This window comes from Lytechinus pictus, chromosome 4 (genome assembly GCF_037042905.1).
Source record: "Lytechinus pictus isolate F3 Inbred chromosome 4, Lp3.0, whole genome shotgun sequence".
NCBI classification, from domain to species: Eukaryota; Metazoa; Echinodermata; class Echinoidea; order Temnopleuroida; family Toxopneustidae; genus Lytechinus; species Lytechinus pictus.
This window is the reverse complement of record NC_087248.1, coordinates 24110755-24248719: the sequence shown is the minus strand read 5'-3', so window position 1 is coordinate 24248719 and position 137965 is coordinate 24110755. Positions and strand designations below refer to the sequence as shown.

General features: G+C 37.0%; 5 protein-coding genes across 6 annotated transcripts; 2 read left to right on the top strand and 3 right to left on the bottom strand.

Annotated features, from left to right (window-relative positions):
- Window positions 1-2427: 2427 nt before the first annotated feature.
- On the top strand, window positions 2428-20681 carry LOC129258789 (peroxiredoxin-4-like). Its single transcript, XM_054897025.2, has 6 exons — window positions 2428-2648; window positions 8205-8322; window positions 10534-10650; window positions 12237-12359; window positions 14910-15075; window positions 19518-20681. The coding sequence occupies exons 1-6, from the start codon at window positions 2504-2506 to the stop codon at window positions 19578-19580; spliced, it is 732 nt and encodes a 243-aa protein (XP_054753000.1). The 5' UTR covers window positions 2428-2503; the 3' UTR covers window positions 19581-20681.
- Window positions 20682-23536: 2855 nt separating this feature from the next.
- Window positions 23537-39943, bottom strand: LOC129258786 (CAAX prenyl protease 1 homolog). Its single transcript, XM_064098683.1, has 7 exons — window positions 39830-39943; window positions 37089-37241; window positions 36415-36556; window positions 35346-35458; window positions 33440-33664; window positions 28396-28539; window positions 23537-27730 (listed from the first exon to the last, which is right to left on the bottom strand). The coding sequence occupies exons 1-7, from the start codon at window positions 39923-39925 to the stop codon at window positions 27512-27514; spliced, it is 1092 nt and encodes a 363-aa protein (XP_063954753.1). The 5' UTR covers window positions 39926-39943; the 3' UTR covers window positions 23537-27511.
- Window positions 39944-49939: 9996 nt separating this feature from the next.
- On the bottom strand, window positions 49940-54555 carry LOC135153988 (CAAX prenyl protease 1 homolog). Its single transcript, XM_064098998.1, has 3 exons — window positions 54386-54555; window positions 52002-52148; window positions 49940-50457 (listed from the first exon to the last, which is right to left on the bottom strand). The coding sequence occupies exons 1-3, from the start codon at window positions 54497-54499 to the stop codon at window positions 50353-50355; spliced, it is 366 nt and encodes a 121-aa protein (XP_063955068.1). The 5' UTR covers window positions 54500-54555; the 3' UTR covers window positions 49940-50352.
- Window positions 54556-60317: 5762 nt separating this feature from the next.
- On the bottom strand, window positions 60318-79259 carry LOC129258787 (major facilitator superfamily domain-containing protein 9-like). 2 transcript variants are annotated; one of them, XR_010293420.1, is made up of 7 exons: window positions 79119-79259; window positions 72321-72408; window positions 71212-71255; window positions 69201-69330; window positions 68464-68673; window positions 64897-66625; window positions 60318-60862 (listed from the first exon to the last, which is right to left on the bottom strand). XR_010293420.1 is itself a non-coding variant. In XM_054897023.2 (6 exons), the coding sequence occupies exons 1-6, from the start codon at window positions 79206-79208 to the stop codon at window positions 65922-65924; spliced, it is 1266 nt and encodes a 421-aa protein (XP_054752998.2). In that variant the 5' UTR covers window positions 79209-79259; the 3' UTR covers window positions 64490-65921. The 2 variants fall into 2 exon arrangements, 1 of the variants encoding a protein (XP_054752998.2); XM_054897023.2 differs by lacking the exon at window positions 60318-60862 and having other exon boundaries at window positions 64490-66625.
- Window positions 79260-91570: 12311 nt separating this feature from the next.
- LOC129259295 (trafficking protein particle complex subunit 10-like) lies at window positions 91571-132024 on the top strand. The gene is made up of 20 exons (XM_064098681.1): window positions 91571-91650; window positions 93413-93548; window positions 94266-94465; window positions 95619-95820; window positions 97714-97825; window positions 98993-99240; window positions 102207-102353; window positions 104274-104462; window positions 105742-105833; window positions 107300-107440; window positions 107839-107957; window positions 110898-111257; window positions 113494-113672; window positions 114892-115030; window positions 116969-117237; window positions 121111-121208; window positions 123062-123185; window positions 124628-124816; window positions 129614-129989; window positions 130187-132024. Exons 2-20 carry the CDS (start codon window positions 93435-93437, stop codon window positions 130360-130362), a joined length of 3474 nt encoding a protein of 1157 aa, XP_063954751.1. The 5' UTR covers window positions 91571-91650; window positions 93413-93434; the 3' UTR covers window positions 130363-132024.
- Window positions 132025-137965: the final 5941 nt, after the last annotated feature.

The window sequence follows — 137965 nt, the reverse complement described above, 5'->3', positions numbered from 1 at the left end:
TCTCTCTCCCTTTTCCGCGTTTTTTCCCTTATATTTTTCAAAAAAAAATCAACTTGTCCTTCGCATTCACATCATATTTGTTTGGTTTTAAAATTTTTTGTTATGGTTATAAAAGTTTTAAGTCAATTCGCACGATAATTAATTGTTTAAAGGGGTGCTCCGGGCTCAAAACATTTATATCTAAATAAATAGAGCAAAATTCACAAAGCTAAATGCTGAAAATTTCATCAAAATCGGATAAGAAAATACAAAGTTGGTGCATTTTAAAGTTTAGCATTATTTTGTGAAAATACATGTGTGAATAATTTGTCTCTTTTATAATGAAATGATTTGCAGCAATGAATACCTAATGCACTAAATCAGTTGTCAATCCATTTTTTCAGTTCTTGATAGAAGAAAGTTGAATAACCTAATTTTATATAATAAAATACAAAAGAACAAGTGGGGATATGACATCAAGAAGCTGCCCATTGAATATTCATGAATGAAGACGTGCCTAGAACTGTTTCGTCGGAATAATGCAAATCTTTAAAATGCCATAACAGATGAGTGTTTTGTTTGTCTGATTTTTCTTCATCAGTCTGTTCAAATCATATTATTCTCAGCTCGGAGCATCCTTTCAATCAAGTATTTTAATTAATCATCATCATGAATATAGAAATTGCTCGGAACAATTTTCAAGTCTAAATATCCCCAATTTCCTTCCTTCCCTCCTTCCTATTCCTCCCTTCCTTTTTCTTTCTTTCTTTCTTTTTTTCCTTTCTCAGTCTTTCTTTTACTGACTTAATTCATACGTGACGTGCGCCCCCCCCCCCCCTGCAATACCTGAATATACATTTGGGCCATGTTATGCTCTGATTGCATGCTGGGGGTTATTTTTTTTTTATTATACAGCCCATGAAGCATGGGCAAACTTAACTTGAGGTCTCCCAATCTGAATTTGTTTCCATGATCCAGGAGGGGTGGGCGGAAGGTGTGCGCTCCTGGAAAATGGTACCCCCCCAAAAATGAATTAAAAATGATATTAGTAATAACAATACTTTATTTGGGAAGTGATGGTCCCTTATACGAGTCACAACTGATCCCTGAGGAGCCACAAGTGGCCCCTCCTATGAAATTGAAGACTTTTTTTTTGCTTGTCAATTTTTTTAAGGTGCAAAATGTTATTTCATATGCGGTTGAAGACCTTTTTATTTTGCTTGTAAATTTTTTAAGGTGCGAAATGTTCTTTCTTATGTGGTTGAAGACCTTTTTTTTTTTGCTTCTCAAATTTTTTTGCGGACGAATTTGCCCCCCTTTGGAAAATCCTAGGTACGCCACTGCTTGTCAAATTTTCTTAGGGAAAACGTACCCCGCCCCTTTTTTAAAATCCTGGTCCGCCCCTGTGTGCTTGTTCTTTTTTTCTGGAGACCGGCTACCATTATTTCATGTGTGTGATGTTTTTATATTATTAGAATTATTATCATTATAGTTTGCCTTTGCTTTGAAATTTGAGAGACGAAAGGGGGAAAAAGAAGAGAGCTAGTTGGATATGCGCTGGGAGGCATACTAGTACTTGATTTAGGGCCTACATATGCATGGGTGCCAATTTTTATTTCTCAGTTTTGCTATATGTTTTGTCAATATTTCGCAGTACAGATCTTGCATATTTCGTCACTTTTTGGCCCCCATTGGCCGCTCCTTATTATATTCCGGGTAAAAAAACAAGAAAAAACACCACTGGACCCATAGGGGCGGATATGGATTTTCCAGGGGGGGGGGGCACATTTTCCAGAGGAAAAATTCGTCCAAAAAGAAATAAAATAGGTTTTCATTTTCAACCAAAAATGAAGTACGTACATTTCGTCCATAAAAAGCATCGACAAGCAAAAAATAAAAATAAAATAGAATAAATAAAAAAGGTCCTCACTTTCAAAGGGGGAGGGGCACGTAGTGTTTTGACGGCATTTTTACATTAAAAATTGTAAATGTGCCTCTCATAACGGGGGAGGGGCACGAGTCAACTGTGCCCCCCCCCCGATCCGCCAGTGATCTGGACCCCTCCCATCGAGCAGAGCGAGCTGCAGCGCAGCAGCATGATGACACGTGGATTCATGGTCGGTTTTCACGAGAAAACGAGCGTAAAATCTAGCCTTAGCGGAATGCTATGCTTGAAACTGCGATCATTTAAATATGGAGCGCCAAACTGTATTTCTGAAAATTTGAAGTAGAATCTGAATTTAGAAAAATTATACACACATATTTAAATCTTTATCTCTTCTTGATAAATTAAGTTTTTGTCAGCATAAATATGTGAGACAATATTCAACAATCTGTTACAATCACAGACTATTTCTAGCTTGTTTACTGGGCTAAATTGGCTTGCCATATTGCGATATCCTAATTGGGCGTGCGAGCCACTGAAGTGGTGCGAGCTGGAGCGAGCGCTAGTACTGTGCAGGTACTAGGTTGTTGGTGAAATTATCCTGCGATCGCTCTGCCTTTGCTGGACAAACTATACAAAATGATTAGAATTTTAAGTTTAGTCGTTGCAATTTCTGCTATGGTAGCAGCTGAAGAAGCTTGCCACAGTTTTGCAGGAGGCCATGTTTATCCTGGCGAGACCCCTCGCTCTTCGGCTCATGCAGTACATTGGAGTAAAGTTCAGAGTAAGTTTTCTTTTCCAGCTGTCGACGAAGAGCTCGCGCAAGCTTTCCAATGTTGTTATTATCGGCCCGGGAGCTCCCCGCCGAATTAAGGGGCCGGAGCTTCTAGCTGAGGGTCAAGAATCGTGATGCCTGAGCTGTGCTGTGCCCCGCAGGCAACCATCGCATCGAACGAAGTTGTACAATATGGAACGAAAGTTTCCAGTTGGATCTACATCTTTTATTTTAGACAAGGTCACATTTCTTGGGTATACAAAAAGGGTGGCATATTTATACTAGCATGACTAGACTAGGCCTATAAGTATAGCAATAATTAGACAGCTGGCAGCCGTCTGTTTCAAGGAGTTTTTAAACATTTTTTTGTTTTTTAAATTTCTCCTCATACATAGCCTGGAGGCGTCTGGGGAGTGAAGTCTTTCACTCCCCAGACGCCTCCAGGCTACTCATACACAGACGGCTCGCTATCGTGCAGCCACCATTAGGGGACTTACAATGCAAAATCCCCCCGTCGGGGCTCTTCAATTTTCGTCTTTAATGAATCAAACTTTTGAAAATTAACGCAACTGAAATGCAAATTAATATTCCCTCTTGGCATTAATTGCCAAAAAACGGGGAAAATCAAGTTAAAAGGAACAAAAACAGTGACTTACCTCGGCTGTCGCGCAACTTCACTTCCCTGTTTTATCCAAACTTAATACACATAAACATATGGCCATTGAGTCCCCTGTACAGATCGCGCTAGAAGTAGAACTTCGGTCTCTGTAATCTGTATTTGGTGAGTGAAGCCAACGGAGTTCAGCTGAACAACCAACATAACTGAGACCGAAGCTTTTGGTCTAAGCAATAATTAGCATATGAACATTTTTCCACACGGTGCCGGTGGTACTGAGCTGAGCTGCGGTACTTAGCCTTGCCCTTGACCACTCAATTCAATGAACAGGTTATGATATACTGATATAACTTATGACTTGAGGACTCCATGACCATGATGATATTTTTTAATATTTTGACATAGGGCCTATAGATATACTTCTTCATCATGGAGCCTTGAACCGCCTCCCATAAGCGAGACCTCCACACCCGGATGGATTTCCCTAGGAAATCCATATTTACAGCACTCATTCAAAGAACAAGGTTATGATATAACCTTGTTCTCAGTTACATCTCCATGTGTTGCAAAATAAGGGTAGCAATGTTTGGCTTATTTTCTCTTTTTCTTTGGGACAAATGCTTGATTTTTTTACACTGTCTGTTTCCATTACAGCTATTTATCATATAGCCTAACTTGGCTCTTAAAGTTGAATTAAGAAGGGGGTGAGTTTCCATAAATATGGGTTCCACACACAATATATAATATTTATCAGTTGTTCAAACAGATAGCATGTCACAAAAATCCTCTGCCTTCTCGATATTTTGCTTTGAAAGTCTATGAAATTAGCCACCTGTCAGAGCCTGAGAGAAGAGTGTACAGAAAAATCACTCTGAGCGTGACGTCACTGGGGGGAATTTAGTATAAGAGGTGTCTGGATGTAATACAGAAATGCTATGCAGAGAGAAAGATGATTTTACAATTTTTTTTCAAAGCAACTCAAATCAAACAAATAGGAATCATATGTACAAATCTTTACTTTCCCTGTATAAAAAACAGTATGAATAACTATCATGAACTCTTAAATCATGATGTAAGATTGCAAACAGTGAGTTATTGAATGATATTTTCACTATTTCTCATTTATTTTATCACGATGTTCCATCAAGTGAGTAGCTGGAGAGTAATTCCGGCGGCTAGCTCAGCTCTGCGCTCGCTGCACGCCTATACAATACACACAACACCCAGGCATTGAGTGTACTGTAATGGTCTGGTACCGGTATGTCGACCCGCAGTTCATGACCATGCAGCGATCCCCTGGCATCTTTTTCTTCTTTCCTTGTGTCTTTGACTCCATTTTTATATCCTCTGGATCATTTCCACTCATACCTCATTCCACAGAACAATCTTGAATCAAACGTACTATTCTTCTCGGCCTTCCGAGTTGTTTTCTATATTTAATTACGCGAGAGGTCATTGTCACATATACAAACGGAATTAGCAAGTGAGTTGAAGACAGCAAGAAAGGTATGCGGTACGGTAGCTCGACAGCTAGCTGAGCCGGAGCGGGCGGCTGGTCGGCACAAAGCAATTCCGCAACCAACTGTCTTTTTTGCAAGAGTCGCGTCACACGCGGATAAATATGTCATAATAACATGTCTGCTACGTTATCGACTGGTGAGAAGATCTCGATCAAATTTCATATTATTCGCCTTGAAATTATTCCTTTAGGGTGTATGGTATCATTCTGAGGGAATTTACATATTTGGAATAATAGTACGGCCATAAATATACTTTTAATCATTTCCTCTTTGCAAGTTCTCCGGCTCGCAGATACAACTTCAACTGCAGTCTATTCCATTATGACTTGTTTCGCCACGGACAGTCCCGAACGAAAACAAGGCATTAAAATTGTCTAAAATCGCTACAAAGAAGAACAGTTTTAACAATGTAGGGATATATTATTGACTATATGTCTTTGAATAATTATTACTTCCTTTCAGTATCGTTCACATAAAATCAATAGCGATAAAATGAAGTTTTGACACAAAAGTAAATATGAAGGCGTACGTGCATAGTACACAAAACGGCACTGCCTTGTTTACTACATCGGGACCGAATACCCCCCGTGACGTCACAGTCAAAGAACACCCGTCTCGGTAGGCATTGCAGGAGCGAACTCAGGGAAAATGGGTAGGGATAAATCGTTCAAATTCACTATTTTGAAAAAAGAAAATGGGGGGTCGAATCACCTCTTAGTGTTTGGGGGTGGTAAGGTTGCTATTAATGTAAATATCTCAATATTTGGAATCGTCTTCTTAATTCAACTTTAAGTAAATTCGATTCTTTAAATTATTTTTTCTTTATTAAAAATAGAGATTGAAAAATGAAAATTTTCTTACCATATTACTTTCCACCAAAAGAGGGCGTACACAAAAATATGCCCAAAATTTAAGTTTTTGAGCGCTCTGGTGAATACAAAAATTATTCCCTGATTACTAATGAAAAATAAATTGCAACTGTATGGAAATTTTGGTCACAAAAGAGACATTTTAATGATTTTATAAAGTGTGTGCTGTGTACATCATTGGCATACCATAGTCATACCTGTAGATTCGCCACAGGCAGGATGGTTGCAGGGTTTTATAACATCAGTTTATAATTGTGAATTTTATTGATATTTGAACCTTCAAACGCCTAATCATGCGTATGAAGGGATAAAAATTATTTCACTATGCTGTCTATGAATGGCAAAAATGAGAGGTTTCTTACCAGACCGATCTTGTGTAGATCCGTTTGTCAACAAAGCAAATACAATAGGTCTGACCCTTGAACCGCTTCGTTATGAATAGACAGGAATAACCGTCGTTTCTGGGGATTTATTCAACAATTTCTGACATTTTACTATAATCCCCATTCACCGACGGTAGTGTGTTAGTGCGAGCCTGCATGTGTAATCTGGTCGGCAATTCGGAGGACGGGTTTTGTCCAGATTTTAATTTCATTTTGATTCTAAATGACATTATATTATCTTGAACACGAAGGCCCACTATTTTCGTTAGACTATAATCTTTCTTTTGAAACTATGTAAGTTCTATAAAATATTGAAAATATACGTTACCGATGAGTTATTCCCCGGGTTATTCCTTATTTTTTAAATTTTCTTCCGGAGAGGAAAAAATGGCAGCCGTCAACGAGTTGTGCTTTTATCAAGGCTTTCCGATTAAATTTTCGATATCCTGGCTAATCAATGCAAGCGACAAGTTCCGAACGCACGCACATCTACAAGCGCAAAGCAGCGGCACAAATCGCGATATATAGCGACTGGTAAATACGTCTGTAAGGATGATGACGTCATCAAAGATGGCAACTTACGTTGACCAACGAAAGGATCGAAGATGACGATGTTTCGATCATCATTTGAAAGGAATTAGCGGTATCTGCGGTCTAGGGTACGATATTTCTGAATTTTAAACATTTTTTGGTTAATATGGATGTGATTTCTTTTTCATAATGTGACATTTTATGTACAAAAAAACGATCGGAAAATCGGTTTTCCGCCGAATGTTAGATCTAACGTTACTGCTAATACGTTGTCTGTACGTACGGGCCTCCAAGCTCTTCAGACTATGTATTGGTGAGTGAGCCAACGCAGTTCAGCGGAACAACCAAAATACAGAGACTGAAGCTTTTGGTCTACTGCCAGGCCTGTCGTGCGTATGCTGCTTGCTCCGGTCCCAATTGATTCGCCGGATACAAAATTCTAATCGGAAAGCCTTGATAAAAGCCCACCTCATTGAACGTAGAGGGCAGCAACACACGGCTGCCATTTTTCATCTACCGTACGTACCGTACTAGTGCGCTCACTGCGCTGAGCTTTGTGAATGTGTATGGTACATTACGTGCACGTTATAACCCACGCACGAAGGGAAGACAGCGGACGTATGGCCGAGCTAGTTACTGTACACAAGATCACGGGAGCGATTTTTTTTCCCGATCGCTCTCTCTTTTGGGTTTGCAAGTGCGATTTCAAAGCTTACGAGAGCGAAATCGCTCAGCGCTCCCGTGTATTTTTTTCGCTGCCGTAGCTATATAGCAACTTCCCAGAGAGAACTTTGCATCCTTCAAGGCAGCTATTTAAGACCATCTTCTCGGGTACTGTTCATCTTCATGAGTCCTCTCTCTCACCTGATGCGCTATACCAAAACTGTCCTGCATTGTACAGATCCAGATCCATAAAGAATAAGTGGATTAGTAGTCACTGCATTGGCACAGCAAAGCACAAATAGCAATTTATCCAAGCTAGGAAGACAATGCACAGTACAAGATAGACCTGGAAACTTGACTGCAGACACAACTGTATTTTTCCAGTAGATGCGGTATAAAGGTATAAAGACTGGGCCTAGCGCCTAGAAAGAGAGTTAACACGGCATATATTATCTATGAGTAACATAGGGCAAGGGTCTCCGCCGTGGTCGAGCCCCCTGGGTAAATCTGCGAGCAGTCATAAATTCCATTAATTTCAATTTTCTTATGGTTTGTGGTAACTGATTTTTTTTTTTTACTTACAATTTACATGTAGATCTATCACTTGAAAATTTTGTGCAATTTATTTATATCACATGACATTATTAGTTGCATGTGACATCATAGAATCAACATTTAGAACTTCCCTGTTGTAGTCTTTGATACAGTTTTGCAAAATCTTCTCCAATAGGTTCCTTTTGTTTTTATGCTCATAATAACCAACTTTCTGTCAGGAACTACTTCCCCTTTAAGAAGTTTGGCATTGCGTACCATAAATGTGCAGAAAAAATTATGGATTATTTTTGTTTTCTTGTTAGGTATAGTCTGAAGGAATATGAGAAGCATATTTTTGATTGATTTTGAACTTGAAGATATTTATTTGAATTATTCATTTATCATCTGTAATTGCAATCTACCCTTCACATTGTTCTTTTGTTCTGCAGTATCTAAACCGGCTCCAGTCTTTGAAGGAACGGCAGTGGTTGATGGAGAATTCAAAGCCATGAAACTCTCAGACTTTGTTGGAAAATACCTTGTTCTGGTCTTTTACCCACTTGACTTGTAAGTCTTGATTTGACAATTTGTAAATTCATTGATGAATATGGCATAACTTGTTGTACATGTACCTGTAAGTACCATTAATCAACCATACTCAACAATTTTTAGACCACAATTTTGTGTTGCTGCAAACTCGCAATCATTGGCGGCAATCAGGGGCCTATGATGAAATTAAAGACCAGGTTGGATATAGCCTAATTGGTGAAATTCAACAGAAATTTAGCTTATTACAGATAAACATTTATTTTTAGTATATGTTCATCGATTGTGGTTTATTTTCAGTGGTAGTGAGCCCTATGATTTAAGTTCAGGAATTAAATAGTGTCAAAACAGGGTTTGTCTCATAGAGATTTTGACCTCAAGGTCAAAGAGAGAGATCAAGACAGGGGAAGAGACAGAAATAATAGGTCCGTCAGGTAACAGTGATGGAGGGTTACACTTCGTATTTCCGAAGGTTCGTGATTCCGAAGGTTCTTAATTCCGAAGGTTCGTAATTCCGAACCACGTAAATTGCCTATACCTCGATGTTCGTTAATCCGAAAACGAAAAAGGGTTCGTTAATCCGAACATTTGTGGCGTTATTCCGACGGTTCGTTATTCCGAAGGTTCGATAATCCGAAAACAAAATAAGATTCGTTGTTCCGAAGGTTTGTTGATCCGAAAAAGAAATAAGGTTCGTTGTTCCGAAGGTGCTTTAATCCGAAAACAAAATAAGGTTCGATGTTCCGAACGTTTGTAATTTCGTAACGAACCTTATTTTGTTTTCGGATTAACAAATCTCCGGAATTACGAACCATAATTCGATTTCGGACTAACGAACCTTCAGAATTACGAACCTTATTTCGTTTTCGTATTAACGATCCTTCGGAATTACGAACCTTCGGAAATACGAACCTTCGGAATAACCGAACCTTCGGAATTACGAAGCGTCGGAATTACGAATGTATGCGGTGATGGAGTATGATCTCCTGTTCCCTGGTTGCCAAATGATGTATATGTATTGGGTAAACTGCTTTTAAAGGGGAATCCAACCCAAATAAAATTTGTTTTTATAAGGAAAAGAAAAATCAGACAAGTTGATAGGTGAAAGTTTGAACAATATTGGACAAACAACAAGAAAGTTATGAATTTTTAAAAGTTGTAAATATCGGTAATCACTATACCCATGGAGACTTCAAATTGGCCGCATATGGGATGTCATAGTGGTGTAAGGCAAGGACTACTCTTCCATGTACTCCAATACATATTATGGATAAAATGTCATTGTTCCCAAAAGTTTTATTTCAAATTATATTTTTCTTTCATGAGGACATAAAACAATATACTACCTGGGTTATATTTAGATTACTGCCCCAGGGGAATGGGTACTTAGGAGAAAACCACAAATCCCTGATAATAAAGTACATGGCCTATGGGAAAGTTGTCCTTGCCCCTTGTCATCATTTACTTACCCAGTTGCCAATTTGAAATCTACATAGTATTAGTGATCTCAATTTCAAAGCAGCTATAACTTTCTTATAGCTTGTCCGATTTCTTTCAAACTTTCACCATTCTGTTTAATCTATTTTTCTCCTTCCCAACACAACATTTTATGGCCAAGGCTGGATTCCCCTTTAAGGATTGCATTTGTATGACATCTGGGGAGTGTTTCACAAAGATTTAAATATGACGTAGGGGGTGTTGCAAGAAAATTGCAAATATTCTGTTGCAATTTTACAACTGATAGATCAACTTTGGCTCAGATTACACTTCTTGTTTCAAGGAGCAGCTTAGCAATCAATCACTAATTTGCAATTAACTGCAAGACATATGATTGATTTAGGGACCAAAAATAGACTTGCAATTGATCACAAGTTTCTTGCAACTCCCCATTAGAGTCGCACTTAAATGCCTAGCTGCGTGGGTTATAAAAGACATCACTGCATTGGTCAGATCATGGCAAGTGGATGCCCATTACTGTGTATTGATCAATAAGATTGCACGTTGCATATCGTGCACGCGTCGGCATTTAAGTGCGACTTAAGTCATACTTAAATCTTTGTGAAACACCCCCCGGATCTATGTCGCTTTATTGAAATTTGATTTTGTATATTTTATGAACGTGTTCATAGTGCAGAATTAATAATGAATAAATAAATGCATGTATTTAAGAAATAAATAAATGAGTACAAAGTATGTAAATGGCTTTTGTTGCTCTGTTTACCTTCCTTGCAGTACTTTTGTTTGCCCAACCGAAATCATCGCCTTCAGTGACAGAGTTGAGGAATTCAGAGCAATCAACACTGAAGTGGTTGCTATCTCGGTCGATTCTCAGTTCACCCATCTTGCATGGTGAGTCTCCCTTCCATTGCTCAGAATAGCGTTTATATTCACTCACTACCAGGTCCCTCAGATAGGAACTAAAAAAAAAAGGGGAAGTTCACCCTAACAAAAAGTTTATTGTAAAAATAGCAGATTTTTTTTAAAATTTGCCGAAGGTTTGAGAAAAATCCATCAAAGAATAAACAAGTTATTAGAATTTCAATTATTTGATTTGGACGTCATAAAGCATCCCTACATATCATAGATTTAAAAAAATCAGTGAAATGTCATTTTCTTACAAAATTGATTTTTTTTTACTGTACCGTCAGTATATCAATAGACAAATCATTTCACACCCATTCTTAAAAGAAAACAAGAATAATTTGTCACAAACCATTACATAGCATATGGGGCAGAGCTCTGCTCATTTATGACGTCACAGATGCAAAACTTAAAATTTGAATAACGTAATCTTTAATGGATTTTCTTCAACCCTTCAATATGTTTTACTATTTTCTGCTATTTTTACAACAAACTTTTCTTCAGGGTGAACTTCCCCTTTAAGTCTTTGGTCCTCTGGTTACTGGCTAAAAGCTTTCATGCTTTCTAATCAATCGCTTTAAAAAATCACCACCATGTACCACCTCATCAATATATCATTTGGTCTACAAGCAGTTGGTCTACCTAGTAAAATAATACATTGGCTTAACCCATTTGGTCTAAACTACACTTTAAAAAATTCATGTTGCGCTGAATTCTGAAGAAGTTCTCCTAATTTTGCTGAACATATACAATTTTATTCATTAAAAAATGATAAAATTGAAGCCTGTGAGTTGAAGTAAGAATTCTTTTACGAAGAAAAAAAAATTAGGAAAATAAACCAAGTGGTGATTTACTGCTCAGCGTTCAGCCCCCACTTCTCAAATTGACATCAATTATTATTATGAACTCTCCTACATTGTTTGAAAGAAATAGCACACTTTGATTTAAAACTTGTTGATTTGCAGCCCTACTTTTCCCATTTCTCATTTTATTATACAAAATCTTGAATGTTTGAATAATGATAGTAACAAACATTTATGTCTCATCACTATTTTGCAAACTATTGGGTACCCTATTATTATTACCAGGACTTGCGCTCGAGCTGTCCAGTGTGGGTAAATTTCTTGCTGAAGGAAAACATGCCATGGCTGGGATTCGAACCCACGACCCTCTGATTGAAAGAGTCAGAACCACTAGACCACGATGCCTGCATGCTAGACTACAACACAAGGAATTCGATCTTGAAAGCTATTTGTTTTTCGTGTATTTGGGATGGATCCTGGATTTAACAGAAGGGGGGGGTGCAAACTTTCCTGAAAAGCAAAAATAAAGGCCCGTTTGTGATATTCATCTATCAAGAAAATTCTTGATTACATTCTGCCAAGTGTTCCTTATATATAGGAATATTCCTATATGGGGGATAGCATTATTAACCCATAAGTTCCTATATTATGTAATAAAGAGGAATATTAAGAATGTTCTTATTTCTGGAAATTCTTGGTAACTATTCCTATTTCTTAGCTGTCAGGGTTGGCAGATATGAGATTTTGATGATCTTGGTGATTTGTTTGCAGGATAAACACACCGAGAACGCAAGGGGGCCTGGGACCCATCAAGCTACCGATCCTGTCAGACCTTACCCATCAGATTTCTAAAGATTATGGAGTTCTTCTGGAGGATTTGGGACATACGCTGAGGTGAGATTGTGATTTGGGGAGTGGAGGATACATTTAAGGCATATGTTAAAGTTGAATTAAGAAGGGGGTGAGTTTCCATAAATATAGGTTCTACATACAATATATAGTATATATAAGTTGTTCAAACACATAGCATGTCACAATAATCCTCTGCCTTCTCGATATTTTGCTTTGAAAGTCTATGAAATTAGCCACCTGTCAGAGCCCGAGAGACGAGTGTACAGAAAAGTCACTCGGAGTGTGACGTCACCGGGGGGAATTTAGTATAAGAGGTGCCTGAATGTCATACAGAAATGCTATGCAGAGAGAGAAAGATATTTTACAATTTTTTCTCAAATCAAACAAATAGGACTGATATGTACAAATCTTTACTTTCCCTGTGTAAAAAACAGTATGAATAACCACCATGAACTCTTCAATCATGATGTAAGATAGCAAACAGTGAGTTATTGAATGATATTTTCACTATTTCTCATTTATTTTATCACGATGTTCAATCAAGTGAGTAGCTGGAAAGTAATTCCGGCGGCTAGCTCAGCGCGCGCTGAACGCATAATACTAGTACACACAACACCCAGGCATTGAGTGTACTGTTATGGTCTGGTATGTCGACTTAGTTCATGGCCGTGCAGCGATCCCCTGGCGTTTTTTCTTCTTTTCTTTTGTCTTTGACTCCACTTTTATATCCTCTGGATCATTTCCACTCATAGCTCATTCCACAGAACAATCTTGAACCAAACGTATAGTATTCTTTCTCGGCCTTCTGAGTTGTTTTATATATTTAATTACGCTAGGGGTCACCGTCACACATACAAACGCAATTCGGAAGTGAGTTGAAGACAGAAAGATATATAGTAATTAGTATACATCTCTATGGTTGAAGACAACAAGAACGGTACGGTAGCTCGACAGCTAGCTGCGCCGGAGCGGGCGGCCGGTCGGCACAAAGCAATTCCGCAACCAACTGTGTTTTTTTGCAAGAGCCGCGTCACACGCGGATAAATATGTCATAATAACACGTCTGCTACGTTATCGACTGGTGAGAAGATCTCGATCAAATTTCATATTATTCACCTTGAAATTATTCCTTTAGGGTCTATGGTATCATTCTGAGGGAGTTCACATATTTGGAATAATAGTACGGCCACAAATAATTTAATCATTTCCTCTTTGCAAGTTCTATGGCTCGCAGATACAACTTCAACTGCAGTTATTCCATATGAAGGAGTACGTGCATAGTACACAAAACCGGGACCGAATACCCCCCGGTGACGTCACACTCAAAGAACACCCGTCTCGGTGGGCATTGCAGGAGCGAACTCAGGGAAAATGGGTAGGGATAAATCGTTCAAATTCACTATTTTGAAAAAAGAAAATGGGGGGTCGAATCACCTATTAGTGTTTGGGGGGTTGTAAGGTTGCTATTAATGTAAATATCTCAATATTTGGAATCGTCTTCTTAATTCAACTTTAAAATTTCAAAGCTCCCATTTAAAAAGAGTATGATTTTTAGAGTTCCTTTTAACTCTTCTGCAACAACCAGGCCATAAAAATTGGTGATACGACATTTGCTCTTGTGACATTCGCTCATCCATTTTTTGCTCCGGTCTTAATATCTGAGAGTGCATAGTGTCAGAGTTAAGATTGTAAAAGAGATTTTAGTACAGAATGATGTAAAGGTAATGATTAGGATTGATTTTAATAGTTTTGGAGGTTAGATTTTATCCTGGGCTTAATGTGCAGATGTTCTATTGGAGCAATTGTGGCTGGAACAAATGTCATTGAACCTAAAAGATTAATTACCCTTACATGCGTTTGGGTATGAGCATGGTTTTCAAAGTTTCAGTCTATCTTTAAACCCAAGTCCAGAATATGGACCACTATAGCAGAGGCCTGGGAATGATTTTCTTTTGCTGGAGGTGCTGAAGTAAATTCGACAAGCAAAAAAATAAGGGTTTTCATCACTACAAAATGAAGGTTTTGGTCCCAAGAAATTTGACAAGCAAAGAAAAAAAACCAGAAAAAACATGAGGGTTTCACTACAAAATGAAAGTAGTTTTGGTCCCAAAAATTTTGACAAGCACAAAAAAAAGCATTTCAACACAAAATGGTAATTTTCCATACATTTCTCCAACTTGACACACCTGGGGAGCATTTCATGAAGGGACTTTGTCCCACAAGTTCTGTTTTATCCGACAATTACCATAGTAACAGTACCTCTCAGCCAATCAGAATCAAGGAAAGATGTCAGATCTGACAAGTTGTCGGACAAAAATGTTGATGAAACGCTCCCCAGGGGGGCCTTTCATGAAAGGACTTGTCGGACATTTTATCCGACGAGTCCCATTTTATCCGACAGTTACTATAGTAACAGTGCCTCTCAGCCAATCAGAATCAATGTAAGATGTCAGGTCTGACAACTTGTCAGACAAAAATGTTGATGAAACGCTCCCCAGAATTCTAGGGGTGCTGCCTATGGTAAACAAACAACCCCGCTTCCCAGGGCCATGCAATATGGTAATTGGAATTTTTTCTTCCATTTTTTCTCAGAGGCTTGTTTATCATCGATGATAAAGGTGTACTGCGTCAAATCACCATGAATGATCTCCCCGTTGGTCGATCAGTAGATGAAACGCTGCGATTGGTTCAAGCATTCCAGTATACAGATAAACACGGCGAGGTGTGCCCAGCTGGGTGGAAGCCAGGCAGCGATACGGTAGGTTCTTCTTCCTCACCATTTTCCTTCCTCTTTTTACCTTTTTTTATACGCCCGCCCTAGACAGGATGTATTTTGGTATCACGCTCGGTGTCCGTCCGTCTGTTCATTAACTTTTCCTTGTAAAAACGATAGAGCCTATTGATTTTGAGTTCAAAAGGTCAAGGTGGTCACAATGACGCGTTTTCTTCTTACCCTTCTGAAGTCCTTGTAATCGTGATAACTTTAGTTTAACTTAACCTAGGCTCATATAATTTGGTGTGTATAATACTAGCATGGATCAGAGGTATTCTATTGGTTTTGAGGTCAAAAGGTCAAAGGTCAAGTTGTCACCTACTTTTCTTTATTGACCAATAACTCCTTTTACGCTTTACAGGCGGACGTATTATGTGCTCGCCCCAGCGACACTCTTGTTTTCATCATCTTCTCCTTTCCTTGCCTGCCATTCCCCGTTCTCCCTTTCCTTCCTCCTCTCCTTTTCTCATCTTTTTTTTTTAGTCTCCATTTCTCCCATCTTTTTTCTTCTCCTATCTACTGTTCTCATTTTCCCTTGTTTTCTATCTCCAATTTCCCATCTTTTTCCTCCTCTTGTCTCCCTAATGTCCCATCCTCTACCTATCTCATTTTTGTCTCGCCTGCATAGCAGAGCGTGACTATAGGAGCCGCTTTTCCGGTGGCGGCGGCGAAATGACATCATAACTTAGAAAGTATATGGACCTAGTTCATGAAACTTGGACATAAGGGTAATCATTATCAAGTATTACTGAAAATCCTGCCTGGGTTTCAGGCCACATGACCAAAATCAAAGGTCATTTAGTATCAATGAACTTGGACCATGTTGGGGGAATCAATATCAAAATCTTGACCTAAGGTTAAGTTTCTGAAATGTCATCATAACTCAGAAAGTCTATGGATCTAGTTCATGAAACTTACACATAAGGGTAATGAAGTATTAGTGAACATCTTGCCGGAGTTTCAGGTCACATGACCAAGGTCAAAGGTCATGTGAACTTTGGGCATGTAAGTGGTATTTGTTGAGTTACCATCGTAACTTTGAAAGTTTATGAATCTAGTTCATAAAACATCAAGTATCACTGAACATCCTGTGTGAGTTTTAGGTCACATGACCAAGGTCAAAGGTCATTTAGGGTTAGTGGACTTTGGTCATGTTGGGGTATTTGTTGAATTGGCATCATAACTTAGAAAGTTTATGGATCATGTTCATGAAACATAGACATAAGGGTAATCAAGTATAAATGATTGTTTTGCACATATCTAATAGATCACATGATCATGGTCAAAGGTCATTTTGGGTCAATGGACATGGTATTTTATTATCATATGAATGTTTTTTTTGTGAATATTCAAAGTCAGCACTGCTGCTACATGTATATCGAATCGTGTAATGCAGGAGAGACTGCCAGAGGTGTTCCACTTGATTTATCTCTTTCCTCCTCTTCTCTCCCTAATGCCCCATCCTTTGTTATTCCTTCTCCTCTTTCTCTTTCCTTATTCTCATCTTTCTTTCCCTCTTCTCCTCTCCCATCATTCTGTCTACTCCTTCCTCCCCCTTCTCATGGTGGAAGCGTCATGGTGTAGCGGATCTGACTCTCGCCTTGTAACCAGGGTTGATTTTCAATTGGTCCATTACCAACTCGTCTTCTATCATTTGGTCTACCGTCAGTTCCTCCGGTATCCACATGATTTAATTGCTGTTTCGTCTACTCATCATTTGCCTCCGACGAAGATTCTGCTAGGATCGAAAGCTTAGGCCCCTTTTTGACTTTCTAATTTACTCATCATTTCGTCTAATAAACAGTTGGTCCAATAGCCATTTAGTTCATATACCGTTTGGTCTAATTGGACTAAGTGTTTAATGGGCGATATGAATGAAAATAAAATGGATATTAGACCAACTGGTTACGAGACGAAATAATGGTCATAGACGAACTGGTAATTAGATGAAGTGATGATTGGACCCAAATGGTTATTAGACAAAATGTTAATGGACGTAATGGCATTAGACTTATTGAAAGTAGACCATGTGATTAGTTGACGGGTTGGCAATAGACGAATTGGCAATTTACCGTAATCAGAGGGTCGTGTGTTCGAATCCCACCATGGCCTAGCGTCCTTTTGCAAGGCATCAATCCACACTTTGCCACTCGCCACCCAGGTGTTAAATGGGTACCTCATAGGATGTGAAATCCTATGTCGTATGCCTAGCAATTGAGTCTTGGAGCTCTTGTTGGAATGCTCCCCAGGGAGCGGAGAAAGTGCATACATTGTATGCGGGCATAATGATAATAAATCTGAAATTAACAAGCTTAGGGAAGTTGTTCCAATGTATTAACCCTGAATCTCCCGGGGTATTTTGATTCTTGTCATTCCCGGGGGGGGGGGGGGGGGGGCCATTATGGCCCCCCTCCCCTTAAGATCTCATCCGCGGATTGCGCGATCACAACGAAAATTTGCATGATGGTAGAGAATGACGTAATCTACGCAGTTGCTTTGGTAAATTTCACTGAATTCATATATTTTTATTTTATATGAATTAGTTATGCTAATTTATTCATGAAATCATACTTTTTGCTCTGATTCACTAAAGCTCCTAGAATGGTATTTTTTGGTGAAAATATTCTTTATAGCATTCCTAACAATTGTGAATGAAAAAAATTCTGATACCAAGACCGATTTCTTATGTATTTTATTGTTTTTTTTATTTCTTATGTATTTCTCTGTTTTTTGTCTCGCATGCATAGCAGAGCGAGACTATAGGCGCCGCTTTTCCGACGGCGGCGGCGTCAACATCAAATCTTAACCCAAGGTTAAGTTTTTGAAATTACATCATAACTTAGAAAGTATATGGACCTAGTTCATGAAACTTGGACATAAAGTTAATCAAGTATTACTGAACATCCTGCCTGAGTTTCAGGTCACATGACCAAGGTCAAAGATCATTTAGGGTCAATGAACTTAGATCATGTTGGGAAAATTATTTTCAAAATCTATGAAATGACATCATAACTTAGAAAGTATATGGACCTAGTTCATGAAACTTGTGCATAAGGTTAATCAAGTATTAGTGAGCATCCTACTCGAGTTTCAGGTCACGTGACCAAGGTCAAAGGTCATTTAGGGTCAATGAACTTTGGCCGTGTTGGGGGTATTTGTTAAATTACCATCCTAACTCTGAAAGTTTATGGATCTAGTTCATAAAACTTGGACATAAGAGTAATCAAGTATTTACTGAACATCCTGTACGAGTTTCATGTCACATGACCATGGTCAAAGGTCATTAAAGGTCAATGAACTTTGGCCGTGTTGGGGGTATTTGTTGAATTACCATCCTAACTCTGAAAGTTTATGGATCTAGTTCATAAAACTTGGGATATAAGAGTAATCAAGCATCACTGATCATCCCCTGTGAGTTTCAGGTCACAAAACCAAGTCAAAGGTCAGTTAAGGTCAATAAACTTAGGCCATGTTGGGGTAATTGTTGAAGTGCCATCATAACTTTGAAAGTTTATGGATAGAGTGAATGAAATGTGGACATGGGTGTAGTTGACAGTCTTAAGTCTCCGTTCAAATGTCATTTATGGTCAATGAACGTGGTATTATGTCATTATATGAATGATGTTTTTGTGAATGATTATTTTATAGTAGTTTTCAAAGTTAGCACTGCTGCTATATTAAATTGCGTAATGCAGGCGAGACTGCCAGAGGCGTTCCACTTGTTTACTTTTTGTTTATTTATTGTTTTTTCGATGGAAATAGTTCCAGACTTAATTCTGGTCATAAACAAGGCAAAATTAATTAAGTTTAATCAGTAAAAGTAGAAATAATGATACATTTATGAATTTTGGCTAAATACACAATTTTCATTGGATTTGTACATGAAATCACGTTTATGAGCAATTTTGGGCACTTACATAATGTTGCGTAATGTCGTAACCGCGTACCCGGGCGTCACAAATTTGGTCTCAAAATTTGCGCGAGACTTGAAAGTAAAAAGTCAGTGAGCGGCGAGGTCCAAAAATTTTGTGCAGCAGATATATCGCGAAAATTGTCGAGGGGGGCCATTATGGCCCCCCCCCTGGGAGAATTGGGGTTAAGCGCTATATAAAAGCGAATTACTATTTTCTTTCCCCTTCTCCCATCTTCTAATTATCTTCTCATCCTTTGTTTTTTCTTCTCCTTTTATCATTTTCACCTTCCTCTTCACCTCCTTCTTCATCAAAACACCTCTGTAAATTTGGTCATTACTGCTCTAAATATTTATCAAATTTCATGTTTCTGGTATCTTGTACGAAGAAGGGTCATCCTTTTATGTGTGTTCTCTAAATCTAAGGTTTTTCAAAAACAAACAATATTTTGCTAATTATAAGCCAACCAATTCATACATGGCTTTTGAATATATTTTTTAATGTTATCTCTTTCAGATTATTCCCAACCCAGCTGATAAACTGAAATACTTTGCCAAGCAACCAAATGGAGGTTCATAGTCCTTTATCTCGTCGTCTTGTCAACAATCCAACAAATTTTCTCAGATTTCCTTTGTATGATGGTGGGCCCCAAGTCTGCGCACCTAGCAATTTGAGTTAAGATTTAACATGAATTTCTTCTAATTACACAAAAAATTTTAGTTAATAATGTTCCTTATATTATTAAGAGTAAGTGTACCAAATTTCTCATTAAAAAATGAAAGAAAATATAGGATTTTCTTGAAAAAACCTCGGGCAGTCATTTTCAGATTAAAAAAAAAAGGTACCCCATGTCTGCGCACTCATTCACTTTGCACACGATTCGGGGATGTTGATGAGAAAGGCTGCATTTTGAGGCCGTCACATGAAATGCCCTAAATTCATTATTTTTCCACCATTTTGAGTCGGATTTTTTAATGAATACCTGTCTAAAAATTGCATGTGTAAAGTTTGTGCTCGTTGCGTATCTTCTTTTACTAGAATCACGCAGATACGCGTGTGCGCAGACAAGGGGGACTGCGCAGACTTGGGGGAATTTGCCGTACAATCTCTTCACAAAAATTGGATTCTTCAGTAGTAAATAGGATTTCGAAGTGTCTCCCCTAATTACCCATTGTTTTCTTTATGAAGAAATTGAATTGGTAGGGAAAGTGCATTGACTGATTTGACATCCTGCAGAAATCTCTGCAAATGGTCTCTAGGGGCGGGGGGAAGGGTGCAAGGAAATATTTGCGATCAATTACCAAATATCTGTTGCATCTTTACAATTGATTGATCAATTTAGCTGCAGAAAATCCTTATCGGAAGAAAATATCTCCTTTTTACCCTTTTTTTTGCTCCCTCCCCATCGCTTCAAAACTATATATCATGGCTGACTTAAAGGTATTTTTTTTAATTGAACAGTTTAATAAGCCATTGTCATTATAAACATCATTAATTAGCATATTGAGACTAAATAGGGGATTGGGGGCAGAGTTCCTCTACAATTCCCATTTTTAAATTTGCGAGGAAATCATCTGATTATCCTTAATGATGGGGTATGTATGATAAGTAGCGATAATTAGCCCAATGTGTTTTGGTGAAGAATAGTTTGTTGAAAAATACAGTACAAAGATGATCACCAATAAAAAAAAAATTATTCATTATTATTTTTTTTTAATTTATTAATTTATCTATTTATTCATTTTATTTATTTATTTAATTTTTTTTTTTTTTTGGGGGGGGGGATTGGGGAACTCTTACTCTCTAGCCCTACATCCCGTCACTATAATCACAATCGAATGCAGGAAGTGCTAAGTTGTTTGCCCATTTATAAGTGATTGGGTTTGTCAGAGATGTTATTCTGTCTAACTTTTTTCCCCTTTCTTTTCTTTTGGTGACTGTTTCAGAAAGGTTTACTTCGAACTCATTTTTGCTAATTATCGGTGTTGGCGCACAGAAACGTTGTTGGCCTAACAGTAAGCCCAGTCACATCTTTCGGTTTGTGAAGTCAAAACATTTATTTCAATGTGTACATGTAAGTAATGCATTGTTGTAACATTAGGCATCACTGCCACATTACCGGTTGTAACAGGGCCTCTGTTAGCGCATTGTTAGCACTAACAACGTTGCTGTGCGGTCAGTACATAATACATCTTGTGTAATGTTGAACCTTATGTTGTGTATAAATTAGTTTAATCACTTCTACCTCTTTGGAAGATTTAGCTAGGATATAGAATTCATCATAATTCCCAACAAGTTTTTTTTTCTCTCGTAGATTTGATATTACATTTGCGATTCTTGCATTTGAGGAGTTAATAATACCTCAGTCACATTTCCCCTACGGGGGCTGTACGGCAAGTCGAAAACGGCCGTTTTAACATTTTTTTGCACCAGCTACATATAGGTGGTTTGAATTAAAATGAATAAAACAGACGTTTTCGACTCGTTTAGGGGAAATGTGACTGTAGCATTACTTATTATATGACACCTATATAGATCCTTGTGATTTGATTGGTTGTTTGATATCGTTCATTCAGCCCATTTTGCAATGACGTCATCAACCGTGCAATTTTGGATCCATACGATTTTGTCCATTGCACTCGCGCACCAAGACTGCAGCTCATGCATCAGCAGTGCGCATGTTGTAATGACGTAACAATCAACAGACCGAACTCGCACTGCATGAGCATGTTTTGCATCGAAATTCATGAATATCATATGAAAAAAAAGAAATAATTTTTTAGGTGTCATATAAACCAAATAATGAATGTTTTTTTCATTCGTGCAATGGACAGAATACTTCATTCAGTGAAAGATGAAATGATCCATTGCACTAAAAAACATTCATTATTTGTATATTGTACTTTTGAGAAACATTTTTGCAGAATGCGATGGACTAACTTATTTGTGATATGTAGTGTTTACTTCTTTGTTTAGCTGTTTGCTTACCTTTTTCAGAAAAGTGAGATTAGACCACGTTTGATGAGATCGAAGGTGCAGCGTTTCACCGAGGATGTACATGCCCAGAGTAGCGAGTCTACATTATTTATGCTAAGCCCGCCGCACACCACTTGATCCGACTAAGAGTTAACCAATTGAATACTGAATTTTGTCATTTCCATAGACTTTGTACAGAGAGTGTCCGGTTCCAGTCGACAACAGGTTAAGTCCTCATCAGCTTCAAGATGCAGGCAACGATGACATCATTACAATTTGGGATTAAATTTGCTATTATTCCTACAGGGATAATTTTGATTTGAGTATTTATACCTCTGTTCAGAACTTTGATCCCTAAGATTAATGTTCATATCAAATGCAATTTACTATATCTTTGACAATCAGATTGTGCACCGTATCATGTAGTGTGCGGCGGGCCTAAGTTTTTTCTAAAATTCACGTACATGTACTTTATAGATTGAAAGTCTGCATGTTCATGTATTTCCTATTCTCCACCATCTTCAAGCAATTCTAAATTGCTTTTGAATTTTTCTGTCAGAATTTGTCATTTTTGCAGCATTTTCTCTGAATTCTTGAGAATAAAATGAAATAAAATTTTCTTACTTCATCTTGACGTGTGCTCTGTAGTCGATATTTATTCTGTTTATAGAGTACCGAAGCGATGACGTCAGTTGCCATGGTGTCATGGCGGCCTGGTTCTGAACAAATGAACCCGCCGAATGAAAGCGTGTTTCTCATAGGAGAAAATGGCTGCTATCGGAATTTGATCGCTTGCAACCTATTCTACAGATGATCGTCAGCTGCGACTCTGTTTAGAACCAGCCTGCCATGATACCATGGCAACTGACGTCACACTTTGCTACTCTATTGAAGGGCAAGTCCACCCCAGCAAAAGTTAATTAGAATACAGACTTGAAATATGGTAACTACCATGGAAACTTTGATAGTGATTGGCCAGTGAGCCTGTTATAATGAAAAATTTATCATAGTTGTAACTCTTTATGAAACAGACCACAGGGCCAGATTTCAATTCAAAGTATTAATGGAGTAAGTATTTTACTTAGCATTTGCTAAACAAAATACATATACTTGTATTCAAATATAATATACTTAATCAAGCAAAATTAAAAAAGAAATACTAGTAACCATGGTGAGGTGTCTGTGCTCAGACTAGCTTAGACCAGGTGTGGGGCTGACTCAGATTCAAGCAAAATACATGTACTTAGCCAAAAAGGACGATTGAATACGTAAGATGGATAAGTATTTTTACTTGAGCAGAATACTGAGTAAAAAACTTAAAATCCTGGCTTAAAGTGCTGGCCCAGGAGGCCGTTTCATAAAGCTGTTCGTAAGTTAAGAGCAAATTTAAGAACCATAGGTGATCCTTTCTTGTGGTAAATGTTCACCATTGTATGTTCATTGGTGATTGTTTAGCACGTAAGAAAGGTTCACCAGTCGTTCTTAACTTACCAACAGCTTTATGAAACACTGACTCTTTCATTTCACCCATTAACATTCAAAACACATGAATACCATACTTCATAAATAAATACTACAGGAATGATTTTATTACTAAAACAAAGCCAGAAAACAAAGAATTGACACAATACATGTTCCTTCACAAAATCTCTTAGATGTTCAAATACTTGGCTCATAGCAATAAATTTTGGCTTGTGTTTCATACACGAGTTGAGACTGCTGCTTTGAAAATGTGTAAAAAAGAATTATTACACAAGGAATAATGAAGAAAAAAAAAACTTTGAAATCCAGTGTACAGCACTCAAAACGAGTAAAATCAAACTGTATAAACCATACACTTTGTATCCATATATTTTCACAATTTTCTTCAAGACAGAATTGCATTTACATTCACTTTGTACAGAAATATCAGAAAGTAAAATCTGCATTTGATATTAAAGTCACATAATTCGCAAAAAAAAAACCAAGGCAAAATATTCAAAGTATACAGTATTTCAGGAGCACAACTAACATGGAAAAGGTTTGGTGTAATCCTTAAGCACTTAAAGGATGTCCATATAACTTCCCTTAACATTTCCTGCCTCTCAAGCAGCTTCATAGCAACAAGAAGAATATATGAATTTCAGAAATCAATTTAAGAAATAATCTTGTTTTATTTGCATTGGCGATTCAAAGATTTAATGGCCCATATACTGAAATCTGGGGTAATTCAAACCCTGGTCTAAAGGTGTGGCTTAACTATGGATAGCTAACGTAATTGTGACACAAGTCTCTAACAGTTTAGGTTCAGTTTACCCCACCTCATTTCTCACTTGAACAATTCACAATTGTCTTAGAATGACATTAAACATAGTGTTATTTGCCAGGGTCCATTTCATTAAGGGTTGACATTATAGCAACTTTCATTGGAAGAGTCGAAGAAGAAGCAGATTTTCCAATGTTTTCCAGGAAGTTCATATTTCAGCAAGAGTTTCCATCCTGTATCAACTCTTTATGAAATGGGGTCCAGAAAAGCATGAGGATAGAGGCCAGTACATTTTCCTACAATGGACAAAAATGCAATTTTGACCTTTTTGGCTTCGCTGAATCCACGAAGTGGCACAACGTCCAACATCATGTGAAAAGTCGATTTTGAGTTTCTTTCAGTTTTAGTATTCTCTAGCTATGGTTCATCTTTTCATCGAAATTTAGAGCCCAAATTCTCTCTAATTAATGAGTTAATTATAGTGACAAAGCGACACAAGCCTTCAAATCCTTTTTTAAAAAAAATCCACGAAGTGGCACACAGGTGCGCGCCGTTTCTACGCACAAAACAACACCTGTGTTTGAATCACTGCTATGTCAAGATTTGCTGTTCATTCAATAAATTTTTAACATGGAATGCAACTATTCTTCTTCACCATGGAAACCTTCAGAAGTAGCCCCCGAAAGGTAGAAATGGAGCCCCCGAAATTTCACAAAAAATTGAAAATGGAGCCCCCGAAAAAAAACAATTAATTTTTTCCCTGCGTCACATAGACTTGAACAAGGTCTAGCAGCTTTCCATTGCTATCAACAGCAATTAGCACAAATTGTCGCTGATTACACGAAGTGGCACAACGTCCCAAAATCACGTGAAAAGTCAATTTTTAGTTTCTTTCAGTTTTAGTATTATCTAGTCATGGTCAATTCTCTCTAATTAATGAGATAATTAAAGTGAAAAAGCGACACAAGCCTTAAAATCCTTTGTAAAAAAAATCCATGAAGTGGCACACAGGTGCGCGCCGTTTCTACGCACAAAATGACACTTGTGTTTGAATCACTGCTATGTCAAGATTTGATGTTCATTCGATACGTTTTTAACATGGAATGCAGGAGTAGATACCTGGCTCTTGGTTTGTGCATTTCTTCATTCTGTTAAACTCCACAATCACATAGCAATGGGCAGTTTGAAAATGTAAAAATCTTCAATCACGTTTATCTCGAAAAGTGATTTCGCGCATCAACGGTTGCATGTGCCACTTCGTGGATTCGGCGACAAATTCTGGCAAAGAGTTGGACCATGGCCTACGTTAAAGTGGACTTCAGAAAACAACCATCAAACCAAGCGTTGACACTCTTACATTGGCAGAGTTGCCAACTATTACTAAATATCTGTAGTTTTCACTGATTTCAGACCCGATTTGAGCGTGAATGGACAAGTATTATGCACTATGCAATGGTATTACACACATGGTACATCGCACAGTGGCACACTCTTGCAATACATGCAGGTGGCAAGTCAGATGATGATGATCCACAGCATTTATATTGCACCATGCTTCTGTTAAAAACATTCATAGGTGAAGGCTCGTCTAATTTAGCTTATGACTACACATCTGCTGAAATTAGACCCCTGTTACACCGGATTTCCCAAGTAGTCTTGGGGCGCCCCGAGACCAGTCTCGGTTTACATGCACAAACCTACCCGAGACCCCTTCTGAGCAAACCTATCTCGGACCACCTCGCGATGTGCTCAGAGACTGGCCTTTGGGTGCCCCGACACTGCTTTGGATTTGGTGTATATAACACAAACCTGCCCGAGACAGGTTTGCTTGATGCGCTACACGTGGAACGATTATCCAAACGCAGCGCGCACTTGGCGCCCTGCCAAACCTATCTCGGACACGTACAGCTTTGGTAAGTCGGTGTAAACACACAGAAAGCTGTCTCGGGGCGCCCCGAGACTCGTTACGATTCCGGTGTAATAGGGGGTCAAAAATTTAGGTCAACTTTTTGGAAACCAGTCTACGCCCGGGCACCCCGAGACTGATCTCGGGTAGGAAATCCGGTGTAACAGGACCTTAGTGAGTTTTGAGGGCTGACTTGAAGAGATCAATGCAGTCAATATCACAAAGCAAAGGAGGGAATTCCAAAGACGTGGAGCAATAGATGAACAGGCAATGATGAAAAGATGAAAAGTAATGTGCATTACTAACATGTGCATAACCCAAAGTTCTTATATGAAGAAAGGGGCACCCTTAACCATATCTAAATTAATCTGTTCATTGACATAATCGATGCTTTTAAACAACAGTCAAACCTGCCTATTAAGGCCACCGAGGTGAAGCAGAGAAAATGGGCACTGGAGACAGATGACCTTAATAGACGGGTTCTGCAACACATTCCTTTCAACAAGGAGTCAACTTTGGTGGCCACTAAAGACAGGTTTTTACTGTAGACAGGTGACTTCTAGGACAGAGTGGACTGAATTTACAAATATGCTCCACACTGCTTACTCCAGGAAATTTATAATACCAAGTAAAATATTACTGCATGTCATTTTATCTCTGAATTTTCAATGTTTAGTTGCTGGATTACTGACTTGCACTTCCAACAGTTTGCAGCGCTTCATTTAAACATCGGTTAGAAAACAAGGACCCCTTTCATAAAACTTGTTATAATAATAAATTTGCAATAACAGCTGCTGAAATCATTCCATTTGATTGGCTGATGGTGAACTTGTTTTTAGAAATTGTGCATTTGTTATTATAACAAGTCTTGCTGAAATTTGGTTGTATTTATTCGGTCTCATAACATTAAACAGGGAACATTTGAGGCGTCTCAACTAACAAAGAAAGAAACAAAGAAGGGTAACCAGTTGTGCGTAAGGTTGTGCATAACTTGTGACAAACATAGAATAAGGCCAGACCACATCAGACCTACTCAGGGAATGCTTTCTCTGTAGAAAGGAGGTTATAGACCGATGCTGTGGCTTTCCTGACCTAACCAGTCTTGCCAAGGGCACCTAGTCTCTGTAGAAAGGAGGGTATGAGCAGATGCTGTGGCTTTCTTGGCATAATCAGTCTTGCCGAGGGCACCTAATCTCTGTAGAAAGGAGGGTATGAGTGGATGCTGTGGCTTTCCTAACCTAACCAGTCTTGTCAATAGCACCTAATCTCTGTAGAAAGGAGGTATGAGCGGATGCTGTGGCTTTCTTGGCCTAATCAGTCTTGCCGAGGGCACCTAATCTCTGTAGAAAGGGGGGTATGAGCGGATACTTTGGCTTTCTTAACCTAATCAGTCTTGCCAAGGGCACCTAATCTTTCAAGGAGAGGCGGGTGTGAGTAGTGTACGGCTGAGAAGAGCCAGTCGGCAACGGGAAATCCAAGATTGTCTTTATGGAGCTTGATGAGAGCCATGCGTAGGAAGGAAGCCTTGTGGAGGGACTTGGCAAAGGCATCGGCCTGGAACTCAAAACGCCTCGTCAACACCGTCATGCAGAAGGATAGAACCTGTAGGAAAAGCAGATTTTAAAATTATTATTATTATTTATTCAGTCATAAAAACATACAAAGTGTACAATGCTAATACAAAATACTATTTGAACAATTGAATATAAAAACAAGTAAAATGACAGAAAATAAAAACAGAGTAAAAGTTCTGGCAAACAAAATTATGCCATTGACACTTAACTTGATTTATAATTAGATTTTTGTTGACCTCATTAAGATTTTCTTTTGTTTTACCAGTTGATTTCATTATGCATTCTTCCTGTCTATCTATGCAATATTTGATTTAATGCCATTTATAATTTCACTTTCGCTCAGAACCCCTGTATGTAATTAGATCCATCATAATGAAAATCTTTGTGTAATTTAATCTATTATGTATTGAATGCATTTTTTTGGGTTAAATTTATCTAATTTTTGTATAATATCTTTGTATGTTCTTATATTTTGTAAACATGTATATTTCAGCCACTTGCTGCCAACCATGTAATGCCAATAAACCATTACTATTCTGTTCTATTCTATAACACACTAAAAATCTCTGGAAAAAAAAACCCTGAGATTTTCTTTTATGCAACAGGCCCCAGATATCCATTTAAAAAAAACTAATTTATCATCATTTTGAAGAGAAACATCACATGACAAGCCATCCCTGACATATCACTTACCTCATTATACGGTGAGAAGACAAACTGAAATATAATGAGAAGGCCGATGAGGGTAGGATAGGAGTCGTAGAAGCCAAAGGCATTGAAGAACTCTGTCCTCTCAATTAGAAGGGCAAACAGGAATAGACACAAGAATACATTCACCTGAAAAGAATGTGAATAGACACAAGAATACTTTCACCTAATAAGAATGTGAAAAGACACAATAATATATTCAACTGAAAAGAATGTGAATAAATACAAGAATATATTCCCCTAAAAAGAATGTGAATAGATACAATAATATATTCAACTACAAAGAATGTGAATAGACACAAGAATATATTTATCTGAATGGAATGTGAACATGCACAAGAATATATTCACATGAATAGGATGTGAATAGACACAAGAATATATTCATCTGAATAGACTGTGAATAGATACAATAATATATTCAACAAAAAAGAATGTGAATAGACACAAGAATATATCCACCTATAGAGAATGTGAATAGACACAATAATATATTCACATAAAAAGAATGTGAATAGACACAAGAATATATTCACCTATAGAGAATGTGAATAGACAATAATATATTCACCTAAAAAGAATGTGAATAGACACAAGAATATATTCATCTGAATAGAATGTGAATAGATACAATAATATATTCAACGAAAAAGAATGTGAATAGACACAAGAATATATTCACATAAAAAGAATGTGAATAGACACAAGAATATATTCACCTATAGAGATGTGAATAGACACAATAATATATTCACCTAAAAAGAATGTGAATAGACACAAGAATATATTCATCTGAATAGAATGTGAATAGACACAATAATATATTCATCTCAATAGAATGTGAATAGACACAAGAATATATTCACATAAAAAGAATGTGAATAGACACAAGAATATATTCACCTATAGAGATGTAAATAAACACAAGAATACTTACACCTAAAAAGAATGAGAATAGACTCAAGAATACTTTCACCTAAAAAGAATGTGAATAGACACAATACAGGGACTCGATTTTAAGGCGCGCGAGAGCGATCGCGCGCTACATGCGCGCCTTAATCCATTTTAGGTAGCGCGATAAATAGCGCGCCTTGCGATCGCTGAGCTGCGCGGAAATGCTTAAAGTCGCCCTCGAAATCACCAAAAATCATGCTTTCGGGGGGCGACATAAAATCTTAATGTCGCCCCCGAAATTATTGCCGAGTGATAACAATTCAATGGCCCACTAGCGCCATATGCTCGAGCTCTGCTTACCATTTAAAAATCATCCAAAATCATGAATAAGCCTTGAAAATAGCAAGCGCAGTTTCAAATTCCGAAGTTGCGTCTTTTTTCTGTACCATGTATTTCCATATACATGGTACCAGATATGGAAAAAAATCAATGCAACGGTCGGGGAAACGGTTGCATGTATAGGAGTCCATTATGACTACCACCATGTGCAATTTCGAATGCACATGTTTCACCTACAGATATCATAATTCTGTGATAAAATAATTCGAATTACACAGGAAATAAATCCCAGAGTCTAGTAACCTAGCATTGGTGAGTTGTCATTCGGCTTTGCTTTTCAAAACGGCCTATCAACATCCAAAATAAGTTACCTTATATATTAATTATAACTAAAAAATCATTTGTTTTCTTTTTCCAGGGGATGAGGTAAATATCAGAAAATAAATCATCAAACAAAGCTCCATCTCTTTTACAACAGTCAAACCGCAGGTCCCTATGCTAATGAGCAAAAAGGCCAGATTCATCCAAATCATCTCGTGGCTGAATCCTCCTCCTTGCAAAATCTCGTGATTCGTGAGATTTTCTTTCTCTAAGAATTTACCTGTTTTAACCTCAAGTTAAATGAAATATTATTGCACCATCAGATAGAGTAAAAGTTAATCTTTCATATTGGTCATTTATTTTGTATACAATATTTTGTTAAATAAGTAAATTGCTGGCCTGAAAATGTGCCTCAAAACTGAATTTTCTTCCTCTGTTTTCTTTTGCAAATTGTGCAAAACTTTTTATTTTGAGCCTCAATGATATTTATATCAACATAAAGCTGAACTTCTATACTTTCTCACAATGCCACTCTTGATATGCAGCACCTTTTAATCGGGTCAAGATCACACTTTTCCCACCAAGGTACAAGACGAGATTTCTGAAATTTTGTACTTGCATGAAATCCAGAGTTCTGATTGGCTGGATAAGATTCACAGAACAACAGGCGCGGGGTATTTGAGGAGATTACCACATGGAAAGTGTGACCTTCCCACGAACCCAGGCACTGGAACCGTTGGAATTTGCCAGTGTGCGGTCTCTTTGACCAATCAGAGTGCAGTATTCTTGTTTTCAAGCTGCTTTATGTACTTGGCAAATGAAAAGTGTGATCTTGACCCGATTAAACCAATTCTTATTTTGAAACCTATATCATTTCAAAGCATACATATTCAGCTTTATCATGATATAAAAATCATTTGGGCTCAAACAAAAATAAAGTGTCAAAATAGCAGCTTTTGTCAGGTGAAAATATTTATTTTGTAGCATATTTTAGATCAAAATTTTAACCTATATTACAAAATCTTTGAATAAATCCAAACACATGACCTGAAAGAATGATTCTTCTTCTTTACAATGGTACCAAATTCATGAAATTCGATGCACAATTAGAGCAGCAATGACCGAATGAAAAGAGGTGTTTTGGTCCGCATCAAGCTCATTAAATATGCAAAACATCTCAAGTCATGAATATCACTTGGATGAAAGAAGCCACTTTCTTGGGACCTGCAGTCTGACTGACAAGGCCGGCGGCAGGCTCACGCACGAACGCATTGGCGCATGTATTAGCTAGCCAGTCGGAGCTCTGGGGTACAATTCGCTGTGAAGGCCTCAATGATTGTGATTTTCTGTTTCAAACAGAGTTTACATTTCAGGTATATTATTCAAAACTGCCAATTAAGTCTGATGATTTCTTCATTGTCATATTTAAGTTCTTAATGAATACATTCTCACCAAATTTAGACTCCCCCATAGAGAAATGCAATTTTCATGGAGATCTGCGTTTTCAAAGAACTTCAGGAAAAGTTAGGGTATGTGGGCCTTTATTACATGTACATTGCCGAGTACAGGGTATTGTACTGGAATAGACGGAGTAGAAATTAGATATTGAATTCATTTATATCCAAATCCAACTCACAGTCACACACACACGCACAGTGCCACACACCCACATCCAAGATTCTAAGCATGAAAAAATAACTTAACAAATCATACAATATTAAAAACAAAGTAATAATTCATTAGTAAGTGAACAGGTATTCCTCAAAATACAAAAAAGTAGCATCTAAAAATGGAAAATTTAGCCCCCGAAATTTGACCAAAAAAATAAAAAGGAGCCCCCGAAAAAAAAAAAAAAAATTGTCAGTGACTTAACTTTTAGCCAAAGTCAAAACCTCACTCAAACAGCTTTTATAAGACACAATCTAATTACAATACATTGTAAAACAATTATAAATATTGCATATTCGATTGTTTCCTTCCTGTGGTTGTTGATTGTAACTTAGTACATATATTTCCTCCATCTGTTTTGTTAATTGGACAAAAAGCTCCCCTTGTATGTTGAAGGAGAGCTTTTTGCAGTGCTCCTCTACCGCTCTCCTTAAAAGTTCTAGGAGAGCTTTTTATTGCTCCCCTCATAATTATAAAACTGAGTCCCTGACAATAATATATTAAACTAAAAAGAATGTAAATTGAGAGCGGTGTTGGCTCAGTCGGTAACGCGTCTGCCCGTCGAACCAAAGATCGTGGGTTCGAGTCCACCCAGGGCGGATGACTGAAGCCAGTGCGTTGTGTGTAAACGTCTCTCCCATGTTTCATAGATGAAGGCTATGTTACAATGGAAAACACTCTGTCCCTCGGATAGGACGTTAAATGGAGGCCCCGTGTAGAGGAGAGTCACCACCTTTGCACGTTAAGAACCCACTGCACTATTCGTATTAGAGTAGGGGAAAACCCCGGTGTAGTGGTCCACCTGCATTCCCCCCAATCAGGAGGAGAGACCTGCGGGTCATAGTGATTCAGTTCGCTTTTCGCCTCCCAGGCACAGGACTGACGCCAAACAAATAATAATAGACACAAGAATATATTCAACTAAAAAGTATGTGAATAGACACAAGAATATATTCATCTGAATAGAATGTGAATAGACACATAAATACTTTCACCTAAAAAGAATGTGAATAGAAACAATAATACATGTATATTCAACTACAAGGAATGTGAATAGACACAATAATATATTCACCTATATTCATATGAATAGAATGTGGTCTTGGATAACCAGTTGTGCTTTTTAATCCTATGAATAGTTGTTTGGAAACCACTTCATATAATCATAGCTTGTATATTTTGTTTTGTCTACTTTATTTACCAAATCACCTATCTTTGTTTAGATAACACTGATATTAAGTCATCACATTGCCACATTCCTTTTTTTTTGGGGGGGGGGGGTGGGGGAGGATAAGTGGGTAGGTTTTTTTTAATTATTATTATGGTTGTTATTTTTTGTGTAACTAAATTGTGTTTATGTGATTTGCAATCACCTATTAATCATTTGTAAATTTTGTGATTTATTTCAATTTGTATAATAAAAACAGAATTATAAAAAAAAAGAAAAAAAAAGAAGAATATATTTATCTGAATAGAATGTGAATACACACAATAACATATTCATCTGAATGGAATGTGAACATGCACAAGAATATATTCACATGAATAGAATGTAAATAGACACAAGACATATTACAATGAGGAATAAAAAATAAAAAAAGTTTGACACCACTGGATCCCTCATTTGCACACCAATCAGGCTGTGAAAACAAGACCTTGCTCATATTACATATGATTTGCTTTCAACGATTTTATGGCTATTTCACATTCCATTTGTATTTACCCTCAGCTGCACCTCAGGCAAAATGATCTAACTCGGCCAATATGTCATATCTCTATCAAAACCAGCATAAATTATCAGAATTACCTGGCTTATAATAAGGTTCTTGAGATTATGTCCCAGCTTCCAATGCCCGAGCTCGTGAGCTAAAACAGCAAGGACTTCTTCAGTGTTACATCCAGTCTTCTTCTTCTTCTCCTCCTCCTCTCCCTCCTCTGTCTTCTTCTCTCCTCCTTGAGGTTTATTCTCCTCTTCTATCTTCTCGTCTCCCTCTCCATCTGCTTTCGTCGTCTCAGTTTCATCCGACTTTTTCTGTTAAATCAGAGACAAGAGAAAAATGGGAATGAATGGTGATTGTAATTGGATTACAATTTCTAGTAGAAGTTTCAAGCACTGTTGAAGCCAAGGCCCAAACCCTCAACGCCAATGCCATGGCCAATGCCAAGGCCAATACCAAGGCCAAAGCCAGGCCAATGCTTAAATGCCCAAGACGCAACACATTGTCAGCTACTTAATACCTAATTACATTGCTATAACAAGGGCAGATCCAGGTTTAAACAATGTGAGGGGGGTGGTAGGGCTGGAAAATATTTTTCGTCCAAATTTTCTCTTTACATCTGCTAAAAGCTGATATTTTGTTGGATTTTAAGGTTATTCTAAATAAAAGACTGAATCTTAGCACTGTTCTTACAAATATTACAAAGGCATCTAATAATGGGAGCACAAAGCGCAAGCTTTTTTTTTTATACTTCATAAATTTAGACCTGAAATTGAACATTCTGAGCAGTTTTTTTCAATCCTGAACAAGATGCACACCTAAGTTTAAAATAATTGCAAGCGCGAGCTGAATTGTTCATATACTGACAAGAAAAGGGACTGTTACAGACTGTTTTCCATTACTCACCAATCAAATAATGCGAGAGCAAAGCGCAAGCTGAAAATATATTGATATCACACCTGAAAGTTGGACATTTAAAGCACTTTGTTATTATGTACAGGAAAGGTATCTAATTACACAATATATGCGTGAGTGAAGCGCGAGCTGAACTTCTTAATATACTGACCTGAAAAGATACCTATTAAGGACTGTTTGCAGCAACACATGAAGAGGATACATATCTCACTGATCAAACAATGCGAGCGCAAAGCATGAGCCGAAAGTTTTAGATTCAAACCTTAAATTGAAAAGGAACATTTTGAGCGTTAATAGACACTTTAAAAATAATTATGCAGATACTTTTGTCAGTAAATAAACCCCTTTTTTTTGGGGGGGGGGACATGGCCTTTTGTGTCGCAAACCTTCAAAATTTTAGGAGAGACTTGTCCCCATGTCCCCCCCATTCTGACATCTATGCATGTCATACAGGGCAAAAATTATAAAAAGCTGCGAGTGAGCGAACTGAGAGAGCAAAAACTTTAACCTTTCTAATACAAAATCTAAGTTTATGATAGATTAAAAAAAACTCTGAGTGAGCGAACTGAGAGAGCAAAAATTTAGACCTTTGTAATACAAAATTCCTAACTTAATGATAGATTTAGATATATCAAAAATACATATGTTAGCTTTATCATCATAGGTTCTTCGAAGGGACTAGATCTATAATGAGAGCGGAAAGCGCACGTTTGAATTTTCATATACCGACCTGAAAATGGGACATTTCAAGGACTCTTGTTGATTTTTATGGGTTTTTTCCCCTCTTATGCACTCTTAATTTTCAAATTTCATTTCTGTTGTATCCTTTCCACTTCTTTTCATCTTTTCATCTTTCATCTTCATCTAATTGCTGTCGTAGGAAGTACAACTTTGTTCATTGTAATTACACACGTTTTTTCAAATATCTCATTGACACAAATCAAATATTTTGTTACATACTCAGTTGATTGTATTTTGATGTTAATTTGTTTATAAAAAAAGTTGCAAAAATCAATACATGAATGACATTTTTTTTTTCGTTTTCTGTAACGTGAAAAACTGGGGACTCCATTGTCTTACCTCATCAGTGTTGACAGGTGTGTAGTCTTCCAGGAGGGTATCAAAGAGAACTATTCTTTTGTTTTTGAAGAATCCATAAAAGTAGGCATTACTGTGAGATGACCGTTTGGAGCCTGCAGGGGAAAAGATACATTGTCAATATCTCTCTAATTTCCCCTGTAATTTCAGCAGCGCTAAATACATGTATAAGGAACTGTACAAGGCCCAGCAACATATACCTTAATAGCGACTGATCTTGGAATAGATCTCAATGATTGATTGCATTCATTATTGGGAGCGACTTGTATTTAGTGTACTTACAAGTCCCGCTCAACTATTCCATTGTGCCGAGCTGACGAGTTGCTCAAGGATCTTGGTAGCTCATGGCAAAAGTCAATGTTTTAATCACGGTCTGTTTTCTTTCACAAACCACTCCCTTGATTTAATATTCCTTCCTTTTAGACATAAATCTGTTAGGATAAAAAGTATACCCCTTCTCATTTGGGTATTTTTCATACCCTTTCCACTGCACATACATCACCCACCCACGAGAAGCAGCCCCTTTTTACATTCATTTTTTTTCAAGGCATGGCGTCTGCCCTTATAATGACAGCAGTAAATTGCCAATTCTTCTACTGCCAACTTGTCCACTCACCACATGGTCTACTTTCATTTAGTCTAATGCCATCCTGTCCATCAATATTTCGTCTAACAACCATTTGGTCCAATCATCACTTTATCTAATCACCATTTTGCCTATGACAATTTCGTCTCTTAACCAGTTGGTATAATATCCATCTAATTTTCATTCATTTTGCACAATTTAACACTTACATGTAGTCTAATTAGACCAAATGGTATATGGACTAAATGGCTATTGGACCAACTGGTTATTAGACGGAATAGCATGAAACCTAATGTAAGTAGTCCATGTGGTGAGTAGACGAACTGATGGTAGACCAAATGATAGTAGACGAGTTGGCAATGGGACGACTTGACTTTAGACGAATAGAAAATAAACCACGGCAGCCACCTCCCCCTCCCTGTTCAAAACAGCATAAGTATAAGAAAGAAAATCTTTTTTTCTTACCTTCAACAACATACAGCTTGTAAAGCGGGAAATCAATGCTCTTTGCCAAGTCTTCGATCTTTGTCCTCAGGTCACCCTCCGGGAGGGGTGTAAACTTGTCAAAGAGAGGGGCGATGTAGTCGGCATACACAGTGATCAGGAACTGCAAATTTTAAAAGGATGGTCAAGATTAAAGCTACGGACACGTAGTTGCAGCGAGCAATTATTTCATGACAGAGCCTCTGAAATCTAGGCTAATAGTCTCCAAATTATTGTAAATCTTGATTAGGCCCGAGTCATTATGTTTACTTTGAAAAATGTTTAAATGCTATTGAATGAACCAGCATTTAAAGTTCATCGTCAGTGGTAAAATAAAAGCCTTGCATCTTTAAATCCATGAAATGTCCATCTATATTCCATATTTCATTGAAATTGTTTTGATTTAGTTAGAAAAATAAACAAATTAAGAATATCCACCTCTTTCTTGAAACTGAAAGATTGTTTTATGATGTTACAACCGGCAACACCATAAAAATCTTTATGTGGGATTGCAATACATGTAGTCTGACATGTAGACTTTTGTGTAGCTCTTTGTAAAATTGGGCCCAGATTGCCCGAGTAGAGTAGACAGAAGATGCACACTGAAATTAAAATGAACGGTTGAGGCAAAAAAATTTGAGAATGGATTTACTTACCAACGAGATTACTAGGGTAAAGACCCAGGCATAGACAAAGAAGTATTGGCCACCCATCTTGATGATGTAAAGAAGACCAGCTAATATAGGAAGGGAGATCGCTTGCATCACGATAAACTTTTTCACCTGATCTTTGAAGAAAAATCCAAGTGTCTGAAAGAAAATCAATATACACAGTAGAGATAGTGGGCCGTATGCATAAAAAGTAGCAATTGCTTGTGCTAGCCTTTTACTTGAATCCGTATGCATAAACATAAGCAATTGCTTGCAAGCAAATGCTTTTGCTAGCAAGCACAAGCAATTGCTTGATGTCCGCAAGCAATTGCTTAAAGATCAAGCAATTGCTTAAAACCGTATGCATAAAACAAACCTTTTACTTGTCTTGATAAGCAATTGCTTGCGTTTTTTCAAGCACCTCCAGACCAGCTTGAGCTCTTGCTTACTCATGGCATTCTCGTTTAAGGATTAAATTTTCATACCGTTTCAAGCTCCATATTCCAGAGGTTATGTTGTGATTTCATATCTAATCAAATTCCTGTTATTTTAGACTTTTTACGGCAATTTTTGTCCATCGATCTACACAGAAACCCCCCTGATGCTCTGCGCTGTTTTCCCCCTATTTGCGTAATAAAAAATACTTCTGCCAGGTCGGGAACGAAGCGTCGTTGTCCTACTGTGCGATGTTCGCACAACCGTAACGATCCTTTGTCCAACACATAAGCAATTGCTTAGGCAGTGCAAGCAAAAGGTTTCAGCACAAGCAAAAGCTTGTGCATACGAATTTAAGCAATTGCTTGAACTTGCCCTTTTGCTTGACCAGCTCTTGCTTTTGCTTAAAGCATTTCTTTTTGCTTATAAGCAATTGCTTGTCTTTATGCATACGGCCCAGTGAAAATGCATAAGTGCGAAATTACAAGATTTTGCAGGAAGTGAAAGAATGACGCTCTATTCAAGGAGGCAAAGCCAAGTATATATCACTTCACCAAATGTGAAATCTAGCTTGTACCCTTGTAGGAATAGAAATATTCGCTATTTGAGTTGTACAAGTTAACAAAACAGGACATGTACTCTAAAGAAAGGAGGACAAATCTTTGGTAAAAAATAACCACAGCTTTCCCATTAAAAAAAAAAATGCACCAGGGCCTTGCCTACACGTAGGGACTTCAGAAAAAAAATCCATCGCAACCTTGGCTGTTGAGTAAAGTTACTGTTGTAACTGCCATTACAGGCAGAAATGAGGATGCCTATTTTGGTAAAACTTCATGAAGAAAACAGACCAAGTCCTTGCATAATATCATACTACAAATAGGCCTATTTATGCACCTTTTAAATCCCTGGCTTATGAACAGCTACACTGACCAGGTGCTTGAGCGTCAAAGTGATCACTTCCCTGTACCATGTAACAATTTACTACACCTGGGTTGAGATTAGCAAATGTTGATAAACGCCTTGACAGAGGCTGGAATGAGATTTGAACCCTGGGGTGGTATTCTGAGATCCATTTTATCTCAGATAAAATAAAATATTTTATCTCTGTTAAAATCAGTGAGATAAAATATCCTTAAAATCTCTCCGAATTGGTATTCTGAGAACAATTTTATCTTCATGTTATCTCTGTAAGACACACCTATTTTTTTATCAATATCCAATTAGAAATGCGCTTTTATAGCTCTTTCATATCACTCAACCAATGGAAATCCATTCCGCTAGGAGGTGTGGCGAAGGAGTGAGATTGCATCAATTTATTGACTTCAATACGCTTGTACGATACGCTTGCGCGTCTTTACAGAGATTTCTTTTTAACAAAAATGGCAATGCTCTTGTCTTTTTTTCTAAGTCTATATCGCATCTTTTCAAGCATCATTTCAAAGACAATATTAGTCAAGAAATGTCTTATGAAATGCTTCCTGATTGTACAGGAATAACTTTAAGGTGTTGTTCTCAATGAATATATAATTTTTCTTAATTTTCATGCCAACATTTGGAGTTAATTCACCAAGAAATATTGACAAAATCAACCTCGCGAAGATAAAATAGCCCCGACCCTCTTTTAAGTTTATTTTATTTTTTCTTCAAAGTAACTTGGGCGCAAGCACATCACCCGCGTTGCAATGGCCAGATACGCGATGGATATGTCTACGCAGCCACTGCTCTGTTGCGTATCATCATAGATATGCAAGATAAAATTTATACGCAAGATAAAATTTTTAATTTTATCTGAGAGATAAAATGTCATCTCTGAATACCAATTTCATTTTAAGAGATAAAATAAAATATTTTAAAGATAAAATGACCTCAGATTACCGCCCCTGGCCTTGTGGTTCAAAGTTCAGATATTAATCCACTCAGCCACAATACTTCTACAATAAAAACATCATTATAAATTTTTTCAATGCCGTCCAGGGTCCCGTAACACAAAGGTTAGCATTATTCTTACGCTTGATTTTTACGATTGATTGTACATTCAATTTGTCAATGGAATCATTCATAGAAAAATGTTCTACGATCACTGCTAAGCTTTGTGTTACGGAACTAGGTGTGTGTGTGTGTGACCTGTTTTTGTACAAATTTCATGAAATTTCTAATTTCTTGCGGGGAAGCATTTCATGAAGCGAATGGTCAGTGATTTTCACTGATGGATGTCACAAGCTACTGCAAATACTTGCATCTGATTGGCTCAGAGTAAAACAGTCAGTAAAAATCAGTGACTATTTGTTTTGTGAAATGTTGCCCCTGCTCACCTGTTTGTTGAAGCCGTGCCTCTCTTCGATCACAAACGTGCTGTAAAGGACCCAGGGCAGTCCGACCACCGTGGAGAACACAGAGGCAAGCAGCATGAACGCCAGCGACTGTGTGATCTGGGAGACAAAATTATATGAAGCGGTAAACTCAATAATGATTGAAAGGTTTGCATCAGTAGACAAACATGAAATAAAATGTAGGGAGATGGATAGAGAAGAGAAAAAAAGGAGAGGAAAAAAAAGAAAAAAGGTGACAAGTATCAAGAGGAATGCAGTTTAACTCGCTGATGGCTTTTTTCATGGCATAGATTTAAAGGTTAATTTCCGATTGGTCTATTGCCAAGTCGTCCAATGCACAACTTGTCTATTATCATTTGGTCTATCATCAATTCTTCCAATTCCAAACTTGTCTACTTTCATTTGGTCTACCATCAGTTCTTCCCATTCCCAACTCATCTACTATCATTTGGTCTACCGTCAGTTTGTCCACTATCCACATGGTTTAATTGCCATTTTGTCCACTCACCATTTTGTATTATAACCAGTTGGTCCACTAGTCATTTAGTTAATATACCACTTGGTCTAACTAGACTAAGTGTTAATTGGGAGAAATAAATAAAAAGAAAATGGGTATTTATTAGACGAACTGGCTGTTAGACGAAATGTTGATTTACGGAATAGCATTAGACTAAATGAAGGTAGACCATAATAAAAACAAATATTAAAGAGGGTGGATAGTTTTGGTAATTCCTCAAAATCGGCATGTCACCATTCTAATTAATTTGTATATTATATGAATGTGTATGTCCTAAAACAGTCATGATGTGGATGATATGAAATGAAAAGGTGTTTTTCATGATAAATTATGCTCTTACATGTGTGGATTTTACCTTGTCGGGATACCCAGCTTTTTGAAACGTAGCTGCATGCAGACACTCAAAGTGCGCACCACCGCCTCTGCCGTGCGTGTGCTACGCGAGAACGATAATGTAGTCCTCGCTACACAATTGCGTTGTCAATCAGTTTTACCATAGAGCTATTACAGCTCTATGGTTTTACAAAGCTCATAGTCGTAGATACATTGCCGTTTCCAGACTTTCCTTGCATGATTGCATCACATTACAACGAACGGCAGAGCAGACTTTAGATCTAAACAGCCTTGATCGATATTAGGAGTACGTACCTCATTCCTACCTTCCTTGAAGTTTGAACTTGCCCTTGGCTGGGGGCCGCTTGCATAACAAACCTCGACCGTCCCATCTTCCCCATTAAAAAAATGCAACCACGATATTAGCTGTTGCAAATAAGTATCTGCTCTCTGATTGCTAATATAACACTGGAACAATTTATAAATCAGAATGAATATAACGTACAGCACAGAATTAGAATTGGAAAAACTTCTTTTTTTTGGTTCTTCTCCGACTTCCCGCGTATTAGCCTCAGCTCATGTTGTTTCAGATTGACAAAAAGTTTTATTTTACGATTCTAATAATGATTCAAAAGAAAAGAAAGGAAAATGAAACCAACAGAAAGAACCCTTACATTCAAAGAAAATTCCAAGATTGTGCATCCTGTTTATGTTTTGGAAATGCATTGATTTAATTCTCACTAAAATGATAAACAGTCTTTGGGTTAATTGTGTCTGAATTCGTAGACTAGTACAGTGTGCACGTTGGATGTATGTTCTGTGTATGCAGTAGGACTGGCCGGGAATTTCCATCACTTGTGCGTGGGTGTACGGTATGAGTGTGTGTGTTTGTGTTGAATAGTACGTGTGGAGACGTTACGTAATAAGGTCAACAGATACATTGCATGCAATGATCTTGTATACCGGGCCTCCTAAAGGTCATGAAGAGTTCAGTTCACTGGTCATGTACATGGAGAGATCCTGCGTGTCCCGAGATAATTTGATTCAATCGAAACCATGGGCCTAGTATACAGCTCAGCATGCCGAGTTTCAGAAAACTGGCTATCCTATGGAATAAGTAATTTATTGGATAAAGTTCTGTAAATAATGTTATTCAGTTTGATCGTATATCTTTCCATAATATGGCCATTTTACATGGTAATAACCACTATCTCACTAACTAAATAGGCCTACCAAAAGAACAATAAAAATAATAATGTAGGTCGGGTGTAACGTCGATATAGGGCCTCGATATCATTTTATATATTTCCCCATAATTTTATTTTTTTCCTGAATATGTGGAATAACCGCTGAGGATTATATCTATGGTTCAGTCAAGTTGGTCCTTATTTTCAAATCTCTAATTGAAATATAATTCAAACAAGCCAGGGGGGCGGTGGGGGCGGTCGCCCCCCCCAAAAAAAAAACGTCCCCAAAAAGAAAAAAAGAGAAAAAAGAGAGGAGAAAAGGAAAAGGGAAGGGAGGAAAGGGAAGAAAGGTAGCTTTGAGTTTTTTTTTTCTTTTTATTCTTTTTTTTTTCTCAAAAGAGAAACTCCTTCACTCTTGCTCTAGATTTATATATGAATTTTGCTTCCGCGCTGCGCGCGGTTAAATGACAATATTAAAGATCTCCATTGTTCCCCCCACCCTTTCTCTAACCCTGTTTTTCCACCTCAGCTATATATGTGTTTCTTGCCGGGTAAAGTTCAAATGTATACATTAGGGCATGGTTAGGCCGAAGTATATGAAGTTATCTTTTTTTTTAATTGATCGCGCAACTTCTGGTCGGGTCGGCTCCAGTTGGGTGAAATCTTTATATCAATTTCTGCCGTCACCTCCATAAAGTCAACTTCTCCCGCTTTTCAGCTCATTACTAAACAACCATAATTTTTGGGGCAAACAGGTTCCTAATTTAAAAAGAGGAAGGTATAAAATTCGTATCTTATTAAATAAAAAAGTACAATATTTTTATCAAATTCTATTAAACTTCATGTCATTTCCCTGCACATTCATCTCCTGTCCTGTTTTGCGCCCTCAGTTTGAAATTTTGAATGACACCAAAATTTCTTTATAATTCAAAATGAAGCGCTTCAGGATAAGTCAAAGAAATTAGGTATCCTTTTTATATAATTTCAATAAATCACAGAAGTTTCAACTTTTTGCGCACTATTTTCCTTGTAATGAAGTTCAATAATCTTAGAAAATTAATTGAATTAGAGCCGATCGGGTATTGGAGATATCTGCATTTGATGAAACGTCTGCCCTTTGAAATTTCAGAGTTTCGTTGTTCTGCGCGGGGAGGAATATCTTCCTCCCGGCATCGGGCCCGGCATATACACTTCTTCTCCTCTGTTTTGCGAGTTAAAGATATGCACTGTCGCTAAATTGTTTGTAATCAAATCTGATCTTTCCAAGGGAAGTATCCAATATGTGTTTGAGAATACCGTTTTCTCGGGACCCTTTTCATGGCAAAAAATTGATAAAACGCTTTAGTTTCCGCGCTTCGCGCGGGGTTATTATCATTTTAATTTCCTCCATTGTATTCCTTTTTTGTGCGTTCACAATCTTTTTTGAAAACAATGTTCAAAATCACAATATAGTCAACTGAATTGGAGCTGATATATAGGTACTAAAGACAAAAGAGACGGCTCCTTTTCATTTTAATTTATGAAACACCAAAAGCTTCGCAAGGGAGGGGGAAACTCCCCCTCCCTGCACCCACCCCCTAGGGAGCGCGCTTCGCGCGCTCTGTAAGTGTTGGCACGCTTCGCGTGCATTTACCGCCCCCTCCAAAATGAAATCCTGGCTACGCGGTTGGTAGTGATCGAGGGACATCATCAACTCTCATTTGCATAATACTGAGTTGTGCATATAACTATTTTGTGAAAAATATAGGCTATGTGAAATTTGGAAATGCCATACTGATTTACTCATTTTTACATCCACTTTTGATGAATTTTTCAAAATTATGCTTGTTGGATTTTTTTCTATTGATTCAAATCAACATTTTTTTTTCTGGGGTGGACTTGACCTTTAATTAAACATTGAACTGTGGGAGAGATGCAAAAAAAATGGCAGGGACAATGATTTACAAGCCAAGCACTGATCGATTTTCAAGTCATTATCAGAAAAAGGAGGTGAAAGAACGGGAAGGGGAAAAAATGCAATGAAAGAAAGAAATTATATAGAGAAAGAAAGAACGTAGGGGAGGGGGGTTGGGTGGGGATCGAGCTGCATGGGAACGAGTCGTTGGGAATTTGTCTAGTCTGACAAACTTTATTATTGCAATTCTTTGTTTCTAACTTGACAACCAAACGATACACGTCCCTCATGAATAACCGGATATATATTGTCACTCGGACTGTTATGAGTGAGAGAAAAGCAAAAAAACCCAAAACAAACATGTTGCGATATCGGCCTAAATTAATTGCATCATAATTCATAGTGCATTGAAGTAATATTATTTCTTCACACACACTTTCTTGTGAAAATGCCTATTTGTTCAACTGCATGGCCTATCCCTTCCCCAATAGGCCTACCCCCCCCCAACCTCACCAATCGCATAGGGTGGACAAAATAATACTGCACGAGCAAGTATTTGGCCTTCGGCTGTATAAAACGTGTAATTTTTGTTTGTCAATGAAACAAAGTACGAATCTCTTGTAATGAAAAGATCTCTGACTTCATAATTTTATAAAGTCAAAACTTATTCCCAAAATATTTTATGAATGTGAGAAAGACCAGCGGTCGAGAATACAGCATATACGCCAGTTTTCCCATAATTTTTCTTTCCACATGTAAATTGGCGGATCAGGGCTGGGGGCGACCAAGGTATATTTTGAAAATTGCTCATAGACATACATTTTTATTTATTTACTTTAATAATTGTATGCATTTATTCATTCATTCATGCATGGTCATTTATCATATATTCTGTTTCATTTCCCCAGTGTAAGAGAGTCTTGCACAATAGAGCTAAATGTACGAAAATTGCCATTATAAAATATGGGCCCGTCTGTTTTGCTGTTTCCACCAATTTTTATTTCAAAGTCCAAAATGATACATTTTCTTTTGTTCCACGTTCCAATAAATAAAAAATCTTACTTGACATCTAACACGAAACGAGTGACCATTTTTGAACTTTCTTCACAACGTAAAATTTTATAAGAATCTTTTTACTATAATTGGCGACCTTGCCTGACACAGTCCAATTTGATATTGCCATAAACTATATAAATCGCTCTTGTACCATGATTGGTATACCCTGGCCAAATGGCACTGGATGCATGATCAGTTTCAAGTTTCCAATTTGCACCTTTCTAATGAGTCTGAGCAGAAACACAAGTAAAGAACTGTATATAGCTCCTTTATAGAGGCATATTTACAAATGATATGTTGGGTACAGGGGCGGATCCAGCTACGCTGATATGGGGGGGGGGGGATTTTCAGTCACATTTTCCACAATCGGCCGCTCGAAGTTGATTTATGTATGTTTATTTGAAGGGGTAGTCCATTAGCTGTATTCCTATAAATCAACATAAATATTTAATAATCTCACAAGCCTTATATAAATAGTTCGAGCGCGAAGCGCGAGCTAATTTTGTATTTGAAATTTTAACATTCTGGGCAATGTTTGTGAGCCTGAACGAATCGTGTATATATGCAACTAAATAATTACTGCGAAGCGTGAACAGAAATTTTAAATATACGTTTTGATCTGATCGAAAAGGAACCATGCACCTGTCAAGGACGTCTTGCAGTTAGCCATGAATGCGTTGCATATTTCAACAATCAAATAGAAGTACATTTTTACCTAAAGAAGGGAAATTCTAAGCTTTTTTGTAAACGTAAACAGGATATGTATATCACTGAACTATTGATGCGAGGGCGAAGCGCGAGCGTAAAAAAAAGAGATTTAGACTAAAACGGGACACATCATTCATGTTTTGTAAATAATGAAAAGGATGAGTAATTTGGGATCTTTCTAGATTAATAACATGAATAATGCGAGCGCGGATCCAGGGCGAAGTTCCCGGGTCCCTCTAGGAGTGGGGAAAATAAAAAAAGGGAAAAGAGAGGAGAAAAAAGGAGGAAAAGAGGAGGAAGACAAATGAAAAAAATAAGGTGAGAAGAAGACTTGGAAAATACAAAAAAAATAAGAATCTTTCATATCACTATATGAATTTTTCGCTCGCACTTGCATGTTTGATATCGAGATACAAATAATCCTCAATGGGCTGATATGGAGCTTAAAATATCACGTTGCTTGATTTACAAATTGATTTTTTTTTAATGTGCAGCCGTAGTCCGTTTATGGTCTGATCGAGTATCAATGCAGCTCGCGCTACGCGCTCGCATTATTTGTCAAGTACCCAATCTCTAGTCTTCGTATTTACAATAAATTCTCAAAATATTCTTATTCAGGTCTGATTGTCAAAACATATCAGCTCTGATTGTCAAAACCTATCAGCTAGCGCTGCGCGCTCACATTTCGATTGGTTAGTTATTTATCTCTATAACAAACTATTTAAAATCCCTTTTCATGACAATTTATTTTTAAAAAATCGGTTCGTGATTTGCGCTCGCATTAATTGTTAAAGATATATCAACCAATGCCTTCTATTCATAAATAGAAAAATACTTAGAATATCCAGTTTTCAGAAATTGATATTAACAAATTTCTCGCTCTTATTGGGCTTATTAGAGTAATAAATAAGATAATAACAATAACATTTCATGAATTGCTAATAACTATATTGTCTTTTTTTATAATTGAAAGAATTTTCATCTCGCGCTTGGGGACACTTAATAGGTAGATAATTTCTATTTTCATATGACAAAATGTCCTTAGAATGTTCCCGTCCTAGGTCAGAATAATTTCCGAAAAATATCCGCTCGAGCTTCGCGCTTGAATCATTTATTGAGTGCGATCCACATCCAGTCAGTTTCATTTTCAGTGTTTGAAATAGTTTTCAGATTAGAATTCTGCTCGCACTTCCCGCTCGCATTACGTAGGAAGATGCCTAATTACCCATCTTCACGCCTTACAAAACATGAACTAGTGTCCCGTTTTTAGCTCTAAATCTTAATTTTCCCCATCGCGCTTATTGCTCGTATTGTCTAGTTATATACCTATTCAGTTCAGGATTAATGCTTAGAATGTCAATTTTCTTGTTGGAATGTCAAAAATGTTCAGCCCGCACTTCGCGCTCGCATTATTCCATTCTTGAAATAGGCCATCATAATTTTATAGGCCTATGTATCGTCTTCATGGCTACTACAATCAGAACAGGTCCCTTGTTTATCAGGCCAGAATATATATGAAAAAAAATCTGCTCGTGCTTCGTATTTGCAGTATAGTTATTAGTTAGATGTTTTATTTTCAGGACAAAATATGACATTTACGAAAAATTTTAACTCGCGCATCACTCGCACTATATTGAATAGTACGTATAGGATTATACATTTCAGGGGTCGCGGAAGCGAGGGGGGGCTCCAGCCCCTGCTTTTTTCCATAACCGTGTTCAAAAAAGTAAAAATGACAATTTGATTGTGATTTTTTGCATGGTCACCCCCCCCCCCAAAAAAAAAAACATTTGACTCAGCCCCCCCTCACTTTGAAAACCATTCTGCGGCCCCTGCATTTATGTTGTTTTATAAGAATAAAGCTGACTGTTAGGTCTACACCTTCAAAGAAAGAAACAAACAAAAATCAACTCAGAGCGGTCGATCGTGGAAAATAATGGGTGAAAAATCCCCCCCCCCCCCATATTCGTGATATTGGCCGCGAAATTGATCTGCCTCTGCTATCATGTTAGCTCGTTCCATTCTTATTTCCTGTTTCCCTTGCCTCATTTGTTCTTTCTTTTCCTTTACTTGTTATCCTCTTTTTTTTACCTTTCCCTTTCTTCTTTTCTCCCTTTTCCCACTTCCAAATTAATTTCCCTTCCCCAATGCATGCGCTGAAATATGACGTGAAAGACATGAACACATCGTACACGCAAAACTGTGTATGAACAGAATGCATAGAGTTGGATAAAGCGTGAGAGAATGTCAGGCCGAAGCGCCGAGCTGAGCGAGCGTGACCAATGTCCATCGCATCGCATCGCATGCAGCATGCAGTATAATGTATCTCGCAGTTTCAAGAACCATGAACCAATCTTGTCGCACGTGGAAATTTGTAGCCAAAATTTTGACAGACTCATCTCTAATACGTTTTCATGAACGTCAAAATAAACTACTGTAACATGTGAACTACAGGTTGGAGGGACAGCATAAGGGGTAAGTTAGTCCACATTTTTTTAAATAATTATCTAACCCATCTAACAAAAATTCAACGGTTTCCTGTGCTCCTCGCCGAACTCGCTGGGGGAGAAACTCGACGGAGGCCATGCTAAAACTAAGGAACAATGATCGACGAGCGCGTACACGGAATTAGCCGTCTTTGGAATTAGCAGACTACGCTCGCAGGGATATTTCGGTTTGCTAAAAGTGGAACGGCTAGTGATCAACTAACAGGGGGAAAAATCAGTCGTGGACGAAAGTGGGCGCTATATAAGTGCGCATAAATTCAGCGAACTGTCTTTGAAATTCAGCCGAGGAGAATGATTTTATTTCTCGGAGTTTATTTAAAATTTAATATTTCCAAGAAGAAATTCTGTCAATTTCGCATTGAATCATCATCAACAATCGTTATTCAATAGGAAAGATCCATTCAACTGGAATTTTTGTATCCTTTACCAACACTATCCACGAGCTTTAATAATAGTTGCATTTATATAGCGCTTATTACACTTTGTTTCTAAGCGCTTTACATTGCAATTATTATTACCCTGGTCATCAAATCCTGACAAGCCTACACACAATGTATGCACTTTCTCCACTCCACTCCTTGGGGAACATTCCCACAAGAGTTCCAAGACTCAATTGCTAGGCATACTACATCTAGGCTTTCGCATTTTACTGGGTACCCATTTAACACCTGGGTGGAGAGTGGCAAGCAAAGTGTGGATTAACGCCTTGCCAAAGGACGCTAGGCCATGGTGGGATTCGAACACACGACCCTCTGATTGCAAGGCGAGAGTCAGAATCGCTACACCACGACGCTTCTCTTCTGCACTAACCATGTGATTAGTGGACAAGTTGGCAATAGACGATTTGGCAATTTACCGATTAAAAGAACAAGTCCACATGAACAGAAAAATGATTTGAATAAAAAGAGAAAAATCAAACAAAATGATCACTGAAAATTTCTATATAATCGAATGTAAAATAAGAAAGTTATTTCATTTCAAGTTTCGCTTAATTTCACAAAACAGTTGAATTCACATCCTGGTTGGTATGCAAATGAGGGGACTGATGGCATCACCCACTCACTATTTCTTTTATATCATATTTTAATTTCATCAGAAATATGTCACATTTTATTCTCCTTATTATTTATCATGTGAAACAAGCTTTTATTTCTCCCTGAACCTGTGGAATCTCATTGTTTTAACATTTTGTGGTTCAGTATATAAGTCAGTCCATATTGCCTCTGGCAGTCTCGTCTGCATTACGCAATCCAAGATAGCAGCAGTGCTGACTTTGAAAACGACTACTGAATAATTATTCACAAAAACACCATTCATATGAGCATAACATACTATGTTCACTGACCATAAATGACATTTGACCTTGATCATGTGACATAAAGTCTGAACTCTACTCTTCACTTGGTCTGGAAGAGCCGTGGTGTAGTGGTTCTGACTATTGCCTTGTAAAACAGAGGGTCGTGTGTTCGAATCCCACTGCGGTCTAGCGTCCTTTGGCAAGGCGTTAATCTACTTTGCCACTCTCTACCCAGGTGCTAAACGGGTACCTCAGTGGTAGGATGTGAGTCATTGTAGCTTGTCCAGTACTGTGTGCGCCTCACCAGCGACTGACTGGAATACTCCCCAGGGAGTGGAGAATGTACATACATTTTGTGCGGGGATGACTGTTTGAATCCGATGACTGGGCTAATAATATATCTGTAAAGCGCTTAGACACGTCGTTCTGATGTATTAAGCGCGATATGAAAGCGGATTGTTATTATTACCCTTTCAGTCTAAGTCTCATTCAGTCTAATGCCCAGTTGGTTGAATTTACATTTTGTTTACTTACAGTATTATTTTGTAACTTTGTCAAATGATAATTGGGTTCATAAAGAGATCATCTAACCATATAAGAGTTGTCGGATCATGTGGACAGTCTATTAACAGAAATTAGACATGAACTGGTGAATGGGCGAGAAGGCAATTCAACCAAATGATCAGTAGGCCTATATGAACTGGGGGGTGTTTCACAAAGATTTAACTATGAATTAGTTCGCACTTACATTGTAAATGTTGACACGTAAATGTACATGATATGCAACGCGCAATCTTTAATATTGATCAATACGCGGTAGTGCGTGTCCTTCTCAGCATGATCTTACCAATACTGTCATGCCTTTTATCCTGCGCGCAACTAAAGTGCGACTCTAAGTCATACTTAAATCTTTGTGAAACACCCCCCTGGTTGTAGACAAACTAGGATTAGATCATATGGGATGAGACTATTAACCGGAAAGTAGATGAATTGTGTGTCGACCGATTTACTGCTCTATGCTCACCTCATATTCATGTCCATAGCCCAAGCGGTTGGTGACTTTGCCAGCTAACATCCACAGGTATGGTATACCACCGAGTACTAGGATGATCTAGAAGCAACAAAAGAAATAGAAATATAAAAAAAAATCCGGGTTTGATCATGAACACAGAGGTCCCTATTCTGAAGTCGGGTTTAATCTGAACTCTGGTATTAAAGGACAAGTCCACCCCAACAAAAAGTGGATTTGAATAAAAAGGAAAAATCCAACTAGCACAACGCTGAAAATTTCATCAAAATCGGATGTAAAATAAGAAAGTTATGATATTTTAAAGTTTCGCTTAATTTCACAAAACAGTTATATGCACATACCGGTTGGTATGCAAATGAGGAGACTATGACATCATCCACTCACTATTTCTTTTGTATTTCATTATATGAAATATTCTAATTTCTTTCTGCATTGTCCTGTGGAACAAAGTTTTATTTCTCCCTGGACATGTGGAATTACCATTGTTTAACATTCAGTCAAGTTGGTCCTTATTGTCAAATCTGTAAAAATTGAAATATTGTATTTTCAAACAATAAAAGACAAAAGTAGTGAGTGACATCATCGATTCTCTCATTTGCATGTGACTAAATTGTGCATGTATCTATTTTGTGAAAAATAAGCGAAACTTTAAAATGTCATAACTTTCTTATTTTACATCCGATTTTGATGAAATTTTCAGCATTATGCTTGTCAGAATTTTCTCTATCAATTCAAATCAACATTTTTCTGAGGTGGACTTGACCCTTGGGTTGTGGTTTAACTATGCTGCCGCACTTTGGCAAAAGGAAGCAAGTTACAAAAGTATCATTTGTTGTAAATGAGCAATGTGTGTTCGTCATTTACATAGGCGTCAATGCAATTCAACAGCATATTCTTTCCAATATATTTACATAGAATGATCATTTCTTCCCCAAATTTTGCCTGAACGTGCAACATACAAAGGGTGTTTCAGAAACAATAACTCAAATATGACTGATGTGTCACTTGCTTCCTTTTGCAAAAGTTGGGCAGTATGGATAGCCAGATACTGTACGTACAGGTTCACAAGCTCATTTGACACTCAAATAATACGGGCCAGAGAAGACAAATAGAATTGACGATAAATTACTCTGTTCACAGTTACTAAATGTGCTCAAATGATCAAGTTTTCAGGTCAGTGTACCATACAGTATAGAGTTCAGCTTGGGGAAAATGTATCATGATCTTCAGTAATACATGTCCTGTTCATGTATAAACAGTCTTTATGCCTTTTCGCATCAGTTTAAAGTTTAGCTTGTGCCTCATGTTTCAGATATTGTTTGGTGAGATATGTATCATGTTCATGCCTACATGTACAACAAAAAAGTGCTTAAATTAACTTTTTTCAGGTCAGTGTATTAAACACATACATTTAATTTCATGAAGGCCTAAAGAAATACTTATTTTGTTTGGAAGAAAATGAAAGTACCTTCTGGTCATGAGTACCACCCCCCCCCCTCTTGGCTTTCAGCTTTTCAAGCAGAGAAAAATGGTGTTATGCCCCCCCCCCAACCTATCGGGCAATGCCACCACCAGGCCTAGCAAAGACCCTTTCATGAAAGTGGGTCCTCCTCGATATGACTTACAGATGATTCAATCTGTTCGTAGATCCCATGCCAGAATCCAAAGCTACTCTTGTCCAGTCCATAGAGCCTAGCTTTCTCAAAGGTCTCGTTATCGATTACATCTCTGAGGGAAGATGGCACTTCTTTTGTGTTTCTGTAGATATTACGCTGCAAGAAAGGAAGAGAAAACAGATTGAAATTTGGTATTACAAGTAAAACTCTTTTTTAGTCAAGATCAAGGTAATCAACAGTTTAGAAAGAAAATCTGCAAAATCAAGGGTAACTGTAATATTACCATACCCTCAAAATCATCTTGCACTTGTTGGTATCGATTGCATCAGATCTAGACATGGTCTGAAAAAATAATAATAATCTGCCTGATTAGCTAATTCTGACTTTTTTGTCAAATGCTTAATACCCTGAGACCAAAAATTTAGGAACCGGGAAAACATTTGCCGATGGTTATGCGCAATCTTGCCTTTTGATATGGAAAATGATGGTGCAACTGAAACTTGTTGCTGTCATCGTTGTTGGGTTTTTAACGGCGCTCTAAAAAAAAATATGTGCACGAAAAAGGCTCTTCACCTGCTAAACAAATGAAGCCATGACGAGGTAGGACAACAAAATTTAGAAAGCTCTTAATTTGTCATTAAAAAATACATAAAAATAACCTTCAAGTCCTAAAACATAATAAGAATTACTTTAAAGTTACAAAAATTCCATATAACTTCTGAAAAAGTCGCAAATTAGATCATGTTTATAAGCCAAAAAATACATAGAACAAAGGTACCTCGCTTTAATAGCTGTACGTTGCACGAATGCGCGGACGCACATAAATGACCCTTAGTTGAACGGATGCACGGACGCACGTAAATGACGTCCTATATACATTTTGTGTGTAAACATTGCGCCGCGCGTCAGCAAAAATCCATGTACTTTACCATGCAAGCCTATATCTATGATGCGGCGATGCCCTGCGCAGGTCTAATAAAGCTACACATCAAGACTTCATCAATTCAACTCTTGAAAACGATCCATATTAAAGACACTCACTGGTTGTGGAGATGTCAATAAAAATGTGATCTGGATCAGTTTTACAAACTCAAAATAAGTTTTGGAGCTAGAGGAAACAAAAAATTCGAACACTAACACCAACACCAATGCCAACACTGGACTTGAATCACCCATTCTCCCTTCCTATTCGTCCCTTGTGCAACTTTCTTTCTGATCCTTTCTCTCTCTGTTCATTTTTCTTTCTTTCATTTTGTACTTTCCTTCTCTTTCCTTAAAATTTTCTTTGCTCCCTTCCTCTCCTTTTCATTCTTTCTGTCAGTGTCATCCCTTCTTTTTTCTTTCCTTCTTCCATTCCTTTCTTGCCTTCATTCTCTCTTTCGCTTCATTCTTTCCTTCTTTTTTCCCCCCCCTACTTTGTTCTTTCTTACCTTCCTTCCTGATTTTTATTTTTTTCTGTTTCTTTTTTTCCATTCCCTCTTTCTTCATCCTATCCTTCCTGAAATATTTTTTCCATTCCATCTATCTTTATTTCTTGTCATTTCCTAGCACTTCTTCCTTTCTGTGTTCATTTATTTTCTTCATTCTTTCCTTAGAACTCTAAGTCCCTCATTGTTTTCCCTTTCCTTCCTTCTTTCTCTTACTTTCCTTCTTTTTTTTGTTATTTCCTTTTTTTTTCTTCAATCTTTCTTACCTTAATTTTTTCTTTGCTTACATGTACTTCTCTCTTCCTTCCTCTCCCTTTTCTTTTCATTCTTTCTCTCCTATGAATACCTATGGATGCTTCTGAACGCAGTCTAAAAAGACTAAGACTCTATATTCAGTTCCAAATTCTGTCTCCTCTTTAGGTTAGCCGCATCATGTCCTGGTGGGTCAGCATCAAACTTGAACTTCACATCTCCAATACAAATACAATAGTACTTATCCAGTCCCTTCTCGAAGCTGTGGACACTGGGTGCATTTACTAATTCATTACTTAGCCTAGGCTATTCCAAGGTTTCCTCATTATTTTCTTTATTTTTTTCATTCTCTCCTCCCTTCATTCTTTCCTCTCTCTCTCTTTCACCCTTTCTTTTTTGCTATTCCTTCCTTCCTGTTTTCCTTCTTTCTTTCAAAGTCAAAGAATGCAGGAAACATTTTTCTTTCCTTAAATTTTTTAATTCATTCTTTCATCCTTTTCCTTCTTACTCTATTTTCCCCTTTTTTCTTTCAAACATTCATTCATCTTACTAGTGTGAGTGGGGTGTTGCCTAACGTTAGAGAAATTACAGACCTGTCGAATCCTGACACCAGCCGGAGAAAATTAAACACATCATGAAATTCAGTACATGGGACCCCCGCCCCGGGAAATTTTAATAAATAACAATAAATTCGGGACGATGGAAAATACTTACCTGACGATGAGAAAGGTACGTTTCCCACAGGTAAACGATCCACATAAATGCAAAAATTGCCCAGAATATATTTTCTGGATTATACATCCCGATTTCCTTTCCAGACATCAACATTATTTTGGGAGATTGCGTGGATTCTCGTTCAGATATCTTGTCCCCACATGCATTATAATGCAGATTACTCTGTGGAGAAAACAATAAGACAAATTGGTAAAGAAAAAAAGCCTCGTCAACATATCCACGTGTATGTCTTCAATCTCATGTACACTTTTTTTTTGCAGTCAAAATAGTTTTTCCCCCACAGACATTCTTGCATAAAGATATTGATTATAGCTACTTATTATATTTTGGCCATCTTTTTAGTCGCATCTAGGCTTGCCCTCGTTTTCTTTCCTCATTACCTTTTTCCCTTCTACCCCTGGGACCCTTTCATCAATGAACGGTGACGTCATATTTTCCACAAGTATAGGGGTACAATTGAGCAACACTGCCAAGATGTCTCACTTGTATACTAATACATTTCTTACTTCTCTTTCCTCCTATCTATTTCTACTAGTATCCCTTTTGTGTTTTATTCTTCAGTATTTGTGGCAGCCCCAGCCCCCCCCCCCCCCCCCCTATGAAGAGAGAATATGGGTATAAATGAATAGTGTAAAATTTACAGAGCCAAATGCTTAAAGGGATGGTCCGGGCTGAAAGAATGTATAGCTTAATAAATAGAGTAGAATTCACTGAGCAAAATGCTGAAAATTTCATCAAAATTGGATAACAAATAACAAAGTTATTGAATTTTAAAGTTTAGCAATATTTTGTAAAAACAGTCGTCATGAATATTCATTAGGTGGGCTGATGATGTCACATCTCCACTTGTTCTTTTGTATTTTATTATATGAAATTAGGTTTATTCAAATTTTTTCCTCCAAGAACTAGAACAATTGGATCGACAACTGATTTAGTGCATTATATATTTATTGCTGCAATTTATTTCATTATAAGGGAGACATATTATTCCAAGAAGTATGAAATAATGAAAAAATTATGGTTTTATGTAATAACATAAGAAAACGGAAAGTGGAGATGTGACATCATCAGCCCACCTAATGAATATTCAAGACGACTGTTTTCACAAAATATTGCTAAACTTTAAACTTCAATAACTTTATTATTTGTTCTCCGATTTTGATGAAATTTTCAGCATTTTGCTCAGTGAATTCTACTGTATGTACTAAGATATAAATATGTTCAGCCCGGACCATCCCTTTAAAAGTTAAATTAAAAGATTAGCATTAGTTTGTGATAACAGTATATGCATGCTGTCATGAATATATGATAGGCGGGCTGATATGTCCCCACTTTCCCCAGTCTCATGTTATTACATGAATTCATAATAATTTAATTCTCATATATGTATGTATGACATATGTCTCTCTTGTAACAAAAAATGCAGAAATCATTATCTTCAGTTGTCATATCCAACTTTTTTTTTTCATTCTTGGTTGACAAAATTTGAATAAATATAATTTCATATAATAAAATACAAAATATGGGGATAACATCAGTCAGCTTAATTGTTCATTGCATATCAATGAAGTCGCATAAAACTGTTACTTTGTCTGATTTCAATGTAATTTTCAGTGTTTTACGTGTTAAATTCATATTAATTTTACTCAGCCTGAATCAAAAGTGGAGAGGGCTTATTATAAACTAGGGTAGTGATTTTCTGGTAAATATGAGGAAGTAATTGGGGGAAAATATATCTATTGGTATCTTTAAGGGCTGAAAATAAATTTAAAGGACAAGTCCACCCCAACAAAAAGTTGATTTTAATAAAAAGAGAAAAATCCAACAAGCATAACACTGAAAATTTCATAAGATTCGGATGTAAAATAAGAAAGTTATGACATTTTAAAGTTTCGCTTTAATTTCACAAAACAGTTATATGCACATCCTGGTCGGTATGCAAATGAGGAGACTGATGGTGTCATCCACTCACTATTTCTTTTGTATTTTATTATATGAAATATTCTAATGTTCTCCTCATTGTTAAGTGAAAAAACGATTAATTCCTCCCTGAACACATGGAATTAGCATTGTTTAATATTATATGGTTCAGTCAAGTTGGTCCGTATTGTCAAATTTGTAAAAAATGAAATATTGTATAATTCAAACAATAAAATACAAAAGAAATAGTGAGTGATAAACATCATCGACTGACTCATTTGCATGTCACTTAGTTGTGCATATCACTGTTTTGTGAAAAATAAGCGAAACTTTAAAATGCCATAACTTTCTTATTTTACATCCGATTTTGATGAAATTTTCAGCGTTATGCTAGTTTGATTTTTCTCTATTTATTCAAATCAACATTTTTCTGGGGTGGACTTGACCTTTAAGAAAGCCTTCCTTTAGTTAAGGTAGTGGTGGCTCAAGCCCCTGTCCCCAAATTATGAAAAATTTCATTTTCTTGTTTACATGATATTTCAATCATGTTTCAATTCAATACAGACATAGCTAGCTTGAGGCACAAGCATCATGCACCTCTCATTATTTTCTGTGAAAGTTTATCAGACGATTCAATACAACAGAGATATAATAGGTGGATCCCCGATTCTTGGAGATATACACACCCATTCACACACATTCCTTTTCTTGTTCAATTGTTAAAGGACAAGTCCACCCCAACAAAGAGTAGATTTAAATAAAAAGAGAACAATCCAACAAGCATAATACTGAAAATTTCATCAAAATCGGATGTAAAATAAGCGAGTTATGTCATTTTAAAGTTTTGCTTAATTTGACAAAGAAGTTATATGCGCATCCTGGTGGGTACGCAAATGAGGACACCGATGACGTCATCCACTCACTTTTTCTTTTGTATTTTATTATATGAAATATTCTAATGTTCTCCTCATTGTTAAGTGAAACAACGATTAATTCCTCCCTGAACACGTGGAATTAGCATTGTTTAATATTATATGGTTCAGTCAAGTTGGTCCGTATTGTCAAATTTGTAAAAAATGAAATATTGTATAATTCAAACAATAAAATACAAAAGAAATAGTGAGTGATAAACATCATCGACTGACTCATTTGTATGTCACTTAGTTGTGCATATCACTGTTTTGTGAAAAATAAGCGAAACTTTAAAATGCCATACATTTCTTATTTTACATCCGATTTTGATGAAATTTTCAGTGTTATGCTAGTTTGATTTTTCTCTATTTATTCAAATCAACATTTTTCTGGGGTGGACTTGACCTTTAAGAAAGCCTTCCTTTAGTTAAGGTAGTGGTGGCTCAAGCCACTGTCCCCAAATTATGAAAAATTTCATTTTCTTGTTTACATGATATTTCAATCATGTTTCAATTCAATACAGACATAGCTAGCTTGAGGCACAAGCATCATGCACCTCTCATTATTTTTTCTGTGAAAGTTTATCAGACAATTCAATACAACAGAGATATAATAGGTGGATCCCCGATTCTTGGAGATATACACACCCATTCACACACATTCCTTTTCTTGTTCAATTGTTAAAGGACAAGTCCACCCCAACAAAGAGTAGATTTAAATAAAAAGAGAACAATCCAACAAGCATAATACTGAAATTTTCATCAAAATCGGATGTAAAATAAGAAAGCTATGTCATTTTAAAGTTTTGCTTAATTTCACAAAAAAGTTATATGCACATCCTGGTGGGTATGCAAATGAGGACACCGATGACGCCATCCACTCACTATTTCTTTTGTATTTTATTATATAAAATAGGGAATATTCTATTTTTCTCCTCATCGTAAAGTGAAACAATAATTCTTCTCTGAAACAAAGTGGAATGAGCATTATTTACTACTAGGTATATGATTCAGTCAAGTTTGTCCTTATTGTCAAATCTATAAAAAATGAAATAATTCAAACAATAAAAAAAGAAATAGTGAGGGACGTCATCGACTGTCTCACTTGAGTTGCATATCACTATTTTGTGAAAAATAAGCGAAACTTGAAAGTGCCATAACTTTCTTATTTTACATCCGATTTTGATGAAACTTTCAGCACTGTCCTAGCCTAATTTTTCTTTATTTATTCAAATCAACATTTTAAAATTAACTTACAATAAACAGAACAAATAAAAAAAAGAGGGGGGGGGGGGGGGGCTTGCAACCCGGGCCCCTGGTTTAAATATCAATTGAACAAGAAAACAAAAATAGGGGAGGGGGCTTGTGCCCCTAAGAGTACCATTGTTGGATCTATATGCCTGTGTTGAATTGAATTATCAACTTAAAAAACATGTAGGGCATGAAATTTCACGGAATTGCCCTCCTGATAAAAACTGAAAAATAGAAGAAACCTTTCAAATAAAGTCTGATGGGAACATGTAAAAGATAAATTTCTTTATAAATGAAAATATAATTTTTAAGGGGGAAGTTCACCCTGCTTGACAAAAAGATTTTTGTAAAAATACTAGAAAAAATAATGAAAAATATTGGTGAAGGTTGAAGAAAATCCATTGAAGATGACATAAGTTCTTGGAATTTAATTTAATTTGTGACGTCACATGCGAGCAGTTTCCTCATATCGTGGAGTAAAAAAAAAATGAATAGAATGTCATTTTCTCAATAATGTTTATAATGCACCTTTAGTATACTAACAGACCATTTATTTCACACTTGCTTCTGAAAGAAAAAAAAAGTTTAGTCATCTTGAGAACCATTCAAAGATTGAAATTACATAATATATAATACATTATATTCGCCGGGGTAATAATAATAAACAATGCACCTCGGAATAGATTATTTCTAGATAGATGGCGCTATATAAATGCCTATTATTATTATTACATAACATATGGGGCAGCTGCTCTTATATGACATCACAAATCAAAAACTAAAATAATAACTTTCTTAATCTTTGATGGATTATTGCTCACATTATCATCAATATTTTTTAATTATTTTTTTCTGTTACTTTTAAAACAAAATTATATTTTCCTTAACCCCGGGAAATTGGTGGGGCTGGGGGGGGGGGGGGGGGGGGGGGGGGGTCTTAGCACCCCAAATTCCTGGGGTTAAAGGTAAATGCTAGTTTTGGTAACGATATCAAAATGAGTTCGTACAGAATCCAATGAAATGACCACCAAAGTGTCTGTTTGTATAAATAAAACGCATGTGCCAAAGGATTCTGGAAGAAATTGTGTAATTGCTGAGAAATCAGCAAATAAGCACAGGATTCGGGTAGAGCGTCGGGCCCGACGCTCAAAGCAATAATTATACACTGTCCCACGTGCGCTTATCTGTGTTGGGGAAGTTCAGTCTGAACATTTTTCAGCGTAGATTTCAAGATTTCACAAAGTTCAGTTTATGTAACTGTACCAGATCTAGATCCTCGATGATATACTGACAATTAAGCCTGGTTTTACAGACTTTCTCATGAAATCAGTGTTTACTGCAACTACTGGAATTTCTCTTTAAGCTTAGCCCACTTCGTTTTCACACTGCGTTTCAGCAAAATGGGCTAGCATGGAATATAGCATGGCACTATCTGGTCCTGCAAAAAAGTAGGGTTAGCCGGCTAATTGTGGTGCTAGCACCAAAATTGCGGTGCTAAGACATCCAGTGTGAAACGAAACCAGGCTAAGGAAGAGTGGCATTTATTAGTCGAAATTGTATGTTAATTTGGCAAAATCATCAATATTCAAGGGCTGTGTGATAGTCTGGTGTTAAGGCGTTAACCCCGGGCAAGCAGGTAGTATGGAGTTATAGGATAGTCCGGGTTAAGGATAGTATGGGATTAAGGATAGTACGGGGTTAAGGATAGTCCAGGGTTAAGGATAGTATGGGATTAAGGAAATGCAGTGTGAATAGCATATTAATTAATCAGGCACCAAAACAACAGCAGCAGCGAAAAAAAGACATTAAAGAAAAGCACTTATTTATTTCAGATATGGTACTAAATATAGTTAAAACGTACTAAACAATGCATTTATAACACTTTAATTAGGAGTAGGTTGGAAAATTCTGTTCAATTTATTGATTTACATTTTTGAACAATATACCCTGGAATAAATTAATAACATTCAACAACGGAATGTCCATTCTCCCCATCACAAATACATGTATCGAGCAGTAGAAGGCACAGTGTTTCCTTCATTCTAGGTCAGCTAAGGCACTTCTAAATCCCATTGAATCACAAAATGGGACAAGTTTGAAGAAATTCTGTAAAATCATGATTTTCTTGCCCAGATAATATGTTGGATTAAGATATGAATAGATGTTACTGACATAGATCCAGGGGCAGCACCAGGGTATGGGGGGGGGGGGGGTGTTTCAAAGAGTCAAGGGTGACAGTCATCTTTAAATACCAGGCAAAATAATATCTTATTTTTGGGGGCTACTTTCACAACCCACTTCCTATAAAATTTGCAACATTGGATGAGCTTTATAAACATTGCTGGAAATGGGGATTTTTTTTTTTTGGGGGGGTCTCTTTTTAAAACTTTAAAGTGCTCTTTTAAGCATTTCGGCCAGAGCCCCATGTAAGTTTTCCCCTCGTAAATATGGGCGGGTACATGATACATAACGCACAGTAGTGTGCGTCCTCTTAGCACGATCTGACCAATGACGTGAGGACTTCAATAATGCATGCAGTTGGGAATTTAAGTTTGACTCTCTGTCACAATTAAATTTTGTGAATACACCCCCAGGAGTGGTTTCACTGATGTGACTATGGCATAATATATGTGAACCTATGCATGTGCTGACCTGCACAGTTACGATATAACACCCTGTATTAATGTGGAGTCACATAATTATCAATAAAAATAACAATAATGATAATAATACATTAGTGTTTGGTACCGCAAAATCGTAAAATAGCCTTAAAAACGGGACACTGAAGCTTCACTTCAATAGACGGATGATACCAAGCCTAACATGTTTACTTGACAGCCAATCAAGGCTCGCCATCCATTGTATAGTTTCGATTACTTCTATCATATATTGTTTTTCTCTAACATTTTAGTCATTCACGCGATTTTACTTTGATGAGTGCGTGCCGAAAAGCTTCAATATGTCCGTTTTTTCAGGCTATTTTACAAAAATAATAATATGCAACATTTATATAGTGCTTATTGCAAGTGTTTCTAAGCACTGCATACTACTGTATTACTCCGGCTTTCATTAGCACGGCTATCCTGATCTTTTTTATCTGACAAGTTGTCCGATCTGACATCTTTCCTTGATTCTGATTGGCTGAGAGGCACTGTTACTATAGTAACTGTCGGATAAAACGTCTGACAAGTCCTTTCATGAAACGCCCCCCAGATGCTCAAACATTCAAGGGATTCCTCCATACCAGGTACCCATTTACTTCACCTGGGTGGAGAGTAACAAATGTAGATAAACTCCTTGCCAAAGGTGGGATTTGAACCTTGGACCTTGTAGTTCAAAGTCTGGAGACTTATCCACTGAGCCATAATACATGTTCCTCTGCAATATATTGAAGTTGGGAGCATGTATGACATTCATAAAACCGTGATCCTTTACAACATGGTTTAAAACCTTGATTTTACTTACAACACATGTCTTGAGCAAAATTAACTTCAAACTACTAGATTCACACAAATAGCTATCCATTAAAGAGTATAGCATAAGCTATTACAATCAATAAATTGCACTTCAGTATTTAGACTTACTGATATTAGCAGACAATAACTCGGACATTAAAGGGGGCTGAAACCTTTGGAACAAGTGGGCTGTGTGGAAAGAGAAAAATCAAGGAATAAGAACAAAGTATGAACAAATTGGACAAATAATGAGAAAGTAATGAGCATTTGAATATTGCAATCACTAATGCTATGGAGATCCTCTCGTTGGCAATGCGACAAGGATGTGTGATGTCACTTGTGAACAACTTTCCCTGTGAGGGACTATAAATACCCCTAAAAATTCTTATTTTGCTCTTATGGTGATACAAACTCTTTACCCATAATTTATTCTTTAAAAATATGTACTGCATGCCCTCTTCTTGAACGAATACATGATCTACGGATAGATGTGATAAAAGAGGCAGCTAAAGTGAAATATATAGAAGGTAATGGGAAAGTTGTTCACAAGTGATATCACACATCTTTGTTGCATTGCCAATAGGAGGATCTACATTATAATAATGATCTACAAATGCTCATAACTTTCTTATTATTTATTCAATTTTTCTCAAACTTTTGTTGATCTGTTTCTTAGATTTTTCTGTTTTAATACAGGCAATCTCGTTTCAAAGGTTTCATTTTCCTTTTATCTGTTCCAATTTGCATTCATGCACTAAATCTGTTTGAGATGTTTTGATCAGTTTGATCATTTCTCAAAGGGATGTTTGCCCTGATAAAAGTTGGAAATATAAACAGAAAATTTGAGAATATCATTGGTGAAAGAACAATGAAAATCAAATCAGAGAAAGAGCTTTCAATTTGATAGATCTAAAATCAATACACGAGGTATCTTGAAAAGAAACAAGGGAAAAAAGCTCATGCCCCTGTACAGGAGGCCCCTCCCCCCCCCCCGTTTATTTTCATTTGGTCTAATGCCAATTCGTTCAATTGCCAACTTGTCTACCATCATTTGGTCTACCATCAGTTTGTCCAATTTCCACATGGTCCAATTGCCATTTCGCCCACTCACCATTTTGTCTAACCAGTTGGTCTAATAGCCATTTAGTCCATATAGCATTTGGTCTAATTAGACTATTCTATCTCTAAACATGTCTACTTGAAATTTTGAAATGAATTTTATCCGTGTTTCCATGATTGCCAAACCATAAAGCACGATCCAAAATTGTACCTTTCACAGTACATATCAGTACTCTGTATTCTCATTTTGCAAAGTGTGATCTTTTATCTTCGTGTTATTCTTCTTCAACTTTTTTTCTTTTTCATTGTCTTCTTCTTCATGTCCATCTTCTTCTTCTTCCCCTTCTTTTTTTTCCCTTCTTCCTCTTCTTCTTTATCCTCCTCCTCTTCTTCTTTTTCTTCTTTGGCTTCTTTGTTTTATTTATGGGTGTGTTTTACATTACTCTTATTGCAAATACATGTATGGTTTAATACGCAGTAGTATGTTATTTATTGCATTCAATCTGTGATATACGTGCACTTTTTAATTACGTAAATAATTCCACTGTTTTGAGACTACACTTTCTAATATTGTATATCCATGTGTAATTCAGTCTTTGGAACTGCGATGCATGATTTAATAAGTGTTAATTGGGCAAAATGAATGAAAATAAAATGGACATTAGACCAACTGGCTATGAGACCAAATGGTCATTAGACGAAATGGTGATTAAATGTTGATGGACAGAATGGCATTAGACTAAATAAAGGTACACCATGTGGTGAGTGGGGGGCCACTTCCATTGACGAGTGGATACCATGCGCGACCAAGAGGTCTCGAAAAGCACCCTAAACACATATTTTCCATATTCTTAAAATGCACCCCTTAACAAGTATTGGCGTCTGAAACCCTACCCTTAACAAGTATTGGAAACAAAACGATACTCTTGGCAAGTATTCCCTGAAATGAACCCCTAAACAAGTACAGCGACATTTTATTTTTATGTCACGTACGGGTCCGTCGGTCGTCGTTTTTACCTTTACATACCATTTGGTTAGTACATGTACGGCCCCACCTTCCACACCTCGCGCAAATCGGACTCTAAACACGTAGTGTTGGGGAAAAAAGGACATCCTTTATAAAACATTTTTATTTTGTTTTATCATCCCCGCAAATTTGACCCTAAACACGTAGCTTTCCTAGCGAAATAGATACCCTTTTTTCATTATTTTTGTGTTTTTGACACCCTTATCATGTTACGTACGTAACATGCCCTATCTTGAAAAAGACATCCTTTTTACGTGTTTTTTTGGTCGCGCATGGTATCCACTCGTCAATGTAAGTGGCCCCCCCGGGTTGGCAGTAGACGAATTGGCAATTTACCCCCTTCCCCCCATCCAGAGAAAGTGTCAGGCAGAGATAACAACATTGGTAACATAATATTGATGAAGAGGAAGTCCACCCCGACAAAGAAAGAAATTACTGAAATAATAAAGAGAAAAACCTTACAAGCATGACACTGGAAATTTAATTAAAATGGAATATAGGAAAGTTGTGACATTTTAAAATTTTGCTTGTTTTTCATTGAATAATTATATGCAATACAGTGATATGCAAATAGAGTCGACGATGTCATGTCACAATTTTCTTTTGTATTTTATTCTGTGAATTACACCATATTTCATTTTCTGCAGATTTGACAATAAGGCAATTCTTCCATCAGATCACAATGGGTAAAAATAATGGCAATTCTGCATGTCCAGGGGCCTGTGGCAGAAAGAGTTGCGTTTAAAAGCAAGTCCCAAATACGGGTGCTTCATTGGCTGAAAATCAAGTTGCGCAAGATTTTTTGAGTTGCGTTTGATCGCAACTCTTTCTGCAACGGGCCCCTGGGAGGATTACCCTTTTTTTCACATTAAATGAGGGGGGGATTTCATATAACATACAAAAATAATAACTTCCATAGAATCCATACCCACTGGGATGTCATAAAACTGCATTGTGAAGTCAAGCAAAACTTAAAAAGTCACATTTTCCTCATTCAACATCCAAGTTTTATGAAATTTTAAGCATTCAATTTACTTGCTCTTCTCTTATTATTCAGATCAAGTTTTTGTTGGGGAGGACTTTCCCTTTAAGCACCTTGTATGATAAATAAGATAATTCATGCAATATGAATACCAAATTTTATCATATACACTACAGTATTTTACAATATATTTTTTCAAAATACTTAAAGTAATATAGATTGAGCAAGAATCTACTAGTACTGATAGATGACACAATGACTTAACTAAAGATAGGCACAAATGCAACTAATGAAAAAGCAAGTCCGTTATTGATTTGAATAAAAAGAGAAAAACAAGCATAACAATGAAAATTTCATCAAAATTGAATGTATAATAAGAAAGGTATGACATTTCAAAGTTTTGCTTAATTTCACAAAACAGTTATATTCTCATCTTGGTCGGTATCGAAATGAAGGTACTGATTACATCACCCACTCACTATTTCTTTTTTTTACCATATAAAATATGTAATATTTACATTTTCTCCTCATAGTCAGGTGAAACAAAGTTTTATTCCTCCTTGAATATGCGGATTAACATGTACCATTGTTCAAACATTTTATGGTTCAGTCAAGTTGGTCCTTATTGTAAAATATGGACAAATTGAAATATTGTACAATTCAAACAATAAAAAAAACCAAAAGAAATAGTGAGTGAGGGACATCATTGACGCTTTCATTTGAAAATCACTGAGTGTTACTCTTTTGTGAAAAACAAGCGAAAATTAAAAATGAAATAACTTTATCATTTTAAATCCGATTTGATGAAATTTTCAGTGTTAAGCTACTTTGATATTACTCTTTTTATTCAAATAAACATATTTCTTACGTGGACTTGACCTTTAATTATATAACTTTTTCTGATATATATTCAAAGTTTTTTCTCCTTGTCAGAGATCTTTCTTTCTTCTAAAACTGAGGTAGCGACAAGACCAGCAGTCCCTATGGAAAGGATGACCGATAGAATTGCAGGTCCTTCGGAGGTTACTTCCTGCGAGACCCCGGCTATAAGAGGCGATACTGTTCTACAAACGGACATGACAGATTGATTTAGCCCCAGCAACGCACCAGTGTCCTCGACCTTTCCCCGCTCGATGCTTAGGTTGGTGGAGCAGACACGGGCTACAGAGTTGCCCATGGAGAGTAGGAAATAACAGACTAGGAATGATGGTATGCTCGGCGCGAAGATGATCAGCACAATGGCGAATATCCTCAAGGTGCACGCATGAAAGTACAGACGGGGCAGGTTGCGGTAGATCTTCACCAATCGTCCCACTCCTATAGCGCAGAGGGCGCTCGCTAACGACCCGAAAGATATGATGCGGCCGGTGATGATGGGGGTGCTGTCGAACTTCTGCTCCAACATCAGGGTGAAGTTGCTGCGGAATAGGGTGGCGGAGAAACCCTGGAGGAAGCGGATGAAGAAGAGCTCGGGCCCGGACCTGATGATCTCTTTGAAAGTATGCAGCGAGGAGTGGAACTTGCTGCCGAACTCATCGGCAGTGAAGTCTTGGACTGACTTGGTGTTGGGCAGCCCTCTATGTTCAGGTTCGGTCATGAAGAGCAGGACAAATACTGTATGAAACAAGGGCAAGATTCTATCATGAGAATATTTAGGTCCTGCATTGATGACAGCTTGAATTATTTCATCATTACAACTGAGCATAAATATCACATTAATGTATAGCCAACCAAAATGAGTGCATTATTCATGTGTGTCTTACTGATGCCTAAAAATAAAATCTAAATTGAGTTTAATGACATAATCCATCACAATAATCTAAGATGAAAAAATTAACAAGTGGAATGCCTCTGGCCGTCTCACCTGCATCACGCGATTCAATATAGCAGCAGTGCTGATTTTGAAAACTACTATAACTCGCACAAGATGTTCAGTGATACTTGGTTACTCTTATTTCCACGTTTTATGAACTAGACCAATACACTTATAGAGATACATGTATGATGGCAATTCAACAAATACCCCCAACGTGGCCAAAGTTCTTTGACCTTACATGACCTTTGAACTGATCATGTGACCTGAAACTCGCACAGGATGTTCAGTGATACTTGATTACTATTATGTCCAAGTTTTATGAACTAGACCAACACACTTTCAAATTTATGGCTGTAATTCAACAAATACCCCAATTCGGCCAAAGTTCATTGACCCTAAATGACCTTTGACCTTGGTCATGTGATGTGAAACTCATGCAGGATGTTCAGTGATACTTGACTAACCTTATGTATAAGTTTCATGAACTAGGTCCATATATTTTCTAAGTTATGATGACATTTCAAAAACTTAACCTTAGGTTAAGATTTTGATGTTGATTCCCCCAACATGGTCTAAGTTCATTGACCCTAAATGACCTTTAACCTTGGTCATGTGACATGAAACTCAGGCAGGATGTTCAGTAATACTTGATTAACCTTATGGCCAAGTTTCATGAACTAGGTCCATATACTTTCTAAGTTATGCTGTCATTTCAAAAACTTAACCTCAGGTTAAGATTTGGTGTTGACGCCGCCGCCGCCGTCGCCGTCGGAAAAGCGGCGCCTATAGTCTCACTCTGCTATGCAGGTGAGACAAAAATGATCATGATACATATTCCTGTCATCGTGGTAAAGCAGCAGTCCACTGATCTGTTCCATAACTTCCATGACCCCAAACTTTTAAGTCAGAGAGTAGACAAAAAGCGTAAATAAGTTTAAAAGCAGTGATTCTATAAATAACATTGTATTTTTGGATTATCTACATATATGTGTGTTGGCTCAGTTGGTAGAGCGTCCGTCTCACAACCGGGAGGTCAAAGTTCAAACCCCAGCCGCGTAAGACCAAAAGACATTAAAAGATGGGAGTTGCTGCTACTCAGTTTGGCGTTCAACGATTAAAGGGATAGAGCCTCATCGATCTGGCGCTGCACAGCAGCTGCTGGGCCCAAGATCAATTGGGCAAAGCAAATTTTTGGATATTTCATTTCATGTCTATTTCGAACTATAAATTATGGATTTATCATTGGATTTGTAATTTACAAAATTTTCTTTATCATAAATATGTTTTGTACGCGACTAAACATCACCAAAGATCAAAGGATGTTATGTTAAGAACTCAGAAGAACACGCAAGTGGCATTTCAGAAAAAAGAAAACTAGGGTCTCCACCTTACAGTAGGATGGGGGGGGGGGTCTGATGTCCAAACAAACATCAACATTTGATCTTTATTTTCTCAACATACATGCACATCAGGGCTCAATGTACATTATCAAATAGCAGGAACCATGGAGATATTTTATGTGTTGTAATATTGTCTCACACCAATTTCAAACAATTTATGAAATACTGATCGTAAAGTTCCTGAAATTGGTGTCTTGTGCTGACAGAGAACAACTGGGTATACAATGCAAACTTACCAAACCAGAGGGCAAACAGAGCTGAAGTGATGAGAGAAACTTTATAGAAACCGTTGTCCATCTCAGCAAGATGGCCGCCGATGAGAGGTCCAATGATGAAGCCGATGCTGGAGATGCCATTGAAGTATCCAAAGACCCTTGCCCTTTCAGATTTGGGCGTGATTTCAGCGAGGTAGGCCCTGGTGATGGACACACTGTGCTTGAATATACCTGAAAAATATGTGAACTACCCCTTTTATTCCTCCATTCAAAACTTCACATAATAGAATACATACATATGTATAAAATATAATTACATTTTTTTCAAATATACACAGAAATTCTAAAATGTAGAAATAGTAACTCTGTGACATTTTACTTTTGACCTAATGACCCTAAAAGCCGGTGACACAACATTTGCTCCTGCGACATTTGCCCATTATAATATCTCAGAGGGCAAAGGGTTAGAGTTAAGATTGTATTAAAAGCATTTTTTGTTCAGAATAATGCAAAGATAAGGATTAGGGTTTGTTTCGTTTTGGAGGTTAGGTTTTATGTTTGGCTTAACATGCAGATTTTCCATCAGAGCAATTGTTGCTGGAGCACATGCCATGGAATCAAAAATCCAATCAGATCATTGTCACTCCCATAGGCACACAACAGCTAAGTTGAACCCTAACACCATTCTTTAGTTATTGCAAGAATAAGATATTTTGGCACCGGAAGAGTTAATTCAGAGAATATGAGACTATTCTTACCTAAAGGCACCCTTGCTAGTAGGTAGTAAACAATAGAGTTAGATAAACCCATCAAGACATACCCAACAGAGGTGAAGAAAAGGCAAAGCAGAAGAGTTAACCTCCGACCTCCAACATCGCTCCATCTCCCCTGCAATGAAAATGAGTATTTTGAATTATGAAGAGAAGCAGAAGTGTGAGTACATGTAGGATGGTGATGATGAAGATGGTGATGATGATGGTGATGATGATGAAGATGGTGATGATGATGGTGATGAAGATGGTGATGATAGTGGTTGTGGTGATGATGATTAAGATGGTGATGGTGGTGATGATGATGATGGTGATGATGATGAAGAGGGTGATGATGGTGGTGATGATGATGATGATGAAGATGATGGTGATGATAGTGGTGATGATGAAGATGAAGATGGTGATGATGGTGATGATAATGGTGATGAAGATGGTGATGATGAAGATGATGATGGTGATGATGAAGATGAAGATAATGATGAAGATGAAGATAATGATGATGGTGATGATGATGGTGATGATGATGTTGATGATGGTGGTGATGATGGTGGTGATGATGGTGATGATGAAGATGATGGTGATGATGGTGGTGATGATGATGATGGTGAAGATGATGATGAAGATAATGATGATAGTAATCATGATGAAGATGATGGTGATGAAGATGATGAAGATGGTGATGATGATGATGGTGGTGATAATGATGATGATGGTGGTGATAATGATGGTGATGATGGTGGTGATGATGATGGTGATGATGATGGTGATGATGGTGATGATGATAGTGATGAAAATGGTGATGATGATGGTGGTGATAGCAATGATGATGATGATGGTGATGATAGCAATGATGATGATGATGGTGATTATGAAGATGGTGAGGATGATGGTGATGATGCTGGTGATGATGAAGATGATGATGATGGTAAAGATGGTGGTGACGATGATGATGGCAGTTGATGACAATGACAGCAAATGATAATGATGGCAGATGGTGCTAGTGTTGGCAGATGAGGTTGATCAACATGATGATATTGATGAACTAATGATTAGTCATAGTGGTGGCGGCAACGACGACAACTCAGATGCTGCTGCTGATCAGAAAATTATGATGATGTGGTGGTGATAATGATATTAAGGATGCTGGTGATACGTAGCATTCAACATCATTTATCACAACATTCAAATTCTCTTGGCTCCTCATGTATATCCCAAAGATGAAAGGATATTCTGGTTTGAAGGTAAAAGTTAAACTTGGGACGGGTTGTGAAAATGGACAGATGAGGGTAATGAGATTCAAAAACATAGCAATGAAAGAGTTTAAACCCTAAAAGTGGAGCGTTGTGGCCCAGTGGATTAGTCTTCGGACTTTGAAACAGAGGGTCGTGGGTTCGAATCCCAGCCATGGCGTAATTTTCTTCAGCAAGAAACTGATCCACAATGTGCTGCACTCAACCCAGGTGAGGTAAATGGGTACCGGTAGGAAGTAATTCCTTAAAAAGCTGTGTGCGCTATGAACGCCTAGCTTAGCCGGGTAATATAGGAGCGCCTTGAGCACCTAACAAGGTGGATATGTGCGCAATATAAATACCCTATATTAAATTACTCTCATGAAATAACTGATTTAGGAAAAGTGTCATTTTGTGATTTTTCCTGTTAACTTTTCAAGCAGCACCCCCCCCCCCCAAAAAAAAAAAAAAATCATCCAAAATACACCTGAAGAGAATATACATTTACCAGGTCTATACTTATAGCTTTGCATTAAAGTATCTTTTGTCCAGTGCTAAAAAAATTCAATAATAAAACAATAATTGAAATCATAAATTGACAACACATTGGAAAATTAAAATGGCTATCACTTCCACAAGTCTCGATTCAAAGGCATTCTTTATAGGCATCTACAAATGTAGCATGATCAGTGAAAAAATAATGTTGCCAATTTAAAGAATAAAAGTTGATCAAATGATTTTATTGTCCTGAACATTATGAGATTACTCACCACTAGCGGGGCAGATATCAACTGCAAAGTTCCATAAATAGTTCCTGTAAAGATTGGATACAGAAAATCAAATTGAATTCCAAATTACATTAAGGACGTCTCGGGAATGTTTCACAAAAAGCTGTTCCTTTTTATAAAGTTACAGGCTGGAGGTTAGCCAGATACCTTTTAGAAATTAAAAAAAAAAATCTTAAAGTCATTCAAGACATCAATTGGCCCACCTACTGCATATTTATGATGACATGCATATTATTGCTGAACTATGAAATTAACAAAAATTTATAATTTTTCATCAGATTTGGCAGAAATTTTTAGCATTTTTTTGCAAGTTTTATTAACTTTTATTTATTCAGATATCATGATTTTCAGCCAGTAGTACCTTTTTAGTATGTGCCATACGAGTCCAAGGGATGTAGTCTAGGCCAGTATAGCCAGTAATCTCAAGGCCCATCTCGAGGCAAAGGCCGGCAAAATGTGGCCTTGAGGCTGGCTTTGACGGTTACACTTCGTAATTCCGAAGGTTCTTTATTCCGAAGGTTCGTAATTCCGAAACACGTAAATTGCCTATACCTCGATGTTCGTTAATCCGAAAACGTAAAAGGGTTAGTTAATCCGAACATTTGTGGCGTTATTACGAAGGTTTGTTATTCCGAAGGTTCGACAATCCGAAAACGAAATAAGGTTCGATGTTCCGAAGGTTCGTTAATCCGAAAACGAAATAAGGTTTGCTGTACCGAAGGTTCGTTAATCCAAAAACGAAATAAGGTTCGTTGTTCCGAAGATTCGTTAGTCCGAAAACGAAATAAGGTTAGTTAATCATTTAGTTTTCGGACTATAACGAACCTTCGGAATTACGAACCTCATTTCTTTTTCGGATTAACGAACCTTCGGAATTACGAACCTCACTTCGTTTTCGGACTAACAAACCTTCGGAATTACGAACCTCATTTCGTTTTCAGACTAACAAACCATCGGAATTACGAACCTTCGGAAATACGAACCTTCGGAATAACGAACCTTCGGAATATCCGAACCTTCGGAATTACGAAGTGTAACCGGCAAAATGTGGCCTTGAGGCTGGTTTCGACAACTCTCTGTTGAGTACTTACCAACAAGGCCGACTGCAGCTGGGGAAGCCCCAAGATTAGTCGCTTGTCTTGATGCTACAGGAATGATCAGAGCCACAGCAAACAAATCCTATAGAGAGAGAGAGAACAAGAAACCTGCTCAATAATATGGCTGTATTCTGAAGTTGGGTTTAATTTAAACTCTGGTTTTAACCCTAAATCTTCCGGGGTATTTTGATTCTTGTCATTCCCGGGGGGGGGGGGGGGGGGTGGGGCATTATGGCCCCCCCTCCCCTTAAGATCTCGGCCGCGGATTGCGTGATCACAACGAAAATTTGCATGATGGTAGAGAATGACGTAATCTACGCAGTTGCATTGGTAAATTTCACTGAATTCATATATTTTTATTTTATATGAATTAATTATGCTAATTTATTCATGAAATCATACTTTTTGCTCTGATTCACTAAATAAAGCTCCTAGAATGCTATTTTTTGGTGAAAATATTCTTTATAGCATTCCTAACAATTGTGAATGAAAAAAAATCTGGAACCAAGACTGATTTCTTATGTATTTTTTGTTTTTTAATTTCTTATGTATTTCTTTGTTTTTTTAACTTTTTTTTTTATTGTTTTTTCGATGGAAATCGTTCCAGACTTAATTCTGATCATAAACAAGGCAAAATTAATTAAGTTTAATCAGTAAAAGTAGAAATGATACATTTATTAATTTTGGCTAATACACAATCTGCATTGGATTTGTACATGAAATCACGTTTATGAGCAATTTGGGGTCTGACATGCACTTACATAATGTTGCGTAATGTCGTAACCACGTATCCGGGCGTCACAAATTTGGTCTCAAAATTTGCGCGAGACTTATAAGTAAAAAGTCAGTGAGCGGCGAGGTCAACAAATTTTGCGCAGCAGATATATTACGAAAATTGTCGAGGGGGGCCATTATGCCCCCCCCCCCCCGGGAGAATTAGGGTTAAGTTGTGGTTTAACTATGGAAAGCCAGTTTTTACATAAATCTCTAACAGTAGAGGTTCAATGTATCAGCTCATTTGACTCCCAAAACATTATTAAATGCCTGGGAAGGATAAGTATGGCTGTTGCCTTCACCATTAAAGAATTAGTAAAGAGCACAGTAAACATGAGAAGCATTCACTGTAAACAAAATTTTGAAACGTTTGGCTTCCCATAATTTTAGCACAGAGTTAGACCATGGTCTAAGTTAAACCCGACTTCAGAATACGGGCACCTGAGTATAAGATTTACAAGAGATTATCTGGGGAGCATTTCATCAACATTTTCCTTTTGACAAGTTGTCGGATCTTACAACTTCCTTGACTCTGAAGGGCCTAGAAGCACTGTTACTATGGCGATTGTTGGATAAAATGTCCGACAAGCCCTTTCATGATACATGTCTGCTCCCCAGAGGGCACATTTCATGAAACAAAATAATAGTCAGTGATCTTTAAGAGAAAACTGTTACAAGCTATTGAATTCCTTGCATCTGATTAGCTCAAATAATATGAGGATAAAGACTGCAACGGGCCCCTGGGGCCCGTTGCAGAAAGAGTTGCAATCAATCGCAACTCTAAAAATCATGCGCAACTTGATTTTCAACCAATCAACAGCGTGCATTTGGGACTTGCGATTGATTTTTTGACTTGCATTCAAACGCAACTCTTTCTGCAACGGGCACCTGGAGAGCATTTCAGGAAACAAATAGGGCAATTACATAAAATATGTACGTCCGACCCCCTATATGTGGGATCTTCATGAAATTTTCCGTCTCTTATTTCTTGCTCTTTTGATAGTCTGTAATGTTCACAAAGGACCATGTCTTGATCAGTTTATAAAGTGAAGACTTGAGAAAAATGGGGGTAGGACGTAAAAAAATGTTGATCATTTTATGGAATTGCGCAATAGTCAGCAATGTGAAGGTTGCACAATAGTCAGCAATGTGAAGGTTGCTAGTCATTGCTAGACTAATTTCAGCACACAGGCAAACTAACTGAGGAGTCAGGCTATATTATAAGCTTAATTGTCACTTATCTAATGAGGATGAATACTTTTTTTTGCAAAGACAATGTCTAGAGCAGTTATTCACCATAAATCAGAATATTCCTTGGCCCAAAACTAAGTTGATTTCTTAAAATACCAGTATTTTTGTTTCGAATAAAAAAAGTTTATTGCCTGCATATATTACTTTCCACCAAGATCATAAAGTTAATATATATTTCTTATTACAGAAATGATGTCATAAAGACCTTTTTGTAGTTCTGTGTTTGTATTTTACAAAATCAGGTCAACACAAACAGGGTGATTGCAGACTGCACTTGCCTTGCCAATTTTAGGATCAATATATGTACAAGATCTCCATCCATATACCACCACTCATCCAATACAAGGTTATGTCAGAACCTTGTCATAAATTGGCAATGATCATATTTATTTTAAACAATTTTTTTTCGCAATCCATATAGTCTCATGATCTTGTGGAAAAATACCTCAGCAAAAAAAGCCTATAACTACTAAAATCAGGTGCTAAAATCATGAAATTCTCCTCTTTTTATTGGGATCTTGTCTTGGGTAAAGTCAGCATATATGCATGATTGCTGTACTATGCCAACATGAGGTCACCGAGCAAGCTAATTACTTACTAGGCTCTTGGGTAATTTTTGCTTTGAAGGAGTTCAGTGAGTGAATATATAAGAGTTGTATCCATGTTCAATTTATTCCAATCTTTAGTGGTTTGAGTGGTTTTAGTGTTTTTTTTTTTCTAAGCAATTGAATGCTCCAGTCTTCATGGTTGAAGTAGATCTATATTGGTGCATATTTTACCTCTGCTATTTTTATTAGAACTCTACATGTACTCCCAATTCATCACAATAGTTGCGGTTTTATCATATTTTTTGCTTTTTAAATTAGAGGACTACGTCTCGTCTGCTATTTCAACCAATATTATTAGTATCAATATCAAGGGATTCTAGTTAGTAGGCCTAAGCCTTTCATGAAACGGGTTTAGTAAGATTGGAACTAAGGCCAAGTAAAACTAGCACATCAATGATGTGGAGCTCATCCAGCATCTCGCAACGAAATTTAACACAATTTTAATTTCAGCCCAGTTGACACTGTAGTGAATTATATTGGTGACATAAATTGAGGATATAGAATTGATATTGATGAAGACATGATTAAAATCAATCAACAAATAAATATTTTTTGTGTCTTTTGAAAATATATGAATAATTGGCATATTTAATGAGTTTCAAAATTCCGTGTTGAAATATTGTATCACCACCTCGAGCTATCATATAAAGCAAACAAAATTGAAATTGATCAACAAATGAAGAAGAAATTATTTTTTTTGTGATTCATGAATAAATTTTGCATAAATAAGCATAGATAATTTTCTAGACAAAATTTCAACATTTTGTGTACAAGTTTGGTGGACCTCATGCAGCTCTACCAGAAGAAAAAAAAAATCAAAATCGGTCAACAAATAAAGAAGAGGCATTTTCTGTGATTATGAATAAATCTTGCATAAATTAGCATAAATAATTTTCTACTGAAAATGTCAAAATTCTGTGTAGAAGTTTGGTGAACCTCATGAAGTGCTACCAGATGGAAGAAAAAATCAAAATCGGTCAACAATTAAAGAAGCATTTTATGTGAATTTAAAAAAAAATACACATAAATTAGCATATTTTATTGAGTTTCAAAATTCTGCGTAGAAATTTTGAACCCACCACCTAATGCTATCATATAAAGCAAACAGAATTGAAATCAGACTTGAAATGACGAAGAAGCATTTTGAAATTCAGTCAACAAAGAAATAAAGCTAGGCATTTTCTGTGATTTATGAATTTTGCATAAATTAGCATAAATAATTTTCTACTCCAAATTTCAAAATTCTGTTTAGAAGTTTGGTGAACCTCATGAAACTCTAACAGAAGGAAGAAAAAAAATCAAAATCAGTCAACAAATAAAAAGAAGCATTTTATGTGAATTTTTAAAAATATGCATAAATTAATTTCGCATAAATTGGCATAAAACTTGTTCTAGTCATAATTTCAAAATTCTGTGTAGAAGTTTGGTGAACCTCATGCAGCTCTTCCAGATGGAAGAAAAATCAAAATCGGTCAACAATTGTTATTTAAGAAGAAGCATTTTTTATGAATTTTAAAAAAATGCGCATAAATTAGCATATTTAATGAATTTCACAATTCTGTGTAGAAGTTTTGAATCCCCCACCTATGACCTAACGTTAGTGATATCATAAATTCATATAAAGCAAACAGAATTGATATCGGACCTGAAATGGCGAAGAAGCATTTCGAAATTGTGGACGGACGACAGACGACGGACGCCACGGCATAAGCTCATCTGGCCCTTCGGGCCGGATGAGCTATAAAGAAAGTAGTTGATCGTCCTCGCACAAATCTATTTTGGCCGCCACATCAATTTTTTCTACTAATACTATTTTAAAAAATTGGCTTAAAAAATATCAAAGTGATGTTTCTCGTCTGTGCCCACTTCACTTCCATTAATTGCAGCATCAATTTTCATGAAAGTCTTCAGAAAGTCCTTGAAAGAAGGTAATCTCCCGCAGTCATGGAAAGATGCAAATGTCACACCAATACATAAGAAAGGAAAGAAGGATGCTGTTGAAAACTACAGACCAATAAGCCTGACTTCAGTTATCGGAAAGATCATGGAATCTGTTGTGCGTGATGCCATTCTCAATCAACTTATTCAGAATGACTTATGTGTGATGCACAACACGGATTTCTACCAGGAAGGTCTTGTGTCACACAACTGCTTGAAGTCATGGAATTGTGGACTCTTGATGAAGGATGTGAAGTTGATACCATCTACCTTGATTTCTGTAAAGCTTTCGATTCTGTGCCCCATGAACGACTGATGAACAAACTCAGATCCTATGGTATAACAGGTAGTCTGGGGAAATGGCTTTACAGCTTCTTGACCCATCGGAGGCAGAGAGTCGTCGTGAATGGAAAAACTTCACAGTGGTTACCTGTTAGAAGTGGAGTGCCTCAGGGTAGTGTCCTCGGACCGACAGTTTTTGTGGTATTCATCAACGATCTCCCTGAGGTAGTAAGCAGTATCGTAAAGATATACGCTGACGACACCAAACTCTTCAGAGAGATCAGAATGGAAGAAGACTATGACAGGCTACAAGCTGACTTAGACAACTTAGCTGAGTGGTCCAAGAAGTGGCAGCTCCAGTTTAATACAACGAAGTGCAGATCCCTCCATCTAGGTCATCAGAATACCCATCATCAGTATCATCTAGATGGAGATGTGCTGGAGGAAGTTTCAGAGGAAAAAGACTTGGGAGTCATTATGGACTCTCAACTGAAATTCCATTCCCAAGTAGCCAACGCAGTCTTGAAAGCTAATTGTGTGCTAGCTATGATTCGACGCACTTTCTTGCATAGAGACAAAAAAAACATCAAAAGGTTGTACAAGTCACTCGTGAGACCAATTCTTGAATATGCGAATGGAATATGGTACCCAAGATATGCTTCTGACTTGAAGGCTATTGAGAAAGTCCAGCGACGAGCGACCAAGCTAGTACCAGCCCTGAAAGAAATGGACTATGGCAGAAGACTGCGTGAAATGAAATTACCCTCCATCAAGTACAGACTGCGCAGAGGAGACATGATACAAACCTATATTATATTTATGGCATTGATGATGTGAATAGAGACCTATTCTTCACATCAGCTACCACTCAAGCAACGCGTGGCCACCCTTAATACAAGCTATTTTTGAAAAGGAGTAGGCCTAGACTGGCAGTGAGACAAAACACCTTCAGTGTTAGAGTGGTTAATGACTGGAACTCTTTGCCTACTGAGGTAGTCACAGCATCAACAATCAATGGCTTCAAGACAAAGTTAGACAAGTTCTGGTCTGCGTGGCATTATGTTCACGCATGGGAATATTATAGTGCCTATTTCATTCCAATACATTATTTAATTTTATTGGCACAGCACATTGCACAAATAGCACAGACTCAGTTTTCGAACTTATCCAAGCTAGGAAGACAACAAGCTAGGAAGACAACAAGATAGGAAGACAACAAGATAGACCTGGAAACTTGACTGCAGGAATAACTGTATTTTTCCAGTAGGACCTAGATCAGATGCGGTATAATTATAAAGGTATAAAGTGATATTTACTATTTTAATGGCTGCTGAAAAGCCAAAAAAAATTCACAAAATTGGCTAGCGATTTGCTCTTATGTCTATGTGCTCTGGATCTCTCTCACAACTTCATAAAAAATTGAAAAGTCCTAACTGCGATAAAAAAAATTCTGATTTGGTTTTTTTATTGGTAATATTCGAAGATACGATCATATTCATAAATTAGCGAGAAAATAATGTTTGCAAGCTCTGAAAAAAAAAAACAGATTCTAGTTAGGAAGCCCTTCGTGAAACAGGTTTAGTAAGATTGGAACTAACTCAGCTCCGTGGATGGTGGATAAAGATATGACTATTTTCATTTGTCCAGGTGTTGAGAAACGGGCTCCGGCCGGCGCGGCCCAGGGCCAGGGATCTACCCAACCAACGGCCGGGGCTATAGTAGGCTAGCCGCCGGCCGTCGCGACACCCGTGGCGTTAGCTTAGCAGAGCGGAGCGGACGTGTCGTGGGCTCGTGGCACAGCCACAGTCAGATTTAGCTACGCGCCAGGCCGGCCTGCTCAACCGGGCTATCGAGAACGGATATACGGTACCGTACTTAACTTAGATCTAGATCTAGCTTGGCTTGGTTAGATCATGGACCTGCTTAGATCATAACATACCAAGAATCCAAATACATAAAGGCTGGTGGTTAAAAATCGAATATTCTTCACGTTTCCTTCCTTTCGAGGGGGCCGTCCTTCTCCATCCATTTCTGTTTTTTTTTTGGTATTGTGGCAGTTTCATGTGCGACCTCTGTTGTCAAAATTGAAAAAGTCCATTGATAATTTTTGTGGGTACGGTAATTTCTTGTTCGACTTCGAGTGATGTTTTACCTCTTGTCTCTTGACTTCAGATTTCTTTAAAGTTAATTTCATACATAATGCAGTGCTGATTATGAAAATATAATGGAGAACAAGCCGATTGTGACATGTGAGTGGAGCCTTTTTCATTTACGTTAGTTGGATGTCATTGTGTTGATGCTTGCAGCGTGATCCCACTCATTAAGTTTTTTGTGTGTGTAGGGGATGGGACGTGGCTGTGGATAGATATGGGGCACCCCGGGGGCACTCACACGTACAGTAGAGGCGCACGGCCAATATGGGAGACTCTCTCCAATAGGGCACTTGTTCACTGCAACCACCCTGCCTGTGGGGAATCTACAGGTTGGACTATGGCATGTCAATGCTGTACAGAGCACACACTTTAAAAAATGATTAAAATATCACTTTTGTGACCAAAATTACTAATTTTAATACAGTTGCAATTTATTTTTCATTAGAAACTTGGGAATAATTTTTGTATTCACTAGAGCGCTCAAAAACGTTAATTTTGGGCATATTTTTGTGTACGCCCTCTATTGGTGGAAAATAATATGGCAAGAAAATTTTCATTTTTTATCTCTATTTTTAATTAAGAAAAAAATAATTTAAAGAATCAAATTTACTTAAGGGCCAAGTTGTATGACAAATAGGTGTAATGTAAACTGTCAGTGTAAAAAAATCAAGCATTTGTCCCAAAGAAAAAGAGAAAATAAGCCAAACATTGCCATCCTTATTTTGCCACACATGGAGATACAACTGAGAACAAGGTTATATCATAACCTTGTTCATTGAATGAGTGCAATAGGGGAGACAATCTCCCACATTGGAGACTTGCTTTGCAAAAGGACAAAAGAAACAACACCAACAAAAGTATGATTTTTTCCACCCAAAATTTTGTCTCACTGAGCCAGGTCAGAAGCACCCAAGGGTTCATTACAATTACATGCCGCCGCGCACAGAAAATTCAAGCCATAGTCAGATTCAGAAGTCGTGTGTTGTGGACCCAAGAAGTGAGATCCCAGCACGCGCGACCCACTAGTTAGAAATCCACTGCCAAACGCGGTTCGTGGTGCGAGGTTAGTAATAGTATACTAATACTAACCTCGCAATACGTGTGAGTGGGTCAGAAGCCCATTTGTTTTGTGTGTGATTGACAACAAAATTCCTTGACAAAATAAAAGTAGACGGTGAATTTTTAAAGTAGACTGTGAAAAGGGGTAATTTTTCATGAGGAATCTGCTTATCACATTTTTATTTGCCGCCAAGGTAATCCTTTTGCAGCAAATGTAAACAAAGGAAATTGGACTCCAAAACTGGAGACTGTCTCTGAAATTGGATACCCAAATTCTTTACAAAAGTCTCTGATATTGGAGATAATCTCCCACATTGGAGACAGTCTCCAATATTGGCCATGCGCCTCTACTGACGTATTGCTACCCCGAGCGATGTTCGTGCAGGCTCCACTTCACTACCGCTACACTATGCTCCACCTACCCGAACATCGAGACGGTGAACCAGTTCGGATATACCGAGTCACAAAGGTGGGATGGAAATCATGTTTATCATAAAAATTAAACTTAAAGAAAAAAAATATAACGTCGAAAAAGATGAATAACTTAATATCTTAGAGTTAGACTTAGACTAGTACTCTACAAAAGACTACAGACTACACCCGTATTTTATTTTTACTCCGTTTCCATCCTCCGGTTATCCTCAAAATTGGTGATTTTGGGCCAGAATCTTTTTCCTCGCACGTATTATTCACGGCTGATTTCAAAACATCGCATGCGATCGCGATTGGTCTCTATTGATCCACCAGTCTCTATCAAAGACTGCCTGCTTCTTAAGACATTATTTTTTATCTATAAACTTCATATGTGTCGATTGAAACATATTGATACATGCTCAGAACCTGCATATAACCATAATTAAACTGCATGAACTATATCTTTACGACTTGTCCTGTCTACTCTTAACCCTGGATGATTATTTATTATGGATACTATTGCCTTCATAGGGCTGATCTCCGAAAGCAGCGGAGGGAGAAAACCAGGAAGGGAAGGAAGGTCGCAGGTCAAACCGTTATGACAACGATGGCGATTTTACTATGGTGTCGCTTAAGATCGTTTTTCTTTCCCGTCTTATGTTTTGATGATTTCAAATGCGTAACTCATCGTATATTTTCTTACCTCGACTTTCAATGCGAGTGAAGAATGAAGATAATTTGAAACCATTTAAGCGTCAAATAAATGTTGATCGGGTTACTCGGGTGTGTCATGTTGTTTCTTGTAATTTATCCATCAAATGCAAAATGAATTCTACTTTTTCTCACAGCAACTTTGGTTACCAATGAAGATGATCATTTTTGAAACTATGAAAAGTTGAAAACGTCGAATGAATGTTGATTGCGTGTGTCATGTTGTTTCTTGTAAATTTTATTCATCAAATGCAAAATGAATTCTACTTTTTCTCACAGCAACTTTGGTTACAAATGAAGATGATTATTTTTGAAACTATGAAAAGTTGGAAATGTCGAATAAATGTTGATTGCGTGTGTCATGTTGTTTTTGTGATTTATTCATCAAATGCAAAATGAATTCTACTTTTTCTCACGGCAACTTTCGTTACAAATGAAGATGATTATTTTTGAAACTATGAAAACGTCAAATGAATGTTGGCTGCGTGTGTCATGTTGTTTTTTGTAATTTATTTAAATTGAAATGCGTAAGGAAATATTCATTTTCAGTACTTTTTTCTCACATCAACTTTCGATATAAATGAAGATAATTTTGAAATCATGTAAACGTCAAATACATGTTGATTGGCCGTTTTATTTTGTTTCTTTTGATTTATTTATCAAATCCGAAATAATGAATCATCCCTTTTCTTTCTTGAACTGTCATTAATAATGATTAATTAGAATGAAACTGTCCATTGTCATAAACAACAATACTTAAAAGGCGGTATCGTGCCAGAAAGGTTTATGATGTGCGCCCGCCGAGTATGTGGTCGGTTGTGAATTGACGTGTTTTGCAGTAAAACTTACTGGTGGTGAATGTAAGTGATTAGTTACTGTGATTAAATCTTGTCTTGAATCTTTGTTAGAAGTGTGATTCTGTTTTAGAAGTTGAGAAATGAGAAGCTTGGCTATAATTTGGGGAATGGGGAGAAACCCGACATGAAAATGAAAATATTCCAAGTACGATCCCATTTGAAGGTGTAGCGAGTGTAATGTGACGATTCACTCCAGACAGGACAGCACGTGCGTGAGCTGAATGATGTAGGCCTGTCTGGTTTTAGACTTTTAGTAATAGTAGACTCGCACTTACACTCGCCTCGGTCAAATTCATTGCATGTTATTTTTAGATCGGAACTAAAAAATAAACACACATACTCTCGCAACCATTAAATGGGATCGTAACTAGGCCCGACTTGTATAACTCAAATAATAGTCATTTACTAATAGCTTACACAGTCATACGATCTACATTTGTAGCCGTAGCCTCACGCTAACTCACATTAGTCAAATTCGATTGCAAAACAGATTCAACCCAAAATATTCAGCTTCTCGTAATTTCGTGGTTTTCAGAAATATTTTAATTAGCGCACGCTGACACTCGCCATCATCGGATAGGTTCAAAACTCAAATATAACTGAAAATCTTAAATTTAACTCAAATAAGTGCAAATGGATAATTTTTTTTAAATTTCAGGGTAAAATTTCGGATACCCGTCCGCCGTCCGGTTTTCAGTGTCGGGTATCCGAATATTGAAATATCCGTTTCAAGTCAGGCCTAATCTCCAATATCAGAGACTTTTGTAAAGAATTTGGGTATCCAATTTCAGAGACAGTCTCCAGTTTTGGAGACCAATTTCCTTTGTTTACATTTGCTGCAAAAGGATTACCTTGGCGGCAAATAAAAATGTGATAAGCAGATTCCTCATGAAAAATTACCCCTTTTCACCGTCTACTTTAAAAATTCACCATATACTTTTGTTTTGATAAGGATTATTGTTGTCAATCACACACAAAACAAATGGGCTTCTGACCTCAGTGAGACAACATTTTGGGTGGAAAAAATCATGCTTTTGTTGGTGTTGTTTCTTTTGTCCTTTTGCAAAGCAAGTCTCCAATGTGGGAGATTGTCTCCCCTATTGGAGAGAGTCTCCCATATTGGCCGTGCGCCTCTACTGATTTTCAATTTTTAACATATTTTTTTATTTTTTATTTATGTAATAGCTTACCTCGGCCTGGAAAGTGGCTTCGCATGTCTCTTCCACGGAAATAAAAGGAAGGTTGTTGGTGGCGCTAATACAGTTCACAACCTTAATTCAGCTTGTCGGTATTTTTAAAACTAGATTCTCGATTCATTGTATGCGCAGTTCCAATGATTGTTTGATCAAATAGAGACACCAATAAATGCAATAACTTAAAAAACATACTTTTTTATTATTTTTGCTGACGATAATACTTTTTGGAAAATATTCAAAGCGATGACAAATTAAACAAAAAATATAGAAAAGTCTACGTACCTTGAACGAAGCCCCGGCAAGTGCTACCGTTCGTTTGTCAATTAATGTTCCACCAAAGTCTTTACACTAAAAAGATTGGACACTTTGCCGACTTCACGTAACGCTTTGGATCGATTTACGTGTAAGATAGTTTTTGTGTCTAGTCTTTCCCTTGTAGTGTCTTTGATATGAAGATAAATCGCGCGCCCTCTTTCGCACATTAGACAAAAAATTTGAGAACTCGCAAGGTTGGTCCGTATTTTGTCAACGAGAAGAAAAATCACCGCTTAAATGACGCTATTTGAGGGATATTCCTCATATTAGGAGGAATTGACTTCACATCGTTTGGTAAGTTTCGTAGGAGGACTTCATTCTGTAAATCCTCTTATTAAATTTGCGGGAAATGTTTAGTAATGTTGAATGCGCCGTGCCTTCAATTTTCCTGTACACGGCGGCAGAGATGCACCCATGGGTGCCCGGGGGGGGCCACTTACATTGACAAGTGGATACCATGCGCGACCAAAAAAACACGTAAAAAGGATGTCTTTTCAAGATAGGGCACGTTACGTACGTAACGTAATAAGGGAGTCAAAAACGTTAAAATAATGAAAAAAGGGTATCTATTTCGCTAGGAAATTTACGTGTTTAGGGTCAAATTTGCGAGGGTATAAACAATCGAGACTAAAATGTTTTATAAAGGATGTACTTTTTGCCCCAGGAGTCAACAATACGTGTTTAGAGTACGATTTGCCCGAGTTGGGCTGTATAAACCCAATGATTTAGGTAAAGGTAAAACCGACGACCGACGTACGTCCGTGTTTGAAATACTTGTTTAGGGGTACAATTAATTCAGGGAATACTTGCCAATAGTATCGTTTTGTTTCCAATACTTGTTAAGGGTAGGGTTTTACACACCAATACTTGTTAAGGGGTGCATTTTCAGAATGTGAAAAATACGTGTTTAGGGTGCTTTTTGAGATCTCATGGTCGCGCATGGTATCCACTCGTGAATGGAAGTGGCCCCCCCGGGTGGGGCACCTGGATTGTCTCTCTTTTTTTTAGTTTGTCTTGATCTTTTCCAGGCCATAAGGTTTATCGCTAATCAGAACTGCAATGGGAGACATAAGCGAGACCTACAGAAAGGAAGAAACAGAGGAAAGGGGGGGGGGGAGCAATAATAAAGACTTTGTTGGTATTTAAAAGAAAAAAAGAAAGGAAACAAAAAAACGAAAAGAGAAAATAACAAAGGAAGAAAGATGAAGAATAAATGAAACAAATAACAAAGCAAAATAAAAATAAGGAAGAAATTCAAAAGAATAAAACAAGATATAAATGAAGAATGAAAGAAAGGTAGAAAGACAGACAGAAAAGAAGAAAAAGAGAAAATAAATAAAGTAAAAGAAAAAATGATAGAAAAAAAGAGACAAAATAAAAATAAATTGTGGATGAAAGACGGGGTGGAAAGAATATTTGTTACTACCAGTGGCCATCTATTTCGAGCAAGAAAGAACACAAAAATCGTTATATGTGATACTGATAACCCTCTAGCTATCTTAAATATTATTAATATCGTGAAAGATAAAAGGTAAGAACGTTTTCAGAATACCTCTTATCTTTATTTTGTTCTTATCTTTTTAGCGCGCTTTTTATTATATGCGCGAGTAATAAATTTAAGCGCTCAGCATAGGATGGAAAGCAAGGTAAGAAAAAGATAAGAACGTTTTCAGAATACCAATTTGAGATCGTAAATTAGATACGAACATATTTGAGGTAAGAACGTTTTCAGAATACCTGTACCAATTTGAGATCTAGATCGTGTCGTAGATAAGAACAAGGTACATACTTGAGATAAGAACGTTTTCAGAATACCAATTTGAGATCTAGATCGTGACGTAGATAAGAACATATTTGAGATAAGAACGTTTCCGGAATACCAATTTGAGATTGTGACGTAGATAAGAACATATTAGAGATAAGAACGTTTTCAGAATACCACCCCTGATCTAGGTCTTACCCGTTTAGATCTACCAAAAATCTGGAGTTATCTAGGACTAGGAGGCTACCATAGGTCATCCTAGCCTAGACTAGTCATTATTCGTTAGATCAAAATGGTGGCATGCATGCCATGGTCTAGCATTAGACCAAAAGTTTCAGTCTCTGTATTTGGTTGTTCCGCTGAACTGTGTTGGCTACACTTACCGATACATAGACTGAAGTGTTGTTGGCCCGTACGTACAGCCAATGTATTAGCGGCAACTTTAGATCTAACATTCAGCAGATTCCCGATTTTCAGATTTTTTTTTTGTACATAAAATGTCACATTATCCAATTTGATACAAAAATATATAAAATTCAGAAATATTGTACCTTAGACCGCAGTTACCGCTAATTCCTTTCAAATGATAATCAAAACATAGTCATCCTCGATCCTTCCGGTGGTCATCGTAAGTTGCCATCTTGGATGACGTATTTACCAGTCACAATATATCACGATTCCTGCCGCCGCGTTGCGCTCGTCTATGTGCGTGCGTTCAAAACTTGTCGCTCTCATTGATTGGCCAGGATATCGAAAATTCTAATCAGAAAGCTGTGATAAAAGCCTAACTCAATGAACATAGAGGGCAGCAACACACAGCTGCCAGTTTTTCCTCTCTGGCAATAAATTTAAAAAAATAAGGAATAAATCATCGGTAACGTATATATTTTTACATTTTCTTGGAATATGCGCAGTATCAAAAGAAAGATTAGAGTCTAACGAAAATAATGGGCCATCGTTCAAGATAATATAATGTCATTTGGACCTAAAAAAAATAAAAATTTAGACAAAACACTATATAGGCCCGATTTGGGCAAAATGATTACACATGCAGGCTCGCACTAACGTACTACAGTCGGTGAATGGGGTTGATAGTATAATGTCAGAAATTGTTAAATAAATCCATAGAAACGACGGTTATTCCTGTCTAGCCATAGTCTTGCCTATTGGACTCTGGCTCGGCACAATAAAATTTAAACTCAACTTAACTAAAACTAAAAGGCAAAGGCACAAGACTGAGCTCCGGAGATCTGCGGTGAAAATCACGCTAACTAATTTAGATCTACATATAGATCAGTAGATGGTCTACTATATAGCACTCCTACTAGTACCAATGAGGTCAATACATAATCTGTGTTGTCTAGTATAGCACAAGCACTGCTGTAGATCAAAAGCTTTGGTGTCTGGCTGTTCCGCTGAACTCTGATTGCTCCAGTGACATATTCACCAATTACAGAGACTGAAGTTCTATTCCAACTCGATCTGTCCAGGAACTCGGTGAAAAAAATAGACAAGTTTTTAAAAACCCAATAAAACCATTTTCTAATTATTACCAATGTACATAACCTAGTATTATGAGGGCAATTCCACAGGTTGGTGGACATGAGCTTAAAAATTCAAATTCAATATTTTCTTGAATTTTTTAATACTTTAAGTCCTTCATGCATGATAGTTTCAGGAACAAGAAATAAAAAGTTTATTTTCATATGTATACTTTGGAAAAAAATGGTCAAAAGTTGTGTCTTCCATTCTGTACCAAAATACAAGAAAAAATAGTGAAAAATGAAATATGCCTTATTACCATTTTGTTATTGGAACAACATACCACTTTATATATTTCTGAAGTTTAGAAGAGTCAAATTATCTAAAATACACAACAGCTTTTCAAGTAAATTTGTAGTACTCATTCAAAAATGAATATTGCAACCTGCTCAGGTGATGTAACGTGAGTAACCGAAAAAACTGACTTTGTTTTCTGAGAGAAAAATTCTTCACAGTTAATTGGTGGGATTTTAAATTCTCTTCTTTCAAACAATCTTTGACACAGTGATGACTATAAAAATCATTGAAAAGTACAATTTTTTGTAAAAAGGATGAAGAAAAACTGTAACGTGAGTAACTTTGTAACGTGAATAACCATCATGTAATGTGAGTAGCCAGTAAAAATTATGCAGTTAGGTTACATTTTCTGTGGGATGTCAAGTTTTAAGTCTCATGGTGAGTTGTGAAGTTTTTTTTGATTAATTAAAAGCAAAATGAGGGTACACCTCTTTGATGTGACTCTTTGTTTATCAAAATATCAGTGGTCATACAATCACACAAAAAATTGAATATTAGTAGAAGTATTCACAATGCGAGAGTGCATTAGTTAGACTTGGTTTCGATTAACCAAACTTTAAAGAGTGTTCGAACAACACATTGAATGTCCTTACCTGTAACCCTATCTAGACTGGGGTATTTTGGGAGTTGATATGGCCGGGGGGGGGGGGCCTCCCAGGCCCCCCTTGAGATCTCGGCCATTGGCCGCACGATCACGCCGAAAATTTGCACGCAGGTTGTCTTGGACATAATCTACAATACTATCAGTAATTTATTTCATGCAAATTGGTATTAAGCAATAATGCTAATTTATGCATAATTAGTAAGCAAAATCATACTTTTCCCTCTTACTCCCTAATAATGCTCCAAATTGTTCCAATTTTTTGTATAAAATCTCTTTTTGATGTTCCTAGCAATGAATTTTACACATATTATTGAATTTTTAATGACATTTGTGTTGTTAACCATACATGGACAAAATGTAACGTGAGTAACCATAACGTGAGTAACCATATTATCTGCACCCCAAGTAAAAACCATGTGTTCTTTATTTTTTAAATTATGTACAAAGTTTATCTCCCTAATATACTTCTTTGAAATGGATATAATCAGCTTTCATAAAAGCCTTGTATGAGGAGACTTTTCACTTATGTCAACTTTTCATTTTATGCATGTCCAAATCATGTAACGTGAGTAACCAACACATTCCAAAGATTTGCCAGGATCATAATAAAATTTCCCAAGTTTTGTTTTTATACAAAGGATAGTCAGACTGTGTACTTTGTTGTGATAAGGAGATGTTTAGTTCCTATCAATAATAATGGAGTTACAGCTCCAAGTATGAGTCAAGGTGTCTCCAAATGTAACGTGAGTAACCGTGGAATAGCCCATGAGCACCCTAATGATATTTGGACTAATACCCTAAATTCCCACTGTGACACTGGTTAAATAACATATCTTCGTGAGATTCCAATCGTTTCTTGGACTATGTATTCAGCTGTCATCTTGGTTCTGAAAGTGACGACAGACTCCACCCATAGAAATGAAAATCCTTTTTTTTTTCCTTTGAAGTTTTTTTTTCCATTTTGGTGCATTTAAGGCCAAAACAAAATATTTATCTTTATTTTGGTCCAGTTCTTTTTATAATGATAATAATTCCCTTTTGTCTCGCCTGCATAGCAGAGCGAGACTATACATGTAGGTGCTGCTTTTCCGACGGCGGCGTCGTCAACATTGAAATCTTAACCAAGGTTAAGTTTTTGAAATGTCATCATAAAGTGTCATCAACCCAGGTGAGATGAATGGGTACCCAGTAGGAAGAAATTCCTCGAATGCTTTGAGCGCCTAGGCAGCCCAGCTAAAGCCGGGGTAATAATAATAGCAGGGCCCGCTGGGAGAACAGTTTTCGGAACTGAAGCATCTTCCCTGGGTAAATATACCTGTATTATTATTATTATTATTATAAAGTCTTAGAAAGTATATTGACCTAGTTCATGAAACTTGGACATAAGAGTAATCAAGTATTACTAAACATCCTGCCCGAGCTTCGGGTCACATGGCCAAGGTCAAAGGTCATTTAGGGTCAATGAACTTAGACCATGTTAGGGGAATCAATATCGAAATCTTAACCAAGGTTAAGTTTTTGAAATGTTGTCATAACTTCAAAAGTATATGGACCTAGTTCATAAAACGTAGACATAAGGGTAATAGTGTATCACTGAAGATCCTGCCTGAGTTTCAGGTCACATGATTAAGGTCAAAGGTCACTCACGGTCAACGAACTTTGGCCATGTTAGGGTTATTTGAGGAATTGTCATCACAACTTTGAAATTTTATGGATCTGGTTCATGAAACGTGTACATAAGAGCAATCAAGTATCCTTGAACATCCTGTGCGAGTTTTAGGTCCCATGACCAAGGTCAAAGGTAATTAATGGTTAAAAAACTTTGGTAATGCTGGGGGTATTTGTGGAATTGTCATAACTTTAGAAGTCTATGGATCTAGTTCATGAAACTTGGACATAAGAGCAGCAGTGTATCCCTGAATACCCTGTATGCATTTCAGGAACATGGCCAAGATCAAAGGTCATTTAAAGGTCAATGAACTCTGGCTGTGTTGGGAGTATGTGTTGAATTGGCATCATAACTAAGGAAGTTTATGGATCTAGCTCATGAAACATCGACATAAGGATAATCAAGTATGAATGATTGTTTTGCACATGTCTTAGGTCACATGATCATGGTCAAAGGTCATTTTGGGTCAATGGGCATAATATTTTATTATCATATAGTGTTTTCTTCTGTGAATAATATTCATTAGCTATTTTCAAAGGAAGCACTGCTGCTATATCGCATTGCGTAATGCAGGCGAGACTGCCAGAGGCGTTCCACTTGTTTTATATAGCATTTAATACATTGGAACAACGTCTCTAAGCGCTTTACAGGTACAATGTATATCATTACCCCGGTCATCGGATCCTGGCAAAACCGCAAACAATGTATGTTCTCCACTCCCTGGGGAGCATTTCAACAAGAGTTCCAAGGCTCAATTGCTAGGCATACTATATAGGCTTTCGCATCCTACCGGGTACCCACTTAACACCTGGGTTGAGAGTGGCAAATTGTGGATTGATGCCTTGCCAAAGACGCTAGGCCATTGTGAGATTTGAACACACGACTCTCTGATTACAAGGCGATAGTCAGAACCGCTACACCACTACGCTTCCATGTATGTATTATATATCTTTATTAAATAAAGACAAAAATCGAAGAGCCTTGTCGTTTTTGATGTTGTATTGTTAACCCCCTAATAGCGGTTGCACGATCGCGAGCCGTCTGTACGAGGAGAAATAAAAAAAAAAAAAAATGTTTAAAAACAGCTGGTAAATTGGGTGTGGTACATGTATTGCTACAGAGTCAATAAGCTACACATCTTCACTTCTTGATTGCCTGTGGTGATCTGCCCTGAGCTATCATACTTTAAACCTCGGGGGTTTATTTTATATTTACAGTACATGTCGACATACTTGATTTACATAACAAACAGAAATAGTGAATATTCAGATAGCGCACAGATAATCAATAAAAAAAATATGAATATACATACCGGTAGAACATGAATAGCTGCTACTGAATATTAATTTAACCTAAGTCTGTTGAAAGAACCAATCAAAGAATAAGAACTTATGCCTCGGTCACATTCGCTCTACGGCGGCCGTACGGCGAGTCGAAAATAGCCGTTTTAACAGTTTTTGTTCCAGCTACATAATGGGTGGTACGGCTGTTTTCAACTCGCCGTACGGCCGCCGTAGAGCAAATGTGACCGTGGTATTAACTACTGTGAAGTACATGTGCGTGTGAACATGAACAAGAGACAAGGATGGAAGAGTGGGTCTGGTATAAATTTATGTTAAGAAGTTGATGGAAGAAATGGAATTTTGATGACTAACATCTTATTGGAGAGAGGATGATCAAGAATAGTGCTTCAGAACCCTGTTCACATTACAGCTCTACAAATGTCCTCATTTCATAACTACTTTTCATGTATTTAAAAAAATTTGTTATAAATTATGTACTTGTATGTTCTCTTTTAAACCGTCAACAGGTCACGGAGAGCAGGAATTGTTTTCATCCATCCATGTAGAGTTGTCTCAGAGTCTCCCTAGAGAAGCAGTAGAATGGAGGAGGTGAGGATGACGTACAATGGTAGCATAGTTTGGTGCAAGGCTGGATTGAGGCAAAAGGCTGGGAATTGAGCCTAGCACCGTGGCACAAAAGTGACTGGTGACTGGGGAGTGAGCCTAGCACTACAGATGTGTGCTTTTAAAAGGAGCACTTCACCCTTATTAATAATAATAATAATAATACATGTAATTAGAAAAAAAATCAAAGAAAGGAGAGGAACGATTTTAAAGGACACGTCGAAGAAAAGAAAGAAAATAATAGTTGGCCTAACGAGTTGGCGGTAATAGTCAAATATGACTGATCACCATTAATTTTCAACAAACAACATTAGGATAAGCTGATTTTGATGAAAGCAGAAAAGAGAGAAAAATAGTGGTGAATGTTTGATGAAAAACCAACGAAGACATTTTAAAATTTTTGATTTGCGCATGAGCAGCTTATTTACCGGTATATGTCGTGTGACAAAAAATGAAATATTCTTTTAAAAAAGGAAAGTCATTTTATTTGCGCAGGACTGAGATTAATTAACAGACACGTTATTTCTTGTTCCATTAAAATATTGGAAAGTATGGAATTATATTGCATGATACTTGTACTGTACATGTGCATGTGCATGTACATGTATATTGGGGAGATGCTCTATACAGGGTGGTGAGTATATGTAAATGTACCCTAGCAAACCAACTTGTTAGGAAACAGTGCCTTAACCAAAAACTCTCAAAATGTAATTGCAAACTGTTTGTATATTTATGTTAGAACTGGCACCTGTTCTTTTCGCATACAGAATTTTTCGCGAATTGCGCGGCGGGGGGGGGGGTCCCGACATTTTCGCGGGTTGTTAAATTCGCGATCAGAAGAGATGTACGAAACACTTCCACAGCATTTCAAAGAAGCAAAACTAGTGCAAATCATGCAAATCTGTGCTCCTCAAAGTCTCCATGCTGATGTGTCTTTTGTACATAAATATGTCCCTGTATTACAGTTACAAAGTGTGGAAAAGGTGGCTTAGATCTGAAAATTCATCATGTCACAGTTTGATCTGTAGGTTAAGCAATCTTTGGGATTTGTGTTTTCTTAGATTCATTTTTTCAAAAAGTTGGTAAAAGTGGGAAAATTTTGAATTTTGTGAACAGAATCTTACACCTCTAAAAGCTCCGGTCATGTGACTTATGAATATTAATGAGTATGGAAATAGCTGCCAATACGTGTGTATAGAGTCAATCAGATGACAATAAAATCAAAATCGGATGTAAAATAACGATGACATTTTCAAGTTTTGTTTAATTTCACAAAACAGTTAATATATGCACATCCTGGTCAGTATGCAAATGGGGAGACTGATGACGTCATCCACTCACTACTAGTATATAAAATTTGAAATGTTCTAATTTTCTCCTCATTGTCAAGTGAAACAATAATTAATTCCTCCCTGAACATTTGTAATTAGCATTGTTACTATATGGTTCAGTCAAGTTGGTCCTTTTTATGGTCAATATGAAAAAAAAATGAAATATTGTATAATAAAAACAAAAGAAATAGTAAGTGAAGGACATCGACTGTCTCATTTGCGTGTTACTGAATTGTGCTTATCACTGTTTCGTGAAAAATAAGCGAAACTTTAAAATGTCATAACTTTCTTATTTTACATCTGATTTTTATGAAATTTCAAGCGTTATGGTAGTTAGAATTTTCTCTATTTATTCAAATCAGTATTTTTCTGGGTTGGCCTTGACCTTTACCGTTTCATTTCCTCTGCCTTCACAGATCATATGGGCGTGCTCCGAAGATGATTTATGTGGACGTCAACTTTGTTCCGTACAACTCGGACCTCCTTCCAACCGAGAACGATCGCAAGCTTTTGCAACTTCCTGTTTTCCATACATACTGGACGGAGTGCCCTGTGAGTACATACCCAACAAGACCTTTCAACTGCTCTGGCCCGAATTCACGAAGGTGGTTTTGAAAACCATCGGTTGAACCCATGGTTTATGCAGATTTCCTGTTAAATTATTTACCGCGTATATTGAAAATGTCCAATGCGGATGCTTGCATTTTTCACAGTGTGCCAAAATGGCGCGTGGTGCCATGGTTGAAGATGCTATTTTATTTATGAGTCCACTGTTTTGAATTAATGAGTCAATTTTTCAAAACAGTTGTCTACTGGAAACTGGTGATCCCTGTACAAAACCAATGGAAGTTGCATAAAGTCAGTTGTAGTCAACAGGTTAACCCATTGCCTACTGGAACCAGGTGTTCCCTGTACAAACCATATGAGAATTTCAGGATTCAGTAGTCAATAGGTTAATCAATAGGAACCAGGTGATCCCTTTACAACACCTATGGAAGCCTGTGAGAATTCCATAATTCAGTAGTCAAGAAAATTAACCCCATGCCTAATGGAACCAGTTTCCCGTAACACAAAGGTTTTAGCGATTAATCATACGCTTGATTTTTTACGAATGATTGTACATTGTAGTCAATGGAATCAATCGTAGAAAAATGTTCTACGATCATTGCTAAGTTTTATGTTACGGGCCCCAGGTGATCCTTTGTGCAGGGCTTATGAGAAGCTGTGGATTTTGGTCGTCAAGATTTAAATTTTTTCATTGGTTTTTAGGATGCCGATGCCTACAAAGTCTGCGTGAAGAACGATATCACCGCGTGGCAGCAGTCTTTGAAAGAGCGCAACGTCAGTGATTGGCTGATCGTACTAGTAGAGACGTCCAACCCCAAGAGAGGAAACAAGCAGAAGTTCCTGCCTCGGACTTCGGTGCTGGACAAGATCAGAAACGACTTCTGCAGTAAACAATCAGACAGGTATTACAGTAGGTTTTTGGCGTGTTTAGTAGGTTTTTGCAACCAAAATATGATAGTACGTTTTTTCTTTGAAAAATACGATTTTGTAAAAAAAATAACGCAAATATGGTTATTTGATCAATGTAATTTCAGGTAACTTGTTTTTTTTTCAATTATTTTGTTAAAACCAGTGTGCATTTTAGCTTGCATGCAGCTGGTGGTGCGACTGCTTACAACAGTTGCGATTGTGTGTAACATAGATTGTGACAAAATGATCACAAACGATCGCAAGAGCGATTGTGAAGGCCCCTTTAGCAGTCTGCTGTATGTGACTCTAGTCGAACAAAGCGGGCAACGAATTAACGATAGTCATGATAACATTCAGTTTTTGTGTATTGGGTATTACAGATTTAACATCTCTATGCCCTTCGAAAGGGACTTTGGATAGCTTTAGCACAGCAAGCCTTTTACAGTGCACAATCATTTTAAAGAATAAATTCCCACCGTGTACCTATTTTCCTTACCAGGTGGGTGTTTCATAAAGCTGTTTGTGAGTTAAGATCGACTTTAAGAACGATGATCCTTTCTTGTGGTAAATTGTATACACCGAAATGTTCATTGGCGGTGGTTTAGCGCGTAAGAAGGGTTCACCGGTCATTCTTAAAGTCGCTTGTACGAACAGCTTTATGAAACACCCCCCCCCCTGGGTTCAGTGCAGTACTTCGCAGTTATTTCCCTGAAATCCTTTGATTTGATCTAGCATTTTGAGCATATACAATAGTTACTGTAACTTTTATACACCAGGTCCAGCAGGGTTCTACAGTTCAAAATCTATATTCTATTACATTTGTATACATAGGAATTTGTTATATTGAAACTTGAATAATAACACACTAATTTACTACTCAATACAATAAATACATAAATACTATATTTCCTGTCAAACACATTTTGGTTTCTCTGAACAGATGGAATTATAGGCTATTTTATTCTCTTTATTACTATAAGTTATTTGTAAGATAAGCAGTAATTATCAATGAGATACCACATACAAGTGTTGGTCATTTCACTTCCCCTTTTATAGCATTACATGTAAATCTTTATTTCTTTATTTGTATGAGAGGTGAAAGCTGTCCAAGCCTTTAAAATTTTTCCTTTATTTCCCTTTTTTTAGGGTGATAGTCCTCCATGAGCCTAATAACCCTGTCCCTACACCTCGAGCCCAGGACTCCTGGCAGCTCTTCATGCAGCGACTGCGCTACCTGGTCCTCCTGGCCTATAACCGGGTCCTTGGCCGCTTTGAGGAGCTGATCCGGGCTGAACGGGAGAACAGAAACGACAAGGGATGGAATTTCTGCCAGTATTTCCTGCTTCAGGTAAATAGGTTTTTAAATCATGTTTGATGAACTGGGTATCAATAATAATAATAATGAGGATAATAATAATAATAAAAACAATAATAATGCAGAAAAATGGTACGAACATCGGGCAGAGCCTGTAGTAGAGAACGACGATGTAAAACTTTTATGGGATTTTAATATCCAGACAGACAAGGTCATTGAAGCTAGACGACCAGACATCGTTCTCTTAAAGAAGAAGGATAAGGAATGTCTCATCATAGATATTGCGATTCCGGGAGACTGCAGAGCTTGGTTTAAAGAGGAGGAAAAGATCCAGAAGTATAACGATCTGGCATGGGAGCTGAGAAGGATATGGAAGGTGAAGACGAAGGTGGTACTAGGAACAGTGACAACAAGACACAGAAGCTTTCTGGCTGTTCTAGGAGTCAAGGTGTCCTTTGAAACGATACAGAAGGCAAGCTTGCTTGGGACAGCTCATATCCTACGGAAGGTCTTGAATTAGAAAGAGAAGTGAACAATGAGAAGAGGACCCATTTGATAGAATATAGAACAATATCCCTAGATTCCTGGAAGAAGTCCGGTTGCTGTTTAATATACCAACAGAACATCAAGTTGTGGAAAATGGAAGTAATAATGATAATTATAATAATAATAATGATAATGACAATGAAAATTAAGAAGAAGGAGGAGAAGGAGAAGGTGAAAGTGAAGGAGGAGAAGAAGAAGAAGAAGAAGGAGGAGGAGGAGAAGTAAAAAATTGAGAGCCACTTTAAGCTAATCTTCCAGTGGGCCCTACATCTAGAGTCAGACTGTTACATTGTAACTATTGTGCCCGAAAAGTGTGACCAAAAAAAGGTGATCTCTCCAACATGAAGGATATTCTACGCGATCTGCCATTATATATTCAAACTTTACGGGATGAAAACACACCTTCTGCTACCCCCTAGATCAGCACCTGCTGTCTTTAAAATTCCCAATATTTTCATAGATATAGTACAAGAAGTTCAGAGAATTATGGTGTGATCATTCCAAGAGTGGAGACAGAATGTGGTAAACGTGCACTATCAATCGATGGTGCTTTACCTTGGAATAGCCTACCCCCATCAGTGAGAAGTGCTAGTAGTAAGAATGCTTTTTGTTCCCAGTACTTGAAGGGGTGCTCTTCCAGGAAATAGCCCCTTCACTCTCTGCAACATGCAGACATCAGTATGTGAAGCACAGATATAGGCTGTTTAATATTGTATGAATTACATGTATCTTAACTACATCTTAAAGATTGTCACACATGAAATAATTATGAGTTTCTCTGTTTAATAATTTCATGGAAAATAGTTGATGATTTGCATATTTTTGTTTCCACTAGTAAATTTGTGTATGTGCTATTCACACTGAGTAGCAATCACATTGATTTACCTGAATTTAAATAATTGAAATGTAGGGTGGGGGGGGGGGTGTTTTTCCTGTATTGTAATGCTGATTGAAATCTAGATGAAATAACGTTACTTCCCTACATTGTACTTACTGTATGTACCATCATCTTTTTTCTATGTATTCACTTCTGATTATTTTGCATGTTCTATTTGTTTTTTCCTTATGTAATTTGCTTGTCTGTTATATTGTAAATATTTGTTTACAGGGCCCCCTGGAAAACAGTACAAGACTACTGATGGGGCTACCCTGTATAAATAAAACGGAATAAAATAATAGATATAATTATGATAGTTTATATGATATTCACTTTAAAATCTATGTTATTGCCACAGGAAGAGCTTGCATTTAGTTTGAGACTCTCCAGCAGTTTTTAAAGATATTTTTATTTCAGGATATAATGTTCTCTCCTTTTTTAAAAGTTATAATGGTGCATGCTTTCTTTTGACAACTGGTTTCTGTTTTCAACCTGTATTACAGGAGGAGCTTGCTTTCATGTTTGAGACTCTACGACAGTTTGAAGATGCGCTGGTTCAATATGATGAATTAGATGCTCTCTTCTCCCAGTTCATTATCAACTCAAGTGCTGGAGGTACTTAATAGTACTGTTTATATGTATATCAATTAGTTTTCCTTTGCACCTTATTTATTCATTTATTTGTTTATCAGTCTTTCATTATTTATACTTTAGCACTTAATACTGGGCATATTTGTTTGATACCCTGCCGCAATTAAATCTGCCTGATCAAGTGAATAGTTATTCATGTTTCTTGTTTTTATAATTGAAATTCACTATTGACAGGTATAATTTCAAAGAAATTAATGCAATTGATATCAATATATGACTCCCATGATAATTAATGATTTTATTCATTGGGCCTCAGACCATTCGACCCCAAGCAATTGTTGGTTAATTGGGTGAGCACTATAAACGCTTTATACCTTCGCTCTAGAGTTTCTATACCTTCACATCACTTTATATATTTTCAATATCTTAGGATCCTTGGATTCAAGGATTAGTGGGTTTATTTGTTTAAAAATGTTTGCGTGTACAAGTGACCAGAAACACCATTCCACACTTATTCTATATACTGCATTGTTTTCAATTATTATCCACAAGAACTGAATTATTGCAGTACAGATATCATGAAAGAATTTGCAGGAATTCGACTTTCGTAAGCTCAGTATGTTACTTACAGATTATAGATTAAAATGCACAATTAAAAGAATTTTTGTTTTTACGGTATTTGTTTCTGTTATGGTAACTCCTGTAGGAACATGGCAGGAGAGCTTTCTACTACATAATGCCAAGCTGGTATAACTAGTTTATACATAGGAAATGTTTTATGAATTCCAAGTTAATCAGTCATAGTGCCTGACCATATAAATAACTAACATGTTTTAACGATATTAGTATGTTTTTTCATAATCAAAAGTGACAAAATAAGATTTTTTTTTATTGCAAATTGTGTTTTTTTGTTAAATTTGAGAGGCATGCTTCTTATGTGTAATTTATCAATTTTTGTACCAAAATATGATTTTTCCTTCAAAATATGATTTTGATTATGGATCAGTATGTTTTTTGGTCAACAGAGGTTGGCAGCTCTGACATAGCAAACATTGTGCATCTGGTTTATCAGTCCTAGTGCCTCCCCTGATAGACAGAAATTACTCTCAGACGATGGCCAAGCGGTGATTTGAACTCGCAACCTCTTGCGAGAATACACTCACAGTCGGTTCCCACTTATTCTCCTGACAGCAACACCCAAGTGGCTCTCTGACTTCCAGGCGCCATGCAACTGCTGGGACGGGCTCAACCTCTCTAAGCCCGTCAACATGGACAAGAGGGAGTTGCTCGAGAGGGGCAAGCCGACACTCCTGGACGTCAGGAATTATCTCTTCTCGAGGCAGTCGGCTCTCCTGTTCCTGTTGAAGAAGCCGTACGAGGTGGCGTACAGGGCGCAGAACTTCATGCATAACTGTGTGCAGGAGCTGAAGATACTAGAGGTAAGGGAGGAGACAGAGAGAGAGAGGGGGAGATAGAGAGAGAGAGAGGGGAGATAGAGAGAGAGAGGGGGGGAAATAGGGAGAAATATACATTTGATGCTCAAAAGTTTGTGAACCCCACTACAAAATGCACTCCTTCATGCTGAGTGTTGAATGTAGACAGCAACACTCAAATGTTTGGCGAGCCTGGAGAAAAAAAACTTTGTTGAATGTAATATATTATCATCTATATAGAGTGTTTTAGCCATACATTAAAACCCCATATTTTGGTCTGCATCAATTGCCTTTGCAGTATCAGAGCGTATCCCTAAAAAGGACCGAAATCCAACGTATATCCCATAGGCTCCTGTTCAAAATTTTCCTGTCAAGTATGAGACTGACCTTTTTGTTGTATAATTGTAAGTTTAAAACAGGTTTTTCCCCAATACACAATTATCAGAATCCCTTGCTAGTAATATCTACTGAAATCTCACTTATGCATGACTCAATTAATCAACCAACTGTTTCTCATTTATATGTGAATAATTTTTTAAAGTGTATATACAATCTTCAAATGTAAATAATAATCAATGTAAACATTGCACAATTAGTCTTCGGACTACAGCATTGTATTCTGTTTTATATCTAATAAACCGAATTGAATTGAAAAAAAAAATATTGAATTGAATTGAGACCATATTCAGCAGTCTAGAGCGAATGCGTGAAATATACAATTCTTACAACAATGAAAGCAATGCAATGCGCAGCATAGGTTACAATTACGCTCAATGATGTCATAATGAACTACATGAAAGTTGCATATCAACGACCTAAATTGATCCTATGAAGTGATGATGCCATAATGATAAGTGATATGACTTGTTCAATCAAATTTCTTCCTCTTATTTTTTTTTTTGGGGGGGGGATGGGATATACAATAATAATTGGATGACTTTATTTCATGAAATACAAGAAATGTTCCACTCATTGGGACCAATATTCCACTCATCTGCGATTCGTGGAATATTTTCCCAAACTCTTGGAATGTTTCTGGTATTCCATTCTGAGTCTAATATGATATAATTATCGCCTGACCTCTCAATTAAATATCTGAAACATGGCAGAACTTGAACGCTTTAAATATGTTCATTTTCTGGTGGAGTTCACTAAGTTTTGAGCACTACTGTATATATGTGTATAGATGAAGAGAAGGGAAGAAGAGAGATTCAGAGAAAGAGAGAGTGAAGGGGGGGTAGTCGGGGGAAGAAAAGGAGAGACAAGACATGTAAATAGAGTGAACAGTGATAGATAAACAGACAGAAACAGGGAAAGAGATGAGAGAGGGCAGTGTTAGAGAGAAATGTGTTGGTTGGTTTTAGAGATGATGGTGAGAAAGAAATAATGAAAGATACATGTACATGAGGGGAGCATTTCATGATACAGTTAATGCAGAGCTACCAAGTCTCACGCATTGTGCGTGAGACTCGCGCATCCAGGGTCCGTCTCACGATCTCATGCATGGCACCCATTTTTCTCACGCATCGGGACCCGACAGAAAAAAAAAGAGAAAAAGTAGCATTATTCGCTAGATTTTACGCTCTGGCCGACCGCCTTTGCACGCCGTTGCGTGTACCCCGGCACGTGAGACAAATCGAGAGTGCAGTCAGCGCACAGCTAGTACGGGATACGATGAATCGCGTGCGTGCATCGCATGGTTTTGTAGTATGGATCGATATCATGATGAAGCCCATATCTCACGCGCGTGCAGAGACGCCGAGTTATGAAAATCTCACGCATAACATTTTTTTAACTTGGCATCTCTATTAATGATTTTTCACTTTAAGCTACAAGAATCCTTGCATATGATTGGTTGAAAGCCAATTAGTCAATGTAACAAACTGTATCATTATTCAGGGGAGACTTTCTTATTATAAGCAAATACAGTATTCAGTGATTTTTCGCTGACCATTGTTACAAGCTACAGAAAATCCTTGCATCTGATTGGTTGAGAGCCAATTAGTCGATGTAACAAACTGAGACATTATTCAAGGGAGAGTTTCGTATTAAAAGCAAATACAGTATCCAGTGACTTTTCGCTGATTATTGTTATAAGCTCCTGAAAATTCTTGCTCTGATTGGGTGAGAGTCGATTAGTCAGTGAAACAGACTAAAACAATCTGCATTATTCTGGGGGAAAGTTTCATGAAATATTCAGTGATTTTTCATTGGCTGTTATAAGCTACTGAAAATCCTTGCATCTGATTGGTCCAGAGCAATTAAGTCAGTGAAAATCACTGTTGGTATAATTAAACATTGTACTTGTGTGAAGGCGCAGCGTGAGACCCCAACTTGCATCTTATCAATGACTTGCAATTTGAGTTTCCAACGAACTTCCCTCACACTCATCGAACATGTGGCCGATCCAAGTCAAAATCTTTTTCTTTATTGCCTTGCTATGCCGGCGTTTCATGTGCCGAAACTTTCCAGAATAGATGATCATTTTCATGAACTTCTTATTCTTGTACGTTACAGAAATATTAGATTACATGGGGGCAATTCCATAAAATGATCAACCTTTGTGTACGTCCGACCCCCATTTTTCTCAAGTCTTACTTCACTACTTATAAACTGACCAAGTCATGGTCATAATTTGAGAACATTACAGACTGTCAAAAGAACAAGCAATCAGAGACAGAAAATTTCATGAAGGTCCCACATATAGAGGTCAGGCGTACATATTTTATGGAATTGCCCTGGGGTAAGGCCGAAGATGTTGTCATGTTTTCAAAGAAGACCCACCCCTCTATTATTTGTGACATAAACATTGTGCAAATCCGACACTTGTTGAAATATATATATACATGTATATTCATGAGGCTTCATTGATGTTCTGGTTGCAGTGTTCATTTTGCTGGTCCTGTATTTTGAGAGAAAGTCATAGCTTTGTACCCAATGTCATTGTTACGTTTGTATACCCCCCCTTTTAGGTGAGCATGCCGCAGGGGAGCATTGCATGCTGGGTATTTCTGAGCTGCCTTGAGGTACTGCAGAAGTGCGAGAAGAGCAGTGATGCGGCACACATCAACACATATTCACACTATACGGCGAGCCTATGGCTCTACGCACAAAAAAAGGTAAATTGTCGTTGTCATCAGGGACATCTTTCCGAAGGGGTTGGGGTAAATTGCTGATTGATCTACACCTGTTTTTCTGTATCTTCTCATCATGGTCTAATCCTAGATCAGTTTGGCTACGAACCCTTTGGTCTAATTGCCATGTAACACAATGGTACCCATTTCAGTAAATTGTCAAGAGACCAGTTCGTAGTTACTTCATGGACAATTTTGGTCAAGTGACCTTTCATTTCTTTCATTATGATAGGCAGATTTCAAAGCAAGATATTACATAAGCATGCCTTACATACATGTAGCAGGATGACGAAATTGAATAAACCAGGTGACTAGAATAGCACACCAATGAACACTCTATGAAGGTATTTGTTGCATTTCTACTTTGAATGCATATTTTAGCATGTTGCACAATGTACTTGGCAAACTGAAATACCAGCCGTTCGTGGACGCATTGTTGTTTTTTGTGGATGTAAATGAAAAAAACAGTTCAAAATAATATATGAATAATCAAGACATCAAAGTTGGTGCTTATCTCATTAAATTTTAAACCACCATGTCACTTTAGTACCAATGACCTTCTTCTGATCATGTGCACAATCTTCTAATCATGCACAGAAAGGAACTACGAACTGGCTTTTTCGTCTACTACCAACTCATCCACTCACCACATGGTCTACTTTCATTTAGTCTAATGCCATTCCGTCCATCAACATTTCGTCTAATAACCATTTTGTCCATTAACCATTTGGTCCAATCATCACTTCGTCTAATCACCATTTTGTCTATACCCATCTCGTCTTATAAAGAGTTGGTCTAATATCCATTTCGTTTTCATTCATTTTGCACAATTTAACACTTAGTTCAATTAGACCAAGTGGTATATGGACTAAATTGCTATTGGACCAAGTGGTTATTAGATTGAATGGCATTAGAATAAATGAAAGTAGACCATGTGGTGAGTGGACAAACTGATGGGAGACCAAATGATGGTAGATGAGTTGGCAATTGGACGAATTGGCATTAGGCAAATTGGAAATAAACCCCCATTTCGTCTAATGATATCCTTTTGGTCTAAAGCCATTTAGTCTTCATGGTTAGATGAATGAATACAATTTTCATTTGACATACATGTAGTAACAAATAATAAGCAGACATACATGAAGTGGAGATTAGACCAACAAGGCATTAGACTGAATGAGCATTAAACTGGGCACAAGGCCAAGTGTGAGCGCCCAGTAGAGGTGCTGTGACTCATTGGATAAGTCTCCAGACTTTGAACCACAAGGTCCCGGGTTCAAATCCCACCTTGGCAAGGCGTTTATCTACATTTGTCACTCTCCACCCAGGTGTAGTAAATGGGTACCCGGTAGGAAGTAATTCCTTGAATGCTTGATGCGCCCGATAAGGGTAGCTGTGCCAAAGCCAGGGTAATAGTATGCAGCGATTAGAATCATTGTTTTAAGCGTTATATAAATGGTGCATATGATTATTATCATTATTATTTTTATTATAAGTGTTGTTGTTGTTGCTGTTATTATTATCATCATTATAATTGTTATCAGATCAAGTGAATATAAATCCCCTATAGATTTTGATGGCTATTGATCCTATTAAGAAATATATGTAAAAGTAGACCAAGTAACATATCAGTGTCTCAATTATGCTACTCCACTAATATTTACTAGCTTAATCATGGACTTGTCATTCAATCGAGAAATGACTGAGTTGGTATTCAAAATATTGGCAAAATGTGAGTTTTAGCAGAGTTATCACATGTGCCCTTTTTTCAGCTGATTTAATTGAGACTGCTCGCGATGGGATTGCAACAAGTTGCCAATCGCTTTTTTATTATAAAACGATAAAACCATTTTTGTGGCTTTCGGAATCGTCTGTCTCATACCAATCAATCTCTTCTTGTTACAGCTGAATGAATTAGGACTGCTTGGTGGTCTAATGCCCGACACCCGGCCAACCTCGGCACAGCTCAACTCTGTGGTGGACCTGCTGTCCGGGATGGGACAGACGGCAGAGGTCGGAGCCAGGGAGAACAGTCCAAACCAGATGCTCAGGGAGGCTCTAAGCTCACAGGATGCTTTCTCTAAACATTATCTGGTTAGTATGAAAGGGGAGCCCCGTGTCCGCACACCTAAAACTGCATGTAAGATTAAACTTCAATTTCTGTGAATTATATAAAATTTTCACTTGATACTGTTCCTTTACATAATTGGAGAAAAATATCTGAATTTCTTACAAAAACGTGGCCTGTCATTCTAAGATTGAAAGAAAAGGAAGCGATGAAGCGACTGACTCTATGCTTAATAATGTCCTCTGATTGCCAATCAGAGCTTAGATTTTTTTTGCACAATTTCTTTGTTTTAAGGACGTTCCACAGTTATGTTTGTGCGCATTATGGTCTGCGCATATTTTACACTATGCGCGCTGACGTCACAATGGATGAACAGGTGATTAATTAGCTGCGGGCATGAGCTGATTTTTCTAATCTTCTGCACTTTAACTGCAGATACGATGCGTTATTTCATGAAGCTAAAAAATTGAATTATTCCATGGACCATTCAAAAAAATGTTCTCTACAATTTCAAAATATTTTACTCTGCAGTGCTGCCAAGAATCGCGAATATTACCCAGAGTTTGAATAAATGGTAGAGTGGTTTTGATTTTTTCTTCACATAGATACTAAGCATTCGGCGCATTTTTGGTGTTTTAAAAAGCACATTTTCTCTAATAAAAATGCTGATAGTTTGAAAACAAGCACATGAACCCCTATTTTTTAATGTTTGTACCTCATAGGTATACCTTCCTCTACAACTCTGCAAATTTTGGTGAAAATGACATGGATTTTAAATAAAGTGCAGCATTTATTGTACGTTTGTAGTTTGTTACTGAAATGTTATATTTTTTAGATTGTGATTTTGTTATCTTTTACGCCATTTTTAAGAACTGACAGTGCTATTAAACTTAAAATTGCAAACAAATAGCACTATAAATAGATTCTCCATTCTAACGATACAAGTATTAACTCTCTTGTGAAAATTGATGACTTTTTCATGTATTTTGACTGAGTAATGGAGGTTTAAACTCATTGTAGTAATCTTGGGCGGTCTAAAAATGCCAAATTCATTTGAATGCGCATTTCTTAAGAACTTCAATTTGGGTGAACTTTGAAGCTCTATAGCAAAAAATCAAGCACATGGACCTATGTTAATTTTTGCATATTTCGAATATTAAGGTTCTAAAGTATCTATTTGCAAAGTTTGGTGAAAATGACATGGATTTCACTTTAACTGTGGAACGTCCTTAAGGTAGCTAAATTTCCATTGCATTTTGAATCATGAATAAAAATAAAAGATCATTATGACTGTGTATGTTGCAGGAGTTGTCTGAATTAGCGATGGGAACCTTCAAGCACATAGGAAGAATGCGTTCTGCAAAGCTGATTGGTAAAGACCTGGCTTCGTTCTACTTGTGAGTACAAACCTACCTTCCTATTGTCAAGCTTTTAAAAAGGGGAAGTCTACCCAACAAAAAGTGAATATGAAAAGAGAAAAATCAGACGAGCATAATTTTATGTTCTACCTTTGTATTCTGTACACAGTTAGGGATCCAGTGCTCTCCTCTCTTTCTCCACTTGTAAAAAGCGTCTTTTGCGCTATACAAAACTGTTTCAATATTCTTATTATTACCTTTTATTCTTAATCAATAATTAGAGGGCACATCACAAGAGAGCTCCATGCTTGTAATTTCAGTTTGAGCTATCTTAATTTCCTCTGTGCAAAAATCCTTTTGGGGATGTAAAAGATGAAAAAATGAAAATAAACAGGGCATATATCTTACATGTATTTTTTGCCAATTTTTCATTTTGAATGGAATTATTAACATTCACTCTGCTTAAAGCCTAGCACTCAACGCGACATGATTTTAAAAATAAATCTAATTTTGCATTAATTGTGGCATTTCCATGAAGCAAAATCATTTTTTTTTCAAGTTTGGCATACTGTTAGGAATTATGAAATTATAATTTTGCTTTATGGTAAGCCCCGTGGTCGGAATTAAATCCAAATCGGCTTCAAGATGCAGGCGATGATGACACAATTACGATTTGGAATTAATTTTGCTTTTAATCCTACACAGAGGCTCGAACTGGAATGAATTTCGATTTTGGTAGTCCTATCACAATTCTGAATTCTCCTTACAAAGATTTTATAGGTTGACATGTTCATATCAAATGTTATTACAATTATTGCTTTGAAATTCGGATCACAATGAATCGCCTAGTGTGCGCCGGGCTGAAGTCAACATTTCACAAGTCGATTACTCACCAACGTCAGGGGCAATTAACCAGACCAGAAAATGCAAACAAACTCTGTCAGGTAACTCTGCTTATAAAGTCAAATCTCTTGAGACCACAGAAGTTTCTCCGACCTTGAATAGAAGTTGTAAATATGACATGTTTTGCATATGGGTGCATCTTGATCTAGTGGTTGTGGCGCCCGTCTTTCTATCTGAGGGACGCGGGTTCGATTCCCAGTCATGGCGAGTTTTCCTTCAGCAGGAAATTAACCCACATTGTGCTGCACTCTACCCAGGGGATGTGAATGGGTACTGCGTTGGAAGAAATTCCTTGAATGCTTGAGTGCCTGAAGCCAGCGCTGCTGAAGCCAGGGTAATAATAACATTATGATGCAGACACAATTAGCATTCCTCGGAGTGGATATGTGCGCATTCTAATTGTGGTTATTATTAATTATCATTCTGGTCTGAAATAATGCTTCGTGTTTGGCGATTATTCGCCTTGTAGAAGGTTGACAGTCTACTTTATATAAAGTCAAATTTTGCCCAAATCAAACAAATTTCTTTGGTCCCAGTTGAGATTTGACTCGAGGCATATTCACCCATATTTTCAAAACATCCGTATTTGTATCCCTGATCAGGAAAACTGGTGAACTTCACAAGGCCGAGAGTTTCTTGTCAGACGCCTTGAAGGCGTACGAGACAGAGAGATGGGGAACGATGGTAGCCTCTACCAGGAAAGAGTTGGCTGAATGCTACAAGAAACTTGATAACAATCTCAAATATCCTTTATAATGCTTGTATGGAGATATATTAGCGGTGATGGGGAATTTTATTTTGAATACAAATTTGCAACTTTTATCATTAATTTTGGCTCATGTTATACAGTGATGCTCAAAAGTTTGTGCACCCCACCAGGAAATAAACGTATTTAAAGTGTTCAAGTTCTACCATCTTTTAGATATACATGTATAAGCGGTGGTGGTGATTTTTGTTTTGTTTTATAATACGAATTGGGACCTTTAATCCTTGATTTTGACTCGTTATATGCATGCTATGTTTTTCAAAATATGAAAATGAATAGAAAATTAATTATTGTTGCCAATTTGAGGAGCACATTAAGATTAATTTTGAATTTGTGTACGCTGTGTACTTCTATTTCTTTAACTTATGCCATCACATACCTGAAGCTATGCTGTCAACTTGCTGCAGATGAGTTTGTGGACCTTGATAGAATCAAGTATTTTGAGGAGATGAAGCGAGTCGCCGCAATCGACGCTCCACAATCTGAAGAGAAAGGTACATGTAGGAACAGAAAATAATCGTTGAACTACATAACAATGAATAATGATTAATGATAATATGCAACATTTATGAAATGCTTAATAAATTTTTCTAAGCGCTGCATACTATTACCCCGGCTTTAGCATGGCAACTCTTATTATGCACTCGAGCATTCAAGGAATTTCTTCCTGCCGAGTACCCATTTACTACACCTGGGTGGAGAATGGCAAATGTAGATAAACGCCTTGCCAAAGGACGCAAGTGCTGCAGTGGGATTCAAACCCGGACCTTGTGGTTCAAAGTCCAGGGACACTAAGCTACAATACCTAGGCTCTTCATTGAACATGGAAGTTCAAATGTATTATTTGTGCTAATTGCTGTTGATAGTCAATTGAAAGCTGCTAGACCTTGTTCAAGTTTATGTGACAAATGATATATGTAGGATATATTAAAGCGGTCATTAAGTTGCTAGCTCAGTACCAATCGTCTGGCATCACGACAATGAAACAAAATAAGGGTGGCTCCCATTTCTGCGCACCTACATGTAAAATCTGAACTTGAATGAGTAGATTAAAAAAGTTTCTGTTTCTGAAATGTTGATGCGATCACGTGATTGGTTGAAATCTTGTCATGTGACCAGTCATTTGCTAATGATTGGTATTATCGACTAGTTCTATGGACCGGTCATGGTTCTGAGATGAGGATTGTTTATCAAATAACCTCCACATTACCATCTCCAATTTTTCATTCCCAGAGGTTGGCAAGTCTGCATAATAGATACTACAAATAATATTATACTAGAATGATCAGTAAATAAATAAATAGTAGTTTCAAACACATTTTGATAATGAAATAGTTCAAGATTACAGGTCATATTTTACATATGAAAATGAGGGACTTATTAAAAAGCAAAGCTTGTATTGGTAAGCCGCTCTGGAAATGAATAGTGATTTTAGCCATAGGCAATTAAAAGTAGGGTAAGGTAAATATGATCAATTTTAACGAAGAACATTATGGGCTTTTTATAACAAAGAGAGACAAAAGGAAAAAAAAAACAGGTCAAGATAAAAACAATAACATCACAAATTAAAAAAGAAAGAGGTAAAACTAAGGGAAACAAGTATAGTGTTCATCCTAGAATGGGAAATAGGAAAGGGACTGAGGGTCAGAGTATCGTGCCAAATAAAGAATTCATGCCAAATAGGGACTTATTAGGTAATTACATAGCTCTAGGCTCTGGAACAATCCAGATGCCCTTGGCTGTGCCTCAGGCGTGTTAGAACTGTTCCAAAGTTACCTTGTGCATTAAATTCTTACTAATTACCTCGATGAGATGTTTTATTCAAGGGTGTGAGAGATTTTCAGATTTTTAGCTGATTTCAGATAGTTTTTGTCTCACCTGCATAGCAGAGTGAGACTATAGGTGCCGCTTTTCCGACGGCGACGGCGACGGCGGCGTCAACACCAAATCTTAACCTGAGGTTAAGTTTTTGAAATGACAGCATAACTTAGAAAGTATATGGACCTAGTTCATGAAACTTGGCCATAAGGTTAATCAAGTATTACTGAACATCCTGCCTGAGTTTCATGTCACATGACCAAGGTCAAAGGTCATTTAGGGTCAATGAACTTAGACCATGTTGGGGGAATCAACATCAAAATCTTAACCTAAGGTTAAGTTTTTGAAATGTCATCATAACTAAGAAAATATATGGACCTAGTTCATGAAACTTATACATAAGGTTAATCAAGTATCACTGAACATCCTGCATGAGTTTCACATCACATGACCAAGGTCAAAGGTCATTTAGGGTCAATGAACTTTGGCCGAATTGGGGGTATCTGTTGAATTACCATCATAACTTTGAAAGTTTATGGATCTGATTCATGAAACTTGGACATAATAGTAATCAAGTATTACTGAACATCCTGTGCAAGTTTCAGGTCACATGATCAAGGTCAAAGGTCATTTAGGGTAAATGAACTTTGGCCAAATTGGGGTATTTGTTGAATTACAGCCATAAATTTGAAAGTGTGTTGGTCTAGTTCATAAAACTTGGACATAATAGTAATCAAGTATCACTGAACATCCTGTGCGAGTTTCAGGTCACATGATCAAGGTCAAAGGTCAAAGAACTTTGGCCACGTTGGGGGTATTTGTTGAATTGCCATCATACATGTATCTCTATAAGTGTATTGGTCTAGTTCATAAAACGTGGAAATAAGAGTAACCAAGTATCACTGAACATCTTGTGCGAGTTATAGTAGTTTTCAAAATCAGCACTGCTGCTATATTGAATCGCGTGATGCAGGTGAGACGGCCAGAGGCATTCCACTTGTTGTTCTTATTTTCAGCTTAATTTTAGCTTATTTTTGGCTTTCCTCTGTACAAAACGTATGGGAGTTCTTTCTGTTTCAGACTTTTTCAACACTCTAAGTTTTTTTTAGATCTTTCTATTTATGGCCACTCACACCCCTGATTATTATTTATTATATGACACTTAGATAGATCCTTGGCATTTGATTTGTTGTTTGATATCGATCATTCGGTCCATTTTACAATGACGTCATCGACCGTATAATTAAGGATCCATTCATCGTGCAATTTTGGATCCATACCATTTTGTCCATTGCATGCGCGCATTGTACGCGACATACGTGACAATCAACAGACCGATCTCGCACTGCATGATCATATTTTGCATCGAAATTGATAGATTTCCTATGAAAAATAATCTAGTTTTAAGTGTCATATAAACAAAATAATGAATGTTCCTTCATTCGTGCAATGGACAGAATAGTTCATTCAATGAAAGATGAAATGAATGATCCATTCAATGAGGCGTAGCCGAGTTGAATGGATCTTTTCATCTTTCACCTCATGAAGTATTCTGTCCATTGCACTCATAAACATTCATTATTTGTATACTATTCCTCTTTATCGGTATTCCTCAGAAGAAGCAAAGCCTCTGTTTCCATGGGATTTCATCTTGGTATCTCCCATCTTAACACTGGACCCACCTGACGGCTGCATTGGCAAGGAGGAGGTCATCAACATCAAGGTCACCTTCACATCCAAACTGCCTGCACCAATCACAGTCCAGCAGATCACCCTTCAACTGCATGATCAGCTGTCATCGGCCAGTGGTGGTGGAGAGAGCCAGCCAATCAGATTAGAGAAGAGCCCTTCCCAGGACAGCCTGCATAGGCCAAGGTCCCTGGATGGGAGGGCTCAGGTCAAAGGTCACGAGAAAGGTGGTATAATGCCAGTCTTTGGGTCAGATGTCAAGTATGGAGAAGAAAGCAAGAAACAGGGTGAGTATTTTTGTCTAAAATCATAAAAAAATATGTATTTTTTTTTTCAAAATGGAAAAAAAAAAAAAAATAGAAGAGAAAATAGATACGGTATTAAAGGAGCTGGCAAAGTATTAAAAGGGAATGATGTTGATATATCTTATGAGAAAAGATATTATATGATTTTTATATCGCTCGATACATTGCAACAACTTCTTTACCATTAGACCTACATGTACGGTAAGTGCTTTGCATGTACACTGATACCTTTCCATATATTTTGCTGGGTTGGACAATTATTAAGCTAACCTTGCCTAGCAACATCTCATGGGTTAGGCTTGCATTCTTGCTTTATAGCCGCTGTATGGTAGTGTGACCTTAATTCGCGCGTTACCTAATTTTGCGCAAGGTCGAATACTTCAATATCTAATTAATATTTTAAAAAAACTGATATCACCTACAGAAAGAGCGTCTTAATATTACCCTTTATAGTAATTTTCTTGAAGGTAAGGTCTCAATTTGTGAAAATAATGGCAAAACATGGGCAAATTTTGTTAACTTTTGCGTCCGCTCCGAGAAAATCCGACCTTCTCGACAAGCATCAAGAAATCGCCAGTTTGCAAGCTGAGTTTTCCAAATGATAAAGTAATATGTGATACCAACCGAATTTATGGCATTTTAACAATCATCTGATAAAATTATCGTACCTTTGTCTGCTTCATTTCTTTTCTAAAGCCTTGCAAAAGGATCGTGCGCAAATTAAGGTCACACTTTTTATGACACTTTTTCAGCCGAGCTTGCACTAGTCGATCGTCATGGAATTTTGAGATCGCGATACCAACGAAACCCGTGACCTACTTTACAATTCCATCAAGCAAATTTGACTTTGGGATCTTGCTTTCTGTTTGGTATTCATGATTTTTGATTAATTTTGTGTGAGCTGTGAGAAATTTTTGATTGAAAATCAACTTCATGAGGATTTTTAAAATGTGCGCAAATTATGGTTGCCCCATCATATATCTTGACAGGTAAATAAAGATTGTGAGGTATTCTTTTTTCCAATTATAGTTCTCTGCAAAGTAATGATGAAGTGTGTTGATATCCCATGTTATTGGAGACTGAATGATTTCCCTATAATACATATTTTCTATAGACTCCAGGGCCCCGTCTTACAAAGAGTTATGAGTGATCCAATCAATTGTAACTCTATGGAAATCCATCAGTGCCATTATTTCTAGAGGAAATTTGCAAAATGTCCTATGTAAACAAAGGAGAACACACCAAATTGTCAAGAAATCAATGAAGTTTTGGATATACATTTATATGTATAATTTTTTTAAACAAACATGCATTATATATGTTGACTTTGCTGGCTTTCCATAGTTGTGTTTGATCAGATCAATCGCAAATCTTTGAAAGACGGGCCCTTGCTGTAATCTTCAAAGGGCTCTGCAGCCTATCTAGAAGATGAAATCAAACTTGGATGCACGTTATGAGGAAGAGTGAGGGGTATTTACAAGGTGATTTTGCAGGAGCTTTCGGAAGCTGTCACTTGAAACTGCATTTACCATTTGATGAGGGAGTTTATTCCATTCAGGGACAGATCATTGGGCAAAGGCAAATTTGTCAATATTGCCTCTTGGACGGTATGTCTGAAAGCACTTGTGATTTTTCCTGGTGACAGAGGTGCTAAAGGAATAAAATTTGTCTTGGTCATTCACTATCCTATACACCATGCTGAGTCTGCTTACAGTGCGTCTTGAAGACAGGCTAGGCCACTTCAGATTGAAGTGATCGATTTAAACTCTGTTCTAAAGTTGTGGTTTAACTATGTAAAGCCAATTGTGACACATGCCTCTAAACGGTACATGTTCAATATATCATCTCATGCAATCATTCATAACTTTCTGGGAATAACATTATCTTGTTAAGCAGAGCCCACTGGGAGAATAGTTTTTGGAACTAAAGTGGCTACCCTGGGTGAACTGACATTATTATTATTATTATCATTATTAATATTGTTATTTTTAGGTTTCTTCAACTTTAAAGAGCGGGGAAACAAAATATTAAACATAAAAAACATATTATGTAAATTGTAAACAAAAATTCAACATTTTCAGCTTCCAATAATTTTAGCACAGAGATCGACCAGGGTCTCAGTTATTTAAACTGGACTTCAAAATACAAAGCGATGTTTTCAATTTAATCTATTCATGCATCTATTATATCCATTGATGTCTTTGATTCTGTTTTCTAGTTGAGACCAGCTCCTTGGTTTGTAGCAATGCTAGTGTGATCCTACAGAGGCAGGATAGCTCTACGTCGCTCGTTAAGAACAAGGACGTGGTTACCAAGGAGACATGTTCAACAACGCTGGTCCTGCATGATGTTGACCTACAGCCCGGCAAAAAAAATGAAGTGGAATTTACATTCCAGGTATGGTGTCCCTGAATTTTGTTCTTGAACGTTTCTAAGGAAATTGAAATTTTCATTCAATTCCAACCCTACAATTTTGTCAGAACTTGAGTGAATTGAGCAATTTACAATGGAAAATAGACGATATACCATTATTGAACGGGAAGTGTACAACACAGCAAATAAGGAATTTGCCAATTTCTAATATATGCTTTTAACAATTTAGGTTTGTTGTACAAACTATTTTTGTATTCTTTGTCAGTTTTTCTTGTGAAAGTTATGACAATGTGAATTAATTAGATAATTTTTTGTGCGAGTAATATTTTATAAATGTATACAATATCCCTTTTATATATATATACCGTATATATATATACAGTGCGTCCCAAAAAAAAACGAAACCGAGATTAAGCGATGATATATCATAACTTAATCACAAATACAATAGACAAATGACCTACCATTGTAAAGCTTAGAATCACCTCTTTCATCTGATATTACTTAGATTATTCTTCATTCATGCATGAGTGAGCAAAAACAATTTGAAGAAAGGATACCAAAAACTCATTTGGCAGGGGGTATCTGAATTTCAAAAGGAAAATCACATGCCTAAAAAGTTCAATATCTGCTCTTTTATTTGATACCTTAATCACAAAAAATGGTCAAGAAGTAAAAAAGTTATGTTCCCTCGAAACAATGCTTGTATTTCCATAATTTCATTAAATAAACATGTTTTCACCGGTTTCCCACAGAAGCTATCGCATGGTTAACAAAAGACTTAATGCATGGCTGATCGTCAACAAAACGGAGTGTCGAGTGAGTTTGAACGCTAGCCTGTAAAACCTCTTCATTTTATGAAATTATTGAAATTCAAGCCTTATTTCAAATAACCAGAACTTTGTTATTTCTTGACCATTTTCGGTAATTGAGGTATCAAATTAAAGAGCAGATATTGAATTTTTTAAAAGTGTGGTTTTCTTTTTGAAACCCAGACTTTTTGGCATCCCCTCTTCAAATTGTTTTTGCTCACTCATGCATGAATGAGAAATAATCTAAGTAATTTCAGATGAAAGAGGAGATACTAAGCTTTACAATGGTAGGTCATTTGTCTATCGTATTTATGATTTAGTTATGATAAATCATCGATAAATCTCGGTTTCGTTTTTTCTGGGACGCACTGTATATATCCTTTCATTTGTTTTTCTTTTAACAATTATTTGTTTGGTTGATTTTCTTGCAGTCTGGAGAGAACGGAACATTTCAAGCACAGCAGCTGATATGTCAGATCTTCAATGCAGAATTTATTGCCAATTTGGAGAATTGCACGGAAATAGAGATCTTCAGCAAAGAGGCTCAGCTGATAATTGCTTCACAGACTGGTAATAAGCTGTTAGTACTCAAAATGTGAATTCCGTGAATTAAAGAAAAATATGGAACATGATGATTTTCACAATATTCTTATAGAAGGGGGATACCCCATTGGAATGAAATTAATTTCAATTTATCAAACATGTGGAGGAGCTGGTCATCTGTGATGTCACAAAATCAAAATTTAAAAAATCAATTCTTTATTAATGGATTTTTATCAAACCTTCACCAGTGTTTTCATGAGGCAAAACCATCGTTGGAGAAGGCAAACCCGTGTTACGAACCATGGAAAACCTAAATCACCCTGGGCCAGTTATCTAAGTATCTAAACATGTGTTTCTTGACAAGTATCTGGTTATCTTATCACAAACAGGCTACTATACAGTGTGTCCCAGAAAAAACGAAACCGAGATTTAGCGATGATTTATCATAACTTAATCACAAATAAAATAGACAAATGACCTACCAATGTAAAGCTTAGAATCTCCTCTTTCATCTGATATTACTTAGATTATTTCTCCTTCATGCATGAGTGAGCAAAAACAATTTGAAGAGGGGATACCAAAAAGTCATTTGGCGGGGGTTATATGAATAAGAAAATCACATGTCTTAAAAGTTCAATATCTGCTCTTTAATTTGATACCTCAATTACAGTAAATGGTCAAGAAATAACAAAGTTCTGGTTATTTGAAATAAGGCTTGAATTTCAATAATTTCATAAAATGAAGATGTTTTACAGGCTAGCGTTCAAACTCACTCGACACTCCGTTTTGTTGACGATGGATCCGAAAAAAACTAAACGGCAATTACATACGCAGCGTGCCTATTTGAGCAAACTCGCTCTCCATCGCATGCAGTCATTTTTATTTCGATTACTAGTTTAATTATTTCGGGGCCGATTTTCTTCGTTCAAAGTTGAAAACAAAATAACATTGGGTTTCAAAGTACAATATGCCTTTGAAAACTTGATTAAATTTCAAATACAATAATTTAAATCCGAAAGGCCTACTACAGGCAGAGCTGCTCTTAAATAATATCACAGCTGTTTATGGTCTAACCCTCGGGCTTGCCTGCGAAGGAGAAATGTTACATAAGAAGAATAATCGGGCGATACAGGGTTGATAGCGCTTGGGAATGAAATATTTTGGTTCCTCCAGCGAGGATTTTGTCATCACGGTATACGACAGCAGCAAAGCCCTGAGCTGTGCGGTCGCCTCTCCAACAAGGGTTTGATGCAATGTCTTGAAACCAGCCTATCATCAGGGTGAACTTCTTTATTAAAGGTCAAGTCCACCCCAGAAAAATGTTGATTTAAATAAAAAGAGAAAAATCAAACTAGCATAACGTTGAAAATTTCATCAAAATCAAATGTAAAATAAGAAATTTATGGCATTTTAAATTTTTGCTTATTTTCACAAAACAGTGATATGCACAACTCAGTGACATGCAAATGAGTCAGTCGATGATGTCCATCACTCACTATTTTGTTTTTTATTGTTTGAATTATACAATATTTCATTTTTTGCAAATTTGACAAGACGGACCAACTTGACTGAACCATATAATATTAAACAATGCTAACTCCACGTGTTCAGGGAGGAATTAATCGTTGTTTCACTTGACAATGAGGAGAAAATTAGAATATTTTATATTGAGTGGATGACGTCATCAGTCTCCTCATTTGCATACCGACCAGGATGTGCATATAACTGTTATGTGAAATTAAGTGAAACTTAAAAATGTCATAACTTTCTTATTTTACATCCGATTTTGATGAAAATTTCAGTGTTATTCTTGTTGGATTTTTCTCTTTTTATTCAAATCAATTTTTTGTTGGGGTGAACTTGTCCTTTAATTTCGACCTTTCGTCCTTGTCTTCTTGTGAATGCTTTTTACCTCTACTAGTCAAAATTTAAAAAACCCCTTTATGATGTATTTTCTCCCCTGAGATCTGCTGTGCGGGGTCCCTCAAGATATCACCCTCCATCTTACCACGGGCCACACCCCTGTCCCAGAATGCACCACCCTGGCCGTGACCGCGCCCACTGGTCTCGCCATCCTCCCATCCAAGATGGAGGAATACGAGGTGGAGTCCACGGATGAGGGAGGGAAGGTTCGGTTCGTAGAGGGAGTCGGAAGTCATCGAGAGATCGATATGAGAGTCGGGGTTATGGCGGACATGTGTAGACAGAATGATGGCAGTAAACAGAATATTCAGGTTGGTTTAACGTATGGATTTAGACGAGAGTCCCCAGGTTTCCGTGATTTGAAAAAAAATATAATCCACAGAATTTCCAGAAAAGCTTAATTTCAGGCTATTCATATATGATAATGCACAAATACTGTGAATGTGATGAAAATCATAGCAAAATTCAATTAAAAAAAATCTGGCTTCAGTGGAAAATCTGCCGAGCTATCCCGTTTGCAGTGTTTACTGAGCGATCGTCAAGCTGTCTGCAAATTGCAGTGCATGTGAAGGAATTGGAAAGTTACTTTTTCCAAGGTTTTCATTATTTCATATTTTTTTGGACATGGCATTGAGAGAATGCAGAACCAGGGTTCTGTTTCATAAGGACTTTTTATATCATAATGTGCAATTTCTATAAACAAATTCAATCATCAGCCAATCAGATTGAAGGATTTCAGTAGCTTTTAACTGTTGTTACAAATTTGTTGTTATATCAAGTTTTGTGAAACGGCCCCCTAGTATTTAGAACATGGAAGAATACAAAATTTGCATCTTAGAAAATAGATAACTGAGGACTCTATTGTGAACATTGCCTTTTCTTTTCATCCCAAATTCTTCCAGTCACTCATGGAATACAGTAAGATAAGCAAAACTATAGTGAAAATGTGGATTATAGCTCCAGTGTAGTATGTATGCTGTCATTCCTAGATAAGTTAATCATTACACACTTTAAATTGGCAACTGTGTAATCATTGACTTTGAATAATGCAAATTGGCAACATTTTGTTTATTTTTTTTTGTTTTATTGCTAATTAACCGAGGTGTGTCCATATTATTTTGATTTTTTTCTGTGTGAGAATGAATAAATAATGAAATGATGTTGCCAATTTGAGGAACAAAAGAGCATTAATCATGACCTCATAGAAGATATGTAGCTCTAAGGGTTAGATACACCAACATCATGATATTTTAAATGAAAAATAGATTTTTAACATTTAAATATTTGGATACAGAAACATACAGGGTGTTTCTATAAAAAAAGGTAACCGAAGTTCAAAGGTCATATATCAAGAATACATGATTTCTGATGATTTCTATTCTATACAGCCGAGTCACTCATCAAATGATAATTGACACCTTGCTTGCGTCACAATTGACATGGGTCACATATCTATGGCCCATCGAATGCAAAGGGTACCGGGGGGGCCACTTACATTGACGAGTGGATACCATGCGCGACCAAAAAAACACGTAAAAAGGATGTCTTTTTCAAGATAGGGCACGTTACGTACGTAACGTGATAAGGGTGTCAAAAACACAAAAATATTGAAAAAAGGGTATCTATTTCGCTCGGAAAATATACGTGTTTAGGGTCAAATATGCGGGGATGATAAAACAAAATCAAAATGTTTTATAAAGGATGTCCTTTTTGCCCCAACACTACGTGTTTAGAGTCCGATTTGCGCGAGGTGTGGAAGGTCGGGCCTTACTAAACCAAAATAATGGTGTGTAACGTAAAACCAACGATCGGACGGACCCGTGACATAACAATAAAATATCGCTGTACTTGTTTAGGGGTTCATTTCAGGAAATACTTGCCAAGAGTATCGTTTTGTTTCCAATACTTGTTAAGGGGTGCATTTTCAGAATATTGAAAATACATCGCTGTACTTGTTTAGGGGCTCAATTCTGGGAATACTTGCCAATACTTGTTAAGGGTAGGGTTTCACACGCCAATACTTGTTAAGGGGTGCATTTTCAGAATATGGAAAATACGTGTTTAGGGTGCTTTTCAAGACCCCGTGGTTGCGCATGGTATCCACCCGTCAATGGAAGTGGCCCCTCCGGGAAAGGGTACTGAACCTCCCTTTTCCAAGTTTTTGGATTTTAATGTACATGCACGAAACCTTCTTTGTAAGGTTTTTGGTTTCATCAAAGTTTAAGATCAGCATTACCATGGTAATTACCATGGGATGGCAAAGTTACCATGATAATAACTTTCATGCAATGGGTTGCGATTGATCCGATCAGCCACAACTATGGAGAGCCAGCAACGTCAACATCCAAAGTGCATGTTCATCCGAATTATTTTCTAGTCTTCTAGACATGTTGTATATTCATACATTCATTGTTTTTTCGTCAGTTCAGTGTGCTTCTCTGTGTTCACAAAGTACAATGTGCAAATTTCTGAAGAAAAAATTGTGACATTGATGGATTTCCATATAGTGGACGTTGGTTGGATCAAAACGTTGGTTGGATCAATCATAACTCTTTGTAAGACGGGCCCAGATGTACATATTTGATGTAATTGTCAATATAATTCACAGTTAATGTCAGCTCATATGATAATTCAGGTAACATTCAGATGTACATACATGTATTTGATGTAATTGTCAATATAATTCACAGTTAATGTCAGTTCATATGATAATTCAGGAAACATTCAGATGTACATATTTGATGTAATTGTCAATATAATTCACAGTTAATGTCAGCTCATATGATAATTCACGTAACATTGAGATGTACATATTTGATGTAATTGTCAATATAATTCACAGTTAATGTCAGCTCATATGATAATTCACGTAACATTGAGATGTACATATTTGATGTAATTGTCAATATAATTCACAGTTAATGTCAGCTCATATGATAATTCACGTAACATTGAGATGTACATATTTGATGTAATTGTCAATATAATTCACAGTTAATGTCAGCTCATATGATAATTCACGTAACATTGAGATGTACATATTTGATGTAATTGTCAATATAATTCACAGTTAATGTCAGCTCATATGATAATTCAGGTAACATTCAGATGTACACACATGTATTTGATGTAATTGTCAATATAATTCACAGTTAATGTCAGCTCATATGATAATTCAGGTAACATTCAGATGTACACACATGTATTTGATGTAATTGTCAATATAATTCACAGTTAATGTCAGCTCATATGATAATTCAGGTAACATTCAGATGTACACACATGTATTTGATGTAATTGTCAATATAATTCACAGTTAATGTCAGCTCATATGATAATTCAGGTAACATTCAGATGTACATACATGTATTTGATGTAATTGTCAATATAATTCACAGTTAATGTCAGCTCATATGATAATTCAGGTAACATTCAGATGTACACACATGTATTTGATGTAATTGTCAATATAATTCACGGTTAATGTCAGCTCATATGATAATTCAGGTAACATTCAGATGTACATACATGTATTTGATGTAATTGTCAATATAATTCACGGTTAATGTCAGCTCATATGATAATTCAGGTAACATTCAGATGTACACACATGTATTTGATGTAATTGTCAATATAATTCACAGTTAATGTCAGCTCATATGATAATTCAGGTAACATTCAGATGTACATATTTGAATACAATAAATACAATCATTTCATAATTTCAAATGAAGTCATATTTTTTATTAAGCTTGAATTTTCATATTAATGTTTGAAAAGAGTTCATTTTTCTGAAGATGTTCATTATCGCGGTGAATTCAATAGAGTTGACTATAATAATACTTTGTTATTTGCTGTGTTTCTTTTTCTACTGTAACAATGGTTAATGATTCATTGATTTGCATTTGTAGAATGTGAAATCACACAAAGACAAAATGTATGTGCAGAAAGAAAGACGAATAATTATCTTATCTTCTTATCTCTAATCGGTTGCCTCGCAAAGCGGTTGAAACTTGTTAAGAGAGTCACAACATTTCTCCATCACTTGAGAAAGTTGAGCATCAGCCTATGAAAAATTATAACTCTCTTTACAAGTTTCAGTCGCTTCGCGAGACAACCGATTATAGTCAATTCGATTAGAGTTCATTTATTAAGTGTGAAATTATATTTCTTATTTTCCTTAGTTTTCCGTTGAATGCCCGTGGTCAGAGACTGTGATGACGACTCTAGAATTCAACAACCCTTTCACATTCCAACACCGAATGTACACTGCTGGAGAGAGGTAAATATGAGGTTAATTTAGGGCCTTTTCACACGAGAATCTTGAATCATCATTGAAATGATGATTGCAATTCGTCTATAGAATCATGGTACCATTCACATGTTTACTCAAACTGTGATTTCAATTCAAATTCCTGAGCGAAGGCGGTACTGTGTCCTTGGTGACTTGTTAATCAAACCCAATCAAAGCACTGCATCGCAAAAAAGAAGCTACGATGAGTGCATGACAATTGTGCTTGAAAGGTTACGTAAGCTCCGCCCCTCAAAAAGATGTTTTGGAGGTCAACCCTTTCAGACGTAAAATTCAGACCATAATATGAGTGAAAATTAAATAGAATTCACCTCCAGAGTACAATTTGAATTCGTGATTGTAATTAGCGTTTGTGATTCTACATGTAGTTTGGCTTCACACGTGCTAAACATTTTTCATTAGAATAATTTTCTCGGAATCATCATTCAAATTACAATTTTGGTACCATGTGAAAGGGCGGTTATACCATCTCTTTGCACCATGCTCTAATTGTTCGGGCTTTCGCTGTTGTCTTTCACAGCTGTTCTCTTTAATAGAAAATGGAAGTAGCAATTGTTCTGCTCTACAAATTGTTTGGGCTTTTGCTGTTGTCTTAAATAATTTATCAGTAGTGGAAGTAGTAATAGTACAGAGTACAAAATTTTCTTGTTGTTTATTCCTCTTGATTTTATGTACAATATATACACTGTACATTTATTTTTATTTTGATACATTGTGTATTACAGTGTAACAGTGTAACAAATTTGTCTTTAAAAATCTCATTTGTGTTATCATTTTTGTCTCACCTGCATAGCAGAGTGAGACTATAGGCGCCGCTTTTCCGACGGCGACGGCGGCGGCGGCGTCAACACCAAATCTTAACCTGAGGTTAAGTTTTTGAAATGACAGCATAACTTAGAAAGTATATGGACCTAGTTCATGAAACTTGGCCATAAGGTTAATCAAGTATTACTGAACATCCTGCCTGAGTTTCATGTCACATGACCAAGGTCAAAGGTCATTTAGGGTCAATGAACTTAGACCATGTTGGGGGAATCAACATCAAAATCTTAACCTAAGGTTAAGTTTTTGAAATGTCATCATAACTTAGAAAATATATGGACCTAGTTCATGAAACTTATACATAAGGTTAATCAAGTATCACTGAACATCCTGCATGAGTTTCACATCACATGACCAAGGTCAAAGGTCATTTAGGGTCAATGAACTTTGGCCGAATTGGGGGTATCTGTTGAATTACCATCATAACTTTGAAAGTTTATGGATCTGATTCATGAAACTTGGACATAATAGTAATCAAGTATTACTGAACATCCTGTGCAAGTTTCAGGTCACATGATCAAGGTCAAAGGTCATTTAGGGTCAATGAACTTTGGCCAAATTGGGGTATTTGTTGAATTACAGCCATAAATTTGAAAGTGTGTTGGTCTAGTTCATAAAACTTGGACATAATAGTAATCAAGTATCACTGAACATCCTGTGCGAGTTTCAGGTCACATGATCAAGGTCAAAGGTCATGTAAGGTCAAAGAACTTTGGCCACGTTGGGGGTATTTGTTGAATTGCCATCATATCTCTATAAGTGTATTGGTCTAGTTCATAAAACGTGGAAATAAGAGTAACCAAGTATCACTGAACATCTTGTGCGAGTTATAGTAGTTTTCAAAATCAGCACTGCTGCTATATTGAATCGCGTGATGCAGGTGAGACGGCCAGAGGCATTCCACTTGTTTCTATTATTCGTTTATTGTTTCCTGTTGTATTTTTTTTCTCCAAATTTAACACCCCTACATGTATAATCACGCTTAACTCTTGAATTCACAGGAAGTTCATACAGGTGACAGTGCAAAGTTCATGTGATTTGACCTTTGACCTCAGTGGTCAGTCATTAGAGGTCACTGGTGACCGTACACTCACCCTCACACCACCACACTCCATCAAGAATATTGTAAGTGAACATTTATGCATTTAAAAAAATATTTCATGATGTGACATCAAAAATGTTGTCAGTGCACCACTTGTTGGTGAATGCTTTGCTATACATGTATGTGAAACCTGGAGATGACAGCAAATTTTATGGTGCATGTCTTGACATCAAGTATGTCATCAAATGTGCCAATGTCAAGTGCTATCAGTGTACCACTTTGATTGAGAACACTGTATTTTACAGTGAAACCTGTGTATAAAGGTCATCTTTAATAAGGTGATGATGGCAAATTTTATGATGCATGTTGTGACATCAAGTATGCCATCACATGTGCCAATGTCAATTGCTATCAGTGTACCACTTTGATTGAGAACACTGCATTATACAGTGAAACCTGTGTATAAAGGTCATCTTTAATAAGGTGATGATGGCAAATTTTATGATGCATGTTGTGACATCAAGTATGCCATCACATGTGCCAATGTCAATTGCTATCAGTGTAGCACTTTGATTGAGAACACTGCATTATACAGTGAAACCTGTGTATAAAGGTCATCTTTAATAAGGTGATGATGGCAAATTTTATGATGAACAAATTTTATGATGTACAATATGTTGTGACGTCAAATGTGCCAATTTCAATGAAAACTAGATTATACAGTGAAACATGCATGTAAAGACCACCTAAGGGGGATGGATGATGGCAAATTAGGACATCTAATATGCCATCGAATGTGCCATCAAATGTGTAATTGTAAAGTGTTGTCAGTGCACCGCACTGATGGTGAACACTGCATTATAGTGTAACCTGTAAATAAAGACCACAGAGGGAGATGATGGCATACCTTCTGACATATGATGTCACATCAAATGTGCCATCAAATATGCCATCAAATTTACCATCGATTTAGCCATCAAATGTGCCAATGTCAAGTGTTATATGTGCTGTACTTGGTGTTTGTTGTATAGGAGCCTCTTGAATCAGTCAGCATGAGCGTGAAATATACTAAATATTTGTACAGAGACTCAACCCGGCTCATGGCATGTGCTTTGTCCATATAGAAGAAAAAATTGAGAAGTCCTTTGAAATGCGCCGGTATCTGCTCAAATCAACTCCCTCTTCATAAACATATGGAACCTGTTCATAAAGACCACTCAAGGATATGGACAAAAATAGTCTCTATGAGCAGTTAATATTTACATCTTACAGGTTCCTTTAATACATGTACATGTCTTTTGATGAGAAAATTTATACAAGGAAACCAAATAGATGTTTCATATATGACTGCATGTAGGCTACTCAGCATACATGCAATTAGCATATATTTGCTATTTTTATGTCTTCTGATTTATTTTTCTGTAGAGTGGACAGATACTCTTGTTCACTTTGCCCTGCTATGTTGGTGTTTTTTCTTTCATTTCTTGAAGATGACTTACCGGTTTGTATATTTCATTTCATGTAGCTACTCCAGGCTCAGAGGGCAGTCTCCTATGTGTGGGAGGCCAAGCCTGTCCCAGACACCCCTAGACCAGCAGGATCCGTCGAGTTCCAGTTCTCAGTCAGCTACAGGTCCATCGGCCCCTCCCCAACCACCGATCAGGACAAGCGTCTCAAGTCAAGCTCCTATGATTTTGAAATCATTGATTTTGAGGTATGCATGCATCATATAACTCTCTCGATCCGAGAACAATTCCCCAGCAAAACAATCTCTGTGTGGTAACCATGGTAATGATAACAATGAAAATGATAACAGTACTACTTCTACTACTAATGATGATGTCAATAGCTTATCAATATTAATAAGAATAATAATGATTTTAATAATAGTAACAATAATGATGATAATAATAGACGACTTCATATAACACATTTTGCAGAGGATACAAAGCACATCGGGGGCCCGTCTCACAAAGAGTTGCGATTGATCCAATCAATCGTAACTCTGTGGAAATCCATTAGTGTCATAATTTTTTCTACAGGAAATTTGCACAATGTCCTTTACAAAGAAAGAGTGAATTTTCAAGACAACAATGAATCTCTGAATATACATCATCGTTAGAAAATATTTTGAACAAACATTTATAATACATGTTGACATTGCTTGCCGTCCATAGTTTGTAAGACGCAACTATGGAAAGCCAGCAACATCAACATCTAAAATACATGTTTGTTCAAAATATTTTCTAGAAATGACGTATATTCGTACATTCACTGTTTTCTGGACAATTCAGTATGTTTCCCTTTGTTTTTTAAAGGACATTGAGCAAATGTCCAAAAGAAAAAATTATGACATTGATGGATTTCCATATACTTGAGATTGATCGGATCCATCATAGCTCTTTGTGAGATGGGGCCCAATCGTTACCCCAGGCTTTACATGTAGCTCAAGCTGTCACTTTATCGGCAGCACTTAGTGCGCTCAAGGAATTAATTCTACCTGGGGGGTTTTCTCAAAGATTTACATGTAAATATGACTTAAAACGCACTTCAATGCCAAAACGTATCTGAAATGCAACACGCAGTCTAATTGATCAATACGCAGTACACAGAGGGTCGTGGGTTCGAATCCCAGCCATGGCGTAATTTCCTTCGGCAAGAAATTTATCCACATTGTGCTGCACTCAACCCAGGTGAGGTGAATGGGTACCTGGCAGGAATTTATTCCTTGAAATGCGTGTGCGCTGTAATCTTAGTAATTACGGCAGCCAAGCTACAGCTGGGGTAATAATATCCAAGTCCTTTGGAAGCGCATAGAGACATTATTCATAATTGTGTTATGCGCTATACAAGAACTGTTTATTATTATTATTATTACATAGTGAGCGTCCTCTTTGCATGATCTCACCAATGTGGTCGTGTCTTTTATACCGTACGCAACTAGGCATTTAAGTGTGACTCTAGTTCATACTTAAATCTTTGTGAAACACCCCCTCCCCAGGTATCCATTATTCGCACCTGGGTCGAGTGCAGCACATTGTGGATCAGTTCTTTGCTGGAGGAAATTACAGCATGGCTGGTATAAAGTCCAGAGCCACAACGGTCCATGTGTATTGTAAGGAAGGCTTCAACAATAAAAAATTCAAAGAGCTCATTGGAAATGTAAAAGATTGATTAAGATTTGCTTCCGACTCCATGCACTGCAGCCTAAAATGTGCAGGAAAGCAACTCCATTAATAATTTCAAGGTTAAAGGGATGGTCCAGATATTTATATCTCAATAGAGTAAAATTCACTGAGCAAGATGCTGAAAATTTCATCAATTTAAGCGGATAACAAATAACGAAGTTATTGAATTTTAAAGATTTGCATTATTCCGGTGAAACAGTTCTAGGCATGTCTTTATGAATATTCATTAGGTGGGCTGATGATGTCATATCCCCACTTGTTCTTTTGTATTTTATTATATGAAATTAGGTTTATTCAAAAAAAATTCTCCCATAACTAAAACAGTTGGATTGACAGCTGATTAAGTACATTAGTTATATATTACTGCATCTTATGCTGGAGACACATCATTTATACATGTATGAAAAAATGAAACAAATAATTTGATTTCATGTAATAACATAAGAAAAGGAAAAGTGGGGATGTGACATCAACAGCCCACCTAATGAATATTCATGACGATGTGCTTATAACTGTTTTCACAAATATTGATAAACTTCAAAATTCAATAACTTGGTTATTATCTGATTTTTATGAAATTTTCAGCATTTTGCTCTGTGAATTTTACTCTATTCATTTAGATATAGATATTTTCAGCCCGCACCATCCCTTTAAGATCAAGATACAAGACTATCATTGCTGTCAACAGTGGTAATACTTGTTACATTATATGAATATGATTTATAGAGTATCACAGGATTTCCGTCATAAATGGGCATTATTTTATGCTTGCCACTCTCCACCCTGGTGTAATAAATGGGTACCCGGTAGGAAGTAATTCCTTGAATGCTCAAGCAGCTGATAAGGGTCGCCGTGCTTAAAGGTAAATGCTAGTTTTGGTAACGATATCAAAATGAGTTCGTACAGAATCCAATGAAATGACCACCAAAGTGTCTGTTTGTATGAATAAAACGCATGTGCCAAAGGATTCTGGAAGAAATTGTGTAATTGCTGAGAAATCAGCAAATAAGCACAGGATTCGGGTAGAGCGTCGGGCCCGACGCTCAAAGCAATAATTATACACTGTCCCACGTGCGCTTATCTGTGTTGGGGAAGTTCAGTCTGAACATTATTCAGCGTAGATTTCAAGATTTCACAAAGTTCAGTTTATGTAACTGTACCAGATCTAGATCCTCGATGATATACTGACAATTAAGCCTGGTTTTACAGACTTTCTCATGAAATCAGTGTTTACTGCAACTACTGGAATTTCTCTTTAAGCCAGGGTAAAACAGGGTTCCCAGCCCATCAGGGAAATCAGGGAAAATTATTTCACTTTTTTCCATATAGAAAAATCAGGGAATTTGATTTAAAAAAATATCTTAAATCAGGGGAAAATGCTGCAAATGAGGAAAAAATCAGGGAATTTGATAAAAAAAATACCTCTAATCAGGGAAAAATGCTTCAAATGAGGGAAAAATTAGGGAATTTAATAAAAAATGCTTCAAATGAGGGAAAAATCAGGGAATTTTGATCAGCCCAAAAGTCAAAAGCACTTTAGTCAGTCAGACTCTGTTATATTTTGTTGCATATCAAAACAACATCCATTGAATGACTGGTTAAGGTGGTACTAATTAGTTTTACATTGTTGTTTTTATACTAAAAATATATATAATTCACTGCAACAACTTAGAAAACATGCGCAACTGGGAATGGGTTTGAATAATTATCAGGGAATCTTTAGATTTCATCAGGGAAAAATCAGGGAATTTTGTTTTCTTGAAAAGCTGGGAACCCTGATAAAAATATGCAGTGATCAAAAACATTGTGTGAAATGTTGCTCTATTTATCAATTTTACTATTATTTTCATATATTGTTACCAAGCATGGTATTATTTTTTGTGTTGTTATGATAATGTAAGTTATAAATCTTGGATTGTCTCATAATTAAAGTGGAAATTCACCTTGTCACTAAGTTGATTTTAATGAAAACAGAAAAACAAAAGTAACCTATCGATGAAGATTTGGTGAAAATCTATCAAAGAATAAGATAAACTTGTAGTTATGGGATTTTAAAGGACAAGTCCACCCCAACAAAAAGTTGATTTAAATAAAAAAGAAAAATCCAACGAGCATAACACTGAAAATGACATCAAAATCGGATGTAAAATAAGAAAGTTATGACATTTTTAACTTTCGCTTAATTTCGCAAAACAGTTATCATGGTTTTATGCACATCCTGGTCGGTATGCAAATGAGGGAGCTGGTGACATCACCCACTCACTATTTCTTTTGTATTTTGCTATATGAAATATGAAATATTCTAATTTTTTCCTCATTGTCCTGTTAAACAAAGTTTTATTTCTCCTTGAATTTGTGGAATTACCATTGTATAACATTATATGGTTTAGTCAAGTTGGTCCTTATTGTCAAATTTGTAAAAATTGAAATATTGTATAATTCAAACAATAAAAAAAAAGAAGAAATAGTGAGGGATCATCAATTCTCTCATTGCATGTCACTGAGATGTGCATATAACTATTTTGTCAAAAATAAGGAAAACTTTAAAATGTCATAACTTTCTTTTTTACATCCGATTTTGATGAAATTTTCAGCATAATTCTTTTCTGATTTTTCTCTGTTGATTCAAATCAAAATTTTTCTGAGGTGGACTTGACCTTTTAAGTTTTGATTGTGTGACGTCACAAGCGAGCAGTTTCTTAATATGTCACGTGATATTAATTCCATATACTTGGCAATTATTTTTTGCCTGTTAATTCAAGACATTTCTCATACACATCATTTCATACTGGCTTCTATAAGAGAAATATTTGAAATATTTTTTTGTCTTCATGAACCATTAAGAATGGGAGTTTTTAGAATTTTTGTTTCATGACATATTAGCGCAGCTGCTCCTTTGTGATGTCACAAATCAGAAAAAAAATTGGTAACTCCGTCGTTCTTTAAAGGATTTTTCACCAACAATTTACGAATATCTTTCTTGTTTTTCTCTCTGCTTTTATTGAAATGGCAATTCCAAAAAATTATGTACATTTGACCCTATTCATTTGCCATTCTTAAAATGATGTATCTCTATTTTCTATTTCAGATAAAAAGGTGTAATGTTCTTAAATTTATTGCTTAAGTGGTTTGCAAAGTGAAGTGAGAATAGAGATAAATAGGGTCGGACAAAGAAAAAGTTTGATTATATATGAAATTATCCAAAAGCATGTTATTTTGGATGTGAATTTTACAAAAATTACTTTGTCCCATGACCTTCATTCTCAGTAATTATTCCTAATACTAGATTAAAACAAACAATAATTTACTCTATCCAATTTCAGACGTTGTTTATGATTACTTCCATCATCAAACCACCCAAGAGGGAGGAGCTATGCAAAGCAGGTACTCTATGCACCTTGGATGTAGCCATTAAGATGCTGGACACACCCCCTCTCACTGAGACCACACCCACTCCCAGTGGAGACACGCCCACTCCTGCTAAACACAAGCCATGCACGTCCAGATCGCTCATGTATGAGATCGATACTGAAGGGGGCATGTGGGCCGTCTGTGGTCGTAGCACCGGGGTCATTGCTATGCCAACCAATCGGTCTGGGGTCACAGAGGTCGCACTGGAAGTTATTCCACTGATTGCTGGCTTTCTTCCGATGCCCGACATCCGACTGAGTCAGTACTTGAAGGGAGTGGATCCAAATGGTGAGATTTCAACCTTGATCTGTTTTGTGAGAAACAAGCAGAATTTCAAATCTTTTTTTCATATCTTTCTTATTTTACATCCGATTTTGATGAAATTTTCAGTGTTAGGCTAGTTTAATTTGTCTCTTTTCATTCGAATCAATATGTTGTTGGGTGGAATTGACCCTTCTAAGAGTTCTCGTTTATTTCTCTTTCAGAAGGGAGTCATCCTCTAGCAGAGAACACCGGTGATCAAGTGAAGGGTATTTCTAGCAACACCAAGCCGACCATCTTGCCATTCAACGAGAGTCAGGTCTATTACTGCAGCAAAGCGGCTCAAGTACGGGTCCTACCGGAGTCCAACCTAAGCACGGTTGAAGTTGCCGTCTCCTAGCGGGTTCCATGACATCTACTCTGGCAACAATCGCTCCATTATAAATTACGCTCACTAATGGAACGACCAACTTCAACCCTTGATTGAACACTATTCCCAAACCCTACATATTAGACGAAATAAAACCCAGAGCAATTGTCGCAGGAGCGAATGTTGTGTCGCCCTCGTAGCACCATATTCACAGGAGGTGGGTTTTTTGTAAAGTTACGAGTGACTTAACGCACGACTGGTGACCCTCTCTTGTGCTATAAAATGACCCCTGCGTACCTAATTTATCACCTAAGAACATGTTTCAGTCATGCGTGACATAACAAACGGCATTATGAGACACCCACTAGGCTCTTGCTGCATAAAAAATTAGTACAGTAACTTTGCCTTCCAATGGTGGCTTCCATGGTAACAATGCCCAAATGTCAATCAAAATATAAGGATTCCATTGGAGATACCATCTTATGGCAAAGTTATTGTATTATTTATTGATTATTTGTCAGAGGTTGGACTGGACATGTCTATTTTTCCTGATGGAAAATAGTAATTTCCCATCACGTTATGATGGTACAACCAATGATGAATACCGGTAATTCCCTTTATATTTTCAAAAATAAATGCTTGGTGCATTTCCTCTATATCCTACTTTCAATGAATTAGAACCAAAATCTATGTACTGAGATTGCAGTGGCCGGTTACTTGCATTGATTGCACCAAAGCCACCGCACTCAGCGGAACGGGAATTAGTGCGTGTCGACGCATCACTGGACTTGCCTAGGAGAGAGAGCTCGATGACCGGCACGCCCGAGAGATTAATTTGATATCTTTTTACTTAAATAATGAAGTCAGAATTTTCGCATAGAGGAAAATGTATCAAGGTCCGACATCATGCAACATCATACTCAGAATATATTTAGTCACCTGATGCTATTTGAACCAATTACTATACAGGATTTAATCTATGTAGTATATAATAACTTTTCTGTAACAGGGACCAGGCGGAAAAAAGGCTTAAGATGAATTGCAAATACAGCAATTTTGTCTTATCAGTCACCTTTCTATAGCAGCCAACTGCCTATTAGGACCACTGAAACGGTTTCCATGAAACCTTATTATGTGTATCAGAACCTGTCTAAGGGCGCCACGTTTAGTGTTTTATCCCTTGGATGACCACTATGGATAGCTTTCACTGTATGAAAGAACCGCTCTTATTGGTTCCTGGTCAGTATTTTCGAACATAGTGCACATGCAACAGGGATCTTGATTGGCCATTGGCATTTAGCGATTAATTGCAGAATTTTCAAATAATGGGGATAGTTTAAAGAGAAATGCCAGTAGTTGCAGTAAACACTGATTTCATGAGAAAGTCTGTAAAACCAGGCTTAATTGTCAGTATATCATCGAGGATCTAGATCTGGTAAAGTTACATAAACTGACCTTTGTGAAATCTTGAAACCTACGCTGAAAAATGTTCACACTGAAGATCACCAACACAGATAGGCACACGTGGGACAGTGTATTATTATTGCTGAAATAAAGACCCGATGGAAGTGACCGAATCCGCGCTTATTTTGCTTATTTCTCAGCAATTACACAATTTCTTCCAGAATCCTTTGGCACATATTTTTTATTCATACAAACAGACACTTGGGTGGTCATTATATTAGATTCTGTAAAAAGTCATTTTGAGATCGTTACCAAAACTGGAATTTATCTTTAACCCAAAACTTGGGTTACTTGTGTGCATGTGATCACTCCACTTACATGTATATTACGGTCTATACCATGCCAAAGTTACCCTGTGCTGACATTTCCTACCGACCCACTCCAACTCATGCATCTTTTGTATATTATACAAATGATGCATGGGTAAGAGTGGGTCAGTAGGAACTGTCAGCACGAGGTAACTTTGGCATGGTTTTAGACCATAATGCCAAAGTTACCGCGTGCACACAGTTCCTCTGACCCACGAAAGAAACCCATGCATCATCTGTTTTATAGAATGGAAAAAATTTATTGAATAAACCGCAAAAATTAATGATTTACCGGATGCATGATAATTTCATGCGTCCGGTAAATTGAATTTACCGGACACATGATTTATTTAGCGGATGCATGAAAATTCCAAAATGTAATGCAGACCTTTTGATAACCCTGGACAACATAAATATGTACCGGTATGCCTAACTTGAGAATATGTTGGCACAAAGGCATTATTATACTCAAAATGCCAGATACAGCTTTGCATTGACTAGATCCATTAGGCAGCCTCAGACCTCCAATAGCTGTGTGTGTATGCACGGGCAGCGCCGGGGGGCCAGGGCCCACGGCTGCCGCCTGCCTGGGCCTGCAGTGTAGCTTTGGCTGTGCACAGCCAGCCCAGGGCAGTAGATCTAACCTTAGATCGTATGTCTGGACTTCTCAACGTAATGAGTATGCGGGCAGTTTTAATCCCTATGACAATTACGGTACCATATTTGTACTTACAGATCCTTTTGCTTCAACCAATCAGATTGCAGGGATTTTCTCATCCATTCTATAATACATGTATCTCCATCTAAATTTATTATATTCAACCATCATGAATGTAAAATTATTTATCAGTATTTATGTCATATATTACACTAATTATTATAGTAGTTTATACCACATGAATATGATGCAATGCCTAACTTCAGTTACAATTAAGTACAGAGTTTATGGAAAAGTTTCTCTTCCTCTTGTTATAATTTACGTAGTATTGCCAATTTGAAAGTTACATGGTTATACTAGTGATCTCATTTGTAAAACAGCCATAAACTTTCTTTTTCCTGGTTGGATTTATTTCAAATTTATTGGCCCGAATTCAGAAAGGTGGTTTTTAGAACCCTCCGTTGAACCTATGGTTTATGTCCTGTATAAATTATGCTTATTTATTGCGTATATTAAAAAATGTCCAATGCTGATGTGCGCTTTGTCAGTTAAACGTGACTCCATAATACGGATTGGGTTTATCTGACCTTCCTGCTCTCTTTCACACACCATTCAATGACCAGGAGCCCGTTTCATTATTGATTTCAAACTGTTGTGACATTTCCATTATGGCAACTACCATGGTGACAGGGCTCAGCAGCCAATCACAATCAAGGTATAGTTGTAAGTCTTTATGAAAAGGCCTCCAGAATTGATTTCCCCTTTATCCATAAATGAGTGGATGAGTGGGATATTTCGATGCCTAAGAAGACTGGGGGAGGGGCTGATTCATCAGCCCCCCCCCCACTTATGATCTTGGCCGTCGATCGCAATGAAAATTGGCATGTGAATTATCCATGGCATAATCTACAAAGCTATAAGATCAAATTCTGCAAAAAATCTCACTGCCAATTATGCTAATTTATGCATAAAATTAGAAGTTTGCTCTAATTAAAGGAGAATGAAACTCTCGGAGCAAGTTAGCTTTTGTGAAAGCAGAAAAATCAAAGAATAAGATCAACAAAACTTTGAGTAAAATAGGACTAGCAATAAAAGAGTTATGAGCATTTGAATGTCGAGATCACTAATGCTATGGAGATCCTCCCATTGGCAATGCGACCAAGATCTGTGATGTCACACACGTACAACTCTCCCATTTGGACACTGAAAATATACCCCAAAACATCTCTTTTTGCTCATTCTAATCATATATATGACAAACGATTCATCAATGATATAATGTTGTGAAACCTCTGTACTTGTCATCTCATACAGAGAACACCTCACCTTGTGATAGACTCTATAAAAGTGAGAATATAAGTGAAATAAGTACTAAAGTAATGAGGGAGTTGTACGTGTGTGATATCACGGATCTTGGTCGCATTGCCGATGGGAGGATCTACATGGCACTAGTGATCTCAATATTCAAATGCTCATAACTTTCTTATTATTCATTTAATCTTCCTCAAACTTTCAACAATATGTTTCTTTGATTTTTCTCTTTGATATGGATTCAGCTGGTTTCAAGGGTTTCATTCTCCTTTAACTAACCAATGCCCCTAAAATGCTAATTTTTGGTTCACAGAGTCTTTATCGGAATCTGATCAAATGTAGTTATTTTATTGTTTTCTAAATTTCTTAAGTATTTCCTTTTTTTGTACTTTATGGTTTTTGTCTCACCTGCATAGCAGAGTGAGACTATAGGCGCCGCTTTTCCGACGGCGACGGCGGCGTCAACACCAAATCTTAACCTGAGGTTAAGTTTTTGAAATGACAGCATAACTTAGAAAGTATATGGACCTAGTTCATGAAACTTGGCCATAAGGTTAATCAAGTATTACTGAACATCCTGCCTGAGTTTCATGTCACATGACCAAGGTCAAAGGTCATTTAGGGTCAATGAACTTAGACCATGTTGGGGGAATCAACATCAAAATCTTAACCTAAGGTTAAGTTTTTGAAATGTCATCATAACTTAGAAAATATATGGACCTAGTTCATGAAACTTATACATAAGGTTAATCAAGTATCACTGAACATCCTGCATGAGTTTCACATCACATGACCAAGGTCAAAGGTCATTTAGGGTCAATGAACTTTGGCCGAATTGGGGGTATCTGTTGAATTACCATCATAACTTTGAAAGTTTATGGATCTGATTCATGAAACTTGGACATAATAGTAATCAAGTATTACTGAACATCCTGTGCAAGTTTCAGGTCACATGATCAAGGTCAAAGGTAATTTTGGGTCAATGAACTTTGGCCAAATTGGGGTATTTGTTGAATTACAGCCATAAATTTGAAAGTGTGTTGGTCTAGTTCATAAAACTTGGACATAATAGTAATCAAGTATCACTGAACATCCTGTGCGAGTTTCAGGTCACATGATCAAGGTCAAAGGTCATGTAAGGTCAAAGAACTTTGGCCACGTTGGGGGTATTTGTTGAATTGCCATAATATCTCTATAAGTGTATTGGTCTAGTTCATAAAACGTGGAAATAAGAGTAACCAAGTATCACTGAACATCTTGTGCGAGTTATAGTAGTTTTCAAAATCAGCACTGCTGCTATATTGAATCGCGTGATGCAGGTGAGACGGCCAGAGGCATTCCACTTGTTATTGTTTTCTCAATGAAATTGTTTGGGACTTTATTTTTACCATAATCAAGATGAAATTAATCGACTTTAATAAGTAAAAGAAAAAAATAATGATACATTAATGAATTTTGGCTAAAAATACTATTTGCTTTGGATGTGTACACAAATTAACGTTTTTGAGCAATTTTGGGTCTGCATACACTGACAAAATGTTAGCAATTTTGGAACCGCGTATCCAGGGGTCATGATTTTGGTGTCAAAAGTTGCGCGAGACTAGAAAGTAAAAAGTCGGCGAGCGACGTGGTCAAAACAAATTTTGCGGCAGATTTATCACAAAAAAAATAATCCCCCCGCCGTCCCCCCCCCCCCCCCCCGTCTTAATAGGTTCAAAGATTGCATGAAAAATCATGTTTTGACACTTATTCTGGTCTGTGAAATTGTTTGGCTGAAGATTATTTTGATTTCTTGAAGGTCGACTTTTGTAGATACTCTGTGTGTTCATGTATGCCACTAGGCTTCTTCGTATGTCTTTTACATATGGGCATGTGCAAATATCAGTCATATACATATAGAAATTGAATGTTATGTATTTTTCTTTACACAACTACTTTAGCATTGATATGCTTGTAAATAAAACATCCTTAGAGGATATGTCATGAAGCCATTCGTAGTGTTAGAGATTGCGATTTGATATTGAAATTTATTTATTTCTGTCAACAATATTCAATTAAAGCTAGGTAAGGTAACATTACATTCTAATATAGTGTCATAATATATCGCATACTTCTTCAGTGTTAGTCATGGTACGTATTAGACCAAAAGCTTCGGTCTCTGTTCTTTTGGTTGTTCAGCTGAACTCCGTTGGCTTCACTCACCAAATACAGAGACCGAAGTTCTAGCGCGATCTGTACAGGGGACTCAATGGCCATATGTTTATGTACTACAAGTTTGGATAAAACAGGAAGTGAAGTTACGCGACAACCGAGGTAAGTCACTGTTTTTTCCTTTTAACTTGATTTTTCCCGTTTTATGGCAATTAATGCCAAAAGGGAATATTAATTTGCATTTCAGTCGTGTTAATTTTTAAAATTTTTATTCATTAAAGACAAAAATTTAAGAGCCCCGAACGGGGGGATTTTGCATTGTAAGTCCCCTAATGAGGAGAAATTTAAAAAATAAAAATGTTTAAAAACTCCTCGAAACAGACGGCTGCCAGCTGTCTAGGTATGTGTAAACTCATGAAAGTGACTTTGATTACTATCAGTCGAATGAAGTGGAATGGATGGGCTTGTATGATCATAAGAGCTAAGCCCCTGTGTCTTAAAGGGGAATCCGGCCTTGGCCCTAAAATGTCGTGTTGGAAGGAGAAAAATAAATTAAACAGAGTGGTGGAAGTTTGAAAGAAATTGGACAAGCGATAAGAAAGTTATAACTGCTTTAAAATTGAGATCGCTAATACTATGCAGATTTCAAATTGGCAACTGGGTAAGTAAATTATGACAAGGGGTGAGGACAACTTTCCCATAGGCCATGTACTTTATTATCAGGGACTTGTGGTTTCCTCCTAAGTACCCATTCCCCTGGGGCAGTAATCTAAATATAACCCAGGTAGTATATTGTTTTATGTCCTCATGAAAGAAAAATATAATTTGAAATAAAACTTTTGGGAAAAAACGACATTTTAGCCATAATATGTATTGGAGTACATGGAAGAGTAGTCCTTGCCTTACATCACTATGACATCACATATGCGGCCAATTTGAAGTCTTTATGGGTATAGTGATTACCAATATTTACAACTTTCAAAAATTCATAACTTTCTTGTTGTTTGTCCAATATTGTTCAAACTTTCACCTATCTACTTGTCTGATTTTTCTTTTCCTTATAAAAACAAGTTTTTATTTGGGTTGGATTCCCCTTTAAGGACACTGCACACCTTGCGACTGTTCACGATCCGATTTTGGAACAAATCGCACTTTGCTCATTTTCTGAACATGTGAATGGAACATATAATTTTATTTGAGGTTAAAATTAATTGAAAGAATACTGATATAACCACTTTGAAAGATTGCAAACCTTCATTTTTTAGATAAGGCCAAATTAGTTTCAAATCGTAGCCAATCGTATGACTGCTATGACGTCATTACGACTAGATATTAAATTCGCTTTTATTCTAAGAAGAATGATTGCATAGTCACATATTTGAACATAGGTATTCGTACTATGATTTTGAACATTACACAGTTAGATATTCCAAGTCTCAATATAAGCATCAAATTCTCCAACATTTTATTCTGAAATCGGGTCGCAGACCAATTGTAAGGTGTGCGGTCCCCTTTATTTTCAATATGTAATCATTTAAAGTTGAATTAAGAAGACGATTCCAAATATTGAGATATTTACATTAATAGCAACCTTACAACCCCCAAACACTAATAGGTGATTCGACCCCCATTTTCTTTTTTCAAAATAGTGAATTTGAACGATTTATCCCTACCCATTTTCCCTGAGTTCGCTCCTGCAATGCCTACCGAGACGGGTGTTCTTTGAGTGTGACGTCACCGG

Coding starts and splice junctions, on each gene's coding strand:
- LOC129258789 (XM_054897025.2), top strand. CDS start 2,504: ATGATTAGAATTTTAAGTTTAGTCGTTGCAATTTCTGCTATGGTAGCA. Junction 10,651..12,236: donor CAGTTCACCCATCTTGCATG/GTGAGTCTCCCT, acceptor ATTTGTTTGCAG/GATAAACACACCGAGAACGC. Junction 12,360..14,909: donor GATTTGGGACATACGCTGAG/GTGAGATTGTGA, acceptor ATTTTTTCTCAG/AGGCTTGTTTATCATCGATG.
- LOC129258786 (XM_064098683.1), bottom strand. CDS start 39,925: ATGCTGCTTGCCTCTGTGTTCTCCACGGTGGTCGGACTGCCCTGGGTC. Junction 37,242..39,829: donor GGCACGGCTTCAACAAACAG/GTGAGCAGGGGC, acceptor ATTTTCTTTCAG/ACACTTGGATTTTTCTTCAA. Junction 27,731..28,395: donor TCTTCTCACCGTATAATGAG/GTAAGTGATATG, acceptor CTTTTCCTACAG/GTTCTATCCTTCTGCATGAC.
- LOC135153988 (XM_064098998.1), bottom strand. CDS start 54,499: ATGTTGATGTCTGGAAAGGAAATCGGGATGTATAATCCAGAAAATATA. Junction 52,149..54,385: donor CGTACCTTTCTCATCGTCAG/GTAAGTATTTTC, acceptor CCTTTCTTGCAG/CGTAATATCTACAGAAACAC. Junction 50,458..52,001: donor ACGAACAGATTGAATCATCT/GTAAGTCATATC, acceptor TGTTGCTTCTAG/ATCATCCTAGTACTCGGTGG.
- LOC129258787 (XM_054897023.2), bottom strand. CDS start 79,208: ATGGATGGAGAAGGACGGCCCCCTCGAAAGGAAGGAAACGTGAAGAAT. Junction 72,409..79,118: donor TTTATGTATTTGGATTCTTG/GTATGTTATGAT, acceptor CTCTCTCTATAG/GATTTGTTTGCTGTGGCTCT. Junction 68,674..69,200: donor ACTAGCAAGGGTGCCTTTAG/GTAAGAATAGTC, acceptor CATATTTTTCAG/GTATATTCAAGCACAGTGTG.
- LOC129259295 (XM_064098681.1), top strand. CDS start 93,435: ATGATTTATGTGGACGTCAACTTTGTTCCGTACAACTCGGACCTCCTT. Junction 93,549..94,265: donor CATACTGGACGGAGTGCCCT/GTGAGTACATAC, acceptor ATTGGTTTTTAG/GATGCCGATGCCTACAAAGT. Junction 124,817..129,613: donor TTGAAATCATTGATTTTGAG/GTATGCATGCAT, acceptor ATCCAATTTCAG/ACGTTGTTTATGATTACTTC.